At 41.8% G+C, this 144,179-nt stretch overlaps 2 protein-coding genes across 4 annotated transcripts; one reads left to right on the forward strand and one right to left on the reverse strand.

Annotated features, from left to right (window-relative positions):
* The first annotated feature begins 1,926 nt into the window (after positions 1–1,926).
* Positions 1,927–21,252, forward strand: ECRG4 (ECRG4 augurin precursor). 2 transcript variants are annotated; one of them, XM_087757547.1, is made up of 5 exons: positions 1,927–2,090; positions 14,800–14,939; positions 15,653–15,700; positions 18,632–18,789; positions 20,707–21,252. In XM_087757547.1, the coding sequence occupies exons 2-5, from the start codon at positions 14,840–14,842 to the stop codon at positions 20,866–20,868; spliced, it is 468 nt and encodes a 155-aa protein (XP_087613673.1). In that variant the 5' UTR covers positions 1,927–2,090; positions 14,800–14,839; the 3' UTR covers positions 20,869–21,252. The 2 variants fall into 2 exon arrangements, with proteins under 2 accessions (XP_087613673.1, XP_087613672.1); XM_087757546.1 differs by lacking the exon at positions 1,927–2,090 and having other exon boundaries at positions 14,726–14,939.
* A 7,049-nt stretch (positions 21,253–28,301) lies between these two features.
* On the reverse strand, positions 28,302–94,213 carry UXS1 (UDP-glucuronate decarboxylase 1). 2 transcript variants are annotated; one of them, XM_087757543.1, is made up of 15 exons: positions 93,973–94,213; positions 81,010–81,037; positions 77,994–78,042; positions 75,849–75,892; positions 71,691–71,751; positions 66,691–66,871; positions 54,209–54,313; positions 52,782–52,841; positions 50,273–50,394; positions 40,695–40,814; positions 36,572–36,615; positions 35,293–35,353; positions 33,804–33,861; positions 31,185–31,288; positions 28,302–29,127 (listed from the first exon to the last, which is right to left on the reverse strand). In XM_087757543.1, exons 1-15 carry the CDS (start codon positions 94,067–94,069, stop codon positions 28,996–28,998), a joined length of 1,266 nt encoding a protein of 421 aa, XP_087613669.1. In that variant the 5' UTR covers positions 94,070–94,213; the 3' UTR covers positions 28,302–28,995. The 2 variants fall into 2 exon arrangements, with proteins under 2 accessions (XP_087613669.1, XP_087613670.1); XM_087757544.1 differs by lacking the exons at positions 75,849–75,892; positions 77,994–78,042; positions 81,010–81,037; positions 93,973–94,213 and having other exon boundaries at positions 66,691–66,930; positions 71,691–71,729.
* Positions 94,214–144,179: the final 49,966 nt, after the last annotated feature.

Here is a 144,179-nt window from a genome sequence, read left to right on the forward strand (position 1 = left end):
CTGCTGTGGCTACACCACCACATTGGGCGGCAATGCTTCCTAAGTTGCCTCTGCTGCTCGGGATAATGTACTGCCAGGCGGCTGGAACAATCTCACCCCTGGCTGCTGTTCAAAGGAGAGCCCCATCGCTCAAGTTGAGCTGCCCGTTTGCACGTCCTCCCTGGTCCCATGTCATACACTTCTTGGGCGCATCACTGCGCTCAGCTTATGAAGCCAACTAGGAGAGCAGTCCGCCTCCGTTGTTGCTGTGTTAGTCTTCTGCTGGCTAAGTGAGCTAAACTGGCTGGGTGAAGAGACATGCTGCTGGAGCCAGGGTGGCATAAGCAATGAGAGCAGATCTTAGAAAGGATGAAAGGAGAAGAGAGGGTGTTCGTGGTGGTGAGCCATCAGGGTGGCTCAGTCTCATCTAACTTGGTCCTCGTCCCTGCCTGGTGCCCTCCTGTCCGCTGTGCTGCGGCTCATTCGTTCAGTGACAGGGTGGATCAGGAGATCAGGTGAAGTCATGGGGAGGTTGTTTCTCTTTTTTCCCTTGGGGTACTTGCAGCCAAAGCCACTTTCCTGATCTGGATGGCTGCATGGCTGTATGAAGAGCTGTGTGGGCAGACACAACAGTGTGGGCAGAGGCAGGGCAGGGATTGCCTAACCCATCTCTGCTGTTAGAAGGTGTTCACTGCATCGGAGCCTCAGCAACCAGACTTGAACCTATATTTTAGTTTTCTAAGAGGGCAGATCTCTTCAAGTAAGCTCTGATGTTTCCTATGGAGTCAATTAAGAACAAAAAAAAACTTTTGGGGGCTTCCAGGTCCTGTTCCTTTAGGTTTAGATGTCTACACTAGGTGGATTGGGTTTTGCACAGTAAACAGCAAGCCACAGTAGTGGTATTTTTGAGGTGTGCACGATCATATTACTTCCAAGTGGTGGCAGTAAATACAGCCCTGCTTCTCAGTACGCCTACATGAATATGGATGTGTGGCTGCTTGGCTTTAGGTGAGCCCCGTGTGGAGTATCCGAGCCCTTATGGACTGCATGCAGCTGCTTCACCACTGTATGTTCAGATACATGCCATGGCCACAAATACTCACCCCCATGTGGCGAGACATCCTGAGGTATGAGCCAATGGGTACATCCATTTCCACTGAATGCCTGGGTATGTATCTTGTCTTAGCTGTTCTGGCGCTAAAAATACATAATGTGCCTCCAAAGTACAGCTGTAACTGCATCAAAAGTTTCTTTAAACTGATTGTGATTTCCTTAGGCTGTTTGCAATGTTACTGGGATGTCCCACTGAAAACCAGACCTTTTCAGTACGCAGATGCCACGCTCGTTGACTGTCCCTGACTTGTTACAGATTCAGAGAAATTATTTTGATATTACTGATGTCCGTTGTGTTTTTTCCTCCTGGATTATCCATAACAAGATGTAAAAAACACTGCACCTGGAGTAAAACATAGTTTTGCTGCTGCAGCCTTGCAAGGTTTTGAGCGCAGCTGACATTTATTGGGAGGATGGGTTTTCACAAGACGAAGCCTTATTTCCCGCAGTAAGGTGAGCTTGCAGGTCATGCCTCCTGCCTCTGGCCCTCCTGCTGACCCGAGGGGTGCCATTCCTCCACGCACCCCCTGCATGCTGGGTCTCAGCTCTGCTGCGCTGGCAGATACTGGCTCCCAACACCTGCAAGGAATTAAAGAGCACTGAAATACTCCCGGGTGCCGGTTGCTCATTGTACAGCCGACACAAAAGCCCAAATTCCTTTCACATGAGAACACGGGTACATCTGCTAGCAATCATCTTTCTCCAGGCAGCCGGCCCGATTAAGCAGAAATGTGATTCTCCACACTTGGACCGGGGAGTGCTCGGCAGACGCCTGCAGCCGAGGGGCTGGGATTCGGGAGAGGCAGAATAAACGCGCCTTTCACGCCCGGCATCCCCGGCAGTCCCGTGGCTCCCGTGCTCGCAGCCTTGGTCACTTCTTGCCCTGCTTGCAGGAGGCAAGACATGCTGAAATAAAGAGAAACTTGTTCTGTGGCAGGAAAAGTCATTTCTTCTGGCCAGGCATTTGGGAAGGAGACAGGAAGCATATTATTTTAAAGGTAAACTGATAAAATATTTGTTTGCTGGAGGAAGGGGAGGAATACCAAAAACATATCAGCGGTTTTTAGAAAAAAAATATTGTGGCGTCTTACTCCTGTGCTGACAACAACTGCGGGGTGTCGTAAAGAAATGTTTTAGCCTTCAGCAGTCTGTAGCCTCATGCAGGGTATTTTCCTTGCTGGAAGGATGCTCTTTGTCCATCTGTGCACGTGTGTGTGTGCGCATGGGGGTGCGAATGCACATTCCATAGCGGAGGAAATGGCTAAAAATATTAAAAGTAAAGGAGAGTGAGTGGACATAGAGGAATATTAGCAGAGTCTCTCGTAATGCTATTGTTTGTTTCTTAATATTTCCTTTATTGCAGCTGACTGACGAGGAAACAACTAAAAATCACTACTTTAATGAAAGCTGCAGTTTGTAGCACAGATGCATTATGGTGTACGCACTTTTGTAGATTTGTCAGATTCTATTTCAAGACTTGCCTTTCATGCTGCTACACGGCAGGATCGAAAAAAATAATTTATAGGTGCAGTTAAGAATGCCATGTTTGGGGAACAAAGGGAAAGTATCTTTAACAAAATCAAGCCTGACAATTAAGTAGCTCAGCTTTGCTGTGATTCCTGAAAGCAAGCTGCAGGCAGTGGCCACAGTATAATCTCAATCCTCAAATCTCTTCATCAGTTAATATGTTTGTAAAGGTTAGGTCGCATACACCAGCCCCCCCCACCCCGCCCAAGACTGGTTTTACTGGCTCATAGCCCAGATGATAGCCTGAGGACTTAAGCCAGGTCTGCAGAAGGTACTTTGCCGACAGCGCAGCGATGCAGTTGTAGCCGCGGTGCCCCCAGGGCACTTGTGCCCCAACCCAGCTGCAACATCCCTCCGGTTGGACTGATGAAAATGGTCAGAAGTGACAACTCGCCACATCTCTGACTAACGCAGCGGTGCAGAAAAATGCTGTGCTGGAAGGCTGGGCAGGGGGGCTTTGGGTAGCTCACCCTGCTTTCTGTTTGCTCTTTGGAGGTACGTGGTTAAATTGGGCATGGACTTCTCCTAAACTCTTTGAACTGAATTCTTACCAAGACCTGCCAAGGTCTTGTTTTAGGCCAAGCTCTATTCTTGGCCTCAAACAAATGCCTAATAGAGAGGAGAGCACTCCTCAATAAGTCTGATTCTGGGCACTTTTAGGACTCTAACTGATTTAGGGAAGTTCTTAACATAAGGGTAGGGTGGAAGAACATTATCCCTTAAAAGTGCAGGGAACAGTGACGGGCAGCCACTGTTTTAGAAAAATTTGGCATGCAGGGGACTATTCACTTGTCTGCATGTTTGAACATTGCAGTTTATTCATGTACACATGCATTCACGTACACACGGAGAATTTTAAGGCTAGTGCATGAATGGAAACATCTGTCATTAAAAAACAATAGGAAAAAACATTTATTTAGCACAGGCTGAAATATAGAAATGTTTGCATGCTGTGTTTGGCTTGACTTACTATAGGCAAGACTTAATGATGTACAGAAGGGTTGTCTGAAAGAAACTGCGGGATCTGATATTTTCTGCAGCTTCTCTCCTAAATGTTCGTTTGAATGTTGCAACATGCTGACACCCTGTAATAAATCCATTCGGGTATTATTTAGAGGTCTCATACTCAATGCCTTTTTTTAATACGGCTCCATTCCCTGTGAATGCTAATGTGGATATATGGAGATGAGCAGCTCTCCGATGATAGACACAGACAGGATGCCTTTAAGGCCCTGTCAACGGCCTTTGAAAATATTGATCGCCAAGCGTGGTTAGTGAGAAAAGGTGCTGAAGCCTTTGGAACTGAAAAGTTAACAGGGCGTGGATCAAACCTGGATTTTCAGTTATAGGACAGATAAGCCCTTGTGTCAATCCGTCCCTGTGGCAGTCAGCCAGTCTGATGGTTGGGTCTCAATGTAGCGATGGGAAAACGCACGTCTTTTTGTTACTCTGCTTTGTGAAGGCTGTGCTTGTAGAGAATATTCTTACGACTGGCCACGCAGCTTTCATCTTCAGCAGGAGGCACAAGCAAAAGTCTTTGACTTCTGGGAGCAAATGTAATTCGTCAAGGTCTTACAGAACTGGGTCCCGCTCTTGCCCCTTGGTCATTCCGATCTGTTACGCTACCACGTTTTGCCTGCTCTGCTGCTTACCTGCAGCCCCTCTGCTCCTTGTAGCTCTGTCATAAGCCATCGTCCTTTTTCAGGTATTGCCTTAAGCCACTGCCGTGCAATTGATGGGAAAATGGTTAACAATTAGGTTGAAAGAAAGTTGGCTTCAGCTGACATTTTTGTATAAATTTGGAGCAATCAATTTCATAGGGGATTTGTAAATGTACAAGCTCTGCGCTACCACCTGTCTTTTCCTTCCTTTCACATCCAAGAGAGATGCATTGGTTTTAAGGCCAGAAGACATCACTCTGGGCTGACCACCTGCATAATTCAGATCCTCTGACATCCCTGTATAAATTCATGTTTCAGGATCAAGAAGAGTACTTGTGACAGAGACTGTCTTTTAGCAAGAAAAAAAAAATCTCCCCTTGATTAACATAGTCCAAGCCAATCTTTCTGAAGTTGTTCCAGTGTTGTCCAAGAAAAATGTCTTATACCTTCCACATGCTTGTTAACACCCATCTGGTATTTTTCCTCAGGAGTTAGACTGGGAGCCCATTACGGGTCCAATTAGGTTATAAGCACTCCAGAACAGAGGCTGCTTTGCTATCTGCACATGCATTGCCCGTGCACAGAATTCAAATATTAGTAAACAAAATATACATGTTTCATAACTGTAATTGTTCTTGTCGTGAACTCAGCCTCAGATCATTTTGGATAATTTATTCCTGAAGATGCTCACACAGTCTGGGATGGGAAAAGGCAGATACATTTTCCAATATACTGCTATACAGAGAACGTGCTTAGATCTTTGAATAATATTCCTGCTTTGTATTGTCTATTTACATATAGGAGTTTAGTTCTCTGTGTACGAGAGCTTATTTTAAATGAAAATATATGATGTTTAAGTGGAAACAGGAGATGAATATGGGATAGAAACCTCTGATGAAATAAGAGGAGGTGGAATTTGTCCATAATGAAACCAAAATTAAGGTATTCTGTCAGCCTTTGTTTTACTTTTTTTCTCTTTCAGCCTAGCCTGGAGTTGTCTGTGCGCTTGCAGGAAAATCAATCTGTGCCTTGGGCAGCAGGATTTCTCCCTGGCTAGGGGAGTCTGATTGATTGTTTCACATATTGAGACCGTAGGTTTGATGGGAACTGTATAAGAATGGTGACAGTAGTGGAGATTTGAGGGTTTTGGCTTCTTTCCTAAAATGGATACCTTACAACATACGCTCCTTTTTTTCAGATAAAAAGAAAAAGCCCTCTCTCTGCTGTGTATTTCTCTGCTTGCTCTGCTGTGTAGTTCTCGCCTTCCTCTCCAAACATTTCAGTATGTCTTGTTTTAAGCACAAAATAAATTAATAAGTTATGCAAGATCACTACTATGGAAAAGCTTTTCCATAGGCATATTTAGTGGCTTTATAATGATTCAGAGATTTGGTGATATTGGTATTGGGGTGGGGTTGTTTGTTTTTTCTTTAGTGTAGCACTATTTCTCATGAAATGGCCAACCCAAGCCCCACAACAAATATTTCATATGAAATGATCAAGGGTAAAGTGTTGACTTTGCTAAACCCAAGGACGAGTGTTGCATTTGAATCAACAGGACCAGGATTCTTCTTGTCCAGGTGCCTAAAATTTGTTCAGCAGTGGGCCACGCTAGGCCTCTGACAAATGGGATCCCATGTCAGGTACTGCATGCTCCAAAGCATGAATGATCTGTGCTCCCCCATTTTCTTTTTTCACTGAGAAAAGGCAGCAAGCCTCCTATCTTACTGTCTCTGATTAACAAGTGATTATCAACAACAGAGTTATATTGCACGTCGCATGCTGTCCCTGCATCTGTATTAATCAGCATGAAAAATGAAAGTTTAACTGACTGTCTTTAAGAAGATGTTCCTAACCCAGTTATTACTTGAGTGAAAATAAATAACCTTATACCACTGCGCGGCCTCTTCTGCTCTATCATATAGCTATTACTGTGCTCGTGCTGTTTCTGTAGGGCGCAAGAAGGTTTGTCTGTGTGTTTACTCACTCCTGTATAGTTAATCACTAACCTGGACACGCATGGGAGAAAGAGATCAATGTCACCAGAGCATCACGGTGCAATTACCCTGCTCAGGACCTCCCCAGATCCAAATAATGTTCAGCTAATATGTATTAGATTTACTTACAACCACTGCATCATTATTAATAATTACCAGGTGAAAGCATCTTTCCATTGTGGCCATTAGGTGGTAACATTACCTAATAGAAAGGCAGTCACTGTCCTTTGCTTAGGAAGTGTACTACAGCTCTGCAATGCAGGATGTGAAGAGATGTTAAACTAGGAAGACTGTTTTTAAAGAAAAATCAACTGCAGTTTCATGGAAGAGTCAGTCTTCATTAAAAAAAAAAAGAGGAGACAAAGGTTTATATTGGCAGATCTTGTGCAAGAAAGAGTCTTGTGTTGGTTTTGGTAGCTGAGCGATTAAATTGCTCACCTCACCTTGAAGAATTGCAGCCTCCTAATTGTCATTTTGGAAGCAGATTGGTTTTCTCCTTAAACTGTATGTCTGATCCGGCCCAAAACTGAGTGATCTGGTGCAAAACAGGGCTGTCTTGCGCATCAGGGAATTTTTGATGGCGAGGAAATAACATGCTGGAGATGGATGATAGCGTATTAGTTCCTCTGTGCTTCAGCCATCCCCAATGGCAAGAGCTCCAGGGCATAAGAGCACTTATGGAGATGCCTAGAGGAGCTAGCAGGGTCTTCAGAAGCCTGTCTACATGAATAAATGTGGGCAGGTTCTTCTGCTTGGGTGAAGGAGAGCCAGCTGCAGTCCAGAAGTCGTGCAGCCCTATTAGCACAGACAGAGCTAATGGGCCCTGCTGTGAGCTGGGTCAGACCCTGTGCCGGGCTTTGGGATCAGAGCCCAGCAGCGTTCCCCTCTGCCACCCACCAAACGCAATCCCAGGAGAGCAAAGAGCGAAGGATGAAATGCCTGCCTTTCCAGGGGGGCCATGTTCCCTACAGCGGTGTTTTGCAAGATCCAGGCATAGCAGCAGCAGACTGGGATTTAATCTTTCTGAGATAAATGGGATTCCGTAGGGCTCTTATGATTAAAAATGTATGCAGGATGGACGCCTAAGTGATCGCAACAGGCAAAAAAAATCTCCCCTCAAATTTCCATACCCTGCGGCCATTGTACTGCCAGGTTGGCACACGCGCCCTTTGAAGTCGCTGGCATCCAGGCACAGCTGGGTGCAGTGGGGTTTCACGCAGGAAGATTAAAGATGTCATGATCTCTTACTCGGCAGCAGCACGGAGAGACTACAAAAAGTGCACTCTTCTGGAAACAAACCGAACTGTAAATCAGAAAGGTAATCCAGCATCAAATGAACAGAGGCACGGGCTTGTTCACAGGCAGGGCTTAGGTAGGGCATTGGTGAAACTGGAAAGCACAGATACAAAGTAGAGCCAGAGAAAGCGGCCACAAAGCAGATCAAGAGAGGTGTAAGGTCACACGTGATAACGTCAGGAAGACAAGTGAGGTTTCTGCTCCGATAACCTGAGTATCATGCTCCAAGCTGGGACGCGCCACCTATTATTAAGGCTCCCAAAGGCTCGTGTTCAACTGGAGGAGAGAGCAATCACCTGCCCTCCGCTGCAGATGACTTTGCCGTATTTTGACCGTTTGGGCAGACATTTTCTGTGCCAGGGGCCTGCCTCAGGCAGGCTGGCGGTGTTGCTGAAAATTTCAGCCCATGCAATTCCTACCTGCCTGAGAAGGCAGGCGGGGGAAAGCAAGTTGTTCTGTTTATGCTAAAAGTGCCTGGCAGGCTCGAGGCAATGTTCCAGCTCCTGTGCTTTGCATTGAGCAAGGGTGGCAGCAGCTGTCTGGGATGCACCCCTTTTCCTTCCCCATGAAAATGCACCCACTTTGTCCCATTTCAAATTAAAAAAATAGTTTAAAAGCATATGGTCAGTAGTTATGTGCTGTGTCCCTGCAGGTCTCTGAGGCTTACGTCCACACTGGTGAGGTTGCAGTGGAGATGCGCAGGGCTTGCCCTGCCACCCAGGCTGTCATCCATCGCTGCAGGCTGCTGGGGCTGAGGGGACTGAGGCACAGGGAAGGAAACCTTCGGTAGAAGGTCACTGTCTCAAGCGCTTTGCTCCTCAGCAAGCAAACTTGTTCTGCTAGTAAACTTCCCTGTCCAGGCAGACATCTGCTCTGGAGTGTGCCCAAATTTAACAGGCATCCAAGCCATAGCTAGGCGGTCATGAAGACACTGATTTGGCCTGCAGGGAACAGTTTTAGGCATTGCTGAAGCCTCAAACACAACACAGGAGGAGGAAGTGATCTGACCAGGGCACTGAGGCGGGATAGGATCAGTGTGGAATCAGGTCACCCCTCTCTCCGCAGTGACCTGTTCCTGGGCCAGTGCTTACTGAACATTGTGTGGACCCGACCCCCAGCTGTTCCTTGGGGTGGACATAATACCCTCCTCCAGCAAAAAGGAGAAGTTCTGTTTCATCAGTTACACCCCATTCCCACTTGTGGCCGTGCTCCCTTCACCACCTTCTTACTTGGCCTCAGCTCTTGCAAACCACCTGCCTGACTCATCGTAGCTCACTAGTCCTGAAGATAACTAACCCAGCAAAGGTAAAGTGGGCCTGCTGGTTTAGCACACTGAATTGGCTCCAAAAAGTACTAGAGTCAGTGCTGGTAAGAGAGGGGGTGACAAGCTAGCAGGCAACAGAGAGACTTCCCCATCTTGGTGGTAGCAAGCCACCACATCATTGACTTAAGCTCTTTAAGGGTAAGGCAGCTGCCTCGGGAAGCACAACCTGGTTTCCAGCCGTCCTCCAGTTTGTGCCAGATTCATTGTATCCTACTGAACTGTGCGTTGGAAAGGCTGGCTTCTCTAGTGTTGCTCGTTACAAAGGAGGAGACTCACGTGTGCTGGGCTGCAAAGAGTTTTAGGGCTGCAGGTGGCAAGGAGAGGCATATTCCTCCAGCTGTGATGAAGGTGCCCAAGTGTCTGAAAGGCGGCTGGGCTTGCAAGAAACTCGTCTTGTTGCAGATTCCCTCAGTCTTGCAGTTGCTGACACAATGATGCTGTGTCCCCAGCCAGCTTTCTGGTGAAGCACAAGGGAGGAAATAATGATCCCACAATGAGGATTTAGTTGGGGGCCTGGGAAGACGGGGAAACCGTGGCAGCCGGGACAGGGCAGCTGGCAGTGGTGTGGGACGCTCTTCAGGGAAGGGCTTGATCACCGTGAACAGCACGTGGTCACTGGCAGCATGAAGTAGCACAAGGTCAGGTAGCTTTTTTTTATTAAATGTGCACCACCCACCCCATGAGTAAGTAAGTCCAGAGTTTTGGGGAAAGAGCAAAAATGTGTACAAACCATTAAGACAGCAATAACACGTAGGAAGAGGGATGCTAAAACAAGATTGCTAAAACTAAGATTTTTTAAGACTTTGCATTTACTAATCTTTGAGTAGTTGCAGCCCATTTGTTGGGTTTTTTGGTGGTTGCTTTTTTTTTTTTTAAAGCGTACGTGCATTCTAGATGTGAATAATAAAATAAGGGAATGAAAACAAGTCAAAAATAGCTCAGAAATAAGAGTTCAGAAAAAATGTTTTGAAGCATTAAAAGAAGAGTCCCGAGAGACAGCAGTGAAAGAAAGAATTATTTGAATGAAATCAGGCTGTGGTAAAAAGACACATTTTAATGTACTACAGTCCCTTTCCATCTCCCTTCCCGGTAGACCTGATGAGCAGACTTGCCATATACTTCCAGGCTTATCCAAAAATATACTGGAGGCAGTGGAAGAGAAAAAGGAGAAGGATTTCTTAGAGAGAGAATTTTTTTTATCCCTCTGTGGAAAGGAAGCAGCTGCGATCAGATAACGTTGCTGAACTAACCTGCTTCTCACTGTGCTTATCGTGAGAGCAAGAAGGTTAATTCTGCAGTGAGGGCAGCAAAGTACTGTCAGTTAGTGAAGGGAGGAGGATGGGCAGACCAACAGACACCATTTCACATCTGATAGGGTCAGCCAGCAGCTGCAAAAAAATATCAGCAGTAGCCAAGCACAGGGAAAAAAAAGAAATACAGTATTTTAAGCTATTTTCTATAGAAAATATAAACACTAATGTTTATTAATAACATGGACCAAAGTAATGGTGCTACCAGGTGAGATGCAATGGATGAAATGTGTCCCAGACCATGCGTCAAGACCAACAAGACTCATAGCCAGCGACTAATACGCTCCCTAAAGCAAAGTTGGTTGACCTGGGACTTGGGGCTGGTCCTATCACTATCAGGAGGATGCTGGAGCAGTGGAAGAAATAGTATCAAACTCAAAATGTTTTGGAAGGAATTGACTGATGACTTAAATGTTCTTCCTTCTGTTTGGAAGGAAAACACGACTCCTGTGGTTTTCTTGGAACAGGCTGCAGAAAACAATCTGGAGTGCCAAGTGCCTCTGTCCTAAGGCTAGCCACCAGGCCAATATGGCTGGGAGATTTTGTAAAAACCTCATTAACAGAAAATAATCATTTTCTGGGTGTTGGGAACACTGTTCAGTGCTGCCATGTTCTTGACTGAATGTGTTGTTTTAGTGGATCATTAAAATCTTCATGGTGCTTCTTTGCAAAAGATGAAGTGTCATCTCCTGCAATCCCTAGCCAATTTCCAACTTATCTATTTGCCTACTAAGTTAGTAAGCTGATGCCAGGTCTCAGTATTTTGTCATAAGTCTTGTTATATTTGGTGGTTTTTTTCCTTGAAAATCTAGCTTTGGGAATCCTGTGATTATATAAGCATTTAATCTACACTATATTTAAAAACATTATTGTGTTGAAACTCTTGAAAACATGAAGCCTAATACAGGAAGAAGGAAAGAAACCAAGATCAATCTTTTTAACACGATTTTTTTGGTGTTATTTCTGAATATCCTTGAATGGCTATTACTGATACTATCTCTTACAGTTTAATGAATACAACACAGTTGTCTCAACAGTTACTGTGATGAGATGCAAAAGCAGAGGCGTCTCTCTGTACTTAATTTTAGGCAAAATGTACAATAATAATAAAAACATTAAAATACTTAAAAATAGTGATGCTTCGAGGCAGAGATTTTTTCCCCCTGTTTGGTTCAGATCAGTTAAACAACCACACATGCCCATGCCACTTTAGGTAGTTTTAGAAGCCACTGGGCTTAAAACTACTAGGCATAAACTCAGAGATCACACAGGGGAAACGGGGTCGCCCGAGGGGCCACCAAACATGCAGCGAGTTGCAGAACTATTTATCAAATCAGCTAGGATCTTCTTTGCTTACCCCAAAAAACACACACAAAGTTCTGCAGGCTCCGAAAACAACGCTGGCCGGCAGTAGGCTCAGCGATTGGGATTTCTCTGGCTCCAGCGAGCTCCTCGCCTGGCCCTGCCCCTTGTTCTTCAAGGTCAGGCTCAGAGTGGCTTTCTGTTGGATTGCACCCAAATTCCTGCCTCAACACACAGGCTTGCAAGACCATAGCCCAGCCCCATGCTGGGGAAGCGGTGAAACCCGCCAGCTCCATCCCGCTGTCCTGCCGCGGGCATCCCTCCGATCAGTGGTCCCCATTACGCTAAGGGGCTTGATGGAGTTTTAGACGGCGTGTGAAAGGGGCCCTGCTCACCGCTCCTCATCCCAGAGCTGTCTGGGGAACAGTCCTGCTGGCGACATTAATTAACATCTTTCAACAAAGTTTCGACACCAGGAGTCTACCATTGTCACCAGTGGTGATGACAGACATTTAACTGAATGACGTCATTGGCTCAGACTTGCTTACCCTTGGGGATGCTGCGCTGCCATGCCGGCAGAGAGCTCCCAGCACTGGTGTGCCAGCAGAGGCAAATCGAGCCCTAAGACAAGCCTTCAACTCCGTCGTGATGAAACAAGGGATGTTTTAAAGAGAACGACGTCACTGCTGATGGAGAGAACCCAGGAAAACACCGCAGTATCAGTTGCACGCACGACGGCTGTGTTTTTACATGGCAAGCAGCAGAAAGGGGTACTGCAGGCATGTCAATAAACATGGATACTCATGTGAAGGTACATTCTTCTGATAATGATGCGGTAGTCACAAGCTCAGCAGAAGAATGTGTCTTACTGCAACACCAGGGCAACACTGCCTTAGTCCTTAAGACAACCTGGGAGAGAAATAAAGATTGCTACTGGAAAAATACCAGTCACCTTTCACCACTGCCTTTGAAAAGAAGTGGTGTTACATTTTTACACAACTTTTTTTACTTTATGTCAAAAACTTCTGTCCCCTGAACTGAGAAAGTGACCTCTTCTGGGAAGATAGTGCACTCAGTTTAACCTTGAGCATTATATTTTTCTGTCAATCATTTCTTCTACCACCAGAGCAACGATTTTCTACAATAACCTTGCACTTGAATCAATCTATTCTCTGGGCTTCACCAGACAGCATTTTCTCTTGGCAGTTTCTTGAGTCATTGTGATATATTTGGTATCCAGAGGAGGTTTTGTGCTTTGTATTCCTTTGGCTCAGAGGCACCAAGTACCTGAAGCTCTGCGGAGCCCCAGCTCCCACGCCAGGCTTGTTACAAACCCACCAGCTGAACAAAACACCCTTTTCCATTACCAACAACAGCAGTGGACTGTAAATATTCATGAGTTATTGCCCTGGTTTTATAAATTATCTACAACACGGCTGTTTCATGTAGCCTTCCATATGTGCTCTTCACTTCTGTCCCTGCTAGCTGTATTCTGCAACAAGCTATCCAAAAACCTCAGGTGGTTTTAGTCAAGAGGCTGTCAATGCTGCTCATGAAAGAGCACATTGATTCTGAAGAATGGGCGTTTGCTCCAACACACGGTGTTAAGTCTGCTGACACCTGAAACATGGGGCTATAGGGAAAAACCACTGAAAAGCAGTGACAGAAAGGACAAACTAATTTTCATTCCCAGTTGCGTGGGAGTTAAGCTGAGACATGGGCCTCCTATGGGAGTGCTTCCATCCCAGGGGTCTGGAAGGTGCTGCTCCCTCCCCGGGAAGCCATGGCTCCTGCAGAGAGCAAGGGGTGCTTTGGCTGGAGCGACCGCATCACTTTTTCGTGCTGCTGCCGCTGCTGTTTCAACTGGAATGAGCAGAGAGGCCTGAGCGTTAGCTTGAGGGTGCTGAGGGATGGAGGGAGGCAGGGGAAAGGCTTTGGGTGCAGCTCCAAGTACTTCTTTTCACAAGGGGAAAGATGCATGGGGCAATCAGGGGCAGTCACCTGAAGCTGGGTCTGGGGAACCACTGAGGGACCAGCCCGTGCTGGTGCTGCTGCTGCGTTTTACGGCGAGTGATAAAGCCAGCCATGGGGTCTTGTCCCACCCCCACCATTGGCTGTGCCTGAAATAGCACTGACGGGCTCCGCATCTCATCGCAGGGAGTTGCCACACCACTGCACGGCTCCCTCGCCATCCACAGGCCTATGTGTATATATACACATATGTATCCAATATACGTATTTATATACAATTACAATGTATACAGTATATACAGTGTGTGTGTGTGTGTATATATATATTCATGTTTCAGCTGCAACCAGTCTGGAACCAATCCTTGGATCAGGGAGCCGAGGCCCGGCTCTCCCTCGCTCACCCTCCCCTCCTCCTGAACCCCTGCGGCGCTGCTGGCTGCACCCTGGCACAGCCTCAGCAGGAGGCGAGGCGCCCGTGGCGGCCTCCTGCGTGTCGTGGGGCTCTGCTCCGAGGGAAGAGAGAGGTTTGTGTCCGAGGACGGGCAAGGATTTTTCACCAGGCTTCATCTGGGGTGTTTCTGGCATTTGCGGGGAAAGGAGCTGAGAGAAGCTGAATTCACTGAGGGGAGCTTAAACCCGAATTAGGAAAAAACGGTGTAAGTTTAGGCACCGTTACAGTTATGATCCTGCTGAGCAAGGACTTTTAGTTTGTGAGTTTGTCTTTTGGTCCCCGAGTTCTTACTATAAGCTAAACCTGTCTATATGTGGAAGAAGAACTCCAAATTATTTTTTAAAGCTGCTCAGTTAAAATGCATTGCGGTTTTCCGTGGACTTGGGTGGGGGATGGTGGTGGGAAGAAGGGAGAGAAAAAAAACCCTGAACTAAGCCACCTTTGGTTGATTCTGATCCCTTTTCCACCAAGACAATCTCTCCATTTCCATCTGCTGTTACAGGCAACTGACGAACTGGCTTTATAGGTAGAGAAACGTTAAATGACATGCTACAGTGATTTAATTTTTTTTAATTCCCCTGCAAGAAAAGCCCGCACGAATTGCTGAAAGGTCTTCACCAGTTGCACTGGATGATGTGCAGCCTCAAAAAAAGAACTTCTGCTGGGATCCGGCAGGCTCTGCCACGCCACACGAAAGGCCGGGCGCCTGCTCCTGCCGAAACCCATCGCGCTCCGCGGCCGGCGGGACCGGACGGGCCGGGCCGGGGCGCGGCCGGGGGCGGGCGCTCCCCGCTTCCCTCCCGCTCCGTCCTCGTCCTCATCCTCTCCCTCTCCCTCTCCCTCTCCCTCTCCGTCTCCTCCCGCCCAGGTTGGTCTCCGCGCCGCCGCCGCCGCCGCCCCCCACCACCATGCCGCCGCCGCCGCCGCGCCCCCGCGGGGCCCTGCCCGGGGCCGCCCTCCTCCTCCTCCTCCTCTTCTTCTTCCTCCCGCTGCTCGGCGCGGCCCCCGGTGAGTGAGCGCCCGCGCCCGGGACGGGGTGCGGGGAGGGAAAACCTAAAAAAGCGGGCGAAAGGCTGCCCCTGGCATCACGCGTGGCCGCGTGGGTGAACTTTTTTGGTGGCTCCGAAACTTGTGCAAGCTGAGCATCTTTTTTAAAGAGCTCGTTTTCGAGCGAATAAAGCATTTGGGAGCAGCTGAGCGCTCACAGATCTCCTGTTGCGCTGCCCGGCCACGGGCTAAAGCCTTGGATTCCTTCTGGGAAAGGGCTTCAGCAGGACAACAGACTGGCCGTGCTTCGGGAGAGGCTGCGAGGAAAAAATTTCAAGTGGTCCAGTTGTTAACGTGCCCCTCGCTCAGTGACAAGGGCTTTCCAGGGTTATCAGGCCGCCCTGGACCCTGTGTCACAGTACTGGCACTGGCTGTGGTCTTCTGCTGCAAAATATTGTAATTTAACTGGCAAAGAAGGCCAGTTTGGGGGTTTTCTTGCCCAGAAGAGCTGGGGAGAGGATGCTGGAGCGTCAAAAGCTTCCCTGTAGCATATGTTGCGCTCAAGCATGGAAACGGGAGCAAAGGGAGGCACTGGTAGGAACTTGCTGCAGAGTTTTGCCTGGTGGTCTTGGAGCTACGACAAAAATACTTCCTGTATTTTTCAAGATAGGATCTTGGTTGTTGTTGTTATTTCCTTTTTAGTAAATGTATGTGTTTTATTTTTACTTGTCTAGATGTTTCAAGGGGAAATAAGCTTAAACTGATGCTTCAGAAACGTGAAGGTAAGTAAAGAGCCAGCAAAGCGCTTCCCCTTATTTTTCCTTTGAGTCGGTTGCTGTCGGTCAAAGCTGCCAACACGTTGTCACCCCCGCTCCAGCTCAAAGAGGGCAGGCAGAGGGGCGGCGTACGAGCGCTCCGGTCAAAGCTGGTAGGGCACAGCCTCTCTCGCTAGGTACCGCACCAAAACCTCCTGCACATACGGTGCCAGCCCCATGGAGCCTGCGCCTGCGCGTCCGTGTGGCACCCGGTGCCGGCAAGGCCAGGGGCTTTGCTTATCACAGCCCCCTCTGAAAACCAGGGTTCCCAGCCTCAGGCAGTACGCCTGCGTTTCGCTCCATGTGGCATATAGCGCCTACCTTTTCCAGTGTACGCATGGCAGACGTGGCGTTTATCTGGTCTATTCTGGGAAGTCGCAAGCTTTTCCAAGGAATTATAACGCATGGAAATACTGCTGGCTCAGGTGCAGAAAAGAAGATGTGCAAACCGGGCTTGCTCGCGATGCCTTCACTTGTTCCCTTTGTCCTCTTGGCCCCACGTGTGCTTCCTTCTTGGAAGACTGCTCTCTCTACAGGAGCGATGATGGCCAAGGGCCCAGCGGGCAGATGCACCGAATGGCTCGCTAGTTGAGGGAAAGGGATGGAAATGAAGCTGGCCAGGGACAAGCAGCACTGCAGTAGATGGGGGCCAGGCTGAAACACCCCAGAAGTTCTGGTTGCCTCCCCTCAGCCTGCTCTATGGCTGAGGCAAAGAATTTACCCCTCTCACAGAGAGGACTCTCACTTTCTGCAAGCCTGCTTAACTTCTTGCTGGGTTTTTCCTGGCATCACCCACCACCTCTTGCCAGTCCTAAAATGTGTGCCACATCCACGGCTGTTTTTCTTGCACGTGGGTTCCCTGCCTTACCGTTCTGCAGTGCTTGCATGCAGATAGGAGTGACCACTTGCAACAGCCGCCCTCCCCGCACCCCAGCAGCAGTCAGCTTGTTTGCACTTGTTGCCCCCGTGAGAGGGACCGCCCCGGGGAGGCTTCTTGAGGCAACGCAGCCTAGACCAGGAAGAACTGCAAAGTCTTGAACTGATGATGGAGGGAACACGCAGCTCCTTAATTCCAGCCTCATTCCCCTTCTCCAGTTGTGCGTAAGTGAGCAGGCTACGTACACAGTACCGGTTCCCTTGCTGGCAGTGTCCCCTGTGCGAGGCTCGCTCACTTGACACTCGTTCAGCTCTCCCGCTTCCCAGTAATAACACCCAGCGTGAGCACGTGGCGAGTTACGTTTCCAGCTCATCACCGCAGGGCAGCCTGCTGCTTCCCGCTCTTCCTGCAACAACTCAGCTATCGTTTTTGCCCCTTGAATCTCCTTCCCGCTGCAGTCCTTTGCCTTCCCCTGTGAGTCTGCCTAGCTCCTGGTTCAGTGGTTTTCACATCTCCACCCGACTTCTCCTTCTGCCCTAGCCTCTTCCCTCGCATCCTCCAAAAATCCCCATCCACATCCAGGGCAATGGCATCCTGGCCTGTATCAAGAATAGCGTGGCCAGCAGGACCAGGGAGGTGATAGTGCCCCTGTACTCGGCACTGGTGAGGCCGCACCTCGAGTACTGTGTTCAGTTTTGGGCCCCTTACCACAAGAAGGACATGGAGGTGCTGGAGCGTGTCCAGAGGAGGGCAACGAAGTTGGTGAAGGGTCTGGAGCACAAGTCTTATGAGGAGCGGCTGAGGGAACTGGGGTTGTTTAGTCTGGAGAAGAGGAGGCTGAGGGGAGACCTTATTGCCCTCTACAACTACCTGAAAGGAGGTTGTAGCGAGGTGGGGGTCGGCCTCTTCTCCCTAGTAACGAGTGATAGGATGAGAGGAAACGGCCTCAAGCTGTGCCAGGGGAGGTTTAGGTTAGACATTAGGAAAAACTTCTTCACTGAGAGGGTGGTCAAGCATTGGAACAGGCTGCCCAGGGAGGTGGTTGAGTCTCCATCCCTGGAGGTATTTAAAGAACGGATAGATAGGGTGCTTGAAGACATGGTATAGATGGACTTGGCAGTGATAGGTTGACGGTTGGACTCGATGATCTTAAGGGTCTTTTCCAACCTTGATGATTCTATGATTCTATGATTCTATGTTCCTGGTCTCTCCCTCATTGCGATGAACCCTCTGAAGCCAAGACATTCCTCCTACTCCTACACATGCTTCTTGTTTCACGGGAAGACCGAACACCAGACCACGTTTTACCATTTCCAGGCGTGGCAGGGGGCTAGCCAGTCCTCACCCCCATACCTTTCTGAGGTACATAAATTCCTCTAGCAGCTGCAGCAAGCTGCCTGCCTCCTGGGCACGGGGCAGGCCAGATGGCACGTCTGGGTCTGGCAGGCTGAGGGCATTCCCGTGCATCCACCAAGCAGTGTGCTATGAAAGCCTGGTGGGCTTTTATTTTCAGGCATACAGGGCATTTAGCAGCACTCATTATTTAAAAGCTATGTTTTTACACAACAGATTCAAAAATCTATCTTTTTATATGTGCCTCCCTTCACCCTAACAAGTTAGCAGTGTTTCTCCAGCTTCTTCAGGCTTTTTAACTTCACCTCTTATCTTCTTTGCTGTACCTGTAACAGCAGCACAGAGAGGCCAGCCTCCTGGTCTCTCCTCAAAACACAACACAGTGCATGCTGTTTCAGTTTGGGTTTATTTATTTAAATTCCTTACTTAGCTTATGTCTTTGAGCTCAGAACAGCTTTTATCAAAGCCAAGAGCATGAGGGTAGCTGAGAAATCCTATTACATCGACGATTCCTGGGTTTATTAGTTACCGCTGCGACACGCGTCGTGCGGCCGAGCACAAAGGCGCCGGCACGGTGCGAGAAGCGTTTTCTTACTTGCTGCAAGCAGTACGCTTCAGGCTGACCAAAAATTTCCTGGCCTGCCTTTTGGGGGGGGAATGAATTTCAGCCCCTGTTGCCATGAAGCCCGAGGTGTCAGTGAAGGAAACGGCGGCCAAGGAGTTCCTAAGCAGCCTGAGACGCCAGAGGCGCCAGCTGTGGGACAGAAGCCAGCCCGACGTACAGCAGTGGTACCAGCAGTTCCTGTACCTGGGATTCGATGAGGCGGTGAGTGTAAGGCTTCCCAGACTTGGTAGGGCTTCAGAGTGAGCGGCTGCGCGGGGGCACCCAGGGAGAAGCTGCCCTGTTTCTGTTCACAGGCGCTGTGGTTTCTTTTTTTAAAGTAGCAAATATTGCACAGAAATATAAGCTCTGTATTTGCTAGAGATTTCTGCATTGTTTTGTTAATAGAGAAAAATGACGTTAAAATCTTGCGTGGAGTTCTTGCCTGCTACTGAACTTAAGCTTAACAACTTGCAACCAGACAAAGTTTGCTTTGAGAAATAGGTGGTCAGACCCAAAGCAATCAATCAATCCTATTTGGCAGCCTCAACCTAATCAATTTGCTTTTTAACGCACAGAGAAATCCACACCAAGCTGGTCATGATTGGCATTCCTCAATGAAATTATGTACCTAAGGCACCCATGTGCCTCCACGGTGCAGGCAGCTCCTGACCATTGCGAGCACTGGCAGCCGTGCCTCGACTCTAAACGTGAAAGGAAAACCATTTGCTAATGTGCAGCCAACCTCCCTTCAAATGACAAGGGTACATTTTTTTAAAAAATAGTTAATTTGTAAAAACACTGGAGTGGAATCAAGAGTTCCTGGCTCTGCACAAAGCTGTACTAAATAGATGCTGAAATAGGCTGAAAAATGTGCATTTAGTTGCATTCCCACATGTAGAATAATTTCTATGTTAATAAAAGGTAAAAATAGTTATAGATGTTGAATTCTTGGCTTCTGTCAGCTGCATGAATACGTTTAATGAGACTGCATTGGCACAGGCAAGCTGGAGTACGTTTTGGACCTTCCTGCTATGTGGATTGCTTAGAAGATGAATGTGCTCATTTTCAAAGCTGGAACAATTAGAAAAATAATCCTTTGCTTGGACTGAAATAATGAAGGATACATTTTTTTGTGTCCTCCTGGACATTATGCAGATAAAAGCGACTTTTTAACAGCATGGGTATATCCCCCTCCCCAAATAGGAATAGGAAAAATATGAAAAGTGGTTTTATGTACGAGAAACTGGAGACTGGGGGCAAATACCAAGAAGTAAGTAACAAGGCCACACCATGAAGGTAAGATGAATTCTCCTCCGAGTTCCTGTGTGCATTTCAAAAGCTGAAATGAGGCCTGTTGTGGGATACAATGAATCCACTTAGTAGGTTTTCTTGAGCATTAAGACACAGTTTTAACAATGAAATAACTGTTTGTTCCAGCAAAGGACTTGGGCCATACTTACCCATTGTGTATTTTGCAAAACTTTTTTTTCAAGTCTCAGCCAAAAATATTTCCAAAGAGTCATTCAGATGGAAAGGCTTTGGCTTGGCAAGTATTTGATATCCTTGCACGCTCTTTTTCCTCTGCTGTTGTGAGCAAAATTGAACTGCTTATTGCATTTCCATAGCTAGAAGGCTGCACTGTACGTTCATTTTTACCCATGCAAAATGGGAGTGGAAAGATCACGGGCATAAAGCGAAAGCCTGTTGCATCCACTTTGCAGTCAGGGACATTGTGACTAAAGGCACGGGGTAACGGAGAACCAAACCTTTAGATTTTTAAGTACAAAACATTGAAAAGTTTTCTAGTCTGCCACTGAAAAGGTAATATAAATATTAAAGGTGCTCAGTGGATGTTTCAGTTGAAGGCGCTCTCATTTTAAGCACTTTACAGTAGGCAGAGGCTGTGGGGGTCCCAGGTGGGGCTGGGCAGGACAAGTCCTGCACTCGGGGCCCTGATAATCCCATAGAGAAGGTAGGTGTAAGTCACAAACCCCCTTACATCTATAGATTTCGTTTTGACAAATACGCAAAGGATCTGAATTTCTGAAAGAGATGAAAGGAACCCCTTGCACCACTTCTGTTTCACTCTTTGTTGTAAAGTTTCAGGCTTGGAAAGGAAGTATTTTCTTTTCTTGGCAGAAATTTGAAGATGACATCTCCTACTGGACAAGCTTAGGGCGTGCTCGTAATGAATACTACGGTGGATACTACCAACACCACTACGATGAAGATTCACCACTTGGCCCACGAAATCCGCACACCTTCAGGCACGGAGCAGGTGTCAACTATGACGATTACTGATGCCATTTACCCTACTAGAGCATAGGGCTGCACTGGGCGAGGCTGAGTCCTCCCTCAGTCAGAACGACCCCGCTTTCCTCCTATTCATGTAAAACAGCAAGAGTAAAAGAACAGCCAGACTTTGAAGAAAGCAACATGACTTTTATTTTAATTATCGTTACTTAGTAGTACACTATATATAAAGTGTTATAGAAATAAAGCTTTTTTGATAAACAGGCTGCCATTATTTAGTAGAGTTTGTAACAACAAATTTCATTCCAATTGTGTTACTACAGATTCCTTTTTAAAGGGCTTTTTCATTTGCTTTCCTACAATTAATTGCAAAATTACATTATATCATCTAGTTTGGCATATAGAATTAATAATATAAGCCAATACATTTCAGATGTGCCTGCTCATTCAGATTTGTGTCAACAAATAAATCCAATTATTCTTGGGGGAAAAAGAAAACAAAAAACCCATTCCTCTCAATTGAAATGCTGCCTTGTTGCCTCCTCTGCTGTTTCCATACCTACTGTGCACAGCCCTCCAAACTTGCGTGATACGGCACAACAGTTCTGTCGGGACAAGGGCACGGATGTTCCCAAAAGCTAAATTCAGTGCAGAGGAGCCTGTGAAAGGAAAGGATTCTCCAGGGAAAGGGCTCGATACAGGAACCTGACTTCAGAAGTAATCCCTGAGACGCAGAGCATCCAACCTGAGTGGCCCCTACCCTCCCCAGGCACGATAACCCAAAGGTTATCTTTGATGAATACTCCCTTTTGTGTCCTTTCCAGTGCAAGCTTTCAGTCTAGCTCAAAACAGGGAATAAAATAACAACATAAGCTATTTAAAATGAAGTTAGTGTCAGATAGCATCCAACACAGGCCCCAGACATAATTTCCTACCATGAAGTTGCCTCTCTCCCCAATTTAAACTGGAAGCTATACACATTAGGTTGAGCATCAAAATATATCATAGACTGGGCATTTGTTAATAAAGTATAGTGGATTCAAGGGGGATTGGTTGATGGGGTTGTGTGTGTTAAGAACGCTGAAATACAATCAACTTTCCTACCACAGCAACATCAGCCACCTTGCTGCTCCTCTCTTGTTACTGTAGAGAAAGTCCTGATGCAGACCTAAGCCTAGGAGGGAGATTTCAGCTGCCAGGGGCTTCAGGAGGAACTTGGTGGGGGAAAGCACTGCTGAAACTTGACAAGCGTAGAGGACTGGGAAGGGGCAGGTGAGGAAGGCTGGCTGGCTCCGTGACTTCTGGAGCTGAAGCATAAGGATAAAGAGAGATGAAACATGTACTGCAAAGTACAGCAGAGTCGGAGAAGAAAGACGGCATGGATGCTTTAGCTGTCCGTCATCTCAAGCTTACAAGAAGTTTCCAAAGCATGGATCATGGCGAGACCATTCTTTACACTTCACTTACTTACTTCTTTCTTAACACTGGGTGTATTTCCTGATCTTTCACTTAAAGCCCCTGTTGTGTGACGGACTGGTGTCCAGGAGAGGCAGCCCAGCACTATTCCGCTCCCTGCAGGAACGCTTCCACGGAGCCAGCTTTTTGCCGAGGGAGCCAAATTGAACAAACATGTTAGTCACTTCTCTGCGTGCACAGATAGGCGCTAGCCTAACATGCTCCAAAAACTCAGCCTTCCCCTAGGTTTTGGAGCGCTCGCTCTTAGCAGAATCCTTGCCAGTTTAATCGGTTTAAACTGGTGTGTTTCCTCGGTAGAAGACCCTTTATTCCAAATACGGAATAATCATATTCTGAGTCAAGCACACACTCTTTTGCACAGTTGGAAAATACCTATTCCTAGAAGAATACTTCCATTTTGTGTCCTATCAAAAAAGTGCACAGAATTTGGCGATGTTTGAACCATGCCGATCATTTCCAACATTTCCCAGAATTTACAACAACTGGGAATTCAGACCTGCTGAATAAGTAAGAACAAAAAAAGTGCTGTAAATAAATACCATCACTCCTCAGGCCTTTGTAAGCTGTGCCCATTCCTGCAGGCTGACTCAGGCCAGCAGCTTGCTGCCTTGCAGGCTCACAACAAAGTCTACGATCTCTCTCTTGTGGATTCTCTAAGAGAAAAAAAGTAAATCTTTCTGATTACACGGCGCTGCATGCTGAAGTTTTCCACTGTGTACTGGGGTCTGGCTGGGACAAAGTTAACTTTCTTCCTAACAACAGGTATGGTGCTGTGTTTTAGATTTGTGACTAAAACAAACAGCGTTGATAACATACCGATGTTTTCACTGCTGCTGAACAGTGCTTGCAAAGCATCAAGGTCTTCCCTGTTGCCCATGCTACCCCCTCAGCAGGTAGGCTAGGGGCGGGTAGGAAGCTGGGACGGGACACAGGTGGGACAGCTGACCCCAGCTGACCAATATTCCATACCACGTAACTTCTTGCTCCGCAATAAAAGCTGGGAAGAGGAAGAAGGGGGTGGGTGTTTTATCTTCCAGGGTAGCCATTGCTCAGCAACTGGCTGGGCATCAGCCTTGCTTAGGGGAGATGGTGAGTGGCCTTTGCCCCACCTGTTTTTTTTTCCTTCTTTCCTTCACTTATTAAACTGCTCTTATCTCAGCCCTCAAGTTTGCTCACTTTTGCTCTTCCTATTTTCTCCCCTGTCCCACTGGGGCAGGGGGGAGTGAGCGGCTGGGAGGGTACTTAGCTCCTGGCTGGGGTCAACCCAGTACAAAGCAATAGCTCTGTGGGGAGGGCACCTTCCTTCCTGCAGAGGGGTCCACCTGACTTGAAGTGCAGCAGTTGCAATGATGCCAAAGTACATGCAATAAGCTACAAAGAAAGCAAGCAGGTATGAGCCATCACAGGTTTGGGCAAAAGGAGGAAAACTATTTAAAAAAAAAAAAATTGTTTGTCAAATATGCACAGAGTGCTTCAAAGTTAACTACATGCACAAAGTTAATTATTTCCTTTGACTATTTCTGTCCCAAAACACGGACAAAACTGTGCATCCCCTCCCAGCCTTTCCATTCTGCTGTGCAGACAGCACAGAGCGCTTCCCATCGTCATCATCCCCAGCCATCCCGGCGCTGACATCACGTAACCTCCCCACCAAGACAGAAGAGCAGCCATTGTTCATTGTGGCTCCCTACAGAACAGGAGCAGCTTGGCCATGGCCCAGCACTTCATGTTTCAAGACCCGATGCTGCCGCATCCCCCAGTTTGCGGGTGTCAGCCAGGCAAGTCCGTCAGTCAGACTGACAGGGCAGCCCTGCCTCCTTTGCTGATAATGCCCCTAAGGTAACCTTTCTGTCAAAGCACAGAAGTACTGCTGCTGTGCCCCCGCAGCCGCTATCACACACTCCCCCCCAAGTCTAGACAGAGATCTCTCTCTCCAGATCAAGTGTCTTCATCAGCAGTCTTAAATATATATTTATTTTATTATTTTTGGGGGGCCTTCATTCCCTTTAAGTTCCTACTTGTAACAGAAACATGTTGGAATGGGGGATTGGGCACTTTTACCCCAGGACTGTTTCCCAGATGGAAGGTGCAGGTTTCCTTGCTCAAAACAGCCTTCTCTGCAGTGGGGTGGACAGAGCTCAGACTGTGGTACTTAAGGCCACCCCACAGTTCCCTGTAGCTTCATGTTCTGGACCTTCCAGCTGCTTCAGCCATGGCATGGACCAAGGCTTTCAGAGGATCCCCTCCTTGCTGAAGAACATGTCAGAAACTCAGGAAAACATTGCAAGAATGAACCAGCCATGAATGTGGCTTGTTCCAGGCTGTAAATGGCAACAAAACAAGGCGGACAAGAGTTGTTGCCATGTTTGCTATTATGGAATAGGCAAGTGAGAGAAGGGAAGGGACTGTGAAAAGGAATAGAGAACAAGAGTCTGTTTTTTACAAGAAATATGAATTGTTATTTCAGAAAAACCTCCCTGTTGATATGGAATCACATTGAGAAACCTTCTGCCATACAAAAGGAGCCCTGCTTTTGTCCAGACCTATTGCTGCTGTTCCTGGTAGCTCCAGGGAGTCAGAGCTGCAAGTAAGGGATTCCCTTCTCCTGCCACTTGTGATCCAAGCACAGCAAAATGCTCACAGCAGAGCAACTACGGATTTGTGGTGGCTACATTCCCCCTGATTTCAGGGAGGGGATGTATGGATGTTAGGGCCAGCGATGTTGAGTACACACTTCCCTTGCTATTAGCAAAGCATCTTGGTCCTATGGGCAAGTCCTCTCTGATCAGCCTCTAACAACCTTCAAGGAATTCTTGGCCTCAAGTAGCATTAAACTCAATACTAATATAAGCCTGTGGACTAGCTCAATCCATCACCTAATCAAAGCCCTGTGTCCCTCTGTAGCCTGTCTCTAAGGCTAACGAATTTATGCAATCGTGTTCGTGTCTTCCCCCCTCCTTACCTCTTTCTCTCAACTTTGAAACTCAATTCCAACCCTACCTGACAGAAGTGAAAGTTTTTTCAAATATACTACATTTCTAAAAGCTCCTTGAACAAATAGACGACTGAGAGACATTCATAAATGCCCAGAGGGTGGTGAGTTCAATGGCTGTTAAACTCTCCAGAGTCGATAGAGGTTAGAGAAACTGCAAACACCCCAGACACAGGAAGACTCTCAGATCATGATTTCCCCACATAGCAAAAAATCTAACCTAAAAATAGAAATGAGGCTTCTCTAGACTATACATTAATGGAACTAAAAATAAATTAGGTCTGCAAGCCCCACTGTAGCTTGTCTGTAGAGCAGCAATGTGGTTTACAAAGCTTCCAAGCAGCCTACATAGAGAAATAAAGCAAAAGTACATCATGTTTTAAAAAAAAAAAATAAAATCCAACTGTGGACCTCACACTGTGGTAACTTCCAGCAGCAAGAGTGGTCCTCCTTGCAAGGTTCAAGGAATCCACAGCAGTGGATGCCTTGCACACCTCTTCTTCTAGAAGACTTACCTCACTTGCTAGCACCAAGCTGGCCAGTTCATCACAGACCTCCGCTACACTGCATATTCCCTACTGAGAGAGGAGGACTTGCATCTAACACTGCTTGAGCTGCCTGTTCATGCACATCACTGTGACTGAATAGGCACCTCAAGCCTGGTCATGTCAGTTTTACCTTGTCTGCCTGACCAGGTGACAGCAGAAAATCCCAATTCTCAAATTTCCTGAAAAAAAACCCAAACAAACCAATACTTTGTGTTCAGGCACGGAAATGAGAATACGGCTTGGCTTCATTTACTCCAGAGTCCCATGTTTCCAAGCTTTCAGTACTGTATTCCACCATCCTCCATCAAAAGTGGCTCTTTTGGAGAGGCAGCAGCTGTTTCTCACCTGTGTTTCCCTGCAAACTTGATGCCTTCTTTCTCCTTCGGAGATGTGTAACCCCAGATGGGAGCAGAGAGCACCAACATGCAAACCCTCATCTGTGTTCTTGAACCCTCAGCTCAGACCAGACCAAACTTGAAATTACCTCAGACTTTCAGTCTTAAGCACCAGCAGGCTCTGTTTTAACACCCACGATTCACGTCTTTCAAATCAGCTAGAAGGCCAGTCACCGGCTTCAAACACAAAGGGCAACAGCTGCCTCGGCTGCTGTTTATGGAAGACACTATTTAGAAAGAATATGGGAACCGAACCAGGAACCTCTGAAACAAAAGCTAGAAACAGTATAAGGAAAGCAGCAAATCAATACAGTCTGTCACTCAGGCCCAATGGGAGGCATGCCACATACTCACAGATGGGTTGTATCGGTACCAGCCATTTGCCCTCTCTCTGATTTGCTCCTTTTATGAAGGAGGTCAGGCTGTGAAGTAACCTAAAAAGCTTTTAAGTTCATATCTGTAGTATCCAAATGTTCAGACTTCCTGCGGGATTTTTTTTTTTTTTTTTTTTGGAAAATGCATATTTAGTGCTAGTCTCCAGAAGCACGCTTGTTTCAGTATAGTTTACGTATTTTGCACTGATGTCATTGGATGAAATGAAAAACAGTCCTGGAAGTAACAGCTGGTACCCACAGCTCCCGTTTATTCTCAACGGCTGCTCTAAATGCTGGACTAGGGTTGCACCCTTGTGCACCACCTCTTTACAGATGCTTTGGCATCCAACAGCACAGTTTGCACGAGGAGTAAAATATAAGGAGAAAAGAGCACCTTCCCCAAATGGAATCTAGAGCTTAAGGGTTAAAAACACCATGCTGGGAGCTGCTTAACAGTTCTCACCACAGAACTATTAAAGAAGTGGGCACTACTTTCCCATACATCCACCTATGGTTTTGAGTATAGGGAGAGGTTGTGCTTTGTGAGCCTATCAGTAATGACAGGTTACAGGCACATCTGGAGCACACGCACCACGGTGTACTTTTCAGGCAATTTAATAAGGTATAAATGCCCAGATCAAGTACCTAGAAAAAGGCGTCAAACAAACAGCAGACCTCAAGCTGCTCAACTGTGAAAAGATGGAGGCAATGTATAACACCTAAATTCTACCTCTGAGTCCAGACAGCAAAATGGTTCCTGGCTCCCCATCTTAGCTGTGTGGCAGATTTCCACTGGAAGAAAACCTGTGTGTGTGAGCAGGGAAGAAACCGTTTTGTCTTAAAAGGATCACTGCAGCCCCAGTCCAGACAGGGCACACAAGCGAACACAGCAGCCCCATCATTGCTGGAGTCCTAGGGAGCTTTACCAGACAGACTGGATGCGATTCCAAGCCCTGCAAGCACCGGGAGGCTCTGGCGGATGGCACGCTTGGACAAAGGGACCTAAACAGCATCCTGCTCCTGGAGTCCTCCCTGGGTCCGGGCGGCAAGTCATTGCTACAGGTAACTCCCACTTTGACCATCAAGTTAAAGATACTTGAAAGCTAATGAAATATCAAGCTTCAGTCAGATAAAGTCAAGTCACTTTGCTTGACGAGGTTTAGGATTTTCAATTTTGAGTGGCACTAAGCCAAAATACCTTTTGAAAACTTTCTGCCAATCTCCCCTCCTAGGTATCCAGTCTTAGGTATTAAAAATAAAGGGGAACTATTAAAAATGAAGGGAATTGGATTTGTTTGTTTGGTTGGTTGGTTGGTTGTTTTTTTTTTACTAAGATGACAGGCATAGTTACCAAAATTGAAAGCATTTACTGGCAATCCAATAACTGCTTAAAACAGAAACATTTCCTCCGTTAGGGAGGCTGAAGTTAGACTCTATGGTTTAAAGAAAATCTTATACTCCTGCATCACTATCAACCACCTGAACTGGAATAAATCACGATGTTTTTGTCCGATCTATTTCAACAGACACCCTGCAGCCCTTCCAATATATCTGTTAAGAGACAAGCAACGAAAGACCAATGTTATTAACTTAGACCCAATTATTTATAGACCGTTACTTTCTAATTAATATACAATAAATGCACAGACGTGTAATGCCAGAGAAGTGCCCACAGTGAAACCCTGAAACTAGTAAATAGAAGTTTCAATATTTTATTAAAATAGCATATTCAACCACTGTAACCAATAATACATTAACTTTATTCCCAGAGTACGCACAACACAGTAGTGATTCAAAATATCCTTATCCATGGTAATCAATGAAAATATCTCAAATTCAAGTGTACAACTAAAACTAAACCTTTGAAAAAATCTCTCCTTTAAAGAATACATAAAGCTCTCTTACAGAATTCTTTTAAACTCCTCTATACTTAGATGCCAGTGTCATCTGACAATACCACTAGCTTTTTTCTTATGCATAGTAGAACATCTCATATTTTATAGTACCCATTTTATAAATAAATTGGCATTTTCCATCCCGTTTGTGTTTATCTTCAGCTTCACAAAGAAACCAGTAAATAAAACTGTCAAGGACAGTCACAACAAAATGATCTCACAGCAAGATATAAAACTTGAAGATACTAAAAGATGCTTCTACTCTATTTTACATAAAAAGACAGATTTAAAAAGTGCAAGGCAAGATTTGCAGGGGAAGGGGAATATTTGTATGTTATTTTTAGGCACATCCACTTCTTTAAAGCAAGCTTCAGAATGAAATTCCAGTTTGTTCTTCATGATACCTGTTTCAAAGTCTCTCTCAAAAAAAAGAAGGAAAAAAAAATTACATCCATCAAATATCAAGCAGGGAATTTCCTGTCCAACTAATAGTCTTCAGTTATGTCTTGTTCTTCCTTTTTTCATCCTTGCGGGTTTTGGTTTGGGAATATACTGATTGTTCGCCTGATACTCAAGTTCTTTACGGAAGTAATGAATTGCTTTATTCAAACCTTCTTCCAATGGGACCTGTTCCCAAAAGTGAGGAGAGAATCATATCACTCTAAGTTCACATCAGCTCTTTTCACAATGGTATCTTTTTTAATACAGTTATCAAAAGACTGCTAGGAAGTCTCATTCTTAGCCAATATAAGTATTAACAGCACCACATACTGGTTACATCTCTGCACTGCTAATGCATGTCAGCTTTTAAACATCAGATATATTTTCTGACATAGTAAGTCAAAAACCCCCAACAAATTTCAATCTTATCAGAGGGCTACGTTTGGTCTGTTTAGTGTCAAAACAGACTTACATAATTCTATTTGCATTTCATTATACATTGAAAGAGATAAGCCCCTTCTGGTTTTAGTGATCAAAGATCCTCTTCCGCAGAATCTCACAGAATGGAATATACCACAGAAAGCTATAAAGATGGTGGGTATTTTTTTTTTTTAGTTTTTATTTCTTCAGTGCTCCACTGATACACAGAAAAGGGGATACAAATTATCGTTCAGTATCTCATTTAATATTCTTAAATCCTATACAAATAAGTGTAATTCTTCGTATTCTGTGCCTGTATTTAAACACTATGATTTGTAGACAGGAACAACAGAAATATTACCCACTTTTCTCAGGAGCCATATGCTCTGACATGCTTGCTGATACCATCATCAATACAGGAGGATAAAATAGCAGCACAAAAACTACTTGCCTTGATGTATCAACACTGTACTGCTACTTCAGAGTAAGTTTTGGTACTGACTGTGACAAACACAGAAGGTCAGAAGTACAAAATTTAACTGTTTTAAACCTTTTGTGATTGCAACACTTGCCACTGTCCTTGTGCTTTCAGGCATAGTCTATGAATATCCAGTGCCTCTGTGAATCCTTTCAGAAGGGCTTGGAGCTACCTTTTTCTTTTAATAGGCTTACATTTACTAGATAGATTCACATATTTCCTGGAAAGATTTTTGTCTGCAAATCTAAAAAAGCCTACAAACCGTTGTGCTAGCTAGAATGGGGAGCTGGCTAAGAAAGTCACACCCTTTCTGGGGATTAAGCGGACCTTACCTCCCCAAACCAACCAGCTCTTATCATCAGCTATGCCTGGTTATACACTGGCACAGTTAACTTCACCAAAAAGGCTGAGAAAGTAAAAAACAGCAACCACGGGCATTTTGTATTTCTTGCATATTAGCTGTGTAGAACAAACACAATCTTGACATCACCTCAGATGGCTCGTAACTAAGCTTTAGAGGCGGACAGACATTATTGTGGGTGGTGAGATGTTAGACTAATCCTGAGCACATTTCGAGCTTATCAACACACAGAACAAGCTCTGAACATCTCTATGTATGATACCTGAGTCCAAAATAAGGGCTTCTTATTCTCGTTTACTTCAGTCCACGAGGATAAAAAAAAAAATAATCAAAATGTGTCATCTCTCTCCAGCTAACTTCTGTTTTGCCTGAGTTTCACATTTTTCCCTTTAAACAAACTCTTAAAAAACAGAACACTTTTCTGGTGCTCATATTTCTTCCTATTAATCCAAACAAACTTTTTGGTTACAATGATGTTACAGATCATCTTAAAAATAGCCTTATTCCAAAGATTTTCAAAAAATATTTTAACAAAATAAAAGCAATTTTTTCCTTCCATAATGCATGTTACCACAGCAAAGACAGGAATGAAGACTGCAGCAAAATCAAACTCATTAGCTCCCATAACTACGTACCATGTATTTTAAAGGATTCATCGGGCTTACAGAAAGGTAGATACTTCATAATATGCATGTGAAAAAGTTAGAATGCCGATCCTAAAAATGTTTTTTTCTACTGAAGTCTATTACAAACGCTAATGCTAATATGCTCTTGTGCATTGCACAGGCCATAGTCTTACCCAGCAGTTTTTGAATCGTGAGCTAGGGCAACATACAAGAGACAGCCTTTTAAACAACTGTCCTGGAGACTATGTTAAGCAGTTGTTCTGATAACTGAAACATATCGTTATCGTGTGGTCCTCCCCCATCCCTCTCTGCCTCCCTGTGTTTTTGCACACAACAACAGTAATACAGTTGTACGTACCACAGGTTCCCAGCCAAGCAATAACTTGGCTTTTCTGATGTCAGGTTTTCGTTTCTGAGGGTCATCCTGTGCTTCTGAGAGAAACTGGATTTCACTCCCACTGCCTATTAAACAAGACACTGTGCATTATCATCTGCAATTCACTATGCTTTGCATTTACATCTTTCCTATCTATTAGAGCATCAAGTCTTTCTGCAGCTTTCTGCTTCATAATTCTACCACTGAAACTCTTTCCACAGACACAGCTACACTGCATGCAACAGCTGGGCGAACCAGCTGTCCCACAGCAACATGGATTCACAAAGCATTTCACAAAGCTTTCAGCACAGATTCACAAAAAGGAAGTTATGCTTGACCAGTCTAATAAACTTATGTGATGAAATGACTGCCTCAGTAGCCAAGGGCAGAGCCGTGGATATCATCTACCTTGACTTCAGTGAGGCTTTTGAGACGGTCTCCTATAACATCCTTACTGAGGACTGGATGAGCAGACAGTGAGGTGGATTGAAAACTGGCTGCGTGGCCAGGCCCAGAGGGTGGTGGTCAGTGACACGAAGTTTAGTTGGAGCTGGTAACTAGTGGTGTACCCCAGGGGTCAATACTGAGTCAATACCAAGTTGCTGATACACCAGAGGGCTGTGCTGCCATCCAGAGGGACTTCGAGAAAGGAGGCTGGAGAAAAGGGCTGACAGCAACCTCATGAAGTTCAACAAGGAGAAGTTCAAAGTCCTGCACCTGGGAGGAACAACCCCAAGGCACCACTACATGCTGGGAGCCAACGAGCTGGAAAGCAGCTTGTCAGGAAAGGACTTGGGTGTCCTGGTGGACACCAAGTTGAATATGAGCCAGCAATGTGCCCTTGCCCCAAAGAAGGCAAATGGTATCCTGGGCTGCAGTAGGAGGAGTGCTGCCCGCAGGTCGAGGGAGATGATCTTCCCCCTCTACTCAGCACTGGTGAGGCCACACCTGGAGGACTGGGTTCAGTTCTGGGCTCCCCAGTACAAGAGAGACATGGACACACTGCAGAGAGTACAGTGAACGGCTACTGAGATGATGAAGGGACTGGAGCATCTCTCCTGTCTCAACCTATGAGGACAGGTTGAGAGAGCTGGGACTGTTCAGTCTGGAGAAGAGAAGGCTCGGGGGGATTTTATCCATGTGTATAAATTCCTGATGGGAGGAGCAAAGAAGAGAGCGCCAGGCTCTTTTCAGTGGTGCACATTGACAGGATCAGAGGCAATGGACACAAACTGAAACACAGGAGGTTCCCTCTGAACATCAGGAAACAATATTTTACTGTGAGGGTGATCCAGCACTGGCAAAGGTTGCGCAGTGAGGCTGTGGAGTCTCCATCCTTGGAGATACTCAAAAGCTGTCTGGACATGGTCTTGGGCCACTGCTGGCTGTAGGTGGCCCTGCCTGAGCACAAGGTTTGGACCAAATGACCTCCAGAGGTGCCTGCCAACCTCAACCATTCTGTGATTCTGTTAGCACTTTCGCACTGTAAAAGGACTTCTTTTCGTCTTTGCCCATACTCTCCAGTGGGATTTAAATAGCTAACATAGTACTTGCCTTTCCTCATGACAATACACAGAAACAGGACAATTTCTCTAACCAAATCTAGCAAATAGTTTACATGCCATGTTACTGTGGGATTTTATGGATGCAGAACTAAACTGCCTCTCCGGGCAAACTGAAACAGATCAAGTTGTTTGTGAATAAACAGACAAATGGAGGTAACAATTATTCTATGCATCTGATGGGTTTGGTGCTGTGGTTTTCAATTTCTTTCCCTGATCTGTGGATCCATAGATGTTTTCCAGAGGGGACAGTCCTCTATTAGAAATACCACATGCATCAGCTTCTCTACTGGGTACTTGAACTTGTCTTTTTCAGATCCCTTAGAAGCACTGCTGGAATCTGCAGACTAAAAACCCTTGGCTAATGGCATCAGTATGTTTCATCTCATTAGGAAGTCGCCCTAGAAGACTAAGCACAGTCCTTCGCTTCCATTCTTGAGAGCTCTGATTTGCTACAGGTATCAGAGCAAGAATGAAGAGAAAGACACAGTGTTTTCTTCCCAGCCACATACAAGGGAGGTGCTGACAGCCTTTGCAAGAGTCACTGGGAGATCAGTGAAAAGTAGAGAAAGACTGTCACCACAGCATGAGGTTTTTAATGGTAGCTGAAGGAGAACAGCCTGCATAATTGTGAAGAACCCTCTTGCTGAAGTATCCATATTTCAGCTAAGATGTTATGCAAGACATTTTCATTCATGTGTTTTACATTTCATTTATGCATTGTTCTTGTGCCAAAACAAAGCTAAAAAAATGCATAAACATTATACAAAATAATTGGTATAGATCACACAGATACACAGAAAGAATGTATTCATTCTACTGTTCATGCAATACTTTGCATACAATTGAGAGAATTCTGATTATCTTATTAATATTTAATTATATGATCAGGATACAATTAAATGCCTTTGATAAAAGTTATTAAGAAATCCAAAGACCAATTAAATTATCCATATATTACACACACTAATCAAGTAATAATCATCTAATGACAATAAGTACTTCATAAGCTTTACTAAGAATTACTTATCATACTCACCAACAAGTTTTTTAATTAACTGTGCAAATTCTAGTATAGTGTGCTCTTCTGGGTTTCCCTAGAAATAGAAGGGACATTCATTACAATAGCAATTAAACACCTTAAGACATGTTAGCTTTCCGACATGAGACAATTCTAACAGGGTCACGTTAAACTCTAAAGCAGCTAAACATTAGGCCTTATTCCTACTTTAATGAAAAAAATGTAACTTCGACAAGCTCCATACTCATTAGAAAAATTGCCCTCTGTTACATTTGCCTTGGTAATTCAATGTATGTAGGGGGGTGCCCAGAAAAATTAGTCTGTAAAGACTGGGCAAATGCACCTCAATCACAGTAAAGGCATAGACCACTCAGCAGTCCACACAAACACATCATCAGTTTGAAATCTAGATTCAAGGACTTTGCTGAGTTGAGGACAGATGATATAATAAAGTATGCTAAATTCTCAGTTCATCCAGAATTACAAAAACCAACCAATTTAGCTGCAAACAATTGCTTCTGCATTTACTACATCTTACATATCAATATGTATAAAGGTTACTTGCTTTTCTATACCATACTCCTTTTCTTAACTCTCGTTTTTTTAACCAACTTGCACATGAACTCCTGATCAACATTTCAGAACAAAATGCTGAAAGCTTCCTGTTAGCATTAGCCCACCTTCATCAGACTCAATTTCCCTTCATCCCTAGCTTTCCTTGTTGCAAAACTCTTCTTATTACATCATTTGACCTAAAGCTGAACATTTAGGTACATATAGATTTTAACATTGAGTTTTCTGGAGACAAAACATGCGATGAGGTTTAAAAATATCAGCATTTGGATAGAAACATAGAATTGAATTTATGGCCACAGTAAAAAAGGAAAATCTAGTCAGTCAGCCACTGCCCTGTAGAGTTGAATACCTGATCTGGCAAAAGTTGGCACACACAGAAATGACCTGGCATATGCATCCTTTTTCTATTCTTATATCCACTGCTGAGAATAAGGCAACAACAAATGGGACAGAACAAAATTCTATTAGAAAAGTTACGTTCTAAGCAGCCTTAATCAATATTAGAAAATTATACAATCAAATGCTATCCCATTAGTATGAAGTGATTTCTAATTATTTAGAGCTAAGTATTTCTTCAGTGCTTTTTTGCATTAAAATCAGTCTTCAATAATTTCCTCGGTGTATTTTGCGCATCGCCCCCCCATATTTTGTTCAGTTTTTTTTTCATATTCTAATTACATAAATCTTTTTGCTAAAACAAATGAAAAACTCTAGCAAATTCATCCTGTTCTTGGAACTGTAAGATCTCAACATCTAGGGGCTTAATCTTATTTATAAAGAGAACACATGGAAGAATACATTATTCATAACAGAAAAAGCTTTTTTGCTTCATTTATTTCTTCTCAAAATCAGCACCAGTGATAAGGAGGAACATAGAGGTGATGTTGGCCACTGCACAGTAAACACAGTAGAGTGGACCTGTCATACTCACCAAGTTGACAGGACTGCTGACATTGCTGTTCATCAACGCCACCAACCCATTCACAAGATCACTGTAAAAAGGGAAGAACAGATTGAGGCAATTTCCACTTCCCTATAAATAATATTCTTGTCTAAAACGAGAGCTGCCTCCTCAGAGCTCCAGTAAAGCAGATCAAGCAGCTGAGTGAGGAATGCTGAAATCAGATCTACAGTGTATACTTCGATGGGTGCACATTTTCTCAGCTCTTTGTTCCATAGTCCCTATTGTAAGATATACTGAACTGGAGATTAGTTTGAAAGGGTGATTATCTTTGGGATACACTGGCTATAGTTCATCTGAGCATATGAAAGAATATAAAAAAATACCAAGTTACTAAACAACAATTACTACTTCCTCTTCCCTCTAGTATCCAAGCATATTTAGAGACTCATTTCCAACGTATTTCAAACAGAACGGAGTAAGTTGTAAGACAGAGGCACATGACACCACCACCTGCTTTGCAATTTGCTGTTTGAATTGTCTTCTCGCTTTCAGAAATTCTTAAGCCAAGTTTGTTAAAAACCAGTATTTTGGTGTTACTTTCCCCCATCAAAATAACCCAAAGTTATTTTGGGTTATCAGCAACAAGCTTATCCGCTCATCCCTGGACACAGAAATCCAGATCCCTTTCATTATGACTTATAATCAGGAAAGGAGTGGCTACTTTGAACCGATGGGTTTTCCATAGCATCTATCAATCACTGCTGTTATTATTTTCACCAGAGGGAAAGAACATTTTCAAGCAGAGAATGATTAAAACAACCCAGAAGCCTGGCACGGAAGTTCAGCTAGCAGGACAGAACAAAGTATGCTGAAGAACAGACTCACTTTTTCTTAGTGAAAGTACATTCTGGCCTTGCTTACACTGCAAATATCAGCTACAGCAATACCCCCTCAACCGGTTCCTTCCCCCAGTACATGCACTGACCACAGCAACCCCACAGGCACAAGGTGGCAGCATTGCATTAAAATGCAAGGACTGGAAAACTGCTCAGCATTAAAACTTACCTCCCTGCTACTTGCTGTCCCTTGAAGGGAAGAACACCTTAATATCTCAATTCAAAATTCTAAACCAACTAACGTTTTCTTTCCTGGTACTTTTAAAAACTTCAGTGTCTCCCTTCTGAAAGTAAAGCTGGCCTACAGATGAATATAATTTCTTTGACTAAAATGAACGTGCATACAAAGCTGGGCAAGCTCAAAGACCCGTCAAGTGAAGTAAATATCAGAGAGTACAAACAAGGCTTACCTGACATACTGGAAAGCTCTCGTCTGAGTTCCAGGTCCATAGACCTAAAAACAGGAGAACATTAGAAAAGTCACATAAATATAAAAGTCCTCTCTAGCCCAACTATCTTTTCCTCACCATTCTAGAAAAATGGGCCAAGGAGAAACACCTGAGGCACAAGCTCAATATTACAGGAACGGAAAAAGATGTGCTTACAGAGCCTCTGGCAAAGTATCAGTTCTTTGAAGGTCGTCTTCCTCTTGGACGTGTCTCCAGTAAACATATCCTTAGGCATTTTGCTAACCAGAACTCTGCATGTATGAAACATTCTCAGGGATGTAGGACAGAGTGATGCTTTGTCCTCTCCTGGAACACTGAGAGAGGCTGCAGCATGCACTCAGGCAGAACAGAGCGCCAAGTATTTAAAGCAAACCTCAGACTACTAAGATGTGGTTATGACGAGCAATTTTTATTCGCTCATTAACAACAACCAACTTCAAAGAGACCACCAAATGTTAGCGGTCTCTAAAAAAATTGTCAAGAAAATAGCACTGTAAGCATTTAAAGCAATCAGGACAAAAAAAAAAAAAAAAGTCAGGTGGCTTTAAATATTACTATCTGGGGAAATGGGAGGTAGAAAAATTTCTAGAGGATATGACTCCCAAAGTCACCTGTACAGATTTGTATCAATATCTTAGAGGGGAAAAAAGTTTCCTCAGGTTATGTGCTGGCACTTTGGAGAAAGCAAGGTGTTTAAATTCAAACATACATTAAGGTATACTTAAAGTGTACATAATGGTACCGGATAACATTATTTTTTCACAGTTTAATTGCGTGCAGTACTAAAGTCCCTAGAACATGAATACTTAAATTCTGAAAGCTATCAGTAGGCATATTTAAGTGGTGAAAACACTTAACTGGGGACACACACATCTTACCATCAACCTGCTACAACAGAAAAGCTTTTTGGAAGGACAGAATAGAAAGCATGTTTGTTTTCCTAGGGGACAGGACAGACAATGTAATTGGTTTACATGCCATCATCTGTCACTTGGTAAGCCTGCTGCTCTCTAAGGCTGATTCAGAACCAAAAGAGTTCACATTTCAGTAGGCACTGGGTAAGATCAGGGGTTTAAGAGTTTATTCAATGACTGATTCTGAGCAGAATGCACCGGGAAAGCACACTGACAGCCTGATGGACTCCCAAAGCAAACAGGAAGCAGATTTTGTGTACATATATAGAGCTCCCTGCTTGTTTTTTCTTAGCTTGTGGGATAAATTTTACAGCACTAAATAATCTGTGCATGATTTCTGCAAAGTTATCCATGTGGCTACCTTTCCCATGTGCAGGTGGTAGCTAGAAAATACAATGTAGTTTCCTCCTCCCAATTTCTCTTCATACCTCGCAATTTCTCTTAATAAACCCTTTACAATAATACAAAGCAACAATGGTCATGTTTGCATAGGCTATAATTTCTTCAAATTAAAGAGATTGTTTTTTCAAGAGATTATTTACTTTGAACCAAGAGATTGAACACATTCAGTTTGTAAAAAGGTGAACGCTTGGTATTCCTGTCAGCCAAATTCTGTGATGATACAAGGGTGAAATTTTTTTTGGTCTCAACTACTGCTTATTTGACCTGGTTGGCTAAACAACTCTCTCCTTAGTTCTTTTCTCATATTCAGTGATTTTCAATGTCAGACAGTTACTCCCTACAGAACAGTGATGTTGGGCCAAATGTTCTATTTTATCCTCTATTACATTCTTGATAAAGTCTGGACAGCATGGCAGTCACAAAAAAAAAAAAGCTTTCAATATTCCCTCCCACAGAACAGCGCTGACTGCAGACTTCTCTTATTGTTGCTCTGAAATATCCCATGGATTTTATGTTTTAAAGCAAGATAACTGCTTCATATTTAGTAAGGCTTCACAAAACTTCCAGCTAGTGTTCTCATTCTGTTCTTGTTATAAAAGATTACAGTACTATTTTCAATAAAACTTGAGAAACTAAGCATGAATGAAAAAACATTTGAGAGGCCAAATATTGCAACAGCTCACTACATGCACTGGGGAACAAACTTGAAAAATGGAAGTACCTTCTGACCCTCTGTAGGCTAGATGAGCTTTCTAAACAGCATTTAGAGGCTCAGACTTTATGCCCCAGGATGCCATCCTGGGAACACACAATACTGACAAACCACTATATGGTTACACTCATATTTTGATACAAGCAAGTCCTACAAGCACCAAAAGTGTCAAAGCAAGAAGCTCCATCTTCTTGTCAGCTTCTACTTGTTTAGTGTCTTGCAACAAACAGAAGCAGCCTCAACTTGCAGCTCTAGGGAGACGCCTGGGTAAGAAAATGAAACTCTTTCTGCAGGAGTTTGAGTGCTTTTTTTTTTTGATGTTTTGAAAGGAAAAAAAGTACTGAACCCATGTGGTTGTGCAATTACCCTATTCAGTGCTGAAGAGACTCCTATCAGTAGAGACTAGGCAAGCTGGGCTCACTGGTTTTGTCAGCTACTCAAGACTAAGCCCTGACATCTGCAGTCTTAACGCTGACTTACTTGACACATTAAATGTCACATGTCCTAGTAAACACTGGCCATTAAGTCACAGTCAGCACCACACAAGTGCTACCATACTCTGAACACTGACAGTGCTTTCTAGAAAAAAAGTAAATCTCTGTGGAAAAAGCAAATCTTTAGGAGTGAACACAGCATTCAAATTACTACAGGCTTGTTACTCTGAAATAACCACAAGCCTAAACCAGAAATTTAGCAATAGTTAGGAACAACAGAGTAGCCAAGATGCATCACTGATGACATTAAAAAATAATAACAAATGGCCTAAGTTAACAATCACTGATAAACAGCAAGCAAGTAAGCAAATGCTGACCTCCAGAGAAGACCAATGTTTCAAAAATTACCAGTGTACTTAAGTCAGGTGATGTGCATTGCTTTGCAGAATATACACAATTTGAGCTTTTTTAATTTTATTTTTTATAAAGAGTTCTAGATTTCACCCTGTCAGTAGGGTAGTTTCTACTACCCAAGTTTTGCACGGGGTAGCCATATTTTGGCATATTATTTGAAAAAGATTAAAGTTAGTGGAGATCTATCACAGGACACCAAGCTGCTTCTTGCCTGGGCATGACTTATTCCCTGGTCTAGACTCTTCAATATTCTGTCCAGTTTCAGATTTTGCTCTGCAAGAGTCACAGTAGTGGGAGCTGTCACAAAACTTCCATCCTATTCTCCTTGGATTGCCTGCTCCTTCCTAGAGGAATTCCTGGCTGAAGTCTGGATTTTACAGTCTCCATTAGAAGGAATGCTGTCTCAATCTCAAGATAGCTGCCCCGTGGAAGTACTTAGCAACATTTTTAGTTATTTTGCAGAAGCCGTTGAGTGATTTCCTGGCACTTCACTCTTCTAATCTAGGCAATATTAACAAATATTTATATGAAATTTCTGTTGTATGTCACATAAACTGTAAACATTGCCATGAGCTTACAACTGATCTCAGATTCCAAACTACTTCTCTCTGTTTCAGGATGTCTCCTCATTTATTTTACATATCCTCATTATTTTATAACAGTAAACGAAACAGGACCAGGGCATAGGTCAGGCACTGTCTGTATTGCTACATTACCAGCAGCATCTTTGGCAGAGTATTGGCCTGTGCTAGCTCTTGCTCTCCCAGACAATGTTGTGACATGGCTTAAGCATTATCAAGAGCCAAGGACCATTCACACCAAATAGTCTGGATGTGGCAACTTCCTTTGGCAGGAAAATTTAGCTGTATAGATGTGGGTCATGCCACACCCGTTTGTCAACTGTAAGAAAAAACAGTCCTGGACAGCTTTATTTACTAACACATAGTATAGCCTGAAGGCCTTTAACGTTACGTTATACATGGAAAATTTAGGCTGATCTCCAAGCTTGCAAAAAGACATTTAGATGCCTAACTTCCAAAAAGGATTCAGAGAAAGTTCCTCAGCAGGAAGAAGTACCAAAACATGATTCTGTATGCCTTGTCATGCCGTGTCCCCATAGAAGAGTTGTGACGGATAGAGATTAAAGTTCCAGATGACTAAAACACTTTCTCAACAACTCTTCATATCACTGAGAGGTCATTACTTACTGTTAGTGGTTCTCCCTGGAGGGCTTGTAGGATAAAATTACTGACAACTCTACCATCATTCATATGCATTCGAGGACCAAAGGTATTGAATATTCGGGCAACCCTCACTTCAACTCCTTCCTGCAGACAAAAAGAAAAAGAATTGTTACTACCTTAATAAGAATGTCTTTCTTCCTAAAAGTGCAAATTAACTCTCCCCTGTCCAAAAGCTTTCTTAAGAATCCCTCTTACAGCTTTAACAGGCATTGTTTTCTCACCATGAAACACCTCTAACCTCTCATCAACCCTGCTGGAAACTGTAGTGCATACAGCAAGGTAACGTATACTAGTTCTCAGTATTTGTAATGCAAATTCTAAATCAGTGCTAGAACAGCTGATGATTTCAGCACACACATTTTCTTCCAACAAGAACTTTAAGATTTTTCATTAGTACCCTTCCAACAACAACTTATTTCACCTGGGACTGATCTATACTTTTTGGATATAAGTGAAGTCCCACAATCACCAGATATGGTACCAAGGTAGCATTTCCAAAAACGAGAAAAGTTGAACACTTCAGGTAAGTATCTTTACCCATGCTACAAAGTAAGTGGCTTTGTAACCACAGCCACAATGTTTCTTAGCTCCCTGCTACTTATTAGGCTGTGTAAATGCATGCATTACAATCCAGGTCTCTTTAATGGCTTAGTTTTTTCCAAGAAACATTTCTATAATTCCCAGAAGTCCTTTCTGGAGGATATTTTGCAAATCTTCAAAGCAAAATGCAACAAATATGCGAGACTGGAAACTGTCTGGACAAAACATTTTAACACTGGGAAGCTGCAGATTGAAGTAGTCTCTCTCTAGGTATTTTCTGTTTATTGACACTTACTCATTTGGACAAGCCACAGTTCTTGATAAAGCCTACAAGAAGGATGTTTGACCTTTGTGAGCTCAAGTACGCACTTGGCTCCTGATGAGTTCAGAGCAGCATGGTATGATGTAAACAGATAGATGCCACCAAGTGAAAGTGATAGCCACAAGGCAGGGACGAAGGTGTCAACTTCAGTCCAGGCCTATCCATCCTCCTCATACCCCCTGGCCCTCCCCCCTTCCAGAAAAAGCCATCCTTCTATCAGTCACAGGAAACACTTTTCATCTGAAGCAAACTTTGTGCTGCTGATTCAACTGAAGCAACTGAAGTCACAAGCACAATGTTCTGGAGTTGCAAACATTCAGTTATTCCTTCAGAGGATACACAGAACATCTTGTATTTTCAATGCCTTTTACTAAGGCTTAGACCAATGCTTGCCTTTTTCTTGGAAGACAAGAGTGTGTGTGGAAGAAGTGTGTTGTTGGTACATCTGAGGCTGAAGGCTGCAGCTCACATACACTTCACTCAGGAGAGACCTGGAAACACATTTTTCTTGGAAATAACGGTAGCTTCATGTTCAAGAGAAACTTGTAAGAAAATCTGATCTGTCTTGGCTCTCCAAGTGATTCATAAACAAATGAATCCTCAAAGAAGTTTTGTGAAAGCAATAGCATCAGCTTTTTACAGATGAGAGACTGAGAGAGGCAAAAGGTACATTTAACACTTCAGCTACTACTTGGTGTAGAGAAATGGGAAACACCAAGTAGTATAGGTAAAGCCCAACACTCCCTAGTATGGACAAGGCCAAACAACATCCAGTTCTGTTCAACTGCAGGTACTGTTTTGGTCGCCATGATCAAGCGTTGTTTATATTTGCAACTAAACTGTAAGCTAACAGCAGCCAGGGAGGTAACTATTGTGTCATAGGAAAAGCTACGGTCTTGGGTCTTTGTCACACAAGAAGCTTGCATCCACAACAGAGCCAAAAAAATAACCTCACAACATCCATGTGGCCCTGCTGAGACACCCTGGAAAGAGCAGAAGTCCCTTCCCATGCAAAACGCATCAGTTGGGAAGATATTCTTTATTTCCTGTTAGATAAAAAAGCATGGCAGTGTAACATGTCAAACATATACTTCCAGCAGCATATTACAGAGCCATTCCCAATGCCTTCACTGTATCTGGAAATATATAGAATCATAGAATCGTCAAGGTTGGAAAAGACCCTTAAGATCATCGAGTCCAACCGTCAACCTATCACTGCCAAGTCCATCTATACCATGTCTTCAAGCACCCTATCTATCCGTTCTTTAAATACCTCCAGGGATGGAGACTCAACCACCTCCCTGGGCAGCCTGTTCCAATGCTTGACCACCCTCTCAGTGAAGAAGTTTTTCCTAATGTCTAACCTAAACCTCCCCTGGCGCAGCTTGAGGCCATTTCCTCTCGTCCTATCACTCGTTACTAGGGAGAAGAGACCGACCCCCACCTCGCTACAACCTCCTTTCAGGTAGTTGTAGAGAGCAATAAGGTCTCCCCTCAGCCTCCTCTTCTCCAGACTAAACAACCCCAGTTCCCTCAGCCGCTCCTCATAAGACTTGTGCTCCAGACCCTTCACCAACTTCGTTGCCCTCCTCTGGACACGCTCCAGCACCTCCATGTCCTTCTTGTAGTGAGGGGCCCAAAATTGAACACAGTACTCGAGGTGCGGCCTCACCAGTGCCGAGTACAGGGGCACTATCACCTCCCTGGTCCTGCTGGCCACACTATTCTTGATACAAGCCAGGATGCCATTGGCCTTCTTGGCCACCTGGGCACACTGCTGGCTCATGTTCAGCCGGCTGTCAACCAACACCCCCAGGTCCTTTTCCGCCAGGCAGCTCTCCAGCCACTCCTCCCCCAGCCTGTAGCATTGCATGGGGTTGTTGTGACCCAAGTGCAGGACCCAGCACTTTCCCTTGTTGAATCTCATGCAGTTGGTCCCGGCCCATCGGTCCAGCCTGTCCAGGTCCCTCTGTAGGGCCTTCCTACCCTCCAGCAGATCGACACTTCCACCCAACTTGGTGTCATCTGCAAACTTACTGATACTCTGATAGAGTTTCTCATTCTTTTGTTTTGCCCAGCATTCTATCTTAAAAAGGACACTGACTTCTTCAGGGAAGGATTGTATTTCATGTGGGCTTTCCAGATACTGCCCTGAATAACAAGTACAGAAAACGAGGCACTTGGAAGCTAGTGCTCGAGGTAAAAATAACTCATTAAACAATGCTGACCAAAAAGCCTCTCTTGTACTGCATTCTGCACAAGCTACAGCAGCAGCCTTGTTTTCCAGTATTGGCTGGAAACTAGCAAGGGATCTAGAAAAGAAAAACACCACATTCTCTATAGGCACTTACTCATAGCCACAGTGAATCCAGTATTTCTTCTCCTTTCCATTTATTCCCCTCCCCCCACCATAATGTTGTCTTTTAAAATGAGTAACTTTTTATTTATAGTGTCATCTGGCAAAGTTCTTCTCTGCAGCCTACTGCTTCGAAAAATCTATTTTCTATGCAGCTGAATTTTCATTTGTGCCTGTAAAACTGGGATCTATCTTCTCAAAAGAAACTCTTCCACAGACAAAGGGATTTTGGAGCCAGTAACTTAAAAATTGTCCTAAGTCTCCTTTCGCCATTTCATGAACATCTCCTTTGAAGTGATCCTTTTTGCACGTTGAGTAATTCTACTCCTTTTTGTACTAACTGACTACAAATACTTATGGTACACTCCTACCTATGTCCTGTTACTCTGAATATCAACAACAACACGTTAATTTTGACTGACTACCTCCACCGTATTCCCACTAGCAAAGCCAATTACTTCCCCAGATTTGTGGCAGCAAGTCATGTACAATATTTTATTATATCCTAGAGAAAGGAGAAAAACTTCTTTGGCCCACATTCATACTGCTAAACAAAAGAGAGCTTGAGACTAATCCCTGATGCTGAGATCAAATGTGATCAACTGGCTTCCATCCTTAAGGTTTAAGACTATGCCTTCCTATAGCAGATTAATCAAAGAGAAAGTTCCTTGAACAATCCAAAAAAAGGGTCTGGAAGCAAGCTAAAAATGCAGCATTGTGGGCTACCAAAACACTTCAGCTCAATCTATTATTTACCAGTAGGGACACGTTCACAGAGACTGTGTCTCTACAGATGGAGTGGGAAGACAGAAAAGATGCAAGAAAGATTGTTATGGCTTACAGAGATACCTCCTCTGAATAAATACTCAGACTATTTATTCTATAGCTGTCAGTCAAAAAGTAGCATTAGTTACCTAGTCTCCCCTGCAAAACAAACTTGTCCATGGTCTTCAGCATGAGTCTTTACCACCTAGTTCTAGAAATCCCTGCTCCAGAAAGTATCAAGGTATCAAGGATGCTGTGATAATATCTTAATTTAAAAAGACATATTTTAATTTTATTAGCCTTTTAAGAAAAGATATCTCTTGTGTTGACTGTCTCAGAAAATAGATCAATACAGAATACAACTCAAATGTCAAGAGGTTCTTTTAACTGAAGCAGCTTGAACATATGCTGTGGCTGTAATTCATAAGGATATCAGTCAAGCTTCTCTTACTAATTAACAGTGCCTCCTTCTTTGTAAAGTCTGTGGATGTATCTGAACTGCGAGCATGAATTAGACCTCCCTGCATATAAAATCAGGAAAGGGAAAGCTGCAATTGTCTGCTCTCCAGCATCCAAAAATATCTGCCAGGGGAAGCCCAGACAGTTGCATGGATATGACTGTGACCTGATACAAGTCTTTATCAATGTTTCAGCTAAAATTACTAAGATTGTTGCCTGCATCCCTTGCTTTATGTGTCGCTTTCTTACTGATTCATATTCTTTCCCATGTGTTTCAGAGATCATTAACTAGCTCTCAAAATTGTTCCCCAAACCCTGAACTGTAATCACAGCAGAATTACTAGCACAGTGTTCACCAGGATCCATCTGTGACGTGTTTAAGCCACAACACTCTACACTTAGGGTTGGTCCAAGGTATTTTATATATATGTACAAGCAAAATGAGATTAATTCCTGGTTACTAACAGCTTTGTAAAACTGTTTTGCAAAAATAGTGATGCTGACATCTGAATTTCATAAACAGTAAAGCTCCTAAACAAGCTAGGAGGGACAATCACAATCATCTGACTCTACTTTTGGCATAGTGCAGGTCCCCGAACACAACCAAGGCATACCCCTAGTACTCTTATCTTGCGATTGAAATATTACCATGCTTATAGTTCAACACCTCCCAGACTAAAGAACCTACAACTTCTCTTCAAGGTCTCTTCATACCTCCCTATGTACGTGCTCTCTATATATGTCCCTATATATGTACATATACCTCCCTATACCATAACAACAGATAGCTTTGGAAACTATATTCCACTTCTACATTTGCACAGGATGAAACACAATGTTTTGGTTCATGTGCAGAGCTCCTACACAGCAAAAAAATTATTATAGACAGCTCTAACAACTCATCAGAAAATGTGCAGATCCATTAATCTGACAGTACAGAGAATACATACCAGCAGGTTTTACAAAATGGCAGGACTATCAGAAGGGCTGTACGACAGTAACTGGAACAAGCCAGTTTCAAAAGCTTAGCATTATTTAATCTCTATATTATTACAGTTTGCAGGACTTAACTTTATTGAACTATGGGAAAGGATTTTTATCTATGGTTTCTCTTTTACAAAGTATAAAAGCCTGTTTGTGAACCAATGGCTGAAAGCAGCACTGTTTCCTTTTTCAAAGTGGAGCCAGTTAATCAAGAAGATAAAAGCAACTAAGAACAAACAGTACTTGAAATTTTCAATGGAACTGCCAGATTTATTGAGAATATTAACATAACTGTGAGTGTGTGACCTCTCAGACTTTGCAAAGGAACAGAATTGCGGATGATTTTTCTCTTTTCTTTCTGAATTTCACTGACGTTGTACATAACCACCCAGATGGGACACTAGCTGCGGTGCTGACACCTGCACTATACGGTGTCAATGCCCCCTCAGTCAGCAGTGAGACAGGCTGTCGCATCTCAACTTCTTACGTACATCAGAAGCACTGCTCAAGGAGGCTGACTGCCTGTAGCACCTTACAGACTCCCTTCTCCAACCTTGGCGTCACTACTATTCCTAGATGTGAAACTCCTCTGCATGGCTTCTAAAAACCTAAAGGAATCCATAATATCTTTTGCCACTACAATTTAGCTTTGGTCTGGTATACTTCCAACAGTAACCACCATCTGTGTCATTAAAGGACTGTTCTCTGGGCTTTTGACTATTACCCTGAGGAGATGCTATGCTTCCTCTTCTCCCCCTGTGCTGTCAGAACCACAAAAAATTCAATTCCATTCTTCCAGAAAAAGCAACAATTATGCATCTTTGCTTAAGCAAACTGCTAACAAACTTAATATGACAACACCAAAAAAAGAATGCTGCATGCTTTAAAATAATCTATATTGAATATCAAGGAAACAACGATCTAGAGAATACAGGATAAACTCCCAAAAGACATTAAAGCAAACTGCTTTAATTCAACATAGGTACTTGTTTTCTATCTACTTACTCAATAACTACCTGGTTATTCACTAGTCAATGCTTTTTCAGTTGCAATTCAATCAACAGTTTTCATTACCCCTACATTTTATATCAAGGCTTTTTATGATTACTGAAACCAAATCCATTTGTGAATTAAGGATCAGGGGGAAAGTACAACTCAATATAAAACAGAAAATCACCCTAGTGTTGCAATTGCAATGCACTCCTATATTTAACAAATTTCAACATCAGTCTGCATGTGTTATTCTCCCACATTAATATAATAAACTTCATTTCTAGATGTCTTCCCTTTCTTCTGTTACCTATTAAAATTTTTTGGCACCTTGAGTCTTCACAGTCCTGGTTACAGAATATTCTAGAAGGCAGACCATAATACTTGTCCACTTAAAGAAGGTTATACTTAATATTTAGTTATGATAACTGAAGTCACACACCTGTATATGAAGTTTATGCAAAAGCATAAAGCACTGGAAGGACTAGGAAGGATAGGCAGAATAGTGACAAAAATAAGAGTAGAGAATGGAGAAAGATAACAGATTGACCAGTTGTTACTATAAGAGAATTTCAAAACTATGCCTTGCACTTTGTTAAGGCAAGTGAGTGAACTGAAAAAGGCTTTCCAGGAGGGAGTGCTAGCAAGCACTGAAAAAGAGATGAAGAGAAAGGAATTCTGAAGAAGTCTGAATCAGAAGATGCAACTTAGTTCCCAGATGAACAAGGCAAGGAACTGCAGCTTCCTGTGGCTTGAGAAAGTTCCAGAAGCAGGTACTTCCACTCACGCTAAGGAGCATGGCTGACCTATGCTCCCACACGAACCGAAGGAGGGAGAGCTGCTCCTGGAAGCCTACAGCAAATATCTTCTCAAACCACACACTCAGGTGCCTCAGGTGGGATAAGATAAAGTCGTGTACATGCTTTGAATTTGTGAGCCCTGCATGTCGCCAGCAAATATTGAACTCTCCACCTCTCCTTTCAAGCAGATGCTTATATATTACAGAATGCTACTACTGCCCTTGGACTCCTTGATAAGGAAGTACTGCTGGGCTTGTTTAAAGACAGCAGTTGTAAACAGGAGATAAAGTCAAGAAATGCTTCATTCATAGGGTCAAAATAAGTGAACAAAACAATGCTGCCAGCAGAAAAGAGCACACAAAAAAGGTCTTGGTCAGGACAGGCTACTGAGGAACTCTGACAACTGTGAATAAAGAGTCATAATCTTTGACTACATTCAAGAACCGTTCTGATTCAAACAGCCTGTCTGGAAGTATAATGTAGAAGTTAATTCTTATATTTTTTGGAAACATGGTTAGATATATAAGGTACATAACCATGTGTATGATGATGGAAAACTGTAGAAGAAATTATCAAGAAAAGCAGAAATAAGTTTGCTTGTTTCTTCTTTTTATTGAAGCTGAGAAGATTCTGGAAACATTTTAGCTTAAAATCCTGAAAATCCAATTGTTTTGAGCTAGGTCAGTCCTGTCTGAAAACCCCCTTAAAAGCACAATACTTTTCATAGCAGTAGTCAGATTTTTCCACTAGCAAAAGATAATGTTTCCTCCACTAATAACAGTGTATCATCTAAATTCTGGGGAAAAAAAGGCTCAACAGTGTTTCAGAATATACCTGAATGTAGGACAAGCTAGGGCAGACTTCACTAACCCATAATAAAGTACAAGAAATATCTCACAGAGCTGCCCCTAGGACACAGAGCTCATTTGCATCATGAGTTTTCACTTAATGTATGTGTGCATCACAGTTCCACCTTACAAATCTTTACTATCCTTTGTAAATCCTGCATAAAATTTATGGGATAGTATCATGACTCATCCTGTGGCTTTAAGATACAGCCTGTGATTTTCAAAATGACCTATAGTCTTGCCCTTCTAAAAGAATACTGCAGTGTGTACCACAAACTTGGAAAAAATCAATATCCTACAGCACAAGAATTTCTCATAAAATCTACAATATTCAACTGCGAACAGATTTCCAGATCCATGAGGAATATTTTTCTACAGTGAAGCATAGAAGACATGATCCTGAACAAGAGCAGTACCCCCATATTGTACCTTAAGTGATTTAAAAGAGAACAAAGGAGACACGAACCTCTGCCTTCTCTGTCTGGCAGAAGAAATAAGAGAAAATTACTAGAACCTCTGTACTAAAGTACCATCCGTAAAGTCTTACCCCTTAAGTTTAATTCTGTTTTCAAGGTTTTTAAAAGCCCTTAGCTTTTTATCATTTAAATGTTTAAAATCCTACAGAATATATTACCTGTGATTGATTTATACCTTTGTATATTAAGGCTGCAAACACCAAGAAACAGTGATATGGTTTTCTTTAGTGTGCCACATTTTCTAATCAAACAGTCCCCCAAAGACGAGCTGAACAGCAAGTAAGTAAGATTCACATACAGGTGAAGAGTTGATGCTGGGTTAGTTAATGATGAGTTTCTACTTGTTGATTATAAACCCCACAGAAACTGGCATGTATCATTTCACAAACATGTTTTAAATTGCATTTTTATCCTCATGTTACTGTATTTGTCTGGAAAAGTCCATTACATAGCTGAGTATTCCTATCTTTCGTTAAGGGCTGTATTTATACCTACATAATTTTAAGACATTTCTAAAGTGATTTAAAATACATTGCTCCTGCATGGGTACTCATTAAAGAACTTCCTCATCTTTACCTGTATATTCTGATTCCAATTATGCTCATTAAACATTCCACATTTATCAGTAATGGCCCTATTCAGCAAAGCACTTCTCAGCACAGGACCAACTTAAAATAACTGTTATCTGGCTCCCAAGTTAGTAAGGTCACCTGAGTTTAATCTGTCTAAAAACTATTTGTGATACTGAAAGACATAATATATCTATCAAGAAGACTAGAGCACATTTTCTTGAAGTACACTGCTCATCTGAAAAAACACAACAGATGGGAGTAATACAACTTTTGCATTAAAGAAAACAGATTTTGCAGCTACAGTATGAACGCTCCTACTCAAGACATTCTCTTTTGCCCTCCTACCCCTAAATACACATGTTCCAGTTTTCCCACACATTTGGACCTTGTACTTACAGAAAATCCATTGAATCTGATACAAGTTTAATACCTGCTTCATGTATGCGTAGCACATGGTCTCTGCAACCCGCTTTCCTTCATCATAGCAGGCTCTTGGACCTATTGGATTCACATGGCCCCAGTAATCCTCATTTTGAGGGTGAACTTCAGGATCTATGGGGTAAAAAAACCACCTTAAATGATCTTCTATCAAAAAGGTGACTATATATAATGAAACTTTCAGTAGATCACTGGTGTTATACAGTTTAACAGCTTCTCTCTGAACTATGCATTTAAAAGATACTAAGTTTCAACATCATTCCTTAAAAGTGCATTCACTAGAACCACGAAAATGCCAGTTACGGAAGATGTGAGACTCTAGTACGATAACTGAGCACAGGCAAACAACAGCCATCACCTGCTTTCCCCTAAAAGAGTGTGTGAACAGAGGGTTAAATTCAACTCCTCTCTGCAAAGACAGACTACCTCAAGGGAACAAATAAGACTCTTATCTAATGCAATTCAGAGGAAATATAGGTTACGTAGGCAGCACTTTATACTGTATTTGGAAAAAAAGAAAGTAAAGTGTCTTCAAGTTTTATAAAATAAGAAACAAGGACAGAAAAATGGACAAAATGGAGAAGTACTGCATTTCTTAAAGAAGAAAGAGTAGAGCGATATACCACAATGTACTTGCTATGTTTCTTCTGTTTTGTCCTAAGCATTTTTAATAGCTATCACTGGGCACAAACAATCAGGTTAGACAATCCTTTGGTTTGATCCAGTACAGAAGCTCTTGATTACTAAATAAGCCAATCAGCCAAAATTCTCCTAGCTGTGTTATGTGTCCATGTGTTTGCTCCATATGCTTGAAACAATACAATCATTTTGTTACATTTCCCCACTTTGCTATCTGTGCTGCCTTACCCTCCCTACTGGGTTTGAAGTTTGCATACATTACTACTAAACTTTCAACTGTTACAGTTTATTTTTGAAACAACGTTGATGGTCAGTTCTGATAAGCTCTCCGGTTTTTATGCTGCTCACTGGTATGATTACAAATGAATTCCTGCTACATGAGATCCAGAGGGAAATGACAAATGCAGAGAGGTTTTACACAATTACAAAAGCATATATAGCATTCTTAAAAGGGCCCCAGAAGGTGCTGTGATCTGGAAGGCCACTTCAGTTTCTGTCTCCCTTCTGGCAGAAGCAGCCTTACAAAGCACTTGGAAGCTCTCTATACAACACTCCTTTGAGAACTCCTGTGGAGACAGCTAACAGATATTTTCTGACTTTATTTTCTGTCCTTTATTTTTCAGCAAAATGACTTTTGTCTGTTTATCAGAGTATGGTATGAGTAGACTCTCTCCACTGGCTTTACTGACACAACAAAGCCTGATAATGGGAGTTTCAAGCTTTCCACTTCAGCAGGTGGACTGTAGCAGAGCAATAAGGCTCCAAAACTTGGGGTTTTTTTTTGCCTGTTGGTCCCCTGTTTCAGAAGGGAGTTTGTTCAATTACAGCAGAGTTGTTGGGGCTACCGTTTCTCTCTGTGGAGCCTGACCGTGGATAATCAAAAGCAAGGGAGGCAGTAGGAATGCTGCACATGCTCAGGCCGCTTATTTGGTTGCCCGGTAGTCTTACCGGATATCTTGCTTGGGTATTTACTTTGAATCTTCTTGACTGAAGTTATTCCACCAAAAGTGTACTCCTTGAGATATGTTTTTATGGCCTTCCTCACTTTTTCCTCACAAAGCTTTGCATCTTGTTACAGAGATGAGTATTTTTGTTTGCTGCTTTGTTTTTTAAAGCCTAGACTCTCACAACTACTAACGTTGACCAGGTGACTGTGCCTGCATGTCTCCATTAATATTGCAACACTGCTATTAGCAATTAGGCAAGAGTCCACAACAGCGGGAAGTTTCTCTAGTAGGCACACCGTCTGTCACACGCCCCAGGAAAGTACTAAAGATTCTTGTTGCATCCAGCTAGCAGCTCTATCAGTTATTCTCTCGCTACTTCACTTCCAAGTAACAGCAAAAGGAAGGAGAGATAGGGCACCATTTCTCAATATTATGTTTGAAGAGACACCGCAATGGCCTGCATGCACAATCACTATTTTCTTAGCTTGGAGGTTACGTCCTTGTCTCTTGCACTGTGCGGCACACACTAGGGCAATTGCTAAATTGTAACAATACAACTGGGGAAGACAGAACCAGATTTGCTACTGAAATTATCTTCCTTCACAGGTTTTCATTATGGCATCTGGATTTTAATAAGAGTTCAACACTCAAAATTCCCCCACAAGCCTTTTGGAAAAGAGCCATAAACTAAGACATAGGAAAGTTACAGACAAAGTCTGAGCCTCCTTCCACCACTCTGACTAGAGATTTAAAGCAAGTACTAAATGCCGACATTTTAAGCTGTGAGAAGTACATCTGATAAAGAAATCAAGCTAAGACAGTGATGAAAATCTATCAGTCAGCCAACAAAAGGTTTGTAAATACCCTCTTACACAGTCACATCTCAAGAGCTCTAAAAACTTTTATCCTTCTTACCTCCATATACCTCTGATGTAGAGGCCAGCAGCAGCCGTGCTCCAACACGTTTGGCTAACCCTAAATTTTGAGCAGGGAAAGAAAAACATAATTAGATCAAGTTCAAGAATCTTTCAGTCACATTAACTGCTTTAGTGTGATCCCATTTTACAAAGAGAATTTGATTTCTCTCACTAGATAAATCTAGCTGTAAATCACATACCTAGCTCCCACTCCCAAGCTGGAAGACTTGAGAAATAGCAGAGCAGCACCCACATGTGTGATGTGTTTGGTTCTGGGACTAAAAGTTACATTGAACTAAGATCCAAGAACTTAATATATTACACCTTAAATAAAGGCCAAGGAAGCATAAACTATTCCAGCTATGAAATCAGGATCTTGAAACAACACACCATCTTATGATTACCAAAACTTAAAGATAAGCTACATAAAGAAACTGATACAGAATAACATGTCATAGGCCAAAACCAATCATTTTCCCTTTATTGTGTTCCTTTAAACAGCCTGGATGATCCCACAAATCACTCGAGATTACTCTGCACTCCATTTCAATGACTTTGCAGCCTTCAAGTTGGCATGGCCAATCAAAGAAATCTCTCATCTATGCTGTACAACTGTCTGGTACCTCAATAGCTTCTAAATCACTTAATTCTCTGAATTGTACTCAATAGAGTATCACTCAAATGAGAAACTCAGCTGAGCTAATGCCCAGTGGTTTTTTTGACTCCTAATAACTCTTAGGATCACTGACACCCAGCTCAAGCTGCAGCATATGCCAAATGGATCAAAGATGAGAGGAAAAAGCAGTGAAAGCTTGAGGCCTTCTTTTCATAGGCCCATTCCCAGCATCAAAACTAATAGACAAAGCTGAAAATGTTGCCTTGTAATTGCCTAGCATGAAGCTAGACATTAAACGTTCTTGCAGAATTTGCTAGCCAAGGCACGCACAAGCGAGTGCAGCGCTCTTGCTGTTCAGGGTTTCCAGAGCCAACGCAGTCGCACCCAGTTCAACATCTGCTGTGATGGAAAGGACCAGTCACTCATGGCAAATGTAGGAATGTTCCACAGTCACCAAAGTGAGAAGTGCAGTCATGGACACAACTCTGCTATAAAAATCCCATGCTCTTAATTGTTCCTATGACTTCTATAATTACTGCACAGTTACTACTCCATAGCAAAGTTACAGTCATGAAGTTCTTGTGCTTTAATAGCTGAGCTTGCATGTTGCCAGAGTTCATCTGTAGGTATATTTAAAGGAAAAATATAAAAATCTTCGAAGAGGGGAAACCCCGCCCCTTTATTTTTCTTAAAGAATCAACTTTTTAAAATGTTCAACTCATCTGCTCCATCCTCCTCTCCCTCCAGTAACTCTGTCCACGTTATATTATGTCTAACAAAGTTAAGTAAGACAAAAGATTTCCACTTACCCAGCATATTTAATGTCCCAATAGTGTTGGTCTTTAATGTTTTTATAGGATTATACATGTAATTTGGAGGAGAAGCAGGAGATGCTAGATGATAGATCTGATCCACTACAGAAAACCAGAGAGGGGGGAAAGAAAGCATTATTATTTTCCCATGTAACATATTAAATGAGAAAACATTAGGGTCAATAAACAGGTACTTCTTTCTGCATTTCCTAACATTGGAACTCAGCACTTCCTATGTTGCTACCTGCAGATAACATACACGTATGCAAACCTGTTGTAACCCAAAGCAAGACTTACTTTTTAGTAAAACAAAACCTAAAGCATAGCATATATCAATACTATTGACACATATACAGAAGTCTGTCTGGGTGTTGACATTTTTCACTTGTAAAAATTTTAGTTATGAGTACTTCAGAGATGTTTAGAAGCTGCAAAAGTATATGCAACATTCTATGACCCTCAAGTTTTTAAGTGACTACCAGCTTTAGAGTATTTTTCTCAAATGGAATCCCAAGCAAAGATGGAAAAAACATTTTTTAATATCGGGAGGAACCTTTTGGGAAAAATAAATATTGTATTTTTATTTGTAAGCCACTTGACAATGAAATATTAATGGGATCAGTATCACATTTATATTTTAAATATATATGCCAAGACATGGGCATGCAACTTTTGTCCTTTTCCCCTATCTATTGCCTTTGCTCCACTGGTGTTCTATGCTGCACTTTGGATAATACAGCATTTTAGCTTTATCAAAAAAACCCAAACAATGACTCCCCCTCAAATACAGAGATTCCAGGCTCCCCAGTTATGAAATATAGTTAACTAACACACTAGACCATACCTTGCAATCAACGAAGGTATACTGATACCTAACCTAATTTGAAATAAGGTAGCTTGGGTACTGGCAACAGATTGCCCAGGTAGTGCAAGCCCCAATATTAACTAATTAAATTTGCTGCATTTCTGTGATTGCGGTGTAAACAAACCTAAAGATTCAAATCAAACATATTCTGCACAATAGCAAAATAGAGCCTAGTACAGAAAAACTAAACAGTTACACCATTGGCATGAGTATAGGCTAGGGACCGTGTGAACCTCATGAAGTTCAACAAGGTCAAGTGCAAAGTCCTGCACCTGGGTCGGGGCAATCCGACAGGCTGGGGGATGAAGGGATTGAAAGCAGCTCTGCTGAGAAGGACTTGGGGGTACCAGTGGATGAAAAACTGAATATGAGCCAGCAACGTGCACTCGCAGCCCAGAAAGCCAACCGTATCCTGGCTTGCATCAAAAGTGTGGCCGGCAGGCCGAGGGGAGCGATGCTCTCCCTCTACTCCACTCTGGTGAGACCCCACCTGGAGTGCTGTGTCCAGGTCTGGGGCCCCTGGCATAAGAAAGACATGGACCTGCTCGAGCGAGTCCAGAGGAGGGCCACGAAGATGATCAGTGGGCTGGAGCACCTCCCATATGAGGACAGACTGAGAGAGCTGGGGTTGTTTATAGCCTAGAGAAGAGAAGGCTCAGGGGAGACCTTATAGCAGCCTTCCAGTACTTAAAGGTGGCCCTACAGGAGAGATGGGGAGGGACTGTATCAAGGAGTGTAGTGATAGGATGAGGGGTAACAGTTTTAAACTGAAAGAGGGTAGATTTATATTAGATATTAGGAAGAAATTCTTCACTGTGATGGTGGCGAGTAACTGGAAGAGGTTTCCCAGGAAGTTGTGGATGCCCCCTCCCTGGAAGTGTTCAAGGCCAGGTTGGATGAGGCTTTGAGCAACCTGATCTAGTGGAAGATGTCCCTGCCCATGGCAGGCAGGTTAGAACTAAACCGTCTTTTAAGATATCTTCCAGTGCAAACCATTCTATGATTTTTAATTTAACAATTATTCCTAGCACAAGAGAACAGAGAGAGAAAAGAGAATAAAGGCTGTAACAGATTTTAAGTTCAAAGGCCAAATATATCATCAATCAGGACTTCCTTCTCTCTCCAACTTCTTCTACTTTGGTTTACTTCTACCTTAAGCTAAATGAATTGTGCTTTGCTGTCTGTTCACCCAGTAGTCAGGCTTACTTGTTTATTTTCAGCTATTTACCCATTTTCATAAAATGGTCTATTTCCAGAACAAGCATGGCAGTCATTTCTATCAAGGTAGTTCAGAAGACACGTGTAGGTATCATAAATGGTATTCGATACAAGGAAAACAAGCATACAGGACTTCACTCAACTTTGGTTTTGTAACAGGCCATCGGGAAAGTTGCTATCTCTGTACTTCAGAACTTCAAAGAGCACAGCTCACCCCAGCAAATTTAAAAAACTGAAAAAACCACAATAAGCTGTGCAGTACACCAGAATCAGTCTTAAATACAAAACCTAAAAGAATACCAAGATATTAGTTGATTAACATTGGTAATCATGAAAATCTTAGGCAAATTCTAATTTGAGACCAGCTTCAGCAAATCAGGGTTGCAAAATGCATTGCACGAGAATACAAAGGATGGAGGTACTACAGGGAAAAAAGACTTTTTTAGTAAATTATAATAAAAACAAACCAATAAAAACCAGACTCATTTTCACAAGCAGTATCTGATAGTCAACAAAGCTCAACCTGCAAGCCTTTCATAACACAACTATTACAAATACAAGAATGTCTTTCTGTCTTCCATGTAACAGGAATCACAGAACTACTTAAAAAAAAGAACATGGATAAGCGAATGCCAAAAAAAAAATTAAATGTAAGATCAAATAAGAGAAAGTGATGCTTAAGAAAGAAAAAGAACAAATCCCTTACCAAGGCCATCCAAGAAAAGTAGCCAAAAGGTGATGTAAGAATTAGAATAGCAGGATGGAAGAAGGGAAAGTAATTCCTTCTTTGTGTTACAAAAGGAAAGTTTGTTTTTTTAAGAAGACTCAGCACTGAGACCTGAAAGAACCTGGAAAAGTCAAGGCTAACTGCTATTCTGACAGTAGACAATTTTGCACGGTATAAGGCTGTCTTGCCCTAGAACAGAACACTATTGGTCAAATGGCACACTCAAACATTTTTCTTTTAACTATTTTCTCAGGTTAATTAATTATAATTAACAAGCAGTAGCGAATGACAGCAATATAAAATAAAGCTGTATTTTGACATTGTCTTGATTACTGTTGGCCCTCTGTTGGGTTTAACTTTAACAGTATCTGTGACGTAATGAATTTTTTTTCTCCAGTTTTAAATTAATTCTTCTACCAAAACCAGGGTAGAAGCATCCTTGACTTTCACATTAAAAAAAGAAAATAAAATCCAAACTTGCCCCAATTTTTCTTTTTCTCCATTTGAATACAACTATACTTGCTTAAACAGCACAGGCTGTATCTGAGGTACAACTAGTAAGAAAAAAATATGAAATATGAAGTTACCACCTACTCTCAAATAGCTGAGAACACTGAAATGTTAGAGGAATGTGTTTCTTGTTGAAGACTTCCCTTCTTCCCTGATTCCCAAATCTCATTTGACAAAGCAAGCACACAATCCTTTGCTTCCTGACCTCTCTCTAATGTAAAAAAAAGCAGAGTGGTTAGGGTGACAGTGTATGTAAGTGGCTTCATTTATCCATGTGGAATGTACCTGTTTCTTTTCAACAATCCTTTAACCAATGAAAAAAAATTAAAACTAGTTAAAAGCCTTCAAAGCACAAGCATCTCTTCATATTAAAGCATTACATCCTTTTTAACATAAGCACATGTTCTAATAATAAAGCTTTAAAAATACTGGCAAAATTGTCAAGGTAAAATATTTAACCTACTTTCTTTCTGAATCCTTAGTGAATTGTGCTTGCACATACAGTCACATTTTTCTAGATTAACTGCTGTTTTTAAGTCTACTGGGCAAGCTCATAGATCCTGTGAGTGCATACTGGCCCATCTGTAGGAGGAATGTCAAAGTTTACCCTCTGCTGCTTCTTTTCATTATTGCTCCAACACAAGAAACCCTGCAAAATAATTTATGATTAAATTTTATTCACTGCTTAAGCTTACAATGTCAATAGTGACCAAATAAGGAGAAATTATTTAAAGTCAAACCTCATCACACAGAACAATTAACTATCAGCATAAACACAAGATCAGCTTCTAAGGCAATGTGCATGACTCCATCACCCTCAAGTTTTACCATCTTGACAGAGTAATGATATTTGACAGTCAGTATGCTCAAGCAGATGCAACAAAATATATCTACTTCTTACATGTTGCCATCTCTCTTTGGTCTGCAGCAGTTAATCTCTAGAGCAGAGATGACCAGCTGCCTACAAGATGTCAAAACAGCCCAAAAAGCTAGAGATACCATTTTGGCACGTGTCTGACATTGGTGAGGACTTATTCTCACATAAAAAAGTGCAGAGAAATACAATTTCATGTAGCAGACTGCTCTGCTATTTGCTCTCAGATCAACAGAAACTGGTGTTTCCATTCACTGTCAACTCCAGTGAGGTATCAAAAGAGCTTTTCACAAAAGGCAACCTATAGTAGCAACACATTTAGTATCCAAAGATGATCTGACACAGTGAGCGCTAAAGGAAGCGAGCTCCCAGCTCAGACTCAATTCAAAGCCCTGCCCCCATTGCTAATGCAACTGCAACTTTTAGGATTCTGTCTGCAACATGAAAATAGTTAATTGTTCTGTGTGAAGAAGTGTGACGTGGAATAATTTCTCCTTATTTTGGTCACTGTTGACATTGTAAGCTTCGGTAACGAATAAAACTCAATCAAATTATTTTGCAGGATTTCTTGTGTTGGCGCAATAATGCAAACATGTAGCATGGGGTGAAGTTTTAATTGGTCTGTTGAACTTTGACACGCCTCCTACAGATGAGCCATGAATATGAATGAAATACATGACTGCCTCAAGTTATGCCCTTGAACGTAAGCATCCCCTTCCCACAGCATGGTACTCTCATGAAACCAAAGAAAAGGGGTGGACTGGAAGCCAACGAAAGAAACGTTCAGAGAAGCCGCTGACTGCTGCCTGCAGGCAGCAGGTAATTCAAGCACCGTGGCTCAGAAAAATGAACAAAGTAATAGCTAAAGCCACCTGCAGCCAATGCAGAGTTGAACTCTGACCTGAGTTTTATGCTGTTTCTCTCTACCTATTTCTTCACAGCCCTTTCTAAATCTAGTTTTCAACGGGTTGTGGTGAAATTTTTGCAGAGTGAAAATGTCACTTCAAAAACATTGTGGTCCATCAGTAATTTACTGCCCAGTCCTAGTCTGTCAAAGCAGAAGTGAACACTTTCCTGCCTCCCCACCTCCATCCACTTTATTTTTGTTGTTTTTAAAAACCTGCTGAATTTTTTGACACCCGGCAGCTCCTACAGGTCATGGCAATTCAGATAACAGGGCCACAAACTGCCTTTCCTTTTGCTGTGTCAGGATACAGCTAGGCCTGTGATTATCCAAGTGGCCATGTAATTGTTAGCTAGAAACAAATGCAAACAAAATACAAACCCCCAAAGGTTCCTTATAGTCTTCAAATTTATTTATTTATTTTTAAACAAGAAGCTAAGTGTAATGGACAGTGCTCAAAAAAAAAAAGAAAAAAAAAAAAAAGAAAGAAAAAAAACCAGAAAGCACTCTTCTTCCCCTGGTCCTTCTTCCTCACTTTGTCTCCCAGCTGGCAATTACTTTAAAGGTGACAAAGGAAGGAGCTGGGAGACAAAGGAGGTTTTCCTTGCCAGAGACATGGTCTTGCCTTGTCTGACTCTGGTTTGCCTCAACATACTTCCTCCTGTACGCACAAAGGCAAAAACAGATCCCCACGATGAAAAGGTTTAGCAAGAGCAGAACTAGCAGACAGATGGAAGATGGGGCATTTGCCAAGTGTCAGATGGCCATCTTCTGCATCAAAGGGACAGTCAGCCAGGCAGCTTCAGAAGGTTTCCCCCTTCCCTAGGAAGGAATCTTTAGAGCATGGGCTTTAGAGGAATTCAAAACATTGCTCGCTTTCAAAAACATTTAGAGAGTGTTGGACATTTCAGAAAGGTGGAACGGCAAGTTTCTTCCCCAAACTGGTCACATTGGAGACATCGAGCTGAGGATGTTGAGGAAAGTACAGTTATTTCTCCTTCTACCTTCTCTCTTTTAACTGTCAAGTCTAAAAAACACATACTTTTTTATCTCAGAATTTCAGCAGGCCAGCCAGACATGCCAGACAAAGCCATCTACCTAGCTTGGCTGACAACCTCGTGTGCTCTAGCACAAAGTTGGCAGTTATTTAATACAGCAGGCAACTTAATCTCTCCTCAAGCCAGAACCTTGGAAAGCTATCCTAGAGGATTAACTGTTTGGGTGACTGGGACAGCATCTACTGGAGGATAGGAACAAATGCATCTTACAATTGACCTCCACACCTCTTCCTTTTGTATGACGTAAAGAAAGTAAGTTTTACAACATTTAATCATGCCTGCTAAGAAGCCTTGAGCTAGCTTTGCAATTAAGCCATAGTGCAATTAATTGAAAATGACTGTGTGAAAGGTTGTGCAAAGCTTTACGTAGATAGGTGAGGACCATAAAAGAAGAACAAACAATAACAATAAAGTTCTGCAAGCTTTGTATGTAACTCATATCAGGGGCTAGAACTCTGTAAGCCACTGTGAACACAGCAGCAAGAAGTAGTTTACCACAGGATGGCAGACTAGTGATAAAATAAAGAAACATTAAACAAATTTTTCATGTTACAATTTTGCTGAAAAAAGGCAAAAAAATTAAATCCATTTCAAAACAGCACAGACATACAAGCTGGCATAAACATTCAAGCCATCAGGTACCCAGTGACAAATATAGAAATCTACGATCAACATAAATAAAGTTTTAGTAACAATATTGCAACGTGCCCTTTTCTATGTGGAAAGCTCAAAAAACCCCTATAATTTAGTATACATGCACTCTGTAATACCTAAATCCAGACACAAACGTTTAGTCTTGTGTTTTCCCTAATGCTAAACAAGCATGATCAATATAACCACTCACGTTTACAAAATATTGCAATAAAACTACCTTCCTTCATATCATCTATCTTTACTTTCCAGCCGTATCACTGCACGTGTTCTGCCTGCTTCCTGAGGGAATAGGAAGGGCAGAATCTACCAGCTTTCCCAGGACAGGAAACAACATTCCTTCCTCTGAAGGAATGACCTTCATCTTCAATTGCTGCCTTCACCGTGTGTCACGGTACTCGAAAGGACTAAACGGGTCACTAACTCTACTAAGCACCTGCATCCATCACTGTACTTGCTAGTCAGGAAGCACTAAGCAGAAAAGCTTTGATCAGAAGCGTACAAACAAGCATCTACGGCTTAAACGTAGGGAGTTCTCTTGTAAAGAACAGCTACGCCAATTCCATTACTGTAGGTCAGGCCAGAAAAGCTGACACAGTGAAGCGAGACATTTCTATTGCACTGAACTAAAAAGGACTACAAATACAAATTCATCTTCCTAATGTTAAAAATGTTGCCTGTAACTTAAGGCAAACTAGAATAACTTTATAAAGGTTTACCACATTGCTCGTACTGGAGGAGTTTTGGAGAGCTTCACCAGAGACCCAGGCACCACTGCACTTGGTTCTGGACAAACAAAATTAAGTAGCATATGTTATCTTCTGCCTTGTCATGACTTTCCATAATTATTCAATTTAAAACCATCAAGTTGAATGTATTAAGTATCTGGCAGATGGAATGAAGACTAGGGGAGAAAAATCTGAGATGGAAGTCCTGAAGCAAAAAAAAAAAAAAGGCAATGTATTGAAGGCACTCACATAAAAAATTAGAAGCTGTATTTGTATGTGCCTTAAGTTATTTGTGAAATGACTTGGAGATGGAACAACTCTGGCAGAGCTGCGTTTAGTAATATGTTATCATCTTGACTTCTGGAAGGCTGTTATTCACAAGAAGGCTACAGCCTATTCTTTTGGCCGATTTTGTGAGACTGTTGGTTTTGGCCTTAAAGTCAACTCAGACCCACAAGCCAGCAAAGTCCTTAAGAACAAAAGCATTTTTAGTCCCAGTCAAGCCAATGTTCTATTGAAGTTCTATAAATACTGTTATTTTATATACCTATGTGCATGTTACTAACAACTTCATACCTTCTGAAAACTCTGAAAGCCAATCTCCCTGTCACTATGTACATCACATGCTTACATCACTTGTCTCAACTTGAAAAATGTGGTTTTATTCTATCATTTTGAAAGCTCTTCAATGAAAGTCAGAAGAGCCCAATATAGAACCCAAACTACCTTTGCATTCACAACTGTCACTGAAAACAGAGCCAACATTTAAGAAATGTTTTGCTAGGAATCAGATTGCTGGTATCAAGAATAATTAAAAAAAAAAAAAAATCAGCTTTATTTAACTGATCTTCACATCATTTATTTCAAGTCATCTCAGGAAGCAGGTGATGAAATAGTTCTTCCTTACCTACCACTTATGAACTCTTTTCTTCTCACTTACTTCGTATTACATTAGTTAGGCAGTATGCTTGCATTTGTTTTAAAAGTCTGTCTTTAAGCATCAGAATGGAACTACTCTTCACTACCCTGATTTTGCAAAAAGAAATAACCTATTTCACCTTCAGCTGCCACAGACAGTGATTTTAGAAGTATTGTATGAATATTTTACCAAGAGCTCCTGTTTAAGCAGCGAAGCGTTGGAGGTCATCAGCAAAATTCCTACTCTGCAACTGTGCTCCTACGGTTCAAAACCGAAGTGGGCACTGCGATCTAATTAAGTTGCAAAGAAAAAGAAAAATCGCTAAAAAGCATAACCCTTGAGGACTATTGCAAACTTCTTTCCAAGGGAAGAGGATCTTTAAGCTATGTCATTTTTTGATATAATGATAAAGCATTCAAAACATATTGTGCGTTTGTGATTAGGGAAATGAAATCAGTTCAACTGAGTCACTGTTGATAAAGCATTGGAAATCTGTGGCATTTTCAGGCCTCTTTTTGTTTCAAATTTGTGAAAGGAGTGGTAAAAACAAACAAAAAAAAACAACCCACCAAAAACCCCTACAAACAACCAAAAAAGAAACCAAAAGCCTATATGTGTTTATGCGGACTGGGAAACAGCTCAGCTGAGGACGACATCTTTCAGATCCAAGAGACAGCTGGGGGTAAAGGGAATGTGCATGTATCACCTTATAAAAAATTGTTTTAAGGCTTCCAAAGCTTGCTGAAGAAGTAGGAAGAAGAAACACCACTGGGAGAAGGACAGGGGCTGTGCATACCAGTCTGACATTTTCTTCCAGTTTTATTCAACTGCTGTAGCTACTGTGGACAAGAAGGTGTGCGCACCTAATCGCAGTTGATAACCAGACCTCAAGACTGAGAGGTATAACTTGCTTTTTAGGAATCCAGGTTGTGGTATGATGTCACCTTGAAATTGGCTTATATTTGTGTGTTTTTTTGGGGTTGTGGTGGAGCGTATGGTTTGGGATTTTTTTTAGGCGTTTTTGAGGGAATTTTTTTATTTGTTTGTTTTTGTTGGTTCTCCCACCCCATATTCAAGTATAACAATAATTCACAGCATAAATACACTTCGGTGGCTTAGAAGTGTTTAAAATTTTTTTTTCCACACAGTCAACTCCAATGCAAAGGTGGGTATAAACAAGACAGCATGAATCCTCAAGTCACTACGCAAACTAAGTGCATTACTTCTGCCCTACGTTTATTTAATCTAAAATTTCATTTGGTAGTTTTTAATGCAATTCTATCTATTACCATGCAGTGGGGTAGATCACAGTAACACCAGATCAAGCATTCATTCTCATTTGTTCTCCAACTAATATCTGTGTGTCTTTACACTAAGGTTTGCAGGAACATGAGCCACAGTGCTCTCAAGTAACCATCTTAGGGTGCTTGTAGTCTTAAAGAATGTAGAGGATGAGAGGCAGAAAATAAGCGAAGGTGGATTTCTATACTTTTTGCCACTAATACAGAAAAGAGTAGTATGAGATTCTTTTCTTTATACACCATCCTTCAGAAAAGAAAATTGTCTTCCTGTATCAAAAAGCTCCATTTTTAAGTGGATTGAAACTCAACATACAGGTTAGGCTGAAATGAAAATATCTTTAAAAATCCCAAGTACTTTAAAAACACAGAACTCAACTACAATAAAAAAAACCTATTATGCAAAGTTTGAAAATTTTCTTTTCAGATTTTTTTTTTTTTTACTATTTTCTGTCTTTCAAGATTCCTAAACTACTTTCATTCCATTAAAGAATTCAGGGCCTTTGCTTTTCTTCTTGAAAAAGCCTAAGTGAAAGCTATGTTCTTGTGAGTTTTCTACTGACATCTTCTCCAAATTCTAAAGCAAAGGAAATCCTAGTGGAGGAGGAGGAAAGTCATTCAGCACTACAGTTAACTATAGGTATCCTGGAGCTGAGAAATAATGTGTGTGTTTAGGGGATTTATTCCTGTTTCTGGCCAACCCAGATCAAGATCCAAGAAAGCTGAGTGCCACTTCATGTCATGGTTCAAAGATAATGACTTAGACAAAGCAGATTTTAGCTTCACAGTGATGCCTACGCACAAAAAAAAAAAAACCATCAAAAGATTTAATGAAGCTATGCACCTTGAGACTAAACTAACTTTCCATATCAGAAGTGCAAACGTTCTTTCTAGATCAGAAATGAGGTCTTTTTCAGAAACAAAGTACTGATTACTCTCTCTGGAATTTGTGTCAAACATCCTTATATGACCTCGTTTAAACAGGACAGCAAATAAACAAACGCTTTAGATATGAACCTTCTTTTGTCATGACTTCACAGTCATTCCAATTTCTATTTACAAGTAAAAAGGACAAACCGGTACCAAGAAAACAAGTATTAATCCATATATCAACTTGTTAATCTGTTACAATAACTACCCCTCATTGCCTCATTCCCCCCCCCCCCCTTTCCTATGTTGGAATATAAACTCTGCACTGACATTAAATTTTATCATGTTTCCATACCAGTATATCAAAGTTAATTTTTTATTTTAACGTTTAGCCATGACAGCTTTAATTCACGCAGTTGGAGGATGAGAAAACATTCAATAAAATGCCCACTGAATAACATGTTGTAATTTGTTGTCAGTACAAAATGGGGAATTGGTGACTTAATTACATAGAACATGGGAGAGGTAGCTGAAGGATCTCAGAATTCTCATTCATTAGTGCCTAGTAACTGGGCAACGGTATTAGCAATGATGATAATTATCTGAGAAGGTCTCAAGCGTAATCAGTCAGAAAGAAGGTAGCACAGGGGAAAGATTAGGAAAGCTGACAAACTGAACTGGCTGAGGTATAAGCTACCAGCACCTGGAGTCAATTAATAAGATCCTAGTCCCATTATCCTGTCAGTGAAAGCAGAAGGTTGAAGTAAAATAACAGGCAGTAACTGAACCAGTGCATTGTCAGTCCAGAGCAGGAGCATGTGTTTGCAGGACTGTTTCAGTAGTGTTGTCGGGAATTCATCACAAGCAATAATAAGAGAGATGCAATTGCTAGAGATTTTCCCCATGAAATTCCATCCACTAGAATTCAGCAAGAACAAAAAAAATACAACCTCAGATTCGTTTTCTTTTGTTTAAAAAAAAAATGAAAGAACTACATTGCTACAAAGTTTTAAAGGGATGGAGCAAACCCACCAGAACTGCAGTGTAATTTGAGTAACGTTTTCATTGATTCACTGTATCATTATATACTCCCAAAGAAGTCTATAAATGCATCTCTCTCAAATACGGATATGTTAATGCTGTTTTACAATTTGGCATAATAATTTGATGTTTATGATAGTTTAGACATTGAGTTACTTCAACTTCTTCAAAGCATAATTTTTTTCTGTTTCTTTCTTTGTTTAGTTTTTTTGGTTTGGGTTGGGTTGTTGTTGTTGAAAACTGGGGAAATTCAGTGCTGCCATTTTCCTATTCTACAGGCTGTGGAATGCTTGTACCTGAAGTAGGAGGAATGTTTTCCACAGATAACACATGAGGCAACTAGGGACAGTGAGCTGACTTGCCCTCTGAAAGAGCTCATTCTCTTTTCAGCTGACCATACACAGTTGCAGGATGTATGCCATCTAGTGTAACTGCAGCCCTGAATTAAACTTCTCCGTTCACGATCACAGGCTCTGTGTGCATAAGCCTGTGCAGGCACAGGGATGTGGGACAAGGGATGGGAGAGACAGACTGACCCATTGCGACTTTGCCTTCTCACAAAATCAGTAACATTAGGAAGTTCTTAAGATTTCCTTCCTCCTGTCCACTCAGAATGGAAGAACTCATTTCAAAGACGAAAGTGCTCTGAACCTCTCACCCCACACTGGTCAAAGAAATTAGGCTAATAATAAACAAAGAATACAGGTATTAGATGGACCAATCCAGAAGTCATTGCATAAATTTTATTTCTTCACAGACATACATGCTCACGAGGGTAAAGCACAAAGTGCAGATACCGAAGCAGAGATTACTCACCTTCAATGTACAGGGGCTCAACGACATCGTGATTTATCAGTTCGAAGTTCTCATGACCAATCCAGTGCTCCACATTTCTTTTCCTGCCCGTAAAGAAGTTGTCCACAACTGTAACCTCATGGCCATCCATCATTAGTTTGTCAGTAAGATGAGAACCCACAAACCCTGCTCCTCCAGTTATCTGCGTTAGGACAGTTGGTATAAATTTCTTTTTCTTTTTACAGAAACACCAGACAAAGTCTACAAACATGAAGACAGAAGAACAGTAGCTTTCAGATCTTTGCTTACTCCAGGGGAAACAACTCCATTTCCATGCTTTTTTTTTTATCCAATATTTACAGCATTTAAAATTTCAAGAAAGATGATTGACATGTTTCATCACTGTCAGGCTAGAAGTTCAGCTAACCATTCACATCAACAAAATCTCTTTTTCAGATTAGATTTTTTTCTTTTTTTCCTTCAAATTGGATTGTGCCCTTTTATGCGACAGCAAAGCCTAAAAAGACCCCAAAAGGTAAGACGAGAAGTCTGTGACTCTGTAATTCTCTGCGATTCTCATTTCTCAGAAAAGAGATGACAGAATGCCAGGTTATTTTTGTGGAAGATTTCTAGAATCAGAAATGCCAAATCCAGCTTTTGTCTGGTTTAAATGGAAGACGTTAGATGTTCCAAGTAAGTACTAAAAATTCTTTCACCCTTCGTAGAAGGAAGGAAGCAAGCATATTCTTAGACAAAAGCAAGTCTTTGGAGACCTCTCATTTGAAGTATCTGCTAAAACCCAAATTATTCCTTTTCTGTTTTAATGCATCCATAGCCCACATCCTATCACTCTGTTCTCAGCCTCTCATACCATTAGTTCCAACATCCAGCATTTGCCTGGCTTGGAACTTTATGATGTTTCACTGCAGAGAAATAAGCAGAAATAAAAAAACCTTGCACTCTTGTTCCATTGCAGATGTAGAAGAAGCAAGGAAGTTCTTTATTTTTTCCCTTTCTGCACCTCAGTCTTTAATAGTAAACAAACAAACAAATCACTAACTCAGTATTGAAGCAGTCAACACAGTAAATAATAGAACTGCAAGCTGTGTGACACATCCAGACATATATGTCTACAGAAACAATTATTTTCTCTGCACTTCATAAGCTGTTTTCACGAACACACAAAGGCATGACAGATCACCATTCTCAAAGAATGAAGGGACTTGTAAAAGCCCTGTGTGGCATCAGCTGTATTATGTGACTGCATGATCAAATTCACATTTTGAAAGTAATTCAGCTGTTGATCTCCATTCTTCAGCAGCAGTGACAACTAAACAAACAACAAAAGGACACGGTGAAATTGTCAAGCAGGAATCCAATGAATGAATGATGTGCTACAATGATCAAGTGCTGTGTGGAGAAGGATGTAGATGCCTGAAGTTCTTTACCTTTGGGCTAGTCAAAGCCTAAACATTTATCCCACCCGCTCCCTCCCCATCCACTATTGAAAAAAGCCAGATTGGCAGAAATTATTATTTTTTTTTTTTAACAGGAAAGACACAAAGGCAAATAGAAAGCTATCAAAAACTGAAAAGGAAAAAAGTAACTACATCTGTTCTCTTCTGTAAAAACTTGAATGTCCATTTCTTGTATTCTCATACTTGTTTTTCTTCTTAAAAATTCAGGGCCAGTGTGCAAAGACATTGTAAGTACCAGTTAATAAAAGAATCATTTAGTTGGTCTATCTAGTATTCTTTTCAGTTTATCAGGGCTTCCTTGTAGCAGATTCAGTATGTGATTCAGTTCCTTGACAAATCTGAAGGAGAAAGACGATTTAGAAGAAGCCCTCTTTGAAAAGAAGAAATAATCTCAGGGCTCCCACTATCCCGGAACAGACAGGAGGGAAGACCAGGTTTCTGGCAGAATGCTGTGAACAAGGACAGAAGGGTAGTAACTGAGGGAGAACAGCCCTCTGCAAAGTGCCACCACTTACCAAGGGAAAAATAATATGCATGGAAAACCTACTGCCATAAGCTTATCCTGAAGTGAGCTGCAGCCTTGCTGAATATTCCAAGGGGTTTGCCTTTTTGTGGTGAGCAGGACAAAAGTTTTCTGCAGATGACCTGAACCTACTCATTCAACTGAGGCCCAAGGAAATCCCCTGCTGCTACTTCTATTTCCAGGATTCCAGAGAAGACAAACTCGCTGCTTGCAATGTGTCTTTGATGCAGTAAAAGGAGTCTTCTTCCCCATCTCCCTTTTAGAAAAAACATAAACCAAACCAAGCACGGCTTACAGCACTCTTCTATGCTATATGCAAGCAAAAAAAAAAAAAAAAAAGCAGCACAAACCAATTTTGTCTGGAAAGAAGTTTCCAATTACCTTAAATCTGTAAGTAGTTTTTCTATTAAATCTATGTTAACTTTATTAACATATCACTTCCATAGGTATTAGATAAAGAATTACTTGGAAAAGGAGCTGAATTTCCCCTGGAAAAGTAAACAACTGTATAAATTAATTTTTTTATCATTACTTGAGGCTACATTAAAAAAGAAAAGAAGATTTATCACCAAAGCTCTCTGTATAACCTTCCTGTAATCACTCATAAAAGCAAGGTCAATATATGTCATTTCTAAATATGACTTCCTGCAAATCACAATGACATATTAATCTACAAAATCATATAGTGTATGTGAATCACTTCCACATCAAAATTTAAGCACCAGCACCTGGGGCTTAAATAAACATTCTTTAATACGACATCATTAATAAAAATATTTAATTACTTAGCAGTGCCAATATGCTTGGTAACTTCAGCAAAAGGCACAAATATTACTGATAATTTCCTCAACTAGAGGCACTTAAAAGTTTGTGTATTCGCTAGATGGGTTGATTTCTGCTGTCTGCAGACTCAAAACAACTATGTCCCATCTGGAAATTTTTTTTTTTTTTACTTATTTTATGCTTTAATGGATCTACCACATTCAATTCAGAAAAAAACCCACACAACAGATTGAACCAATGTCAACACTATCATCCATAATATTAACAGAATTCCTTCTCTTGCACACAAAAGCCTGCGGCCTAGTCACTTCAGAGAACCGAGCAAGTAGATAAATCCTGCACAACAGGACAAAGACTTGAGCTCTTTTGAATGAAAGTGCCAGAGTATCTAGTCTCAGCTGAAATACCACTGCTACTAGCGATCATCTCCAAATAGATGCAGTATAACAAAAAATAACTGCTAGAACTGCTGTCTGACCAGGTCAGCTCTGTGGAGACTGCATTCAGAGAACAATCAGAATTTAGAATGGATTCCAGGAAAAGGTGCAGTATCAACAAAACATGAAGCAAATCATCTACCAAAGTTCAATTGGCTTGCCGATTCTTGTGTTTACTCCTGAGAAACTTCCAAGTGTCATGCAAGGTCTACATGAGTCCTCAATAAGCTGACTTAGCTGCTCAGAACATTTTTCCTGTAGGATTATGACAGCGACATTCTAACAGAACGAAGCTGCCCACGTGGGCAGGAGGCTTGTGAAAGCCCATCTGAGTTCCCACTGAACTAGTCCCCAACCACAACAGAGAATGAACGACTGAACAACTCATTGATCCTTCTGGCCAGCTTTCTCTTTAGTAATTTAAACTCTACAAAATATGTGGACACCAAAAAGCTATTCATCTCCAGGTCACCTGAAAACACTCCTATTCCAACTACATGCCATCGCTGTTGAAGCAACAGATGACTTCAAAATATCCAATATCTTTAAGAGGCAAAGTTTAAAAGTTAATAGTAAGAGCTCCATAGCCTATTAACAGCTTGCACTGATACTTTTCTTGAAAGTACCTTCTTACTTACACAAAAAACATGACATTAAGGTATCTTTATTACACTTAGACATATGAGCACGACTTCCGAATTTTCAGAATTAACCCCTTCTCTGATGTTTTCCTCAGTGTACCTTCCACATTCAACAAGGGAACAGGGAGCCTACAGGTCTATCTCCTTCAGACTGTCATAAAGATGACAGAATAACACTGAAGAACTAAACTAATTTGATAACACTTATTCTTTACGAAGTTTTGCAATAGCAGTAAAGACTACTGTCTAATAAAGCAGTAAAAACAAAATTCGTTTTTAATTGCATCTTTTCAGTGTTTTTCTTCAAAATTTTGAAAAGTCAAAGCAAAGGAGAACATCAGATAAGTTAGGCACTTTAACAGGGATCTGGGACAGACACTGCTCCCTACTACAAAGGCAGAAATTCATACTTCTATATTTACACATCTTAAGTAGCTGTATTTTCTCCGCCTCTTCAAAATGTGGCGACAGTTTTTTTTCCCCAGGACAGACAGAAACAAGAAAAAAAATTTGGACACAGCTAACTTCAAAAATATTTGTAGACAAAACTGCTGTTGCAGCACAGTTTGCTGAGTTTAAGAATGCCTTGGATGACTACTTGTCCTGACTTAACCTGCTTTCCTCTTCCATCCTAAAACACCTGCAATGCTTCAAAATATCAGAAACGACACAGAAGATAACAGAGAGATGAACATTCCCTCAGTCTAATTAACTGGTCCTTCTTAACAGTGCTGCAGAGCAGCTACTTTCCTAGCCTTATGACTAGATTTTGTCCAATTCAGTCACACAAGCTTTCTGTCAAGATGTGCCTAAAAAGTTTCCCAGTCTCTGCTACTTTAAGCCATCTGGGAGCACAAGATGAAAGACCCTTTGGCAACGCAGTCCCGAGATGTTACAAGCAGAGAACAGCAGCTCAACTGGCAAGTCAAACCTCCAAACCAGAGCCCAAGTGTATTATCTATATGCTGAGTTTGAGAACATCAACACAGAGTAAGTGAAGTACTACTCTAAACCCTGCGCAGCACATATGACATACAAGGTAATTTACTTTATTCCTGCTCATGTCTTTAATTAATCCTACAAGACTGATTACATTCCACAGATTTTTTTTTTTTTTTTTAATTTCCCCAAAACAACCCCATAGTAAATACCAACTTACCAGGATTCTTTTACGATCCTTTTCTGATAAAAATTTCACTGGTGGGTATTTCTGCGTGAAACTATGAATATTTCAAAACAAAGAAGAAAAACGATGTAAGTTTCAGCCTTGCTTCTTCTTTCACATATCTGACTTTGAAATACGAAAAACTACTCTGACAACCTCCCATTCTTAAAGTTCTGCTACATGTATGCTTAGTCCTTTTTTCTAAAGAAGGATCTGGGCCAACATGAGAAAATGCCTATGCTTTGTAAAAGCACAGTGAGAAATATCAAAATTGATCTGCAAAACGTGCTTTTAAAATTTCTGCTTAACTGATTTTCTAGAATGAATCACTTGACTTCTGTCTTTTGAGACCAGAACTGGTGTCAGGCATGGCATCACAAGAGAATAAAACAATAAAACACAAGGAGTAATTGGACTTTTTTTTTTTTTTAATGTTTTAAAAAGCAAGCAACCTTCTTAAAAGTTCTGGTAAAGAAAGCAAGTTGTTTTGACATCACATTGACTTCAAACATTTCTCCTTGAAGTTTCAATGTGATGTTACAATATAAAGTTTTAATTCTCCTTAAAGTTTCACAATAATCAATGCAAAGTTTACAATCAGAATGTTGAAGAAACTTTTTTTAAGATTCTTCAACAATATTTACCAGAGAGCTTACTCAGTATGAAAGCTAATTCTAATTTTCTTCTCAGAAATAGCTAGACTGCCACTGTTTTGATGGTCTTCAAGCTACATCCACTTAAATTTTTTTTTGCACCTTCTTCTTTACAGGAACTTAATCAAAACTAAACCATCCTAAAATAAAACTGTGTGACATATGAAGCTTAGGTGCTCTCTCAAGCTTAAAATTGATGCTCAGAACCTTAGATGATGTCACGGACATGGAATTATATCACTTCTTTCTCCCCCCACTGGCATGCATTCTGCATACAGCAAAAAGTTCCTCCAAAGGAAGGTGTGAAAAAAAGTGTGAATTTTATTTTATTGATTTATTTCAGCAATTAGCATTGTAGTCTTGGCAGTATTTTAATAGCTCAGGTTTTTCTTAACTAAATATCAGTGTGATGCTGGACAGAAATCAAACTATGGTTACTCTTCTCCTCCAGTAAGTGCACGTGCTAGAGATGCAATTGGATGTAGCATGCAGGAGGTATACATGCCAAAACTTCACACTGAGACTACATTTTCATCTACTCACAGATACACTCTAACCGACCTGACCCTACACCTCTGATCCTGAAGCACCCCCTCTGCTTCTAGCCTGCAGTACTGGCTCAACAGGAATTCTTCAGAAGCAAAGCACAGATGCTTCTGTACTCGCGTCAACTTTTCATCCCAGAGTGAAAGCCATTTTCAGTTTCCTGGATGCGGGAAATACGGCAGCGGAATATTCCAATGTTACCCATACAGGGAACCTGAAATAAGAAGCTACCTACACTTGCCATATATCACCACACGGGTCACTAACAGTAACACTATTTCTTTGATTTAAGATGAGAAGTAATGAGAAACAGCAGTACTTAAGTATAACACAGACACATAAAACACAGCCTTCCTGTGAAAGAAAGGCAAATCCACCAATAACAACAAAAGGCTTATGGAGTTTAAAAAAAAGTGAAGTGCCAAATAACTTGATGCAAGGTAAAAGTCAGTCTCCTCCATTTTTAAGACCACTATTTTAAGGTCACTTTAATCCAGCATGGAGTAATACTGCTGCCAAAGGGATCTCCCAACCATTTTTGCTCCTTCCATTACACCAGTACTAGCTTACAGGCCGTGGGCAGGAGTCTGGAACTGATCCAGCTGAATGTTCATCTTTTGGCAACAATGTTGAGTTTATCTTGACCTAATGCTTGCTTTGATGACTACACGGCAATGCTTTTGCTGTGCAAATTAGTAATAAAAACTTTCCAACTTTAGCTTCAGTTAAACAATCTCTTGTCATGAGACTAGCATTAAGGAATTCTTGTCTTTCCTGCTTCCCAAAAGCAGGACGATGGCTTGCTTTCACGTTTTATCAGCTTATGAGGTAAAAAAACCCATCGGCACTAGAGAGTAAGCTTTGCAAGCAGGATCAGTCTTCAGGTGTCTAACAGTGAGTAGTTCTTTACTGTCACTTCACATAGATATAAAATTCAAAAATTATAAATTGCAACAACCCACATGCAGTTGAACCAGCAGAGGTAAATGGCTACAATATTTGAAAAACCCAACAACAGCAAGAGCCCATATTTTGATATGGGCCATAAGAGCCCATAAGCCCACATTCTGTGAAAGTATAATTCCCAGATTGGCTCATACAGAGGTAAAAAAAATATTTTGATTCTTTCTCCTCATTGCTAAATATTTGAAACAAGACTCACCAATACACTGCAAACACTACTCAAAAAGAAAAGAGCATTTAGATGGCTCCTGTGAGAAGTTTTAACTTAATGGTTCCACCCAACAACTCATTGCTCATTTGGAAAAATATAACAATTACAAAAAAAAAAAAAAAAAAAAAAAAAAAAAAAGAGCGCCAATCAGGATACCCTCCCACAAAGGTCCTCTGTGAATGGCAGAAGGAAATACCTGAACTGCCAACAACTGCAGCTGAAGATATACTGGGCTACCTATAAAGATTGAATAAGTCCATTGAATAGAGGCAGGACATAAAAAATTTCATATGAACATAAAATCTTTACTCTATAATTTGACCGTTATAATTGGTATGGTAGTATCACATACAACTGCTACAGGTGATGCAGTCTGCAATTTGTTTCATGTTGCCAATACATCGCCTAGTTTGATCCATGAAGCTCACACTTATATTAAGAGATGAGCAATCAGATCAGTATTCTCACTGAAATAAATTGCATGTCGCAGGTCACCGAATCTTTCAAATCAATTGTAAAAAAAATAGAACTGACAACATTTTTTCTTTTCTTTTTTTTTTTTTTTTTTTTTTAACACAGCACAGGAAGGGTGGGAGGAGGAGGGGCAACTGCTCACTGGCAAGACAAAAATCAAAACACTGCAGGTGTCAAGCATACCTCTGGCCAAGAGCAATGGGATTCTGCCCCCCTCTCCTGAGAAACAGCACACAACCACCAGTATGCCGTATATAACCATCCAGGCTTACTGGTACTGCTTGGGTAAGTCCAGACTTGACCCTCTGTAATGCAGCATTCTCAGCTAGTGGTTTGCTTGGGACATCGACAGTGCCACCTGTGAAACAGTATTACTGTCAAAAGCAGCACTGTCCCTGTCAGAGCTGACAATTCCCACACATATTCCAGACCTTATTTTGTGATGAAAAGCATCTGCCCATGAGGGCACTCAGACGGAAGAACTGATCTAGTGGAAAGGCAACCAGGCTGGGGAGCGAGGGAGTTATTTTGCAAAGAGAGATTGAAATGCCTGGTTTCCCCATCCAGCTTACTATCAGCACTCGAGTGGTTCTGCTGGCACAAGAGTGAGGAAACGACGTTGCAGTGTGGACGCAAGCAGCCAGGGAGAAATGGATCAGGCTTGGATTTTTGTTTTTTTTTTTAACAACTATGTCAATTTAAGGTGCTTGCGGCACTACAGCATATATTTAGTATCTGCAGCTCATCAAAAAGCTCGTCCGCTTTTCCTCAACTGCATCATCCAGTTTAATCCAAGATATCACATTCCCTTACAAATCCTGAGGGAAGCAAGTCAGTCAGGCTCATCCAAAGCACACGCACAGACTATGAGTCACAAGCAGATCACTGTACATTAGCTGAACCGTGGTAACTGATCACAAGTGTGGGAAATGTGAGGTAAAATAGATTTTCAGTCTCTTGAAGTTGAAACCAATATGTTTTAGCACACACCTGCGTTGAACTTACTAAACCATGGTAATCCGTTCACCAACTGGACTCAAACCAGCAAATTCCTCCACAGGATTTGAACTTTACAAAAATCCAGCACTCCCAGTTTACTTCAGTGGGATTAATCAACCTGAATACCTTAAGCATTAATGTCTTCCAGCACTCAAGGCCCCATCCTCACTTAGATATGACAAAAATCCAAAGGTACTGAGGGTATACGCAAAACATTTCTCTCAAGCCTACAACTACGGAATTCACTGCTACAGAACAGAAATCGTGCTTTTTAACTGCTTCCCAAATTTAGCAAAAGAGACGTACCTTTTTTCTAGGTCTTTGATTTTCTCCCTTAGAGGTGCAACAGCCTAAAATAAAGGAATAATATTTAATCTTTGAAGATTAGAACAAGATTCACATCACAAAACCTGTATGTAGGAAGTTACTTTGGAGCACAAATCATGGCAGTCTCCTATTAAGAGCTTCACTGAAGACCCTCCAAGAAACTTGCACCTTAAAGCATTCTTTATGTCAAAAAATCCTTGAACATTTTTCACCAAAAAATCAAACCACTTAGTACAGTGTGAAATCCCTTAGCTTACCACTGAAAACAAAACACCTCAAGGCTCTGAGTACCATAGCTTTGTGGATAAGAACATCCAATGTTATGATTCCTGTTTGGCAAAGTGAAGTCACAAGTGACTTGTCTGAGGTTGTCAAAGGCAATCTATATTGAGCAACAACACAATAGGACAGTCAGTAAAGCCTCAACTATTTAAATGGACAGCAGATACACATACTTAAGAGTACAAAGACACAGAGGCATCAGTTCCAGTGCAAAGGCTATAATTCTCTCAGAACATAGTAGGCGAATTTAAAGAAACATCATGTTTAAAAATCTAAGATATGTTTTACATCATGATTTGAGGGTATATCTAGGCTTTTAAAAAATATTAAAAGGAAATTTGTTAGAAAATACAGTTCACCTACCAAGATTTCTGTTTGCATTTTCACTGCTTTGAAAGACAGAATCACTTAAATCGGCATCAGTTTCAGGTTGTTTATTACAGGACCCAAACTTCTAACAGTCCTGCCAAATTTCAACAAGTCCCTGAACTCTTGTTTTTAAGTTTACTAAAACCTTGTCACAAAATTTACCATCTAGGACCATACATAAGTTGAAAGCTATCAGAGAGTTATCACTTGAAATGGTACTATATAGCAACGCATCACCAACCACCATTAATTTGCTTTGTACAAATATTGCTGGTTAGAGCTAAACAATTCAGGAACTTCATGAACTGAAATAAGCTACATAATCATGTATAGAGGAGATACAGTATTGTCATTTATATTCATTAAATATCTAGCTCCATGGAGCAGTAAATAGTTCTTGAAACAGTTATACTTATTCTGATGGTTCCAGATAAGTAAATCTTTAAAAACAAGATCCAGAAGTGCTCAACTTCTTAGACCTTACAGTAACTCTGATCTACCCATTGAATTTCAAGCATTTTACCATTCTTAAACAACTGGGATTTTCAGAATGCTTGTTGCAATGTTTACCAGGACTTTAAAAAAAAGAAAAAAAAAAAAAAGAGAGAGAGGAATGCAAAAGACAAACTAAGAACACAATCCTTCCATTGATTTTTAAGCAATTTCAGTGGGCTTCTCGCTGTGTCCAGAGGAACAATTGCTATATAAACCTGTTGGAATACAAGACACTAGGCAGACCAGACTACACTGGTACAGTCACAAACACCCACACAAGGGGTAGGATGTATTGACCTCAAAGACTTTTGTATCTATGAAATTCTTTGTTTTATTGTTGTTAGACTGGAAGTCTAAAAACATCCAGAGAAAGATGTGTTGCACACATTCTTAATATTTCACAACAAACTGAGGTTGAAATGGAAATTCAGAGGTACTGGTCCAGAGGGTTAGAACCACTGGTGTGTTCAATACCCATGTCTACTCCAGAAATTGCCAGGACTTGTGCTTAAAGCTGTGGTACTGCACACTATCCCTGACCAAACACACTGCTACCTTTGTTCATTAGTTAAGAACAAAACAAAAACATTTTTGGGAGGTTTCAAACTTCTAATGACACTTTTATATACTTAACATTTTGTAAGGGCAACAGAGGAAAGAATTTGTGTACATCCTTCATTCAGTAATAAAAAAAACTGTTCTCAGGAGGACTCTACCACAGCCTCTGCAGCAAATGAGACAGTAGAGCTATCACTTTCAAGAAAGGTTTAGCGGAAAAAAATAAAGAGTCACAGACCTATGTTGGAAACTCCACTACAGTGAATGACAGTTCAAAAACTTATGTACAGACACAAATCCAATGCTTTGAATGGTTTTAGTGGAACGAAGAGAAATGAGAACTAAATACACCTTTTCAATATCAAATGAGTGAAATGGAGCCCTCAAAAGAAAACAGACTACAACTATCAGCAAACTAACCTCCTCTATTTTACTTTCCACCTTCTGATCTCCATATTCTTGAAGAGACCTGTTGGCAAGAAAAGAAAAAACATAATCCATACCTAAGCGATAGTTGCTCCACTGCACCTGCATCATGCTTTTCCTGTTAAAACAGTATCTTCAAAGCACCCCAAGTTAGTATTATTTCAAAGACATACTCAGAGCAAATGAAAGCGGATGGTCCAATTCCCATTGAAATCAGCTAGTCTTGTCACCAAGTTTGGCAGACACTGAACCAAGCGCACAGGACAGTAATAACAATAAAGATGACATTCATTTCACAGAGAAAATTAACTTCATTGTAGAAAAGTGTCTAATCACTGCAGTAAGGTAGGGTCAGCAGAAATGTTTTTGAGTGTAGCTTTACTATGCAAATACCTAAGATGTTTTTTTGAGGGTCTCTGTTTACTGTATGCTACCAAAACATTTCCTTTTAATGCCACAACTATAACCATAATTTCAATAAAAAAGAGAGAAGGGCAAACATGTCTAGCTTTGACTTTGAACTTTTACAAAAACAAGGGGAAAAAAAAAAAAGCTATACCAAAACTTGTTGTAAGTGACCATCTGATGGGCAACACTGACTTAGCACACAAATGCTACTTGTTTGAAATGAAGCCAAGCTTATACACTGAAGGGTGTCAAGGTAACTTGTGAAAAGAGAGTACTGTCTAAGTTGGTGCCTTGCACAAATCTGTGTGGTCTTATTTAGCATGTAATTGTATAAAGCATCTCAATCAGTTGTGTTCATCCTTTGAGTAAACTTCTACAAGTGTAGAATACGTATTTTTAAATTTTACCTCTTATATCTACTCTATGCAATTTTCCTTAAGTTTGCATAATTCTTTTTTTTTTCCTCAATTAAACCTTCTGAAAGGGGAATTATTTATCTTACAGTAGTAAGTTTTTGCATTCTAGAGGATTCATGGGTATCCAAAATAAAATGGAGTTCTTTCAAATAAAACAGAGCTCCTTTACTTGGGACCTGAAGTCATTACACCTAGGGAAACAGAAGGTCCTTTGTTAAGCAGATATACATATGCCACACTGTTAGAAGTTAGAGCAGTGATTCCTTTCTGTAAAACTCTCTTACTAAAAAGTCAGTTCAGTCTCTTACCGAGGCAAAAAACTTATTGACCAGATTCATTTTTTTGTAGCAGTAAAGAGTGCACTAAATTCCTAGACTAAGACGCACAGACCCTCAACCATCTTTTCAAAACAAATTGTAATTTATTGTAATAGTGGCAGATAAAAACCCTCCAGTTAGCATAGTATGAATTTACTACAAGGAAGCAATATTAAGTAATTCTTTTGAATTTTTCAAATGTTTTCCCAAATAACAGAAATTTACAAAAAGCTATGCAAACAATCTGTGGAATACATAGCCTTTCCTCTCTGCTAAATGAGCAAGGAAAATTTGGAAAACCTCTCAGAATATAAAAAGGTTCCCTCAAAAATCGTTCCTAGTATTGTTTATTCACAAATCCTGGAACTTAAGGACTGGCACTCTGCAGTTTAGTTTTTTAATGAGCTCTTTCTCCTAACAAAGACAATCTTATTGGCTGAGGACCAGAAATAAAGTTTTCCCCCTCGATAGATCTATAATGGACACCTCATATAAGAAGTCAGATGCAGCTAATGGTAGAATTTGTAAGGACAGCTTATCAGGGAACAAACACACTGGATCCCATGCCCACCTACCCTCCTCGAACCCCTCTCTGAGGTTCCTGTCCTTCCTTTGGAAATGCTCAGCTGCTCATGTAACAGCTGCTAAGCTGCCATAGCGTGCTGGTCACGATAACATGGTAATCTAAATGATATCTCCACCTGCAAGCCGCAGCAGCTCAGCAGCTGTTTGCCTAACAGCTGAACACTTTGCAGCAAGGGTGGGAAACTCCAAGAGAAGAAAAGTGGACAGCTTGGGACAGGAACAGATCCCAGGGTAAGCTGTCCTGGGTGAATCAGAGCCCACAGAAAATTCATTAATTTTCTTACTTTGCCTCAAACTTTCTTTACTCTGTGCTGCTAAGCATAGCAACAGAGTACCAAAACCCTTTACTAGCAAAACAACATGGCGAAATATTTTGTCCTCTATGCACAAAGACTTTGTTGTAGGGAACAGACTGCCCCATATTCTCCTCTTCTTCAGTTGTGTCTTCCTGGGGAATTTTCCCAGAGGACAAACACTCACATGCAAGCAGAAATGTTGTGAAAATCTGTGTGTTTTGCATGCGTATGCTATGCCTTCCTATTTCTAAGGGCAGAAATTCTGGGGGACAGTGGAGGATTTTTTTTGCTTTTCAGCAGTTAAACCATCAGATTCTCTCCCAATTAATCGTGAAGGAGAAAAAACCCTCAAAACCACATTTGTAATTCTAGGTATGGAAACATAATTACGGCAAGCAGTGGAGGATCTGCTGCTCTTCAATGTTTAAGCCCGTATTGTCGCTAAGATATGGTCGGATCTGTGCTGAGGAAAAGCAGAATCCAAGCTTATGTGCCCAGCTATGCCAACGAACTTGCCTGAAAACATCTCCAAAATCAGAAGACGAATTTGTGTTAAAAGAAAGAAAAAAAAAAAAAAAAAAGGCAGATGTTGAAGTGAGAGTAAGATCCTGAGCGAGATTTGCAGCAGACATACAACCCTGTTTGAGACTGAACACCTGACTGCCCAGGGAAGTGGCTGAGTCTCCATCCCTGGAGGTATTTAAAAGATGTGTAGATGTGGTGCTTAAGGACATGGTTTAGTGATGTACTTGGCAGTGCTACGTTAACAGTTGGACTTGCTGATCTTAAAGGTCTTTTCCATCCTAAATGATTCTATTCTACCTTGTACTTAAAAAATAGTATCAGCTGCTTGGCAACCATCCAAACAACAGTGTGAGCTGCTGTTCTATTTTCTCCCTACTTGATATACAGTGATACATTTTGATGGGAAAGGTAAGTTAATTTTATTTCAGATAAGGGCATTCAATACAAACATTATATACGTTACCTCATATTGACAAAGTTTCCCCATACAGCTGGAAAATAAGACAAGAGAGAACGTTATTGTCATGTAACAGTACATGAGATCATTTTTTCCTATCATCACCAGAAGGAATTTAAAACAATATTAAGTATGTTAATCACAAATTATCTAAATAAGTTGCATACATAATACACACACACCCCCCAAGTGACTAGAACACAGTTTAAGAGTATGGGAGGAATTCTGATGAAATTACATGAGACTATAAAAAAAAGTAGAAAAATACAGTAATTCAATAAAAAAGGACTAGACTATTCCAGTGCACACCTGGAATTATGTGACCAGTACATCAGCAGATATACTCATCTGATCATTATACCCACACTATATTACATATACTAAATATACAAGAATTCTCTGAACTATAATTTGACACTGCACACAGATTAAACAAACCAGAGCTCTGGACTTGTTTTTTAGGGATATTGAAAAAAATGGCAAGAGCAAGAAAGGAGTCCTGTAGACCTGAACCACATGAACTGGAAACTGCAGACTGACAAGAGTAAAAAGACTGGCCACGCCAGGCGATAGCTGAACCCATCCAAAGAGGTGTCACAACAGTCCTGCATTGAAGGTAGCAAGTGCTTGTGTGCATGTGAATTCTCTCTCTTGATATGCATATATTGTGATGCAGACACAAAAGGTACCTAAGCAATGTAACCAAATGCCTCACTAAGCAAACAAAGATCATTTATTACGCTCTTTGTATGGAAAAATGTTTTGAGGAAGACAAACCGCAGTATGAAACAGCACAGCAAACATGTATCAGCTGTTTCTCTGTGTTCATAAAAGAGTCATCTGCCCAATTTATTTTCTACTAGGAAAAAACAACCCTGAACAGTTTCAGAAGTGATTACACAAGGACTATCAGAACACTGATTTTCCTTTTAACTTGCAACTAGGACACAGAATGTAGTTTAAAGTGAAAAAATGAGAAGCCATAAACCAGGCGACACCACAGAGTTGACAACTTCAGATCGTCAAGACAAACAAGGTTAATACGGGACAGTTACGCAAGGGACTCTGCAACGATAAGCAACACCGGAAACATACCCAGAATATCACCAGAAAATCATCCTGCAATTGCTCTGTAAGAGACAAGGCTCAACCTAAGGATCCAAATTACACTACATCTCAAGAATGAGGAGTAGCCTATATACAGTATTAACATACGTACAGAAAGCTTCTGAAGCGTCCTCAGTTTTTGTAAGCCGCACTTCAGGTCTCACGTAGCAGCTAATGGAGTATTTTGCCTAGATTCAGGCTTTGCACGTACGTTTTCATGATTATTACTTATTGATCTCAAGCAGACGATGAGGTGTTACAGAAACAAGAAAACAAAAAATGCTGCTACAGTCACAGGCACTTTCTAGGCAAGAGAAGAAAGGAAACACACCCAGGAAAGAGGAGCAGGGAGGACACGAGTGAGGATGCAGTAATGCACTCGCTGTTCCACCCTTTAGGGGAGGACAAAGCTACTGAACTGTTTTTCACTGCTGAGTAACTCAAAGAGTAACTCGAATCCATGACAGACTATCAAACAAACTGCAGGAGGGCACTGTGATATCTGTGGTGGTATCATAAAACCTCTGTCGTCTTCTGGGGAAAAGTAAGGAAGCTTTATATTAGAACAGATGATCAATAAAATCCAACTGAACTTAAAAACCACTGTGGATTTTATGTTAATTAGACAAAGTAAAATCTCTGTGGGAAAAAGGGATACAGTGTTGAGCACTAAGTTAAATTCAAGTTATTTACCGTCTGGCTAGGATTTTAGAATTACTTATGATAACATTAATGGAAAAACTCTTCTTTTTTTTTTTGCAGTGAATGATGATCATCTGGCAACTACAGGTACAGAATTCCCAAGTTATACATTACTCAGCTATACTTACAATCAGATAATTTTCTGGGCTACAGAAACCCGCACAAATAATGTAATGTATTGTTTACGCAGTGGCAGGAAACATCTGGGCTCAGTTGGTGAAGCAGGAATTGATGAAAAAAATGAGTCGCCAGCTGCACCACAAATACCACCCTGCCAGTTTTGTTGCAAAGACAGTGCAGCTACATTGCATACAAGAAACTGGCTTCCTCAAGCAAACGCGTTAATTGTGCGTGCTCAGTGTCCACAGCAGGGAAGGGGAGCTCAGAAAGGCATTCGTGTACTTCCGGAAACACTGTGCTCGATATCCCAGTTCTGGAGGAGTACACGACCTTCCATTAAACTTCTAGGAAGCGTATTTTTGTACCACTGCAAAAAGAGAACGAAACGGTAAAATGAACCACATAGGAAATACCATACGCAGGGATTTGAAGAACCCTGAACTCTCTCTCGCATGCAGAGAGGTGCTGCAGAAACTTGCTTTAACATACCGCCCTCAGAAAGGATTCTGAATGCACAATGCTAAGGATCTCCTCTTTGGCTACTCCGTGTTCACGTACAGCTTACATCAAGGCTGCAGGAATCAGAGGTAAGGTTTTGCACTACAGTGGAATTAAGGTTTTGTTGGTTTTTTTTCTAAATGCACACCACAATTGTTTATATAATGGCTTACACAGCTCCAGAACCACCAGTATGACTATGGCTTACAGGGGATTTACTTGACTTGTCCCTTCCTTGCCCTAAAGGTTATGCCAAGGCCAGTCTGACATTCGGGCAAGGATGATGGAAACATATTAAGGCAAGTGGGCCCAAATCCAGAGAATGATGAATGATGCAGAATTACAAGCCTAAATCCAAGACAAAAACCCTCACAGGCACCATAAAGCCCCTTGACAGGTGCACCAAGTTCAGGCACCAAAAGCTGCAGAAATGCGGATGGTTAAAAAAGCTTCCATACCAGCAAGGTCATGAATCAGGCACTACCCATCAACCCAGTTTTCAAAAGCATCATACTCCTAATGGACCCAATTTGAGCAAACACTAACATAGCTGAGCACCTCACTGTAAAAGTCAGTCTTAAAAAAATACAACTAAAAAAATTTCTAACTCTAAAGCCAAATCTTTTAAGCCAAGAGGTATTCTTTTCAGGATAATATTCCTATGCCAATTCTTAAACCTTAGAGATTTAACACGCTCACCCCCCACAGGCACACACAGTAGTACTCTACAAAGAACTTCCTATTCATCCAGGTAAAGAGCATTCATGGACAGAGACTCTTCCTGCCATCTACTGAAACTCTGTGCAAGGGAAGAATTCATGATGAATTGGACTAGACAGACAGAAACATGACTTGTAACCAAACAATTGAGACGCTCACCTACAAGAGAGAAGAAATACAGGTTTTGCTTATTGTCTCAAAGACTATTTGTAAAGCTCACCCAATGACTGATTAAGGTGATAATAAGTTACCATTAGGGGAGAGATCAGAATATCTGGATTGTTCCGAGACACATGAAAGCCTGGTTTAATGGCCTGTAGGAGAAAGGTGTAGTCCTATTTTGACTCTACCTCTTCTGGGATGTTTTTTCCCCTCTGCATCCCTTCCATAAAATAATGAGAACGATCATTTTTATCGTAGCGTTTTTGCAAGGATTAATTGCAAGTACCATGAAGATTAAAAATACATCAGAGGCATTAATCACTCCCACAGGCACTACACTTTAAAGTGACAGCTTCCAGAGAAGAAGGATGACATGCCTTAGATGAAGTGATAAAGAGCTGTACTTTTAGAAAAGAGGATATTTGTTTCTTAAAGCCTTAATCACAGTATTGTTATTAAAGAGGTATTGACATTTTGCCAACTAAACATTAATCACTCATGGTTTTCAGAAAACCCCGATCCTCTTTTTTGTTTGGTATGTTGTTTGTTCCCCCCTGCCCTGCCTCTGAGAGATAAAGCTATAACTATTTGGCAAGCACAGCCTTACGGTAAAATTGTTGTAGTTTCCAAGACTTCTCAAAACTACCTTACATGAAAGCCAATCAGTCACAGAGGAGTACAGTATGGTTTTCTTTCTACTGAATACATTTATATTCCTGTAAATTTGAAGGTTTTTTTATTTTTTCTAGAGAAGACCCTGTCTGAAATTATGCCAGATGCAGAGCTGTAGGATGACTGGGCTACTTTCAGCAAGGGAATATTCCAAAAGCTATCCTTTGGATACAAGCCAACTCTGCCTGCATGAAGTAAAAAAAACCAAAAACCAAAAAACAAACAGTTAAGTCACACTCAAAAAAGTACAAGCAATTTGCTATTGAGCATCCACTATTAAAAAGACACTTCCCTATCTATCATAGTCAGACTTTTAGCTCTGACCAGCTGGACTTCGTAGCAGGCAGGAGTTATTCTTCTAGAGCCTCGGAATATAGGAACAGGATGTATGTTTTCACCTGAATGTCCTTTGAGTCTGTCATCTGCAATAATACTTACTGGACAGGTTTCCATAAAACACAGATTATTACTCTGAGCGCCTCACATGCCTTAACTCATTCGCAATAGGCTGGAGAACCAGAAAAATAACGCTATCACAACCTGAAGGTGGGGAAAAAACAGAATCTCAAAGGAAGCCTGTGCCTTTGACCCAGGATGATCCCTCTTCTGTGAGTCTCTTTGAATGACATTAAAATCAAGTCATAGACTATCACAATGCACTGACGGTAATAAACACTCATAATTTGGAATTATTAGTGACAATATTAGTTTCAGCATCACATACATTTTAAAACAGATGTTTGAAAAAGCAAGACCATGATGCCCATAGAGATCCAACTGTATCAAAACCAGATGCAATCTCTTTCAAAACCATTTTCTTGCCCAATGGCTTTGTTGTTTGCATTTTCAAGACAGTTAAAGAAACTTTTACACAAACTTTTGCCTAAGTAGAGTTACCTGAAAACACAGGAATTTTTCCCTGTATCGCCCTCCTTACAACCTCGGCTCCTCAGAATAAAAAGAGTACAAGATGATGTTCGTTTCAAACGGAGCTCACTATCAACAGAAACAGCATGCGGGAACAATATGAACTGATATATGGTTGTAACCTGAATTTCTAGAGCAAAATCATAAACTCTGAATGTCCAGAGTGAATTGTTTCAGCCAAACTTTCTATTTCAGAGAGATGCAATGTCATTCAAAAGAGGGTTTTTTTTCATTCAATCTGTCTCTTCATAGTCACTCAGCAGTTTCAGTCTCCTGACTGAAAATGAGCTTTTTGTCTCCAGAGGAAAACTTGACAAAAAGGAAAAACAGGTTTGCTCATAAAATGCTTATTATTACAGATGCATTAAAGTCTTAATTTAATTCTTTTGCAGATCTCAATTAGATATGTAATAATGTAAAGAAAACTATTATTTCCTTTAGGAAACTATTATTTCCCACACAACATCCTTGTCGCTAAAATGGAGAGATGTGGGTTTGACGGATGGACTACTCAACGGATAAGGAATTGGCTGGGTGGCCCCATCCAAAGAGTTGCAGTCAATGGCTCAATGTCCAAAGGGAGATCAGTAACAAGCGGTGTCCCTCAGGGGTCTGTATTGTGACAGGTACTGTTCAGTATCTTTATTAATGACACAGACAGTGGGATTGAGCGCACACTCAGGGAGTTTGCAGATGATACCGAGCTGAGTAGTGCCACTGAGGGAAGGGATGCCATCCAAAGGGACCCTGACAGGCTTAAGGAGTGGGCAAATATGAACCTCATCATGTTCAACTAGGCCAAGTGCAAGGTCCTGCACCTGGGTCAGGGGAATCACCAGTATCAATACAGGCTGGGGGATGACAGGGTCAATAGCAGCCCTGCTGAGAAGGACTTGGGGGTACTGGTGGAGGAAAAACTGGACATGACCCGGAAATGTGAGCTTGAAGCCCAGAAAGCCAGCCATATCCTGGGCTGCATCAAAAGCAGCGTGGCCAGCAGGTCGAGGGAGGTGATTCTGCCCCTCTACTCTGCCCTGGCGAGACCCCACCTGGAGTGCTGCGTCCAGCTCTGGGGCCCTCAGCACAGGAAAGACATGGACCTGCTGGAGCCGGTCCAGAGGAGGGCCACGAAAATGATCAGAGGGATGGAGCACCTCTGCTATGAAGAAAGGCTGAGAGAGTTGGGGTTGTTCAGCCTGCAGAAAAGAAGGCTGCAGGAAGACCTTATTGCAGCCTTTCAGTACTTAAAGGGGGCTTATAACAATGATGAAAAACTTTTTACCAGGGCCTGTTGTAATAGGACAAGGGGCAATGGTGTTAACCTGAGAGTACGTTTAAGTTAGATACAAGGAAGCAATTCTTTACTGTGAGGGTGGTGAGACACTGGAACAGGTTGCGCAGAGAAGTTGTGGATGCCCCATCCCTGGAAGTGTTCAAGGTCAGGTTGGACAGGGCTCTGAGCAACCTGGTCTAGTGAAAGACATCCCTGCTCATGGCAGGGGGGCTGGACTAGATGATCTTTAAAGGTCCCTTCCAACACAAACCATTCTATGATTTGGCCAATGCATTTCAAACTGCATTTTATAGTCTAGATTCCATAACAATAAAAAACCCCGCAATTGTATCCTAATTCCAGTCGTTTGTTAATTTGCTTTAGAAAATTATTATACTGATGAGAGTATGTTGCAATATTAGTGGAGATAACAATATACAATTGCTAACCATAACTTGGTATTACGGAATGTCACCTTCCTGGGTGAAGTTTATGATTACGCCTTTGGGGAATGTAAATTTTTTTTAATATTCAAATTATTTATTCAAAGTTCCGAACAGGACCTTCGATTTTCATCCCCACATATACTTGAGTGTGCCTGGACATCATAAAACTTTCTAGCTTTGAATCTACTGGCTTGAAAAAGCAAAGTGTTTTGCATATACATTGACTACCTACAAAAGGTTTGTAGGTAGACAAGGGAGACAAGAGAAGGACTTTGACCTATACCTAACTGGAGTACTATGTAATAATTACATTCTCAATCAGGCCAAAATTATTTTGGCAATGTGAAAGCTAAGCAATCTAAATTGCTAACACCCCTGTGTCCCCTTTTCACTTAAAAATAGAGAAAACTGAAAACCCTAAGTGTCTTCCCTTGAACAGCAGCAGATGATGAAAAAACTATGAAATAACATCCGTCTCCAGATAAATCTGATCTGCACAATTCAAATGCATGAAATTTGTTGAGAAAAGCATTTTCTCCCTTTGCTTTAAAGCAACACAGCAGATTAAAGGAACCAACAGAAACCTTCTAAGCCAACAGACCGGTACATGCTGCTGTTAGGGCCACACATCTCCCTGTTTCAAGTGAACGAAAAAGAAAGCAGCAGAACTATTATCTCAACAACTGGCATATATCATATGCAGTTTTACACAAATCACGCTTTCCTCAATCTAGACAGCAGTCCTCATTTTTCAAATGCCTTAAAAAAAAAAGGGGGGGGGGCACTGTCTTCTTTAATTTAGCCCTTGACCTTCTCTTTGTTTCCCAGACACGGCTAGCAGAACTGTGGGACATTTTTCAAGAAACTCAAAGAGGCAGAAAATATTCCACACTCCCAAGATAACAATGATACATCAGCATGCACATCAAACCCCAGAAACTGAGCAGCCACCCAAGGTAACATGACTCAGATCAGGGTGGCAATCAAATGAGGGGTCATGACTCAAATTGATTATTTTCAGCATTTTATTTTAAGTTTCTTGACTGCTACAACTGTTTTCAGCAGACTCACAGCATGCTCCAATGGTCAGCACTGTAACTGAAACAAAGTCACTTTTCCCAGTTACCTTTTACAAACCCCTTCAGGTAAGTTTGTGTAGTAACCCCCACCTCTCCTTCCCTAGGGTCCACGAATGAGAAGTTGAAAACTACCAGTTTCAACTAAACTTACAGAAAAGAAACAAGCAATACAAATGACAGGGAAACATTTCCCCTTTGAAAAAACACAGAGGGGAAAGAAGATAAAAGCTCTAAGAGTGTTTGTACTTGAGTAGAATGATGACAGCACCACCTCCCGCACACAGAAAAGACAAATACTAAGTGGAGATAAAATATTAAAGACAAATACTGAAGACAAATATTAAATGGAGATAAGCTGGGAACTGTATGGGTGAATTTGTCTAGGATGCCAAAAAATTGGTTTAAAGCATCATGGCTAGCAAAGCAGAGTTGGAGTCCATCCATTCCTGACAAACCCAACTGAAGCGTGAACATATTTTCATACGTTACGTGGCTACAGCTAGTTGGAAGCCTGATGAGCAGGGAACTGGAAGCTGTTGAAGACCGTAAACTTATTTGCATAAACCCACAGATGAAAGGCAGCTCTGCAGGACATGAAGCCAGCAGGCAAATGTTTCTCGTTTGGTTTTCTGGTGGAGAATCCATGGCATGCTGACATAAAAAGCAGGCGAGCCTGATGCCACATCAGACCATTTCTAACTCTTCCATGGCCAGTCAATCCTGCTGTCTAGTTGTAACACAGCTGAAGAAGGAAGATTTTTGGTATTCTCCACAGCAGTGCTGAATAACTTTCAGACAGCTAGCCTGAAGCAATAGGACAGGACCAAATTCACAGCTACTTTTCTATTATGAAAAGTGAAAGTAAAAGCTTATCAGAACACAACATTAAGTAGCATTTAACCTTTGTTTTGAACACAGGCAAGACAAGCAACATGCAAGGGGCTGGTAAGATTCAAACCGAAAAGCTTACTCACTACACTGCAGGATGTACTTCCCTCACATTATTTTGACATTTTGTTTTTAAGTTGTTTCAGTAGCTGTGCTATAATTTGTCTTATAGAGGTAACGAGGTCTTAAGCTTGGATCTCCTGACAGCAGTCTACTGTTCCTTCTTTTTTCCCTTGGAAAAGGAACAAGGCTACTGACATACTTCCTCAGAACTATTTGATCTACAAATAAGCAAAGACAACTGTTCTACTTTACCAGAAACAGAGCTCTTAACGTTATTTTCATTAAGAACATGCAATTCCCTTGTTATAACAAGACATCAGTGGATTATTTACAGTAGCATCAAGATTAAAGCAAACCATGCAGATGGATGAGCTCTGGTCTTTAAATCCTGGCTACAAGATTTTACAGTATATTTCCAACAACTTAAATAAGGTCCCGATTCTACAAATACAGCCTCACTGTAGCATCTCAATATGTCCATATAAAGCTGAATAAGCATTTAAAACTTCAAAGGGAATGAGTTTAAAGTGTCTATGTATTGACATGCCAACCCACAAACAGGTGGGCTTTTTCAAAACAAAACAGAACTCTCAGCCTGCATGTAAGTTACTCATATTGTAGTGATACTGGATTTTTTTTTTTAACAATATCTATTTAATTGGTTGCTGTTTTATGATCCATCTACATTTCTCACTACAGACAACAAAAATCAATTAAATCCACTTCACTTGTGTTTATAATCACCTCATGTACTTAAGCTGTGGTTTCACAACAGCTTTAAGATGATACAAGTGGAGCCCATGACTGAAAGGATTTGTTTGGGTCCACCTCCACATGCCACCCCCCCCCCCTTTGGTTAGCACTAGCACTCCCACAGTATCTTGCTGGGGGTTAAATCAGAGAAAAGCTGTAGCAGACGACTTTGTCCCTTTAAAAGGGCAATGAAAATTCATCCTTTGGGCAAGGCTTCCCATTATATGTAGCACAGTATAGCCATGCAACGTTCACAGAAGGAGATAGCACTGCAAGTGAGTCAGTCAACTAAGCTCACTGTCTCCAGATTCATCACTTGGGCGATGGGGAACAAAATCACCCCTTTCACCTAGGGCCTACAGATGAGGTAAATATAACTGCTGGTTAAACTCTGTTCACTTCAGTTTTGCCAGGGAACAGTTGCTTAAGTTACAACAGCTTTTAATTGCCTGCTGCATAGAAATGCTCCTTTGGGGTTCCATTCTTATATACACAAACTATGCGTAGCACACTGTTTCAAGTGAATAACTATTTTTTTTTAAATCAATAGAAATTAGACTTACAGAAACGAGACATGAAATATTACTTTAATTCAAACCCAGATGTAAAGTAAGGATACTTCTTACTCTAACTGCCACTAGAGAAACCAGTGAAGTCCATAAAAAGAGTTCTAGGTATCTTTTAATGTGAGCCTGACTGTGCACCTCCTGTCACGGTGGTACTTTAACCGATGTCAACAAGACTCCTTAGGTGAGACACTAATTGTAGACCTGCAAAGCGTGTGATGGCAATGCCGCCCACAGCACTCCTAGCTGCCCATGTCAGCACTGCACAACCTCCTCAGCTGGGCCAAAAGAGCTGTCTGTATACCCACGCTGCCAAATGGTTGTAGCCTGAAAAGGTGACCTTAGTCCAGCCCAGTTCTTTTACCTGGTGCACAGCACAGAAATTTAAGTCCTTGTAGGTGGTGGATGCTGGTGGGAAATGGGAGATGTGGAGCAGGGATACCTAAGCCAGCCTAGCCATCCGACACCTTGCACTGTGAAACTACCAAGAAAGCCACTCAATGACTCTTCAGGGAAAGAGAGCTGAGACCCTTTCAACCGCCTGCCATAAGCTCTTCCTCTAGTTTGCAAACTCTCATAAAGAAGTTCTTCAGGCATGTTTGTAACAAATTTGCATTCAAAGGCAGAAGCTTTTCATGAAATCAGACACTTTTAGAAAAGATACTCCCTAAACATTCTCTCAGGGTTTCACACACAAACTGACAAAATGGCACTATCAAAAAAGTCCCATCTCCTAGTTCATAAAAAAATAACGTACTTGCCAAGTATTTCATTCTCTGTAACATAATGTGCTCCAAATCTGATTCCCTGTATACTAACACTGAATGGAAATTCATGGAAAGGAGGTGCACGGCCTGAAAACACTTAGTCATTTGGACAGCACTTGAGAAAGGAGGAATGTAAGAAGTGCCAGCGCATACACCTACACCAGCAGATCAGTTTTCTCAGATTCTATGCTATTTTAGTCTGGCATTATCTGACTGCAACCAGAGCACAGTGATGATTCAGTAATATTGCAAGGAGTGCACTTTTAGGATAGGGGGATGGGATCATAACCACTTCCACAGAAAAGAAAACAAAAAATAGTCTCTCTAGAATCTATTAGACCAGTGGCATCTGCTAGCATATCATACTATATTGAAGACACCAGAGCCATAGCTAATGATTCCACTACTTTTGACAACTAGTCAAAAGACTGAAAAGCATAGCAACCTGACACATTAGATTCAAAACATATTCCCATCAGACACCAACCTTTTTGCCACACTGATCTCCAGTCCCTCTGCTCCTCCATTTTTTCTGAATCCCAAAGAACGACCAGAAAAAGCGGTGAGAAGACTTATGTGACTTGCAGCCCAAATAGCAAAAATCATACGGCATTTTTTCCCTTCCTTAAGGCTGACTTTTACCCACAAAGCTAGACAGCAAACACCAACTACTGTCCATAAAATCCAATCAATAGCCAGGTCCCAATGACCATGTCAATTGCCACTCCATTCCAGTATTTTAACAGCAGCCTAGTAACTTTGTTTTCAAAAATAAGTATCATTTTTGGCAAAACACCAAGCACTTTCCAAATAAGAACAGGCATTAAGCTGTCCCTGCTTCAGTATGCATGGAACCTGAAGTCACTTGGACAAACAAACTGTCCTAAGAGTCAGCGCTGGCACATAACTTCTACGGTAACAGCAGTATCTAAATAATGAGGTCCTGCAAACACAGTAACATATGGTAGTAAAGGGAATTCCAATGTTGTGTTTCTGGGGTAGGAAACACCACCTCTTCTGCCAAAATGCTTGAACTGTACCTCTCCACCCTCCCAAATGCAAAGGGAGGATCCTAAATCTGATGCACACACCCATCCCTGAAGGTAGTTCACCTATGTGTGTTCTGGAGCATCAAGAGAATCACTCGTCCCTAGCTAAGCTGACAAGACTCCAAGATCCTTCCTCACGGTGTTCCATCTACATAAAATCTACCTAAGTCTAAAAACAGAACAGGCTAACGTCAAATAAATGGAATACGAAACATGCAACAGGACAAGAAAGGGAAGACAGCTGACGGGACAGCGTTATAAATCTGAGACTCAGATAGAGTCACGCCTAATAACTGAAGTCATAAATACCCTGTCAGTGGTTATTCTAAGATTTTCCCAAATACCTTTGTGCCTCTCTTCAGGCTCTTAAGGCTCCAGCTATGTGCCGAGCTAACAAACAAACAAACATTTATTTAGCCCCCCCAAAGGACATCGGAGGATTGTACGAAAAGCAGACACGAGGCCTGCCCTGGAAAACTTCCTGGCAGCCTCACCTCACACCGCTCCCAGACCAGGTGCAGACCAACAAAGAGCGGTCTGAGGAGCGGCCGCGGAAATACTCCTCCAGCCACGTCTCGCTCGCACCGCTCCCTCTCAGCCCGGGCAGCCCACCCCGCCCCACCTCACCTCACGCCTGGGGCTCGGCCCGAAGGCCGGCCGGCCGGCCGCCTGCCGCACGGCAGGGCCCCTTCCCGCGGGGCACCGAGGCCGCCCGCCCCCGGAGGAAGCCTCCCGCCGTGCCAACGCCACCCGCAGCCGTCGCCCCCAACGGCCGCCGAGGGGGCGCGGGGGGCTCCTCCCGGCGCAGGGCCTCGGGACGGGGCAGGGGGAAGATGCCTGACGGGGACCCCCGGGCGCCCTCCGCCACGGCCCGGCCGGCTGCCCGCCGGACTTGGGGAAGTTTCAGCGGGGCGGGGGGGGGGGGGGGGGCGAGGAAAGGGAGGAAGCCCTCAGCCCCGCCGCCCGGAGACGCGGGGGGCCGCGGGGACGCCCCTTCCCCGCCGGGGCCGGAGCAGCCGCGCTGCGGCGCCGCGCAACCGCGCAGCGCAACGGGGCGCGGGAGGAGCCGCCACCTCCTCCTGCCCCCGGGGCGGCGGAGGGCACGGGGGGCCGGGGGCGCCCGGCCAGCGGGCAATGAATGGCCCGGCCAGATCCGCCCCCACCCCCGCTCACTCACAGGCGACATAGGCGACGAAGGCGAGCCCCATGAGCAGCTTCATCCTCCTCCGGTTGATGGCGGTCAGCAGGCGCAGCAGCGGCCCCTTGCTCACCATGCCCAGCGGCGGCGGCACGCAGCGCCGGGCGCCTGCACGGCCGGCCACGCCAGCGGGCTCGCGCGCGCGCGCGGCCACCCACCGCTCGGCTCGGCTCGGCTCGGCTCCCCCCGCCCGGGAGCGGCCCGCGCAGGCGCAGCGGCGCCCGCTGGCTCTCCCGCCCCTTCCCCCGCTGTGGATGCGGCCGACGGCCGGAGCGGGGGCGGCGCATGCGCAGGTGCTTCCCGCCGGGCTGCCGGAGCCGCTCCCGCCGCCGGGGCCTGGCGGTGTTGCTGTGGGGCCCGTGCGTCCGTCTGTCCGTCCGTCCTTCCTTCGTAACAAGCGACGGGGTGTTGGCTGGCGGCTGCCGGGAGGGGGCCCGCCTCCCCCACAGCGCGCCTGAGGAGAGGAGGGGCGCCCGCAGCCTCTCCGTGCCCTTGGCCTGGTCTCTCAGGCTGCTCCGGTGTCGGCGGCCTTGGTCAGCTCTCGCCTCCCGCCGTGGTGGCCCTTGGGCGGTGACCTGCCGGGACAGACGGACGGGCACGGGCAGACACATAGACAGAATGTGTGTCACGCTGTCTCCTTCAGTGCCCGGTATTTTTCAAAATACCTCAAAATTTGCCTCATCCCAAGCGTGCTTTCCATATCTGCACATATCTCTGCTGTGGTAAAGGAAAAATTTGGGGACTTTTTTTTTCCCCTAAAGTAATAGTTGATGCATTTGCCTCTGTTTAGGATAACGAGATTGCAGTAACTTTAAAATGGTTTACATTTTGACTGCGGCTTCCATCCAAAGTCCTGGTGGCCTGTTGCAAACTGCAGATTCGTATTTGCCTGGAGCGGCAGGCACCTTCCTCACGTGTCAAAACGTGCTCCTGCCAGTAAAATACACCCACTTAATCTGAAGAGAAATCTCCCTTCACAACCCAACCTTCCCCTAGTCTGGCCTTCGCACAATTTCTGAGGGATTTTTTTTCTCACACTCGTCTCCCACAGGGGAAGACTGCGAGAACAAGTGTTCTTGAATTAAATTACTAGATTCGATCATTTAATCTCAGTATAGAAATACAGCTAGTTTACGCCAAAGAAACTATGACCTCAGTCAAACAGAGACCCACACAGTTAGCAAGAGTTAACCCCTCCTTATTACGAGGAGTAAAGTCCATCAAATGTGTGAGTCTCCGAAGGGTTAGTGCAGTAAGATGCTGTTCAGAGGGCTTAAGAATATCCCTCTGCGGCCCGGAGAGGCAAAATGACTTTATTCAGAAAGCCTTGAGAATTGAAATTTCCTAATTCCTAACTTTGTGCTTTGATTATAAGGCCACTCCTTTCCTCTTGACTTTTGTTTCCTTTGATTTGTATTTGATATACTTTACTTGCCTGTTAATTCCACTGCTTGTAGCTATGCGGAGAAAAGGGAATAAAAATATCACCGTTTAAAACACAATCTAGCACTAAATTTGTCTGCGGAGTAATCACTCAAATAGTAACAGTTTTATACCAGGAGTAAATTTGGCCATCAAAAAGCTATAGTTGAAGAGTGCTGCATGAAAGCTAGAGAATATTACAGGAGTATTATTCCCTCCCTGCACCTCAAACTCCCATTGTTTTCAGCCAGGATTTTCCATAATGGTATCCACATGCACGATACTGATTCCACAAGCCTTCAGGGGTAGGCAAGACGCTTTTAACAGTTGGCCTGCCCTAAGCTAAGCTGCACGATCCATGACTCGATCCAGCTGCCTGCGTACGGCACCTTGCTTGGCACCACACTCAGTGTTCAGGCTAATTTTGCTGCAGAAACATGTTAAGGCAGGCTGCAATCCGTGAAGATCGGAAAAGGAGAGCAAAGGAGCAGGGTGATTTATGGAACTTCATGATGGAGGAGACTCGAACCCCGTGGGAGGCAGCCTGACCGTGCTCTCTACAGGCCCAGCTGTTTGTCACGCGTGACACCAGGGCCAGCTGTGTCCATGTCATTCTCCAAGTGAGCCAGAGCATGTCTAACTTAACTGCAGGAGGGTGAGCGTAAGTCTGTCATATCTCAGCTATAACTATATGCATGTACCGTGTAAGTACTATGAAGTTCTCCAGGCACGTGATAGCCAACAGCAGGTACACTTACTTCAGGATACAGCTGGTCACATTCACAACATTGTGCCAAGGACTGGCACCAAAAACAGAGGTTCTGGTATATAGTGGCTGCTAAATACGCCAAGAGAAAGACTCAGGGATGATACAGTTTCGAGTGCTGACCCTTAGGAGTGCACTATAGATCAGGAAGCAGGCATCCATCTGCCTTTAGGTCATTATCTTAATCAGGCTGATAACGTGACCTCAGCTAAGGACAATCCTCTCTGGGCTGGTTTGCAGGCAATATACTCTGTCTCTCGTACTGCAATTTTCAGCTTTACTTCTCAAAGTGCTTTATGAGAGCATTTTGATTTTTTTTTTCACTAAACCACAGCCTGTAAAATTATGGGGTTTTTTAAATGATGGAATTCTTTTTAATGACTTTTTTTAATGATTAAAAATGTGAATGAGCAGGTGTATCTACCTGAATGACCAGTATGAACTTAGAATTCACAGCAATGTACTTTTCCTTGATTCCAGATCAGAACCGTCCAATTACCCAGCTATCATTCCAGAATCAGGAAAAAAAAAAAAAAGCAACTGCCACAATTTGCACTATTTCCACATGATGCCGCATGAGGGAGACTCTTCTGCCATGTAGGAACCCAGGGAAGATCTTGTCTTTCTGTCCCAGTAATGTTTCTGCAGAGATGACATTCCACCATATGATCTGGGAGACAGAAGTGGACCCTGGGCACTGAGACCCGAGCAGAGAGAACTGCTGTGTATGAGATAAGGAAGTGAGTTGCAAAGCACTGAAAAAGTGCAAAAATAAAACCAAGCCATTACCACCACACTACTATCATCTCTTGTAACTTTGGTCTCTAAGTTAGTTAAGGCTGAACGTAGCCAAGAAAGTAACACTGATTTGCACAGCTACATGCGCCCTTCCTCACCATTCAGCGGCATCCTACAGCAAGTGGTACCTACCGGGGAGGAATCGTTCTGGTGCCTCGATCCTCCTCTAATAAATCTAGAGATGATTCTGTGGAGTAACACTGTTGTACTGCATAGGCACACCGACTCAGTCATACAAAGCCCTAGATAATCTTGAAAAACTAATGGCATTCATGTATGTGCAGACAGTAAAAATGTGAAAATAGTTTTTTTCAAAAAAGACTGGAATGTGAATCTTTTTTTCGGTGAACTCTACTTTTGACAGCAGATCATAGTGGGGACGGGAACTCAGACCAAAAAAAAAAAAGAGTTAAAACTAGCAGTGTTTCTTTTCAGGGAAAGTTAGAAGTTTGAGGGTTTGTGTGTTTTTTATAAGACTAATGAAAAGAGAACATGCAGTTCTGGGAACAGAGTCAATGCTTTTAATATTAACATCTCAAAAGAAAAAGAAAGCTGCTGAGTGCTTCAGACAGTTATTATTTATTAGTTGGATGGTGATGGCAATAAAGAGTTTCAAATACAACTGGATCATAACTGTCCTAAGTATTACATGAATGCAGAATTGAGACAATCCCAGAGCTTGAAAACATATAAACTAAGAGACAGATCATTCAGTGAATGCAAACAAACAAACAAACAAGCAGGTGTCAAAGCATAATATGAAAATGACTACTTAAATACAGATTTGCAGAAATTAGGTGAATCACTTAATGATTTAGACAGCTATTTGCAAAGAATAAATTATAACATATAAGGAAATAATTGTGTTTCAAACTACAGTGCAGTCCATCTATTTTGTTAACCAATTTCATTAGGTATCATGTGGGAGTAGTCCCAAGATTTCATTCTGTAAAAGTTGAGGCTCCTTTTTACATCAAGCATGTAGAAACCCAACACACAGCGCTACTCAGAAAAGTTGCTTCAGGCTCCAGGCTTGAAATTGATGTACTGACTAGATTAAAAAAAAGTCAAACAACATTCCTGAATTGACTGGTAGCATTACCTACATAAAGTACTTGTTCTTCATGACGCATTTTTCCCCTGAGGTAACTGAAGACAGCCCTGTACATTTTCAAAGATTTTAAGGTGCTGTATCTATTCCAAAAGTGCAGAAGGCCATGTGCAAGATTCTCTGGTAATTGGGTCAGAATGACATAGCAGAGATAGTGGCTAAATTACTGATTATTATAAAAACTTGTGAGCAGTTAAAACCACTGTTCCTCAAAGTTCTTTCATCATCCATCAAAGAAGCTAGTTTATTAGGCTAGGTCAGCAAGTAAGTTATTTGTTCACTGCTGTTTTACATTTCATAATTTCCCCAAGCCCTTTGGAGCTTTTTAATTGGCATTGTTCTACCCTACAGCACTTGGGAAGTAGTGGCTTTGAATGGATTTATTTTGGGTTGGATTCAGTCCAGATCATGCTGCAATTAGTACCAAAGAAGCCCATGGCTTCTTTGTATGATGGTACAGAGCAGTTGTAACTATATGCCTCTGTTTCCCAGTATAGCACTGCCCCAGAAAGTGAAGAAGAATAAACCTATCTTGGGGTGGGCCAAGGATGTATGTGCATGTACTATGCATGTGATGTCGTGGCTGAGGACTGTTCTTTGTTAAGAAAACCCACCTGGGGCTTATGCTGGAAGTCTGTGCTGGCCACTGCAGCACTAGGAACAGGGAAGCTGTTTTTCTTCTGCAGTAATGCTAGCTGCATGTGACTTCAGCCATCTTAGCGGTATGCTGTATAAAAGGTCTGCTTCTCCTTTCCTCATGCAAGCCTCAGGCAGATAGTTTACAAGCCACCTCAGTGATAGTGTTTCTGTGTTACACCAATGTGAGGATTATCAGCTTAATTGCAAATGAGGGGCTGATGCTCTGAGTAACTGTAGGAGCAGGACTGCAAGGTGCTGGAGAGCACATCTGCTCTGCAGTGTAGATATATCTATTGCTATTTTTTCCTCTGAGGCAAAAGAGATTCTCAGTGCTGTTCAACTACTCTAATACTGTCAATAAAGCAGAAAGTAAACAAGGTAATTAAAGGTGTTAGAGAAATTGTACAGTTGAATTTACAGAAAGACACTGCTGAGTCTGTATCACAGCCCAGTTGAAATGTATTTGGAGTGCACAACTGATGTTTGATATTATTCCTCTTCCACAAATTTCCTTAGCTGTAGTGTCAGAGAGGTTAGATGAATGACAGAGAGAACACATACACTCGCACATTTCTGGAAATGTAACATAGAAGCATTAATTAGTTTATGTAGTCCTTAGCTATGATGGTCAATGGCCTTAGGAAGAGGGACAGCTGCAAACAGAAGAGCCTCATGTAGCAGGCTCACCTGAATGATGGGGCAGATGGTACCCTCAGCAGGTTTGCAGATGACACAGAACTGGGAGGAGTGGCTGATACGCCAGAGGGCTGTGCTGCCATCCAGAGGGACCTGGACAGGCTGGAGAAATGGGCTGACAGGAACCTCATGAAGTTCAACAAGGAGAAGAGCAAAGCACTGCACCTGGGGAGGAACAACCCCGGGCACCAGTACATACTGGGGGCCAACGAGCTGGGAAGGACTTGGAGGTCCTGGACACCAAGCTGAACAAAAGCCAGCCATGCACCCTTATGGCAAAGAAAGCTAATGGTATCTTGGGCTGTATTAGGAAGAGTGCTGCCAGTAGGTCAAGGGAGGTGATTCTTCCACTCTAGTCAGCACTGGACTGGGTCCAGTTCTGGGCTCCCCAGTACAAGAGAGACATGGACATACTGCAGGGAGTACAGTGAATGGCTGCTGAGATGATGAAGGGACTGGAGCATCTCTCCTATGAGGACAGGCTGGGAGAGCTGGGACTGTTCAGTCTGGAGAAGAGAAGTCTCAGGATGGATCTCATCCATGTGTATAAATACTTGAAGGGGGGCTGTGAAGAAGGTGGAGCCAGCCTTTTTTCAGTGGTGCCCAGTGACCGGACCAGCAGCAGTGGGCACGATCTGAAACACAGGAAGATCCCTCTGAACATCAGGAAAAACATTTTTACTGTGAGGGTGACCCAGCACTGGCACAGGTTGCCCAAGGAGGTTGTGGAGTCTCCTTCCCTGGAGATGTTTAAAAGCTGCTTGGACATGGTTCTGGGCAACTGGCTCTAGGTGGCCCTGCTTGAGCAGGAGGGTCGGACCAGATGACCTCCAGAGGTGCCTGCCAACCTCAACCATTCTGTGATTCTGTGTTTACAAAGCAAACAAAAGCACACATCCACATATTTTACTTAGATGTGGGCTTTTGTTCTTTTCCTGGATATAGCTGAATTGATACAAAACCAGGCGAGTGCAAGTACCTTTGTATAAATTGGCTTTAGTTATCTCAATAGAAATATTCATGTAAGTAAAGACACTAATGAACAGCCTTCTGTGTAACCTTACTCTCTTTTGCAATTACAGGCTTTAGAATTATAGCCTATGGTGGAAGTAATTTACAGTATCAAATTTCTGTTTTGAAGTAAGGAGGATTAAGAATTTCCAGATAAGTTTTCCAGTAGCTAATGAGATTTAACCAAATAAACTTTCATTGCTGCCTTCCAAAGTTAAATTATGGTCTTACATAAACAGTAAATTCCCCTGGTGAATACCTGTTAAATGAATGTGGAAATTGTGTTGCAGCCCAACAAGCAGCCAACCAAACCTAACAAAAGAACCCTTGAATTTTCTTGTTACACAGAGTATAAATTCACTTCTGGTGAAAGCAATACCCCATAGGTTTCCAAATCATGTAAAAGCAATGTGAACTTCTGAGTATGAAACTTATCCGTAGAAAAAAAAGTGACAATTCTCATGTGCACACTTCTACCTTGTGCCTCTCATTGGCACTGAAGATTTATTGTTGCAGTGGTTATTAAAAGCAACCAGCAAAAGACAGTGAAGGTCTAATGCATACACCATTTGCATTATTAGATCAAAAATAATTATCAGAAATTTATCTTTTCATGTTATGCCAGTGCTTCCATGGGAAATTTTTATAAATGAGCAAGTGTACGTATATCATGAGCTTCACACTAGGCAGTTAAGCTAAGTTGATTAGGCCAGGCCTGGACAATATCATATGACCTTACTAGCTCATGCAACCTTCTCCTCTTAGCTAGGGAAACAATACTGCAAGGTGAATGGTGAAGTGAGGAAGGAATGCAGTGAAGACAAAGCTGGAACTGAACTACATCTGGGAAGTATTCCTAGATCCCGAAGTTTCAACACATGGACTACTTTGAAGCATTCTGCAAAAGGTTCTGAAAAAAAAGTAATCCTATTATCAGGAGACTTACATCTGAAGTCTAGAGGAGATCAAAAAGGTTTGGGAACCTTTCTTCTATGAACATGTGATAGGCTGACTAGGTAGGAACAGGATCTCAAACTCTAGTGCCTGTGAAAAGGAAAATCATTATGTTGATTCAAGTTATTGGTAATTTCAATGAATATGTGGCTCAGGATCTTGTCTACTGTACATACAGAAGCATTTCCCATGTGCTGGATTCACTTCGAGATAGCATAAATGTGCCCACATAGATTATATTGGAAAAATTAGTCTCTTGCTAGGATAGCTTAAACTAGTACCCTGAAAAGAATCAAGCAATAGCAGTAAGATCAGTTGTCACTAGACATTTTGCCCCAATGTCTGTGCTGGTGGTGGCTCTGATTTTTTTAGCCTGGGTACATACCTGTATAAATGTACGTACATATTCCTCTGTCTCTTTATGTCTCTCTCCCTGCTCTCCTGTCTCTCTGGTCCCTCAGTAATTTTTTAATCACCAGCTTGTTTCATTTGAAATAGCACAGGTCTCAGAGATGTTAATTTCTCTATACATTTATTGGTAGGATGGAAAAGGTACAGGTTATGCTTAAGTCTTATTGAGCAGCAAAAAGCCCATTTATGAGAAAGACATATGAACACTGTGACTATGGGAATTTCAGTCAGAGCTCAGAGTTTATTAAATATGAAACAGTCCAACCACAAGACACAAATTCCTTGGAAACTAGGTTTCATTAGCTCTTCTGTTCCTGGAGTTATTGTGGTAGCAAAACTTGAGAGCAAAACCCACAGTGCTAGCTTCCTGGGAGAAATGAATGTGGCTCCAGAAGGAGAAAAATCTACAGGAGAAGATGGAGAGTAATGTGGAAAGGGGAAAGGAAAAGAAAGCAGTCTGTTGAAACTAAGAAGCTGTGCACAAAATCTTGAAGCAGAAGCTTTAATTATCCATGTTTCTCTCAAAAAGTTTGAGAACAATGCCAGGTGATAAAGATCTAAAGTAGATTTCTGAACCCTTTTTCTCCCCACGCCCAGTACTCCATAGCATTTACAAAAAGAAGAGGTTATTTGTATGAGGAGAGAAGAAGGAAGGGTGTCATCCACGTGAATGGCACTTTGGTGGTGCGCTTTGGCTCAGCCCACCCACTCTCACCCCAAATGAACTTGGCTGCAGAGACTCCGATTACTCATGCATGCCATGCAGCCTTCATTTGCTAAATCCGGCCAACTGGAGAGCAAGTGCAAGTAAAACCAGTTTTGTGCTCCATCCGTCAGGCCAGTCATTTGTCTTCTGTATGGTTTTGTCACATGTCAATGGACATTTCAAAAGAAAATGCATTTGAAAGGCATTATTTTCCATTTTCATTTTCAAAGAAAATGACCATACTGAAAGACTACATCAGCAAGCTTTGTCTAGAGATTAGTGTGCTCTTCTACAGAAATTCCAACAAGAAATTCCTGACTGCCTTTATTATTTATTTCAATGTTTACAGCCATGTAGACTTAGGGTTTGTAGCACCTAGATTAATCTTGTGAGACTGTAAAAGCTGTAATACTCTTACAGGTGGCACCCTTCGTATTCATCTAACTTTAGTAAAGGCTGTCCTCATATGTTTGTGGGCTAAGGTATTTTGTGTGGTTGCTAAATAGAAATAGCTATGGCTGAACAAAAATTGTGTTAAAAACCCAGCTATTAAGGACCTCTAAATGATGCTCTTCAACATGGTCACGCACTTTCAGAAATAGTTATAGTTTACTACCAGGGACAAAGAAACCTCTCTTTTACAGCAGTAGTTGCTGTCTGTATTGCATCTTGCAATTAGTTAAGATGCTATCTATAGGACCGTTGTCCTTCACTGGGAGCTGAAGGACACCCTAATACCAAATTCCTAATGTTCCTTACTGTTTTGATTGTCTAGAGCTTAACCATGGTGATGATAGGGTCGAGTGTTTATGGGTAAGAACCAGGGGAAAGGCCAACAAGGCAGATATCATGGTAGGAGTCTGTCATAGACCACCCAACCAAGATGAAGAGGCAGGTGAAATATTCTGTAAGCAGCTGGGAGAAGTCTCACAAGCGCTAGCCCTTGTTCTCTTCAACTTACCAGCTATCTGCTGAAAATACAATACAGCAGAGAGGAAACAGTCTGGGAGGCTGATGGAGTGTGTGGAAGATAACTTCCTGACACAGCTGGTGAGGCAGCCAGCTAGGGAAGGTGCCCCGCTGGACCTCTTGTTTGCGAACAGGGAATGACTGGTGAGTGATGTGACAGCTGGAAGCTGTCTTGGGCATAGTGATCATGGAATGACAGAGTTTTCTTTTGAGCCTGTCCCTGGGTATTGCTTCTGCTTGAGATGATTTTTATTTTTTTACTCTTCAGCTTTTCAAGAGTTAATTTTCCCACAAACACAGACACTTCCTTCCTCAAACACCTGTCGTTTTTATACCCCTGGACAGCGTGGAAAGGTAGAGCTCTGAATATAGTGAAGTAACCAGTGCAGAATTTATGCATCCCTGCAGTAAATCCAGAGCAAAGCACTCACTCTACAGCTCAGAACTTCAATTTACCCTTTGAAATACTTTGCCTTGAACCTGCTCAGGTTTATTATTTGAAATCAATCACTAGAGGTGAGGCAGTTAGGGGAATTTTTTCATCCTTTTGATGTATATAGTACTTCCATTAGCATCATGCAAAAGAAGATCTTCCCAGTTTACAGATCAGACAATTTCAAGAAGGTAAGTAAAGCCTTTAGAACAATTAATGCAAGTCACTGAAAAAGTGTTCATGCCTGCATTTTTTTTAGACTTCAGTAGTTTAATTGCCTCTTGAGCCTGATGAGGTGTTGATCTCTGCTAGATTGCAATAGCTGAGCCTCCTCTGGCAATAACTTAGAAATGGAAATAGGGTAATTATCATCTGGCCATCCAGTTTTCCAAATAAGACCCAGAGAAATGTTATTTAAAATCTCTTCCATCAGCAGAAGTGATCGTATAGTTTATATAATTCTACTTCAATCTGATAAAATTAAGAAAGGTCTATTTATAAATCTACCTACTCACTACTTCATTTGGATAGCACTGTCTCACTCCAGTCCTGCAGGAGCAAGGTAACTCAGGGAGAGGGAAGACAGGAGCTAAGGGGTTACTATTCAGTCAGACATTTCAATATTTAATAAGTTGCCCCTCTTCCATAATACACTTTTTAACAGTCTTTCTACTCCCTCTGAATTTAATGGGAACTGCACATACAAAACGTGCCTTTTATGAATGTGGGTCACTGACAAGTCAGTAAAGAGCTTCCTACAAGAAATCAGGTGAATTCCTTAAGGTACAGGTTTAAAGCAAGGAAAGTAAGGAAAGTAAATTTCAAAAGAGTGAATCACTAAGAGTGATTTGTTATAAACACAGTGTTAAACCACATGTTTAATGATCAGATGAACTGGTGTGGGTCCCAAACTAAACTAGATTGGGGGTTGAGAACGAAGGCTCCATGATGCTGAAGCAGAATCTTGTCTGGCTGTTCTAACGGAAACTTCATCACTTCTGTGCAGACCTTTTCCTATTGTTTAAAATAAACATTAAAACACTAATTCCAGACACTAATCCCACTACCAAACATGAATTCCAGAAACCCCTAGTCTTCTGCACTTTCCACTGAAAAATACATTTGCTGAAGGCTAGTTGTATCCTATTTGCTAAAAGCTGTATCTGCAATTCATATGTTAGCACATCTTAAAAATCATGTTCTATTCTCTGTGACCCCACTTTAGCTATAACTGTTTGTGTTGCAGGATCAAGTGGCATATAATAAGTTGAAAAATGTGAGAGGAATCTTCACCCACCGTACAGCATTATAGCAAAACAGTTAGTATGATATAGGGAGACCCCTTGAAAGTTCTGAATCTACTGGGAACATGACTGACCTGATGCCAGGACCACAGGAGACACTTTATAGTTCATTGTTCAGATGGGTTTTACCCTGAGCTAGCTAATTCTCCTCATATATTATGTAAAGAACTCAAAGTACAGGGGTATAGCTTCCACTTCGGGATCAGACGTCTAAGTATTAGATGCTCTGGGTTTCAATTTTTAGGTGGTTAAGTCCTTTATCAGCTCTAGCTCAAAATGATTGCCAGATTCCCAGAGGACCTTGTTCTCTTCTGAACGTCCTTCATTCTGGCTGGCCCTTCCCTCTTTTGCACTGGTTATCATCATGGGACTAGATCAAAACTATTTTCCTCCTTGTTTAATGAAAAAGAGGAAAACAATGGAGCAATCTAGAATACCCTGGAGTTGCAGGTTGGAGTGGTTGCAGAACAGCTAGCAAAATCGGTATTACATTATTTAAATAACAAAGGTGGTCTCTGTAAGCTTGGAGGAATGACTACTTTATAGGTTCATAGAGATTTTATAAAGAACTTCATAACAAGGCTCTTATCTCAGTCTTTCACTAATTTTTCTGTCTAAATTAATTTGGTAGTTCAGCTGTTATTCTGTATTTCCACAAAGCATATCTAGCTCGCTAGCTAGCTGTATCTCGCAAGGTTTTTCATTGACAGGGAGTCTGTTTGGTTTCAACACCAAGAATAAAGGCTTGTCTGGTTTTGATTATGTGAATGGATATTCTTTTCCATCTGTCACTGAGAAATAGGATGGATGTCACCTAAACTGCAACAATCTCTATCCATTTTTAAACACAACCAGATGGCAGTTTATTTTCCCGTTTTTCTTAGATGGAGTATCCTATGTGGTTTACAAGACTCCTTACAGATACATGCCTTTTTTGACCATAGAGCAAAGAAAACACTCATATTCGTCATTGCTCTTAAAGTGTATTATAGCCTTCCTGAAAATACATCATTCCCCTTGTAAGTACAGCTCTGTTCTTATTTCTTCCAAGAGCTCATCACCATCATCATCATGTGGAGTCCTGATGCTGGAAGTCCAGAGGGTATCAGCACATCCTCGCTCCCATCCTGGGAGTTTGCCTGCCTGGCCTTAGAGCCAAGAGCTTAGCTGGCTGCGTTCAAGGCCAGCTCATTGAGAAGAGCTCTTGTGAAGAAGGACCTGGAAGATGCCTTGCCTAAGGGTCCCCACTCCTTCCCTTCAGAGTTGCTTTTAAGCCGTGCCTCTCACTCTCATCCCCACCTGAGGTACCTTGCAGTTGTGCCACAGTCATGCCCATCCCCGGCCATGGGCACTGTTGATCCAGACCCTGATCCTGACTCGTTGGCTTGACTCCATGGCTTGATCTCAGTCCTGCTTTGTCTCTATGGTCTTGCCTGGTGATCTGGACTCTCAGCCTAAGCTGACTGCTGTCACCGGACCTTCTCTGGTCACCTCACTCAGGTACTGTGGGACTCGGCCCTTGCTGGCATGTCCCCTCTGTCCGCCAGATGCTTTATCATGCTTGGCTCCCTACTGCCTTTTCCTTATGGAGCAGCTGGACCTTGCTGGTCTCTGACAGGGAGATTCATGGCATCAGGCATGGTTTGTTAGCAGTAGCCTGGGTATCATACTGTGCAACGACTGCCTGAAGGGAGAAAAGCTGTTTGAGAGGTGAAGAGGGCCCCCTCACAGGATAAAGAATAGTCATGCTAAGTCCTTGTCTATACCTGACAATTCTTCCTTTTGTAATTGTGCCAGAAATAAAGTTGCTGTCTTCCCTGGTCACCCACCCACTGAGGTATCCTCACAGTGGTACGGTGATGTTACTATTTGGCTTATTATGAAAAGCTGAGGGATGTATTCTGGAGTGTATGAAACACCTGGCACCTGTAACTAACTAACCTGGCAAAAAAATCATATGCCCTCTCTCCACCATAGTTAAAAGTGGTAAAACTTTAAATATACGTTAGGGTCCAATTTGTAATTTTGGTGTAGTTTTGCTGCTATTTGAGTTACCAAAGCAATGTTATTGTGTTCCTTTCCAGTAAAGTCAAATCCTGGGAGGTGTGAAAGTTTGTCCTATATACACCATGCAAGGATGTTTGGAGGTACATGCAGGATCTCTTCTCTCTTTCTCGCTCTCTGAGCAGTTTTCAGTCATGCTTGTCTTTATGCTCCATGAACACCTCTACCTAACAAGCAGGTGATACAATCACACGGGAGCCAATGTGCCGGGGGAGCAAATGTGGGTTACATATCTGGGGATAAGTAAATACTTGTGGCTTTACTTCAACCAGCAGGGCTCTTTTCTACCTTTTTGCACAACTTCTGTATGACCTTGACTACTGCATGTTGGGATTGACATTTTCTCCTTTTAGAGGTTTGTAGGTTTCTCCTACAGCTTTTCTCCCCTTTCTCATTACCACTACATGTTTTTTCCACCCTTTAAAACTTGTTCTTGGTAATACCTTGTTACAGCTGAGAAGGACTATATCACATGCCTATGTACTGCTCACTCTTAAAAGTGTAGATTGCTGTTTTCAAAAACAATTTGGCCACCTAGAACTAAATCTGCACCTGACCTTATCTGGAAAAGACATATTAGTGATCCATCAACAGTTACTGGATTACACTTACACACAAAATTATTCACAAAGAGAACATTTTACTGATAGCAACTTCCCAGCAATATCCAGAACTTACACAGACCACATCATCACAGTAACAAATTACTGCAAGCAAATCAGCTCTACGGTAGAAATTTCACTGTCAGACATTCACTTTAAGTTATGTATTCTTTATGTGTTCTGCATACAGAGCTGGTGTCGACCAGGGGGAAATAAAAGCATCAATACATTTGAGACAAAAGCAGAAAGATAGAAACTGCAGTGTGTGGAAGGAAAGAGACGTCTTCCTTTGGTTTATTTGTTCTGGAAACAGTGTAATTTTTGCAAGATTTTACAAGACTACTCAGAAAGCTCACTTATGTGTTGCAACCCTTCCCCATCTGCCAAGAGGCTTCTACCCTCTGGGACCATATTACACTAGGGCATTGGCTTACTCAGTGTGTTTACATTTGTCTGGAGGGTCTCCCACGACTTCCTCAGCTCACTACTCTCATAACTACTGCTAATAGCCTGTCTTCACAGCAGAGTTAACTCCGTTGCAAACATGGTGAAAGTACGATATCAGAGCACTCAGATGAAGAGTACGTACGTTAGGTCTAGAGGTCTTCACCCTCGAGATGCTGTAGTTCAGACCCGTGTGACTGCGTCCATAGAAATGCTGTCCCAGCCTGAGTGCTTTAAAAAGGACCGTTCAATGAACTCATTCACAAGGTGCTCTCTCATCTGCCCAGAGATGCTGTCTGTGGCAGTGACATGGAAACAATGCTTTATGTAAGTAACTTCCAAGCAGTTACTCATTATTAATGCAGACAGTTCTGACGGCAAAAGCAAACAGCATTTGGCAGCAAGAACTTAATAAGAATGTCATTAAGGAATTCAGTCTGCCAACCAGCAGGTGCTTCGTAGTGCAGTGAGCTGACTTCCCTGCCTCTTTGCCTCTTTTTTTTGGCTGCTAAACAGAAAAATGTCATTGTAAGTATATTTTCCCTCTTGATGTGTTTTACTGGTACCATACCACAGCTTACTAGAAGATTGATGTCAGCTGCTGGCAATCTGTATTCTCTGATGATGTCACAGAGATGGAACAGAAATAAATGAAAAACGCAGAACACAGGAGAAATACAGCAAAGAAGTACAAGCCCAGTAATACAGGACTTGGAACTGGAGGACCAGCAGTATCAACATTTAGTTTCCCTGCATATTCATTGAATGTATTTGCAAACAGAGGCCGTTACTTGTGTAGGTGCTTTGCAGAGTATTAACAGGTGGCAAAGAAGAGCCGATAAGCCTGATCCCCGACGAAAACTCCTGATATTTCCTTTACTCACGCTTATTCAGTGCCACAGAGATGAAACCTGTTCAAGAATAAGGGAACTAAGTAATTTTTAAAACTCCGTGGCTTTAACTTGACCAGGACACAGTAAAACTTTTTTATCAAATGGCTGGAAAGACTTGATGTATCAATTAGTTTGGAAAGGTTGATCAACAAAATTGGCATGTGGCACTGAGTCTTGGCATGCCAAATACTATCCTCTGTGGCTGTACAGAGAGAAAATAATGTAGCGCTCTGGTCTCGGTCCAGATTCACCTGGCTTTGGATCAGCAAGTCAGCATGTACCTACTATTTCACTACAGGTGATCTGCAAAGAAGAATAATGTTTATCAGTTCTCTTTAATAAAACCAAGAGAACAAAGTGCAGAACCATAAAAGGCCTCATGTTTGGAGAATGAGCAGCACTTCCGGGACTTTTTTCCTGCTTCACTTTCTAATGTTGGAAATATGAGGAACAGAAATCTTGTCTCATATACCATTGCCGAAAAATTTATTCAGCATTTAGTTAAAAGAGCTGAAGTGCTGAGTGATTCACACAGACAGTATTTAGTTTAGTTAAATGAATGTAAACTAACTCTAATCAGACGACAACAAATTGCACCGCTGAGGTGTTTCAAACAGTGAAAAATGGTCTCATTTTCTTTGCTTGATCGCTCTGAGTTCCTTGGTATGTGTCATATCATAGCCCTGCCATTTCTCTAGCTCTCCATGGAGACTCTAGGGAAAACAAACCCTGAAAGTGTTTCTTTTTTACAACCCAAATATTTAAAACTAAAATCCTTTTTTTCTTCCCAGAGGAAGTCTTTCAGATCATCAACCTCACTGTAATTTAAACCTCCTCTCTAGAAATTATGCCAACTTGTGTTCATAGGATCATTGTCAACTACCTCTATTTGAAGTACAGAAAGACAATTCACAAGAGCAGAAGTTGGTACTGGGTTAGTACATGACAATTCTTCAAACTACACTAATTCCAAAGATGGGAAATTCAGTGAAGGAAGGACTATAGACAAAAAAATAAGGAGTTTAATAATATGTACCTTACTTTCTCAGCAATAGGAAAAAAATGCCAGCGAAGATGTGTAAATCTGCAAAGTGTCAAAGGTACTGGTAGGGATCACTTTCTGGTCAAACCTTTCTGGTCAACTCTTTCTGGTCAATACATATGCAATCAAGGTAAAGGAGCCAGGATGAGTAAACATGGCACATGGAACAACTGGGGAGTCACTGTATCCAGAGCTCGAGTGTCTCTGAGAGTATGCCTGAACGCTGAATACGTAATTGTTCCTACTATATTTTGTATTCTCCTGAGACTGAGGGTTTTTTTCATAGTTACAGAAAGAAAAATCAGTAGTACTTTGACCATGAGAGAATTTCGTGTTTGGTGGTGATGACGTGTGTGCTTCTGCATTTTACTAGATGGAGAATTCAACGCTATTCGGCACCATCCTTATACCACAGGATATATGTTTTGGAATGTGACCTGTCCTAGCTAAAAATGTTTTTAAACAAGCACAAAATCTGCTTTTTTTTCAGGCAGTCACTATCTGTAAAGATGCCTACCTAGATCAAGAATGCACAGGAATCGATATTAGTAGGCATCTCTTTTGAGTTGATTGTGGTATGGCAGAGTTCCTCTTGAAATATCCAAATGTCTATTCAGGTTTGTCCCTCTATCAAGCCATCAGGCTTAGCTATACTCCTTTTGCACCGATGCCAATGATTTTACAAGCTGCCTGAGGCACTGAATGCCCCACAGAAACTGGCAACCTACAGTAAGCCTCACAGAATAGGGAACTGCTCTTATTCCAATTTTACGAGTAGGGAACTGAAGCAAAAAGGACTAAGAAGGCCATACCCTACTTCTCTGTGCAGGTTACCGCGTACTTCCTTCCCTGATGGCTCTCCCTGACTACTGACCAGATACTCAGCTCAAGTAAGGGAGGCAGAACATGGCTGTAAGTGGCCTACCTAGCTTTGGAGAGCTGAGCTGTTTTATTTTTGTGGTATACTCTAAGGCACCATACATGTGCTGAAAGAAGCAATTCTGCCTTTCATGCAGCTGCAGTGAACCAGACTGGGAACTGATCTGGTTAAAACACAGGGTTTTTTTAGTGTGTTATCAAGTCTGGGGATTGGCAGACAGCTGGCGTGATTGTTTTCCTGGAGGGGCTGCCTTATGCAGGCTTCACCAGTTAAACTGTGGCCTCAGTTTCAGGGTACTGTAACATCTTCCAGGGATAGCGACAACCAGAGCAATATCAGTTGTGCTGATTCATCTGCTTTCTATTCTTATTCTTCTAAATAGCATTTCAGCAGTCTATAGTTACAGAAATGTCTTGTTTAAAACCTATGGGTGTACCAGAATTGTGAAATTCCACAGTTCCATGATTTTAGTTCCATATATATTTCTATGTCTACATATTGAACAATTAGAATTAATAAATTACCAGCTGACCATGGCAAACCTCCGTTTAGATGGCCATTGTCCAATTGGTCCAGAGAAGATACACTTTTTTTTCTGGATTATCCTGCCCATGCTGCTGCTTCAGATGTTTTAATTGAGCTAACTAGTTTATTTTTCACTTCTCTCAAGGTTTCCTTATGGGCAACTGAATTCTAACAAAGCTAATTAGAAGCTTCAGAAGTGATCCCTACCAGTACCTTTGACACTTTGCAGATTTACACATCTTCTCTGACTTTTTTTTTCCAATTGCTGAGAAAATAAGGTACATATTATTAAACTCCTTATTTTTTTGTTTGTCTATAGTCCTTCCTTCACTGAATTTCCCATCTTTGGAATTAGTGTAGTTTGAAGAATTGTCATTTGCTAACCTAGTTCCAATCCCACCAAAGGGCAGAGTGACTCTGTAGGAAAGCCGTACTATCTGTACTAATAAGCATTAGTGACACTCAGGAAAACTGGGTCTTCTGAGTAGACTCTGCACGTTGCCAGTTCTCTCTGCCACTCAGCACTAACGAAAGAGTTAATGACCTTGCTGCAGCTAACAGTTGCTGCAGGAAAGGTTGCAAGGCTATTGAATTAGGAACGCAAATACAGTACATTAAGACTAATTGAGCATGCCGGTTCCTGTTGCGACTATGATGTTGCTGGTTTGATTATGACACCTCTGCTGAGAGTTTCTGAAATATTCCAGAGTTCTGGCATAGGGGCAGATGAAAATTTCGGAATAGCAGCAAATTCTGAAGTAATGATGTTAATGGCAGCACCAACAGTTCTGGTGACAATCAATCAGGGAAGAACAGTCTGCTAAAGATTACCAAAATCTCCAGGTCTACTCCACTATGGAGAATGCTGGATTGCCCTCAGAGTAGCGTGGCAAAGTGGGTTGGAAGGAGCTTTCAGGATTCACCTACCCACTTCCCCTACCCTACATTCCTGGGAATTATTTGCTGAGAAGCTAATGAGGACTCTTTGAGCTCTTAGGCAATCTACTGAAGTGCTGCACTAGTCCCATTCCTCCAATAGAAGGGGAAAACTGTATCTCCAGTACATTTAGTTCTTCAAAACACTTTTTATTTCTAGGCCATATTATTTCAGGATAACTGTTGTTTCCCTTGAACTAGCTGCTTTCCATCCAAGATTGCTTTTTGGGGAGGGAGGATTGATTCAGAAGCTTCAGGAATGGCAGGGATTCCATCAGCAGAGAATGAGCCACACTATGACAGCATAGCTAAACTCATAGCATCTTCTGGTCTTATGCTTTTGGAAAGAAGAAGCAAAAATAACAAACCCTACAAGTCTCTAGTGGCAAGATTTTCAGAGAGGAGGAACTGTTCTCTTTCAAACCTATTTGAGTTCTGCTGCAGAGAAAGGACTGAAAGCTGTTGCTGGGTCCTCTCTTCATACTGTTATGGGCAAGGTAGAAATACCCAATTGCTGAGAAGTACTCAGTTGCTAAGAAGCCCAGCAAGGTGGACATAGAGATCCACAGGACCATGGAAAAAATGACTTAGCGCACCATGACTTCTCTCTGCCCTCACCTGAGCCCTCTCTCTAAGACATATAAAATGTAAGCAGCTGTTGCATATAATTGCAGCTTGGCAATTATTTCTTATCTAGTGACTTTGCCCAGGCATTACAGTCTGGAGAAAGACTTGCAGCTGGGTGGCACTTGAGTAAGCCTTGTCTTTTTCGGAATGAGGTGATGTACAGCACTTTTTTATGAGTTTGATATTGGAATTTCTCTACCGGAGGCATTTACTAGTTCTTTAAAAAGTGAACAAAGGTTATTTTTTAACAAATTTTAACAGCACAGGGAAGCATAGGTCTGTTTCACACATTGCAGCTCTGTATTTGTCAAAACTTTTCAAATTTCAGCACAAGTGAATGGACAAGGTCAGTCAAAAATGATGGAGAGGATAACATTCAAATGTTGAATAGCCATATGCTTTTACTGATTGTCCACCACCTCTTCTGCACCATGAGGCACTTCCCAGGGCAGATGTCTTCTCCCTTCTGGCCATAACTGACAGGACATGTAGTATACGTGTCAACAAATACAGGTCTTGCAGCATTTGGTTTCAAGGCTCTGGAGTTTACCAGAATCTAAGATACTTCCCTCACAACAGCAGGGAGGGGAATATTTGCTAAGGAAAATGTTTCTCATGCTGCAGAACATCCACATTGCTTATTTACTGTATACTTTGGGATTTGTTGTGTCTTTTTAAACTCTGTTATGAAACTACACCACTAAAAACAAAAAAACATGGTAGATTAACTTCTGTGGAACTGGGGTGTGTCTACTTGATACTGTGAACTGAATAACTTCTTGATAATCTTCAACTTTGTTTTCTATTATTTTATGCCAATGTTTTTATTAGGGAATTTTTTTACCTATGGAGGAATTAGAAGAAAATTCTGAAATTAAAAAAATACTGAAAATAAAATATCTAAGATTACCTCAGAGGTAACCACAGGAACTGTTGTTTGGTTTCCTCATGGCATACTTTCCTGTATCAGTGAGGCTCCTTGATTCAAATAAAGCCCCAGATGAATTTTATGGTCTCCCATCCTGGTGAATCATTTGAGGTTACACTGGGAGTACCCACATGAAATCCATACTGGGAAATGGAATCATGCTTGGGATTCTGACCCAAGGAAAACAAAGGCACTTGAGACAATGAATTCTCATAAGGTTTTACATTAGGGCTTCTTAAGTAAGATCCTTTTGATTACTGAAATATTTAATTTCTCAAAAAACAAATTCTTTTTTCTTTTCAGGATTTTTTTTTTTCAGAAAAAAAAATGTGAGATTTGCTGCTGTTCTTGATTTTGACTGAAAACTCAGAATTGAAAACTTTGAATAGAAAACTTTTTTTTCTTCAAAATTTTCACACATTTCTTTTAGCCGGCAGGAAGTATCTATGATGATTAGAGGACTGACTTTTTAATGTTTTCTAGAATCTTGTCTTCCCTGCTTTTATGCTCCTAATACAAGAGTGTGATGGTAAGCGATACTGACTCTTTGTGTAGTCTGTTAGTTAAACTGAAAGGTTAGTTTACGTTCATAGATAGATAGTTGGACAACATGTTCACCAAGAATAACACCTGGTTTTTCACATGGTAAGTGATAAGAAAAAATTAATATTGAAGCAAAGACTTGCTGTTTAGTCATTATTTTCACTTTCCACCTCAGCCTTGTTTGATTTGGCATCAGTTGCTCAGCACATTTGGCAATGCTGAATCAGAGAGGAAACAGAAAGCAATGAATTCCACTTGCTGATGCATCTTTCCTATTTTGCCCAGTTTTCCAGGCAGTGCTCAATCCACTGCTTACAAAGCAATTTTATTCTGGGACTTTGCAGATAATGATGAAGAAAGTTTGAATACATATTTTGAACTGTAGTCATGTGGGACTGATTATTCAACGTGAAGCAGAAATTATGAAACCAGGTACATATGTATTTAAATCCAGTATTGTAGTCTGGTTAAGACCAAAATTAATGGATTTTTTTAATATAACCTAAAAAAACCCAAAAGCCATGTATTGAATGTGAAGGGAAATGTGACTCCACAAATCTAATAGCACACTCTGATCCCAAACTCATACAAAAAGAACAAGGACCTCACAAATTTGGACTTTGAAATGCTGTCTGCAACAAGGAAATTGAAATTCTGCAAGCTCTATTTTTATTTTATTCGTTCATTATCTTAATAATGCACAACAGCTCTCCAGAGGTGTCCCGGGAGAAGTTAAACAAGAACCTGCTTTGTGGAATCAGTAACAGGAAGAGTGGATCACATTTTGGATTTCGTTTCCAAGCTGAGAACATGTTGCAGAGACAGAAAGTTCAGCCTAGAAAAAGTTCTGTGGCTGAAAAGTGATTTATTTATTTTTTAATGTGACAGACAAAGCTGATGACACGCACAGCAAATAACCTCTAAATCTTTTCAACCAGGAGAACAATGACAGAAGAATTATGCAGTTCCTCACAGATTCTGTTTATTCTGCTTTTAAAGAAATTTTCTGGCAAGTTGAGTCCAAAAATCTGTGTGAAATCATAAAGTTGTATTGGGTTTATTGTGATTTTAAATTGAAAGTAGTAGTGGGATTCATCTCCATAATCCCCTCCTCCCCCCAAAAGCTCCTCATTTTCATGAATATTTTACATTCCTACCAAATATGAAAAAAGACTGTTGTTCACACCAAAAAGTTATGTTTTGATCTCCAATTTTTCAACGGTTCCATACTAATTCTCCTGATATAAAGACAAGCAGGTCATACAAGACATTACTTGACATTTGCTGGAGCATGTTATGGGGATCTATAGCTGCATCTGTGTTATACTTTGCTTTGATACAGTACCGAAGCTATGTAGTGAATTCCTCCAACTGTCCCCAGCTGTGCATTGATTAATTTGGCTTGTAGAGCAGTTGGATGTATGCAAACCCAATCCTCTTTTGACGAATATTAAATCAGAAGCTGTGCTCTTGCTGTGCATCAAGTGCACCCCAACCCCTAACAGACCTAAGTGTCTGAATCAATAACCATCCTTTGGACAACTTCAGCCCACAGCCAGGGGGATGGATAAAATCTGGTCTGAAGTAGAAGCCCTGTACCGTCTTGTATAGCGATAAAAGACAAGCATTGATTGCTTCCATGCTGAGCCACTTCTCTTATGCCCGAGTACCTGCTAAAGTAGACATTGCCTCTGATTCTTCACTTTCTATAAAGTATTTTAATCTCCTTATTTTCATCTCTTACATGCCTCTGTGTTTCCCTTTTTTTTATTAATAGATAACTCGCCCTCTGCCATAATAGGACATATTTTTTCTGATTTGTTCTTGGAAGCAAACCAGTGGCCCAACAAGTTCTCCAGTTTCCAGTTTACATGTGCTGTCTGAACATAATTTATCACTTTCCATTTTTTCTTTTTATCCTTCCTGGAAAGTTTTGCTTATCACTTTTGTGTCTTTGAAATGCCCATTGCCTTGTTAAGTGGAGTGGCACGAAATGAGGAAGACACTTGCTTATAAATTACCTTCTTCCCTTGACTTACATTTCTAACACATTTTGCAATAGCTGATGTTCAAAAATTCTTTGGGAACATTAATACAAGGGACTCTCAGCGGATTACTTGCGGACCTTAACACATTACATATTACAGTATAGCAAAAGCGTAACAAAGGCATAATTCAGGAAATGTTATTAATGTTATTGAAGTAAAACTGCAGCAAGCCTTCATCTCTGCCCTTGACTGAATTTTGTTTATATGCCACTCATACATGGCTATAGTTTGTGTAAGAAGTTTGTTCTTAAGCCTTTTGTACTGGTTTTGCTTCAATCTCCTTCCCACGCTATCTTTTTAGATTATTGGACAGTGTAATTAGGTGTTAAAATTTACATGGGTTCAAGAGAGGGCTAGACAAATTGCCAGAAGACAAATGCAAAATGCAGGATGTGGAGTGATAGTTGGGAGAGGTATTATACCTTCTCAGCCTGCTGTTATCCATTCTCAGGAATCGCTTCTCATCACCCAGGACCACTTCAGATGCCTTCGCCATCCTGTGGATGCCCCAGTTGCCTTGACAGCAGTGGGCTCTGCCAGTGGTTATCAGCTGCAGCTCCAGCCCTCCAAGCTTGTGCTTCCTCACAAAGTGAGCCAGAGACTTTTCTACTCCCTATCCATCCGTCAGAGTATCTCTAGGGAAACCCTTCTACCCTCTCCTGTGCATCTTTAGAAGCAGATAAACAAAATCCCTTTAGGGAAGAGATATTCATTGGACAGGAGGAGGTGGCCTACATTTAGCAGTGGATGCCAGATTTCTTTAATTTTGTGCTGTGTGGCTACTTTTTAGCTTCTTACAAGCATATTTTCCCTCAGATGCTCTGGAGCTTTTGTATTTATTTGTATATGCAAAAGTTGCAGTCTTCTATATAGTGGTTATAAAGTGGTACCAGCCACAGCACATTCAGGTACTGGTACAGCCCAACGACAGACAGGTTGCACCTGGTATTGTTAAAGTTGCTTTGCAAGTTTTAGATTGGTCTTGCAGCAATAGCTGGAAAGAGAGGAGTGTATTTTCAGACATGCTGGGGCCTCCCTGCTCTAGGAATTTAGAAATGTGCTGAAGTTAGAAGAAAACTCTTCCCTCCTGCTGTGTTGGAATGCAGAAAAAACAAACAACCAAAAAACAAACCTAAAAAAACCCAAAGCCCTCACTATTTTTAGTGCAGGACCAAGCTAAAAATGCTGGCTACAAATCCATACAGAGTATGCACAGGATTTTTTGAAGGAGAGCTTGTGTCCTTTCCATTGTTTGGTCCTTGGGGCTTTTCTTGTGGGGAAATGGGAACCCGCAGCCCCGAGTGCAGATGTTTGGGATGGCAGCGGTAGCCAGTCAGTTGCTTTACTAAGTGCCTGCTGTCCTCCTAAGCACCAGCAAGGAACAACAGGCGCTCCCGAGGGCATTGCCTGTCTCTACCGAGCACACTGATCCGACACCAGTCTGCTTATAATATGAGTTAGAAGAATCACATTAGAGCCAGTCAGACCCACAAAGTGGTAATCTTCTCAGCTAACTTTAGCAATCCAAAAGTGAAATGTCTAGTCTTTTTTTCAAGCTCCCCTTGTAGTCCAGGGAACAAGATCATCACCTCCAGCTGGGGGTGCATTCCATCTGCAAGTGCCTCGTTCCCTCTGCTTGCACAAAGGGGACCTGAAGGACTGCCTTCCATGCTTAAGAGATTCCCGCCAATCCCAACGATGGGAGAAATGCTCACCCTTATTAAGTTGGGGAGGGGCCAATACTTCAAATCAATCTTATTCTAGAGGTGTCTAGGACAATCCTGATATTGGACAATCAGCTGCTAATGTGAATATTTGGAAACAGCAATTTCTGTCATCTCAGCAGCCTCAGGCATAATTTCAGGATTTCTTTGAAAAAATAGTTGAGTTCAGTGATACAACGTCCACATCCAAATTAAACACTGTCAAGGGTTTTGGGGCCCAGCTCTGCAGCAGACTGAGTAACTTGTCCTCATGTAAGCAAAATGCCCCAGAAAGAACTCGAAACCCATGGGATTTTCCAACCTAGCAAGTGCTTTGCTAAATCAGTGCAATACCTTCATATATTGACAGCTTGTTCAGATATTTAGTGTTCCAATTATCTAGAACAACATTGCCATAATCTCTGGGACAGAAACAGATAATTTCATCATGGTGTTTTAAGAACCTACTTTCAATAACCAGGCTGATTTAGAGTGAGTGCAATAATTTAGGGTTTACTTAGTTGATTATTGCTGAACCAAGTCAACGTGACATATTTATTCCCTTTAATCATGTCAGTGTTATGTTGGCAATTAACCTTTGATGATTCAAAAGCCTTTTGAAATAACTAGTGGCACTATAATGTTGTATTTAGATCTAATTAAAACTTTTGTTCTGAACATGATTTTTCCTTTAATGCCAACTGCATTACTATATGTGTTACAAATGCAATCATATAATTGAATGGATTTGAAGTAGTAGCTTAAAAAGAACAAATGGACAATCCAAGTGGGAAAACACTTCAGGAAAAAATGAAATGGTAATTAGCTGGCTAGCACAGCATTTTTTGTATTTTATGAAAAGCAGAATGTTGCTGTATTTTGCATTTTATTTTCATGATGTCACCTCTGGCTTTTCCTATTTATACACCTTTGCTCCTTGGACTAACCTAAATCTATCTAAATCTAAATCTAAGTCATAATCTAATTTTTTTTTTTACAAAAGGAGATTTTTTTTTATTCCTATGACTGCTAATCTCCTTGGAGTGCAAGTGACTGGTGGGTTGGAGCCAGTTCTAATTGAAAGCAATCAAATACTCACTTTGGCGTCAGTGTTTTCAAGATATGCAGAAGGCTTAGCTATTATTCTGAATCGTTAGCATTGTTAATTTTTTCCTGTGTTCTAATCTTATCAATTCTCATTTTTTTCTGAAATAAAACCAATTCAATGACTAAATTGGGCAACATAGTTCATTTACATATTATATTTACTTATACACATGTAAAGCCCACAGGCATACCTATATATACAGCTTCCCCCCATAATCTACATCATAAGCAAATGAATGCTTTATGTGGTAACTATAAATTAATAGTGGCTGTAGGATATTTTTTGGATGCATGTTCATTAGCAAATATTAGCAAAAATAATTTTTGAATGTGTGTTATTAGCAAATACCAGCACCCACATTTCATTTAACAGAGCTGGGATAACAAGAAATTAACAGAGCAGTTGCTTCAATTGAATTGCTTCCCTCCCTCACGCAGTCTGACCGGAGGGTTCAGTAAGCAAGCCGTGTGTTCCTTATAACACAATACATATCACTAGACGCATCATTCCCTCCACCAGCTGCCATCGCCGGTAAGGCCGGCGCAGCGGGGCTGGGCAGGGCCGGGTTTGCTGCCCCCAACTCCTGGCCATCCTGGTGGGGAGGGAGAGAGAGTGCTGCCCCGGCTGAACTTAGGAGGTGGAGGTGGCTTTGCTTGAGTGCCTTCCTCTACCAAAGCTAGTGGCACCCAAGTCGAAAGGGCAGAGAAGTGAGAGAGAAAATGGGCCTGAGTGGTGATGTGCTGAAAGGATGTTTCCTTCCATTGCAACGGGCAAGGGACTGAGTCAAAGTTACCATAAAGATGAGAGTGTCATTTATTACTTTTTTATAGGTAGTATATGACTTTTCCCATACTGATGCTGTCCCATTTGCCTTTCTGTGTCTTCTGTACAGATTTGGTACTTGCAGACATGGAATTACTGTCTGGGAATGGTACCCTGAAGAGGGACTGAGTAATTCCCGTGTTTTTGAGTGGGGATTCTTTGGGGTTTGCAAGCCCTGCTGTGCAACTGGAAGCAGGCAAGTGTTCCTGGCATTGGTGGGAAGGCTGCCCAGCTGTGTTTCTAAGTGGACTACAATGAGTTTGTTTCATTCATAACTCTTTTTTTCTGAGGGAGGCAGAGTGCTTGTAGAGCAGAGGAATGAGGAGAACTACTTTTGAGTCACCATCTTAAGAAACCATCTTTCTCTTTCACTCAAAGATACTAGTTGTGTAGATCTCTTGTGTTCTAAAAACATCCATTTGAAGGCCTCCCAGATTTTTCCTCTAACAGGAGACACTGCTGCATCTGGTCCGGAAGCAGGGAGTATGCCTGGTGAATGGTGCCATGTGAGGGAACGGATCTAAGCACCCACTGACCGGCTGTATGTGGCATGCCAGGTGACAGCAGGAGAGTCTGCAGCGCTGCATTGCCTAGCCATAGCGGGTCTGTCTCTCTGGGGGGCAGAGGAGGTAAAAGCCTATCTGTCCCCTGCTCAGCAGGAATCTTGATAGGCATGGTGTGCCTGGGAGCTCTTCTTCATACTGTCCGGAGAGTGGCATGAGTATCTTTAGTGCCATAGATGTCCTACTCAGTGCCCACAGCTCAGGGGTCCCCTTGCTGGGAATGAATGGGGTGCAGTCGTGCAAGTAGTCAGTATTTTTAAACGAAGTACCCCTGTGTCTCTGCAGTCACTCAGAGGGGCCATTGCAAAAGCAAGAAATACAGGTCCCTCTCAGATGGCCAACACTGTTGTAACGGTGGTTTAGGCAGTGAGAACTGTCATACAAACCAGCAAGAAATAAATCTCTCCATGCTGTCTCACGGTGAAATAAGTATTTGCTCCTGGAGTGTGGTCTTTCTGCCAGTGACTGGCAGCAGGAAAGCTGCTGTGAATAGAGGGCCCTGGCATGTCGGTGATAAGCATTATGGAAAGGTGTGACTGTTAGGGACCGTGCTAAGTACCCTTTTACTGCACAAGGACAGATAAGCGTAGGTTGTGAGGTGGCACATTGCACAGTTGTCACATAGTATTTTAAGGAAGCCCCAGAGGGCTTGGACCATGAAAGCCGATAAGAGGGGATTAAAAAGTGTGTCTTTCTTCAGTGAACTATACTTTGTATAAAACTAGTGACTGCTTGAATAAACAAGCTGTGTAAAAAGATGAGTGCAAAAATGCGATGTGAAGTTTGAATAATTCTCTTATGGGAGGTTCAAGCTTTCATAGGACATCAACCATTCCAGGTAGATTCTGGGGACACAGACTGATAGAAAGGTAGCCACTTGTCCCCCAAATTGCACACATCAATTTGTTTCCCTGAGGTGTCAGAGATCAGCTTAGGGGACTAGATAGTCTTGCTTTGGCTTCTCTTGTGGTGACTCTTGCTTCACCTCAGCTTGTAATTTCTGGAGAACATAGCAGCTTCAGGATGATTCGGAGGTGTAGAAAGCCTCAGGGAGAGAAACCCAGGGACATGGTCCAAAGGCAGCCTTAGTCATTCAGCTCCCAAAGGGGCACAGGAAAAGGTATTTTGCAGTGATGCATTTCTAATTGATTCTTCAAAGGCACAGATGTTACAATCATCTCATTCAGGATGAAAACTGTGTCTATCAAGACCATCTCTCAATGAAAACACAAGAAGCAAGTAATTCTGTGCACAACAGAACTGAAGTAGCCTAGTTCCCAGTGTGTTTCTCTTCATCTCTTCCCTCCTTCCTCACCGCTACTAGGGGAATTTTTGGTGTCTAATGGAGAGCAAAACTGCGCCTTAATGGGACCAAACACACAACATGATTCCACAAGCTTTATTTTCTTAGACAACCACACTAAAAATAGGCTCTTTCCTAGTTTAAACAGTTGATTACGTGCTATTACCAAGGGGAGTGGTGGGGGAGGAGGAAATACTGCAGAAACATTAATCTTTGTGTACGCACAACAGTGGAAGATTAGCATAGCACTGAATCTGAAGGGACCTTCAGATGGGAGTTTACCTACCTAAAGACCTTACAGTTTATCTCATTGTACATTTCATTTTGGTTTTGTTCCTGATCTTGCTGAGACTGGATAATTAGGTACCAAACCCAGTGCCCACAGGGAGCCTAAAATCAACAGAGCTCTGCCCACATAGCTTTGATTACAGAATTCTAACCCTCTAATGCAATAAGGCATCTCAGAGCCATGTCACAGCAATCTGTTCTGGTTTTATGTACACTTACAATACAAAACTTAAACTCTTAAAAGATGCAGTTGCAGTATTTCTTTCTCCCTGTGAAAAACTTTATGTACAGTGAAACCGTAAACAGATCTAAATGTGAAGACAAATAGAATTTGCAATTCAACATCTCTCAGCATCTGTCAGGAAGGAAATGTATGAACCCATCAGTGTGCTGAAAGATTTGTTTTAATTTATTTTCCATTTGATTCACTTCACATAGTTTAGTAATGTTAAAATTCTTGTGCTTCACTGGAGCTGTAGTTTTAGTGTGATCTTTGTACAGTATCTTGTATTGCAAGCTTTGCATAGTATCTACTACTAGATGAGGGTCCAAAGGGAGAGGGGAAGAGAGGATATAATTTTCTACATAACCAGAGACAGAATGTTTGTGGTTATTCTTTATGAGATTTATTCTTTCACCTCACTTGACATCTCCAGTGTTAGAGCTCTGGTATTTTGCTGTACATTGCTATATTTCGTTACATGAGGCTTTTGCACTCCTTACTTCTTACAAATGCACTGCTCATGCTGTTATCCTAATTAAAATTGGTTTGTGAACCATGGGAGGAAATCTGTATTATTTCATTCACAAACATAAGTCCAAACGCCATCTTTCAGGGAAGCCCAAGGATTAGCATGGTACGGTCCATTTCCTGTCCAGTCCCTTTTGCCAAGGGAGAGAATGCAGAGCAGAGTGGCTGGACAGGAGGCAGAAATTTTGTGTCCGACTTGGACCAGAATTTGCATTATCTGTATAAAAGTGCAGAGTGGATGAAAAGCAGCACATGCTCTTAAGCCAGAATGTGCCAATGAGGATGGGGAATGGAAGGTCTGTACCAGCTATGCCCAAGATACTGTTCAGCCTTCTGCATCAGCCACCAAAACCTACGTGATATATATAGTAATTCACACTTCACTGAAGTTATTCAAATCAATCTTACAAAATTCTGTTGCATAAGAAGTGCCAGAGTGAATTCTGGCTAAAGATTTTGGGTTTTTCCTAATGATAATTTCTAATTTATTTACTTTTTCAAATGAATCAGCTTAATATCTGTAGGGTGAAACTTAAATATTGCTTGGTTGATTTGAATGTGTATTATTCTAAGGTATTTGCACAGCATCCTGAAAGCTGTGAAAAGTACTTTATAACTCAACAATGTATCATCAAAATCTATTTTTGACTGAGCTCTTGAGCGCGTTTTCAAAATCCCTACCTGAGTCAATCAGTTGCAATCACCCAGAGTACACATGAATGATTGATTTTGACATCTGGAATGGTAAGATTATTATAATACAGAATAAAGCGCCTGTGCCATTTCTGTCTTGAATGGCTGTTACGGTAATAACATAAAGTAATGAACCGTCCAGCACAAATGGTTAATGAGAACAGTTAAGCTTTCACAGTCAAAGCAGAATGCTTTGTGAGGAGCAAGATTTATAAAAAGCTTGTCTCACAATGCATAGCATCATCATCCTATATGAAGACCTATGTAATCATGATTCTCACTTTTAGAGACAGTACCCAGCACTGTATTTTGCATAATTAAGGTAGCATAGGCTGTTATTTAATGTTGCCCATCTGGCATAGAAAGTAGTTACAGACAGGCTTGCTATAGTAAGAGTTCCAATGCTTGATATTTTTGTAAATAACAAAAAGAAAGTGGTCCAAATCTTTGAGCATGAATAGTTCTGGCCAAGTCAGTGGAGCTGTACCCCGTTGGTACTGCCCAGCATATAGCCCATGACATTAGTACTCCTGATAAATAGCAATAAAGTAGCAATTAAGTTTTTCTGAAAAGTGTGTCAGTCTTTTTAGCGAGTGAATTGAGCATTTTCAGAGTCATTTTTTCTTTTTCTTGACTTACTAGGAATCTGGCTGTATTTCTTGCTGGTGTTGTAACTTTCTATCTTGTGGTTAGGGAAAATCAGTCCTAGCCTTTATAATGGTTGTGCCTGTTTGTTTATAGTTCCCCAAATTCCCAGAGTAAATCTGGAAATACAAAAGCACCTATTCTGTATCATGTTAATTCCACTTGTTTCCCTTGTTGTCTTTGCCATTAGGTGCTAGAGCAACATCTTGCTGGGCTTGTAGTTACAATCAACTGCAACTTAATTCTTCACATCCCTGCATGGTCCTTCCATATGTCACAGAAAGAGCTGCTTTTCATGATGAGGCTTTTCAATAGCAAAATGTCAATAACAACAACAACATTCTATAAAGTCCAATCAAAAGGGTATTTTAAAAACAACAATATTTGCCTAGGAATATTAGCAATAGATTAAGCAAAAAAAGCACAGGTGGTTTTTTTTTTTTTTTGCTATTGCTTTTGTAAACTCTTTTGGTGCTTCAGCTTTCTATTATTTTGATTTGAATAATTTTCATTTGAAATTACTCTTATTGTTTCTTCTCCATTCCTAGCCTCTCTGGCCAATGTCCTGTGCAATTATTGAGGGGTCACTGGGAGCTGGGCCACTTTTATGGTAGCTATCCCAAATCCTGCCTCTAGTTTGGTTTTCCATGAAAGACACAGAACTTCTGAAAAATCAGGTTGGGATTTTCAGAAGTTCCTAAGAGATTTGCATGCTGAATACTCTGAAATACTGTGGAAGTTGGGCATCTAGCTTCTGTAACAATTGCAGGTCACCCTCCCCATCACTTCAAAGTGGTAAAGAGCAGGTACTGCAGGAAGCGCATCTATTCTACTCTCTTTATTAGGTAACGCACTTTTAAATGTTACCTACATATGATTATGTATTTATTCTCAATCAGAGTTGTGCAGGAGAATTATGACCTGCTTCATGATAGAGTACAAAAAGATGTTAAGCAGAATAATTTCACCATTCATCTGAAAGGAAATGGAATGTCTTGTTTGAATATGTTTTTAAAATGGGATTACTGAATAGATTTTGTCAGCAACAATGTGATAAAAGGCTGTCAAATTTGTGCTGCTGCCACTTCATAAATATTAGTATGTCTACCTTTTTGTTTACTGAAAAGTCATCTTTTAGAGAAGTGACAGGTATATGATACTAAACTAATTTTTCACAGGTTATGCTTTGCAAAAAATATGCTGCTAGCTGAAAGTTGCAGAACTCAGTTGTCCTGTTGTACAAAACAATGTGATGTCATTAATTCCAGGGTCTTTGTAAATAGGTTTTCTTTAAAAGAAGACATGTATCTCAAAAGGGAGACATCTTTGACCAATTTTTGAGAACTGATTTTAGTTAAGACTAGAAGCCTTATTTGGTTTATTTCTCATGTCTTAGGTTTCTGTTTCCTTTTCAATCACTAACAATTTTGGCTTGGTTCCATTTTATATGTTAACATTCGAAGCATCCCTATTCATAGTTTTCTATAATAGCATTTTTTTTTATTTTATTTCATTTTAAAATCATGTAAAAAGTTGCTATGTCTAGAGCTGGGACAGAAGCTGAAGAAATTCTTGACCAATATTGTGTGTTTTCTTAGCTTAAAAGCAAATTCTTATCTTTATTTATCTGTATTCAGATTATCTCTGACATATGACTACAAGTCTCATGTTTCTCTGCTATGCAGAACACTTGCATGTTTGTATTTCCTTTCCAACATGTTTCAGGCGTAACGGAGTTGTCTCTCCAGCATTTACCTTGCATAGTAGCTGGAAATATTCCAGATCCTCTTCTTGTTTAGATCTTGTCCAGATCAAGAAGAGGATCTGGAAAATACTTTCATAGAAACATGTAGTTACCAAAAATGTTAACTTGGAAGAGACCTCTGGAGATCCAGCCCCCTTCTCAGAGGTCCATTCAGATGTGGTTGCTCTGGACTGTGTCCAGTTGAGTCTTGAACATCTCCAAGGATGGAAATCTCATAGCCTCTCTGGGCACCTGTTCCAGTATTTGACTACCTTAGTGGAAATTTTTTTCCCTAATATCTATTCAGAATTTCCCATTGTACTGGGTTTATGTGGCAAGGTTTTGGTAGTGGGGGGGCTACAGGGGTGGCTTCTGTGAGAAGGTGCCACAAGCTTCTCCTGTGTCTGATATAGAGCCAATGCCAGCTGTCTCCAAGACAGACCCGCCGCTGGCCAAGGCCGAGCCCATCAGCAACCGTGGTAGCACCTCGGTGATAACATATTTAAGATGGTGAAAAAACTGCTGCGCATCAGCAGCTGGAGAGAGGAGTGAGAATATGTGAGAGAAACAACCCTGTAGACACCAAGGTCAATGAAGAAGGAGGGCAAGGAGTGGCTCCAGGCACTGGAGCAGAGATTCCCCTGCAGCCCATGGTGAAGATGATGGTGAAGCAGGCTGTCCCCCTGCAACCCGTGGAGGTCCACAGTGGAGCAGATATGCACCTGCAGCCCATGGAGGACCCCACACTGGAGTAGGTGGATGCGCCTGAAGGAGGCTATGACCCCATGGAGAGGAGCCCACACTGGAGCAGGTTTTCTGGCAGGACTTATGACCCTGTTGGGGACCCGCGCTGGAGCAGTCCTTTCCTCAAGGACTGCACCCCGTGGACGGGACCCACACTGGAGCAGTTTGTAAAGAACTGCAGCCCATGGGAAGGACCCATGTTAGAGAAGTTTGTGGAGGACTGTCTCCTGTGGGAGGGACCCCGCACTGGAGCAGGGGAAGAGGGTGAGGAGGAAGGAGCGGCAGAGACAACATGTGATGAACTGACCACAACCCCCATTCCCCGTCCCCCTGTGCCGCTGTGAGGGAGGAGGTAGAGAAAATCGGGAGCAAAATTTAGCCTGGGAAGAAGGGAGGGGCAGGGGGAAGGTGTTTTAAGATTTGGTTTTATTTCTCATTATTGTACTCTCATTTGATTGGTAATAAATTAAATTAATTTCCCCAAGTCTGTTTTGCCTGTGATGGTAATTGGTGAGTGATCTCTCCCTATCCTTATCTTGACCCGTGAGCCTTTTGTTATATTTTCTCTCCCTTGTCCAGTTGAGGAAGGGGAGTGTTAGAATGGTTTGGTGGGCACCTGGCATCCAGCCAAGGTCAACCCACCACACCCATGTTCCAACTTGTGTCTGTTGTCTCTCATCCTATCGCTGTGCACCTCTGAGAAGAGTTTGCCTCCATCTTCTCTCTAGCTTCTGATCAGGTACTTGCAGACAGCAATAAAGTTTCCACTGAGCCATCTTTTCTGTAGACTGAGCAGACTCAGCTGTCTCAGACTCTTATGTCCAGTGCTCCAGCCCCTGCCCAGCTTGGACTTGCTCCAGAACATCCATGTCCTTCTTGTACTGGGCAGCCCAAAACTGGACACAGTACTCCAACGCAATCTCAGAAGTGCTGAATTTGGGAACCATCACTTCCCTGGACCTGCTAGCTGCTTGCTAATACAGCCAGGGATGTGGTTGGCCTTCTTTGCCACAAAGACACAGTGCTGGTGCAGAGCTGCTTCCCAGGCAGTTGGCCCCCAGCCTGCAATGGTGCATGCCGTTGTTCCATCCCAGATGCAAGACCTTGCATTTGGTCCTGTTGAACTTCATGAGATTCCAGTCAGCCCATTTCTTCATCCTGTCCAGGTAGGAGAAAGATGGTTTCCCTTCCCAATATGCAGTCCATAAGAGGATGAAGAGAGATCTTTGGCTATTTGTTACTTAGCCATAAAAAGTTTGAAAGGGATCTTGAAGACATTAACAAGAGTTAGGGTGAGATTTATCACGCATCATTTAACCTAGGCATGAAGTCTACACCTGTTGCTTATGTGCACTGTACAGACTTCGGGGAGAGCTAGATGCCTCTAGGTGATTCCTCCTATATTCCCATCCAAAAACATGCATATTGTTCTCTGGAAACATCTCTTCTGATCTCTTCCTCTCTCCACTTACTATAGAGGGAAGCTCAATAACAAGCCTCATCATTAGTTAGTGTTCCAGTAACCTCAGGTCTTACTTACACAGGTTGGGCTGGACTTCTAGTAGACTCATTCCATCTGTAGTCAATAAAAAGATGTTAGGTGTCTGGTACTAGACTCTGCCATTGATCCTACCTCTACCTGCACAAGAGTTTGATAGTAGCTTTCCTTCCTTTTTTACCCTCCAGCAAGAAGAAAGGATACCTGGAAAGAAAGGTGGGGATGAATGCATTGAGAAGAAAGGGTTGTGTGGCTAGCTATTGAGGGAGAGGCAAGTCTTATACAGTGCAGCATTCCATCTTCTATGTCTGCTTTTACTTCTGCCAGCTTGCTTTGATTTAAATTTTCCAAATAATGAGAATTTGATCCTGCTGAGATCTTTCTTTCTACTGCTTGCTTTCTCTGGAGGCAGCATATCCAATAATATACTGTCCTGACAGCCTACTGGTATGTGCAACAGGAGACTACATGACACAAAGAGCTGTGTGATAAGTAAGTCCTGAAGAAACAAGACAAAGGGGTAGGAAATATCACAGGACCATTCCAGCCCAATGTACTGATCTAGACATTTCTAGGTGCAGAAGAGAGCGCATCCCTTATGGTTACACATTTTGCTGTACTCCAGTTTAATGTGTGGCAGAGAACATATTGCCTGAAAAAAACCCTTCAGAGGTACCTGACATTTTGCCAGTCAAGTTTGCCCTGAGAGTGCAAAGTATTTACCTAAGGATTCAAGCGAAAGAGGCATCACAGTCATTGTGCTCTAGGTAGCAGCTGGTTGCAGTGAAGTTTTTTTTTGTAACTTCCTCCTATTTGGTCAAGCAAGATACAGACTCTTACCAGTTTAAAAATGCATCCAGCAGTTGACCTCAGAGCTGCCTCCCCCACAGCCCTCTCCCACATCCCCCACCAAGCCGACCACCAAACCCTGCTGGTTACATCCCGTTCAGGGAGCCAGGCACAACTGCTGTCATGTCCTCATCAGTGCCTCCTGTGCTGCATTACTTGGTGGTGTGCGTTGTAGTCCTGTGGGTACATTAAAAAAAAAAAACAAAATTGCTTTAATGCATCTAAATTAGAGTTGCCTCTGGCCAGTATCTTCATATACATGTGCCTGTGTACTACTGCTTTCTATTTCTACCCAGATTGCTTTTTCACTGCTGAAACTACATACATAATAAATTGCGTATGACTGAGGCTTGACTTTTCCTACCAACACCCTGCCACTACTTAATAGATTTGGAAGGATACATGGGCAATCTTTCTCATGAAACTACATGTGGTGAGCATGGAGGAGCAGTACGTAGCCATATTGGATGAGGTGACCAATGGGTGCCTTCCTCAGAGGTAGTGTTTCTTAAAACTCCTCTGAAAACTCATCTGTTTGGTGTATACAAAGCTGGGCAGCAAAAATGGATTATTTACACAAACGATATGTAGGTAAACTCCACATGCCTGGGTTTCTTCCAACCACAACATGGGATTTCCTGCTTGACTCTGAGGTCATTTTCTGTTTAATAGCTGGTGCAACAAAAAGAGTGACCTGGCTAAACTTTATGTTTTCATTTGCAGTAATCTTATTCATTTTGCTTTGAGCTGCTGGCCATAGGTTTTTTTCTTACCTGTTTAAATTGTGCTGGAGAAAATGCTGAGAGAACATCTGGCATATCCAATTAGGTTCAGTTCTGAAAGAAATCACTCCAAGCTATTTTAAAATGGAGCTTATAGGACTTTTAAAGCTCTATTATTTATAAATCCATACTAGAATAGGGCTTTGTAAAGCTCTGGCTTGGATTCGGAAAACAAAATTGTACTGCAAACTTCTTTTAGATTTTAAAGTGTTAAAAAAATTCTCGCTGCTCACTTCTTCATTGCTGCAAACAGACAAAATCAAGACCAATCCCTTGGCAGCTGATGGAGAATGTAGGCAAAGTCATCATTTTCCTTTGGTATTTGCTCTAAAATCCTGATTGCAGCTATACTCAGGTACCCTCTTTCAAGTTAAAAGCCAATTACACAAAGTTTGTTAAATTGTTCTTTCACAGAATAATTACTGATCTTGACTATATGACTTGTAACAGTAAATCCAAAGTGAAGCCAAGCTCTCAGAGGGACACAGTTCTCCTTAGGATTGGTGAGAGCATGGTGCCCACATCAAGAGAAAAGCAGACCTTTCTAGATTCAGCTTTTATCCTGTTTAATAGGTTCTTTGAGCACTGTGATGAAAATTCATTCTGAGGCTTAATTATATTTTTCAGACAGATAAAATTTTTCTATTGCTTACAATAGATGGATTGATATAGGAGAGATGACATATTAATTGGGCTACTGCCACACCCATGTAATTCAGCATATACATTTTACTTCCTTTTAAAAATGTGTAGATCGCTAATACTGCTGCTTTTTGAAACAAGTTGAGAAATGGCAAATCAGCAGCTAACTTGTTTGGTTTCTTCTTATCCACAGTGACTCTGTGCCCTAGATTCTTGTTCCTCATCCTGCTGTTCTCTTTTCACTGATGAAAACTATTTATGACCAGCTTCCCTATGGAGCGGTAATGCCAGGTACAGTGAGAAGCAGAAGAGCTGAATGCCATAAAGAACATAGTTGTTGAGCTGTTTCTTAGCTTGGCTGGTAGCCCCTTAATTTTATTAAGGGTATTCCTTTTGCAGAGCACAAAATTTATCAGAGGATAGATTCCCGTACTCATAGCTGTGTTCAACTTCACCCATGTGTGTTCATCCTCTGTAGTTCACCTGGATTTTTAAAATGTTTCGGTACCTCCTGGGACTGCCAGGGTGTCTATTTAGGCTGCATTAGCCACTGATGTCCTTTTGAGTATCGGTGCCTCAGAGGCATGGAATATGAAATAAAAGAGGTGTCCCAGCATAATTCTTTCTTACCCCAGCGCCAGAAGAGCTGAGCTGAAAGAGAACATGGCACAGTCCTAAAAACAACTGCCTACCTGAGGGCTCCCAAAGCTGCTAGAGAGACGGAGTTTAAAGAATGGCAACAACAAAGGGCAACTTTTGGCCCATTTCTCCCCAGGGTGAGCAAGGTCACTGTTAGAACTCATCAAAAACAAACATAAAAGCCATGCCTGGGCTTTTCTGTCTGATACTTTGGTACCAGGAAGGTCACATGGGCTGAGCACTGCTGCAGCAGAGGGAACATAATTAAGAGGTAAAATGACAGCAGACAATATTATTGTCAGTGGAAGGTTCGTCTGACCGCTGCCTGCAAGTTGTTCTGAATAACTTCAGAAACGGTGACATCAATGTGAATGCTCCCAGCAGCAAGAGCCACTATGGAAAATATTTATAACTTTGCTTAATTTCTGACAGTTAATGAGACCTACAGGGAATAGTCAGAGGGCAAAAAGCACATTGTTCGGGCTTGTTTGCTTTCTAAGGCAGAATATTTATTGGTCTCCAGTCGCTCCCTGATGACACTTCCCTCTTTCAATATTTGGCCTCTGCCATTCCAGGTATAAAAAAACAAGGAGAGGCTTTGCAAACTGCTTTTAAAAACTGCTTCTTTGCATTTCCTCTGTGGGACCTGTTTGCTCCTGTTCATTAAGTATTTGTAGCTGTTCACCTTCCTGATCTCTGGTACAGGAAAGCCAGGGGCTTAAGTCCTGAGCCAGCTTCCCTGCTTCCATACAGGAAAGGCCTTAGGTCCGTGACCTCGCTGGTACACCCCAGCACGTACACGGACTGTTGTACCAAGGCTCTGCCTCATAAGCTTATTTGAAAGAAAAACTGTATTCAACAAAAAGTGATATGGAGAATCCTCCCTGACAAACCCCTTGTGCAAACACAGATTAAAGACGAAGATTTTGTTCTGTAAATAAGTTTGCCCTCTTTTGCTCTCTTCTTGGGACAGACATCCTTCTCAAGCTGCCCTGGCTATGGCATCTACACACAGACACTGCCTCTGGCATAAACACTGACACACACAGATGGCTACCAAAAGACCTGGGGGTCTCACAGGGTATTATGAGCACCCACATGCTCAGAAATAAGGACGAGAGGAAGCGTGTGAGGCTGAATCTCTCTTTGCTCACCAAAGACTGAATGCGATAGAAACCCTTTCACTTAGACATCGCATGGTTTCCCTTGTGCAGAGGCCTGACAATGACATGCCAAGAGGGAAATGTACTTTGTCTTAAGCTGTCTGTCCACAGATAAACCTGTCAAAAGGCTAAGCGGTATATATGAAATTCTTCTGCCTGCCTACAATACTGCAGCTCTTGAGCACTGGTGCTCAATGTCACTTCCATTGCTTCAGACTAAGAGCAGAGGAACCACTCCATTGTAATGAAGATCATCAATGCCAATGTAGATTATTGGCTTGAACAGCAGAAATATATACAGAGTTCAATGTGGCTTTACCTGCCGGCTACCCACTTCAATTTTCACAGCTGGTTGTGAAGGTTTGAGCATACAAAAAATGCACTGGTATAGCATTAATTGGCTTTTATAATCAACATCATAGTTAAATTGCTGAAAAAGGACCATGTGGACACAGTCTTATTTTGATGAGAATGCAGATGGTTACTTCAATTGGTAAGGATTGTGGGGGAATGATTAGGAAGTGAGATAAATAGGAGTTACAAAGTTTGGGTTCTTGTCTGGAGGGGGAAAGAGTGTAAGAGAAGAATGAAGAGAGTTGTGGAGCTGGAAGTTACGGTAGAAGGTCAGTACTATGTGTGTGTGAAGGCACAGCAAAGGGAAAAAAAAATCCTTCCACCTTCCCCATTTGTTTGCATTTTTTGTTGTTATCAAATGGAGAGTTTCATACTTCTTTTGAATTAGTTCCGCTATGTCTAAATTCACTCCTTAAACTATATTGGCATAATTTACTAGTTTGTTTGCTTTTCAGACCAAATACTTAGCAAATCTTAAAGAAAACAGTATGATGCTCTAGGTAGATATGCCTTTACAGACAAAGCTGTGTGAAGTTTTGCAGTTTTCGTTGGCTAGAATTTATTGGATCCTTTTTCTTCCTTATCTAAATGATTTAAATTAGAAACCAGCTTATTTCCTAATGGAAAATTTCTTAGGAAAGTTCTTTGCAAATTTCACTTTTACAGATTTAGTTTAAAAGTTGATTAAAACAGTGATTTTGATTCCAAACCTAAGTTCTGGAGTTCTCACCCCAAGGTTACTCCGTACTAAACTTATTTTTCTGTTTGTAAAGCTCTGCAAAACACCTGGGAGGAAAGAGTGAAGTCTGAAGTGAAATGGATCTTGTTTGGCTTTAGATTGCATTATAAAAGCTTTTCTTATCCTGTAACACGTTCTTCTCTATAGAGAATAGCTTCCTATTCCCCCCAATTGTTAAAAGCTTTTCAGCTGTGTTTGTTTCATAAAATCTTTGGTATAATGTGAAATTCTGCATTCCATCTTTGTGAAATTATTCTCCAAGAAGAAAGCATATTCAAGGAAGCACATGTGTTTCAAGCTAAAGAGGTACCTCTCTGGAGCTATTCTGTATCTTATTTACTTTGGGGGTGCAGGGGAAGATGAACCTAATTCTTTGAGTACCAGAGGCTGCAGAGAACATCGGTAGGAATGGGACTAATTCTGTGACACACAGAGGACATTCAGATCCTGTAGGATAAGGCTCTGATACATTTTCCCATCTCCCATTCTGGCAGGTTGCAAAAATTGAAAATCTCCTCAGATGGTCATACTAGAACTTATTCATCTTTTGCTGGCACTGTTGAGGAAAAGAAGAAAATATTTATAATATAAAGAACATCAATGAATTTTCTGAGTGCATTTCCACTTTCAAATGAGAATGTTTCTTGCTCCTTTGGATGCAGCAGAATTACAGATAAAGTAAGAAATGTACAGCAAAGCTGCAAAAAGAGCTTCTTTTCAATATGGGAATGCATAGCCTTTCAGGTCTCCAAACACTATATATATTGCAAGAGAAGAAATCTAATCACCTGAAGCATTGAATCATGGAATTATTGAGATTGCGAGAAAGCTTTGGGGGGGTTGTTAGTCCAGCCACTTGCTGAAAGCAGAGTCAGCTATCTGATAAGACCAGATTTGTTAGGGCTCTGTTCAGTCAAGTCTTGAAAACCTCTAAGGATAGAGATTTTTAGCCTCTGCCGCTCTTTAGGGCATTTCTGCAGTGCAAATTGAAGTAGAAATATCCAAGAAAGCATACAGAAAGCATTGCCATATATCACGGGAAGTGATTATTCCCTTTTACTTGGTGCATGTTGTACCATATCTGCATCCAGTTTTGGGTCTCCAGTGAAAGAAAGATGTTTCTGATCATATTTACAGTTTTATTATTTTATTTCAACTAATTAAATTTATTTTGCTTATCTAGATCAAACAACTTCAGAAATACACTGGGGAAACCAGACAGAGTTTTGTTTCTTGATGTCTGACTTTTTTCTTAAGTTGTATAAACTTAGGTACTATAAATAGCTTAGGCTATCAGGTTTGATTTTTATGAGATGCTGTTGTCTAAAGATAACTGGGGCTTGTGTGATTTCCCAGTTGCTTCAAGGCAAAGGATTTTTGTTATTGAGGAGACTGGATTTTTCTTTAAGCTGTACATTCTTGAGCAGAGGTCTTCTTTTATTTGGATTCTGTTATGTAACTGTTGTGTATGTAAACAGTTGGGTTTCCTGTATAAAAAGTAAAATGCATGTGAAGACACTGACTTTTTGAACAGCTTCTGTAGGATGTTAATACTGTAAATATTAGAAAGTTGTACGATAATTCCAGCATCCCAGGCTGCATTGGGAAGGGCATTGCCAGCAGATTTAGGGAAGTGATTCTTCCCCTGTACTCCACACTGGTGAAACACGTCTGGAGTTCTGGGCCCAGTTCTGGGCTCCCCAGTAAAAGAAAGACATGGGCTTACTGGATTGAGTCCAGTGAAGGGCCACTAGGATGATTAAGGTACTGGAGCATCTCTTGTATGAGGAGAGGCTGAGAGAGCTGGGACTGTTCAGCCTGCAGAAGGGAAGACTCAGGAAGATCTTATTCAAGTGCATAAATATCTGGGGGAGGCAGTAAGGCAGTCAGAGCCAGACTCTTCTTAGTGATGGCCAGTGACAGGACAAGAGGCAATGGACAAAAACTGAAATCCAGGAAATTCCATTTAAACATAAGAAAAACTTTTTTCTGTGAAGGTTATCAAACACTGGCACAAGTTGCTCTGAGAGGTTCTGGAGTCTCCATCCTTGGAGATATTCATACCCTTCCTGGTCAGCGTTCAGAGCAACTTGCTTTAGTTGACCCTGCTTTGAGCAGGGCATTGGACTAGACAGTCTCCAGCAGTGCCTTCCAACCTCAACAATTCTGTGAAGGTTGAATACATACAGAAAGAATCTGTATGTAGATTCTTTAACCTAACCCGTTATTAAAATTTACTACATTTTATATTTGCTATAAAAGAGACATTTTCTGTGATTGGACTATACTTCTAAGCATTGCTCTATCTATGGATGTTTAGCACATCTGTGGATATGGATCTATGGATGTGCTAAACAGGACAAAGCAGTAGGGGTGTGTGCATAGGTTAAAGCCATGAAACTACCTCTGTTTGGCAGAACACTTCAGAACAATTCTGTCTTCAAGTGTTGTCCAACATGTTGTATTGAACTGGGCTCAAAGAACATAATTTGGAGTAAGGGTGTGGAACTACCACTGACATTAAGAGTGAAAGATCAAAAACTCGATTATCAGATTACTGCTTTTCGGTTTATGGCATTCTGTCTTGGTTTCAGTCCAACAACAGATTGCTTGAGAAAAACATGACTAACTCTCAATTTTTTTTTTTTTAACTAAGAGGAGGGTGGAAAAATTAATCTCCCCCTCTAGCATAACAATATTGTTTTCACGGTCTTTTGGCAGTCGTAAATGAAAGGCAGCCAAATTTTGAAGATGAAACTTGGTATGTCACTTCCCTGTTGACCTGAGTAAAACTCTTTGAATCGTGGGAAACAAGACTGTGAAATAAATCTACATACATACCAGTGAGCTTGTCCAAGAGAAAATTTCTATCTATCTCCTTTTATGTGATAGGAGAACTTGTACCTTATTTGTTTAGTAGCTGGACAAAACACCTTCTTAATGAAGTCTACAAAACAAGACAAGTTTGGGTTTCTTTCTTTAATAGCCATAGAAATACAGTCATGGCTAGATCAGTAATCATGAGAACTACCAGAGCCACAAAATCATAAATCTCTCATTGTAACTTTTGTGTGAGTTCTTGGTTTTCTCCTGGCTGATTGCTTCTTGTTATAGTTTAACGTTTCTGTTCAATTTTAATATAACAGCTTTTGATATTTGTGGACCATCATGGTATCTGGACCATTGCATAGACAAATCTGAATATGACTCATTTATAGCCCTTCACTTTCCAACAGTGAGCTCCGGGCAGTGAGGTGGCTGCTTGCACTGGGAGCAGTGTAAACTCCATACAAGGAAAAAAAAAAAAGAAAAAAAAGGAAAAAACCAAGATCCTAGTTCCTAGGATTAAAGACTACCAAAAGCTGAATTTGCAGCTGAATTTTCATCCTGAGTATGCCACTTACCTCCCCCAGCCTCAGCTCTGCTCAGAACAGCTAACAGCCAGGCATCTAGGGCAGTTTGGCAAGTGACATACTGAAGTAGAAGTGGACTCTCAGGCCGGTCTTCCAGGCACTACCAGTACACAAAAGAAGGCACTGGCATTTTATGAAAGGATGACCAATGCCTTCTTTCAAACAGTCAGGCACATAGACCAGGAATCTTGTTCTTTCACAGGTGCCTGCCTGCAGCCTGGACTCAGGTGCATGCATAAGGGTGTAAAACTTAGGAGATTTCAGGCAGGGTTTCCTGTTCTCTAGCTGTGGTAGCTCCTGGCTCTGTATCTGACTGATGTGATAACGTGAGACCCAGGACCCGGCTTAGAGCCAGCTAGAGACAGGTAGCCAGAGGTTCGTTATTAATCTACTCAGCACAGCAGTAATGATGGCATAAGAAATCACAAGTCATACAATCATAGAATCATAGAATGCTTTGGGTTGGAAGGGACCTTTAAAGGTCACCTAGTCCACGCCCCCAGCAATGAGCAGGGACATCTTCAACTAGACAAGGTTGCTCAGAGCCCCATCCAGCCTGACCTTGAATGTTTCCAGGGATGGGGCATCTGCCACCTCTCTGGGCAACCTGTTCTGGTGTTTCACCACACTCATTGTAAAAAATTTCTTCCTTATATCTAGTCTGAATCTACCCTCTTTTAGTTTAAAACCATTACCCCTTGTCCTATTGCAACAGGCCCTGCTAAAAAGTTTGACCCTGTCTTTCTTATAGGCCCCCTTTACGTACTGAAAGGCTGCAATAAGGTCTCCCTGGAGCCTTCTCTTCTCCAGGCTGAACAACCCCAGCGCTCTCAGCCTGTCCTCACAGGAGAGGTGCTCCATCCCTCTGATCATTTTCGTGGCCCTCCTCTGGACCGGCTCCAGCAGGTCCATGTCTTTCCTGTGCTGAGGGCCCCAGAGCTGGACGCAGCACTCCAGGTGGGGTCTCGCCAGGGCAGAGTAGAGGGGCAGAATCACCTCCCTCGACCTGCTGGCCACGCTGCTTTTGATGCAGCCCAGGATATGGCTGGCTTTCTGGGCTTCAAGCTCACATTTCCGGGTCATGTCCAGTTTTTCCTCCACCAGTACCCCCAAGTCCTTCTCTGCAGAGCTGCTCTCAGTCCCTTCATCTTCTAGCCTGTATTGATACCGGTGATTGCCCCAAGGTGCAGGACCTTGCAAGTCCTTCTTGAGGATCTTGTCTTTATTTTTCTTTTGGATTTCTTTGGGTTCTTCCTTTCTTTATACCAAGATTCTACCTCTAGCCATCACTACACCTTGAGACTGAGTGGATGCTGTCAAGCTGCTGAGAGCAAGTGGCTCAGGTCACCAAGCTGTTCATGTAAGAAATCAGTGAGCCCTTTAAATCTTCAACCATAAGAGACCTGTCCATCTCCCTATTTTTTTTATATTCATGTATGTTTATATGTATGTATAGACCTACATATATACAACATATGTGTATCTATAATTTCCTTCAATATAGTAATAAAATTCTGGATGCTTAATTAGTGTGTGCTACTGATATACAAGTGGAAATTGCTGACCCCAAAGTTTCCAGGGTTTTATTCTTCTATTAACAACCAGATACTCTACGGTCCTAGAATGTAGTATATAAATATTATTAGTGTATTTACACAAATATTTAAACATACCTTCAAGTCTGCTACTTTAAATGAGACTTGCAACATTGGTCTGAATGAAAATGCTTTCCTGAATTGGTACCGCAGCAATTTAAATTATCACCACATTTATATTTTAAATCCTTTTCCTCTGATTCTTTTTGCATGGGCTTTGTAGTAGCAACTAAAAAATGACTTATACCTTGCAAGCCCGTTCTTATCTCAAAGCATCTATCAGCAGAGATGGAAACATCCTTCACATTTGGATCAATCAATAAATTTTAAGGCTAAGTCCTCCTCTTTTAAGAAACGAAGATTTTGAGTATATCCATCAATTTTTGTGAGCTGGAAGCCCTGCCATTTCAGACTAATTAATGAGATCTGGCCCACAACCTTCAGGCTGGGGCTAAATCCTCAGGGGGAGCGAGTGGAGCTTGGTGGGAGCTTGGTGTTCAAGAGGTGGTATGAACACAGTATGGGCAGCTAGGGTACCAGGACCTAAGAGTGAAATAGGGATCAAGCCAAACTAATGGTGTATATGCACCCTCTGATGGTTGTTTCAATGCACCTTTTAATTGGTCTTTTTTAGAGAGAAAGGATAATAAGAGAGCTGAGGTAGTGAGTACTTACTCTTTCTTTATTAAATCCTTGAAAATCGAACTAAAATGTTTTCCACGCATATCTTTACTTGAAAATTAATTTAAATTGACTTTTTTCTTTCAAGTCTGAATTCAATGTACTGCTGCTATTGCTGATTAGCTGTATGTGGGGACACACTTTCCCAGGGTCATATGCCTGTTTGTGTTTATCTTAATTTGTTCTGAAAATAAAAGGTCAGAAAACGAGAGAATCCAGCGTAGAGGAGTGGAATTGATTTGGAATGGCAACATGAAATGTTGTGACAGGGAAAGTGCTAAAAACAGCTAAAAGGGTTGAGGCATTTGTAAAAGCATAATGTGCAAAGTGTGAAAAGAGACAAAAGAAACCATGGCTGACTGATTCCCGTAACGGTGCTTTTATGGTCACCTGTGTCTGTGTTGCACGCTGGTTGTGACCCCGCCACTGCATCATGTGGGAGAACTCGCAACGTTCCTCGTGGTGGGGTAGGGTTTTGTCCAGATGACCTCAGCCGTTAGTTTCTTTCTGCCCACCAATACACGTATCATTTTCACATGTGTTTTTATTCTTCTGGGATATTCTAGATTGAGAACAATAATTTCTTTAGTAAAAATTTGTTAAAATAAGGAAATTAATGTTTCCTTTATAAACTCGCTCTATAAAATGAATCTACTCTCACCTGGTATGGGTGGCCAAGCCACACCTGTCCTGAGTTCAACTTTCCTATTAGTTTTGATAAAAAATAAACAAATTCCACTTGCCTGTTTTTGTTGACTAAAATATTTAAGAACTCCAGTGCTAAAAGTTACAAGGAAGGTAGTCATTAATAATCATAGCCTGCAAGCCCACAAATCTGCAAAATATTTGCCTCTGTATTTAAGACAAAGAAATATTTACTCTGCGAATAGTGTGTCAGAAGAGCATTCAACAGCTGGTTAAACACACAATCAGATACAAATGCTATAATGCTTCCAAGACCCTCAGCTTGCCACTGAAGACCAGCAATTTCCAGGCATATATTTGCATATATTTGCATCCATTATAAAAGTCATTCTCCACAGCCATCTTTCTGAAGAGTCCATTTTTATAGAAAGCACATATTCAGTGTCTATAGATCTAAACTGCAGGTGCAGAAGCAGAGAAACACATGAGAAGTAGATCAAAATTATCTCTCCAGCTCTCTGAGTGGAGGGCTAGCTCTATTTTGAATGCAATTCGCTGCATCCAAATTGCTACTCCAGCTGTTAGGACTCACCTGAGGAGTGATGTCTTTGATGAGACCCTTCACCAGTCTGACTTGCAGTATGTCCTCTGTCTTGTAGTGCTTTAACTCAGGAGTTTCTAGCAGACAGCACTTAGTTTCTATGTCATATTAGAATTTCCCTGAAGTTGGGAAAGCTAATGCAAAAGTAACATTGCTAGGCCAAGGTGCTCACTTGAGATCAGCCCTTTGATAAAGAGGATTGCTCAAATCCCCACTGGAAGCCAGAGCACTGTTGGCTCTCCTTCCCACACAGAAAACTTGCATCTTCTTTTGTCCTCTCCTGTGCAGTCTCGCTTGGTGACTCCCATATAGCTGGTCTCAGGTTGTGGCTATGGACATCTTCTTTAGGAAATTGTTGTGGTTTAACCCAGCAGGCAGCTAAACACCACACAGCCATTCGCTCACTCCCCACTCACTAAGTGGGATGGGGAGAGAATCAAAAAAAGAAAAGGTAAAACTCATGGGCTGAGGTAAAGACAATTTAATAGGACAGAAAAGAAAGGGAAATAATAATAATAAAAGAATATACAAACAAGTGATGCACAATGCAGTTGCTCACCACCTGCTGGCCAATGCCCAGCCAGTTCCCAAGCAGTGGACCGCCGGCCAGCTTTTCCCCCAGCTTTATATGCTGAGCATGACATCATATGGCATGGAATATCCCTTTGGTCAGTTGGGGTCAGCTGTCCCAGCCGTGTGCCCTCACAGCTTCTCGTGCACCCCCAGCCTACTCACTCATGGGGTGGTGTGAGAAGCAGAAAAGGCCTTGACTCTGTGTAAGCACTGCTCAGCAGTAACTAAAACATCCCTGTGTTATCAACATTATTCTCATCCTAAATCCAAAACACAGCACTATACCAGCTACTAGAAAGAACGTTAACTCTATCCCAGCCGAAACCAGGACAGAAATATATTTTATATTTCTTCCATGTCTCCATGGGAGTTGGGAGCAGGTATCTGATGGGGAACACTCCTTATGAGTCAGGTTTGCAAGATGTGTAAAACTGTTCATATGCTGATATGTAACATGGAGTTGCTATGTAAAATGGAGTTTTGGAAAGGGCGAGTCAGTTCAATGAATCAACCAGATAACCAGGATAATTTGACCCTCATGATCTGTAAATAGTCAGACTTCCTCTCTTTGGGCGGTGGGGGACTGGCAAATTTAGCCTGGCAAATACACAGTACTTTGAATTAGCTGAATGAGCCATACAGGAATTAGCATTTGCTACACACTATGAGCATTCACTTTTGGGGAGTAACCACAAGTCAGCTAAAACATGGAGATTTGTTAAACCGAAGTAAGCTGATCGCAGGTCAAGACCCCCAGGGTCCTTCATGGCATAGCTCATCCCAGAATCACAGAATGGCTGAGGTTGGCAGGCACCTCTGGAGGTCATCTGGTCCAACCCTGCTTCTCAGGCAGAGCCACCTACAGCTGGCAGTGGCCCAGAACCATGTCCAGACAGCTTTTGAGTATCTCCAAGGATGGAGACTCCACAACCTCCTTGGGCAACCTATGCTAGTGCTGGGTCACCCTCACAGTAAAAAAGGGAACCTCCTGTGTTTCAGTTTGTGCCCACTGCCTCTGATGCTGTCACTGGGCACCACTGAAAAGAGCCTGGCTCCATTTACTTTGTACCCTCCCTTTTCAGGTATTTATATCCATTGATAAGATCTCCCTGAGCCTTGTCTTCTCCAGGTGGAACAGTCCCAGCTCTCTCAGCCTCTGGAGAGAGACTGAGAGTGCTCCAGTCTAAGATGCTCCACTCCCTTAATCATTTCCATGGCCCTTCATTGTACTCTCTCCAGTATGTCCATGTCTCTCTTGTACTGGGGACCCCAGAGCTGGACCCAGAACTCCAGGTGTGGTTTTACCAGTGTTGAGTAGAGGGGAAGGATCATCTCCCTCAACCTGCTGGCAATACTTTGTCTAATGCAACCAAGGATACCATTCACCTCCTTTGTGGCAAGGGCACATGGCTGGCTTATGTTCAGCTTGGTGTCCACCAAGACCCCCAGGTCCTTTTCTGCAAATCTATGGCCCTTGGCATATACTGGGGCCTGGGGTTGTTCATCCCCAGGTAAATGGCAGATGTAACCTAGATACACTAACTCTTTTATACGTCTTCTTTTCTATTTCAGCTGCATCCATCTTTTTTTGAATGAATATCATTATTCTGCAAGTGTTTCAGAGAAGACTCATCTCTGTGAGTCACAGCAGAGATGTCATCTGACTGCTCCATGGGAAAGGCCTCCAGCTTGGGGCTGTGCCTCAGTGGCTGGCCCAGAGAACAGGGAGAGACTTGAGCACCAAAGAAGCGTGCTGGACTGATGGCTCATGAGTCAGTCCCAGATTTAGTAACACCAGTTACCAACATAATGCATGACAGCTTATCAACATGCAACTAGTCTAAGAGTGCTGGAAATCAACTGCATTTTGAAAGGGAAATAATGTGTAATCCAAATTAAGGTATTTATTGTACACTAGCAGGAATGAATAACAAAATCACAGGTAGTCTGTTGGAGCATTCTCCATTCTGTGTCTCTTCAGTTTTACTTGGCTTCAAGCAAATGTGCAGCATGAAATCCTCTATAGCGTACTACCGACTGCAGCGTGATCCATCTGGGAAGTAGGGGTCAGTTCTGGACCACACTCAACTCTGTGTCACTGAAGCCTGGATTTGTTGTGGCCAGTGGTAGTGTTAAAATCACTAGGAAACTCCAGTAACCTTGTCAAAGACTGGCACTTACACATTACCTTCATGTGTTGCTTCAGACATTCCTGTGCAGCAGCTTGGATGCTAGCCCGTATTAACCACAGTCACTGGGGACAGAAGGCCAGTTCTCTGAGCACTGGCTTTAGCTGCACAAGGAGGCAGTTTGTCATGCACATCGTATATCACCGGAGGGTTTGGCTCTCGGGGATGTATATGAGGCATGCTGCATCAGGATAAGTCTAGTCCAGAGGTGGGCTGGCAGAAGCTTTCGTCCTCTCTTGAGAAAATGCAGTTGTCAATTAATTAACATTTTAAATTAACAATTTTTACTCATTCCTGTCTTCTGTTCCACAACGACAGGACCTTTTATTTATTCCTTCTATTGCTACTGCAACTATTTATGTGGTTTACTCATTCAGTCACAGCGCGTCATTCATTCGTTGCGAACAAAAATCTCTTTTCTTCTCACATTTTCTTGTCAACAGTTTCCTGCCAGCAGGGGTCACACGACGACCGCAGCTTCCCATCGCCGCTGCTGCCCTAGTCACTGATGCCAGCACCTCACTTCTGGGCAAAAGGCACTTGGAAATGCCTCTCAGAGTTATGGAAAAGAGAGCTGGGAATGACCATGTTATTACATAAATATTCTCTGGGAAAGATTCCATCATATGTGTAGCATTATTTTTTTGAAAGCTCAGATTTTTTTTTAATGGTCATATTATTAATATTAAGTGTTGTAATAGTTCAGA

This window comes from Nipponia nippon, unplaced genomic scaffold, assembly GCF_047370975.1.
Source record: "Nipponia nippon isolate SJK-2023a ecotype South Korea unplaced genomic scaffold, ASM4737097v1 scaffold_2, whole genome shotgun sequence".
Taxonomy (NCBI): Eukaryota; Metazoa; Chordata; class Aves; order Pelecaniformes; family Threskiornithidae; genus Nipponia; species Nipponia nippon.

Bases quoted from the DNA above. Each gene is read 5' to 3' on its own strand.
- ECRG4 (XM_087757547.1), top strand. From the start codon at position 14,840: ATGCCGCCGCCGCCGCCGCGCCCCCGCGGGGCCCTGCCCGGGGCCGCC. The intron at 15,701-18,631 runs GTAAGTAAAGAG...AATGAATTTCAG, and splicing joins GATGCTTCAGAAACGTGAAG to CCCCTGTTGCCATGAAGCCC. The intron at 18,790-20,706 runs GTGAGTGTAAGG...TTTTCTTGGCAG, and splicing joins ACCTGGGATTCGATGAGGCG to AAATTTGAAGATGACATCTC.
- UXS1 (XM_087757543.1), bottom strand. From the start codon at position 94,069: ATGGTGAGCAAGGGGCCGCTGCTGCGCCTGCTGACCGCCATCAACCGG. The intron at 81,038-93,972 runs GTGAGTGAGCGG...CTTATTTTCCAG, and splicing joins CTTCGTCGCCTATGTCGCCT to CTGTATGGGGAAACTTTGTC. The intron at 78,043-81,009 runs GTAACGTATATA...TCTTGCCAACAG, and splicing joins GGAAACTTTGTCAATATGAG to GTCTCTTCAAGAATATGGAG.